This window comes from Ctenopharyngodon idella, chromosome 15 (genome assembly GCF_019924925.1).
Source record: "Ctenopharyngodon idella isolate HZGC_01 chromosome 15, HZGC01, whole genome shotgun sequence".
In the NCBI taxonomy this organism is placed as follows: Eukaryota; Metazoa; Chordata; class Actinopteri; order Cypriniformes; family Xenocyprididae; genus Ctenopharyngodon; species Ctenopharyngodon idella.
The window spans coordinates 11,141,399-11,285,577 of NC_067234.1; the positions used below are offsets into that span (position 1 = coordinate 11,141,399).

Genomic DNA, 144,179 nt, shown 5'->3' on the forward strand with positions numbered 1-144,179 from the left:
ATTGTGATAATTATTCAGTAGTTAAACTAGCATGCTCTGATATTTCATTTTACAACATACATAGCATAATAATAATTTTCTTTGTGGTTGTACTCCCATTTTTTATAATTAGCTACACTTATTTAAGAATCATATTAATCTGTTTGACACTGTCAAAGAGAGGACGAGTCAAACTCTTTAGCACTTGTGTTCCACATCTAATGGCATTATTTAACTTTATCATTGGGACTTCTTTTGAACTTTTGCAAAGCCGATTTGATATGAGACATGTACCCTACATAATTCGTGTAATACTTTCTATGTATTTCCTTATTCTTTCTCCATTGATAAACCCAATCCTTTATGGGATGGGAACTCGAGCAATAAAGGAAGCTATAATGAGAATACTTTGTCATAAGTTTTACCAAAGGCAAGCTGTTGTAAGATGTGTCACTTAAAACACTTTTCATGGACGTGGAAATTTTTGAAAGTTTTGTATGTTTGTATATTTTGAGTTGGTCAGCAAGTATACCATCAAGTTGTGACTTCCATATGGAGCAGTACATTATTAACCTTGTTAAACTGAACTAGATTTGAATTTATAGAGCAAATGGAGTCTGTATATTATGTGGTTAGGGCTGAATTAATTGCAGAAAATTGTAACGAAAGGGGAATTGTCTGAGTACTGTAAACATTGCCACATTTTCTGTAAGCAGTGAGTGTCAGGTAGAAAGGCATTCCATAGCATTCTTTAGTCCCCCCCCCCCCCCCCCCCCCCCCCCCCCTTCCTACATTAGGAACTGATTTATCTGTTGTTGAATGAAGCTGAAATAGCAATTATATAAACAAAGTATATGTTCAATGTTCTTGGACTCACCGCTCTGCACATTATGTTTGTCTCTCTTATTTAATATCAGCTCATTTGGTGAGAGCTCCATGAACTGTGTTCAGATAAGAGAGACATACAGCACAAGATGTGCAGAGCAGTGGGTTTGAAACCACTGATGTAGGAATGAAAACCACTGATGTATACAACCTCATGTCATTATGTATCTTGTGTGTCAGTTACATTTATGAACATTTTGTTATTAAACACATGTACTCTATGTGGTAAGGGGGGCATGGTAAAGTGAGGTCTGCAGCGGGGGAACGAGTATGGAGACAAGCTGTGATAAGGAGGTCAAGTGAATGATAACTAACACCTGTCTCTAATTCCAGTGTTTGGCAGAGAGACGGGATATAAGTGCCCCACAGACCTGGGACAGAGAGAGAGACTTATGACCACAGAGACAGTTTTTGTGCATGTGTGACTGTGCATGGCAGAAAGCCTCACAGGCTTTATTTTGTGTTTGCGTTTTATGAGTAATAAAAGCCTTGATTACTCGCCACCCCTGACTTCTTCGTCCTTCTTTATTGAATTTATTACACTGGTGCCGAAACCCGGGATGAAGGGATGCACTGTCATAGATTCCTTGCCACTGTGGGAAGGTTGCAGTGCCATCGAGTTGGATTGTGTCTCTGTCTCTCCTCGTTCATCCATCTCCTTTTCTCTGGCCTCATTTGTCCTTACCCCCAGGTGCTGCGGCCACCGTGACTGTCCCCCCAGAGGGTCATGGAAGGGTCAGAGAGTCTCATGGAAGAAGATCAGGATGAATAAATAGAGGAGTGATGACGGTGCAAGATGAGAGAGGACCAGGCCTGGGACATTTACGTTATGTTTTGTTTATGTGTGTGCAGCAGTCATCCGTGAGGGCCTGCTGCTTTACTTTGGTTTTGTGTTTGTTTATTTTATGATTAAAGTGTTTGAACATTCGCCGGTTCCTGCCTCCCCCTTCCCTGAACTACTAACCTTGATACACTCATAAATATATATAATGTTCTCCTTCTGCAGAGATATATGAATGCACATGTTTGCCATTCTGATCTCCTTATATTTACATTCAGACACATGCTTGTGCGATTTATATGCTGAAAAGTCACAGAGGGATAGTATGTGTTATCCATGGTGGCACTAATAAGCTTTAGTTCTCATAGTTTTTGCCCTTTTAAAATTCACATAGCAACTATACACATGGCAGCCAATGAAGTTTATGTTTCAATAATATAAAATAATACTTGTATCTGTAATGTGGGCGGGGCTTAAACCAGATGTTTGTCTGAACAACATGAAAATGTCTCGATTACGTATGTAACCTTGCTTCCTTTTCTGTCAGTCACGTTTGATGTTATGTCATTACTGACATTAGGGGTCTTACTTGGGAGCCCCAATCACCTGTGTTTTACAAAACTGACAATGACATTTTCTAGTGGAATTTGCATGCCTAGCCACTCCCCCGGACAAATGGGTATATAAGATGGCAGCCTGCATCCACTTATTTAGATTTTTGCTTCAGAGCCAAGTGTTTGCACAGCAATCACTCTTCCAATCACTGTGAAAAGGAGAAAACTCTCTTGCTGGATTCTAAGGCGGATTCAGCAGTGTTTCGCCTAAAAGAGTAAGCACTGTTAAATGCAGTGATTCCCCACAAGGCACTTTGGCATAAAAGAACAGATTTCTCTAAAAGAGCAAACACATGCAGTTATCGTTTTTTAAAGATGCATTTCTGATCGCTGAGATCGCTGTCTCACATGTCTGGGCCGTGAGCATGCTGAGATGGCGTTCGAGGATGCAAGAATTTGACCATGGTGACATTGCGATTGCTACTCTCCTTCCTTGTGAAGAATGGAGTACCTCTCTGCTGCTACCCAGCCCGGTTCCTCTGCACAGTACGGGGCCACGGTGGGTAGCACTTGAGATCTGAGGGTTACAGTGGGAGCTCTTCTGCCGGGCCAGTCCCCACGGACTTCCCCCTCCACCTGCATATCATGTGCCATTGAGCTCCCGGTTGACGGTGCGGGTCTCTCTTATGGTGGACCTAGCATGTCGCTTGGGGCTCCGGGCGAGGACCAGATGTCAATAGCTGCATTGAAGAGAGGTCTATTGTCCTCTGGGGTTGAAGACCATGCTGAGCTTCCCCCCTCTGGGGTGGTCGATACAGAAACTGCGCATGGCGACCGACTTTGCCCTCCGGGCGACCAAGGTCACGGCACAGGCCCTCAGCCAGATGATGTCCACCCTGGTGGTCCAAGAACATCTCTGGCTGAACCTTGCCAGGGTGCGGGACACAGACAAAGTGTGCTTTCTCAAAGCAACCATCTCGCAAGCCAGTCTGTTCAGCGACACTGCTGAGGACTTTGCCTAGCAGTTCTCCAGGCCGCTGAGGGCTAGCCCTCAGTCTGCTCGTCATCAAGGACATCCCCTTGCAGCTTCTGTACCTACTCCAGCATGGCCAGAAGCAACACCTTGGCCACAATGTAGAGCCCCCCACAGGAAGGTGACACAGCCCGTCCCTCAGGCCACCACTAAACCCTCCAAACGTCCATCGAAGCAGCCCTGAGATGGGCAAGCCAGAGATGGAGGGAGCTGCTGTGAACCAGGAGGTTGTGATTGCACCACTCCTTTTGTTCACAGTCAGTGTCAAACTGCCTGAATATGTTCAGGGGGAAGACAGCGGTTCCACTGAAACAATTTCAGAGGCTCCTGGGGCATATGGCAGGTCGGATTGATGCATATGAGACCACACATCGTGTGACCATCACACCGATCTGTTGCCAAACTTTCAACCCTTTGTCAGACCTTGCCTTTCTATGGGCGGGAGAGCTCTAAGAACAAGTGTCCAGGCAGGTTGTTGTCACCACGGATGCCTCCAGAATGGGCTGATGTGCTGTATGTAATGGGCACGTAGCTTGAGGCTCCTGGACAGGACCTCAACTACAGTGGCAAATCAGTTGCCTGGAGTTGCCGGCATTGCAGCTCGCCCTGCGCCAGTTTTGGTCACTGCTTCAGGGCAAGCACGTGTTGGTCCGGATGGACAACACTGCAACAGTTGTGTACATCAACTGCCAAAGCGGTATGCGCTCTTGTCACAACTCGCCCGCCATCTCCTCCTTTGGAGCCAGCAGCAGCTCAGGTCACTTCGCACTATTCACAGGAATCCTACCACTGCCCGCTCTTTTACTCCATGACCGAGGCCCCCCCATGATGCATATTAATGTCTTTTCTTACAGATAAGGGAGATTGTGGATGGCTGGACAGGCGGATGGCTGAAGCACACACCTCGCTGACTGGTAAGAAAGGTAGGTAAGGGGAAACACACGCTGGAGTTATTTGCTGGCATGTTTTAAAAGAGACTGGACAATCTGGGGAGATGAGGTGTGTGCTTATATGTGGTGCTTCTGACAGGGGTGATGAGCAACAGGTGCAGGTGATAGCTGAAAGCATGCAGGTGAGGTGAGCAGATGGAGGGATGATGGGAAATGTAGTGCTCAAAGGTGACAGAGCTGGTGACTGTGACAGTGGGGAGAGAGCCCTTTTTTATTTATTTATTTATTTATTTATTTTTGGCCATATCCACATGCATATTTATTTGAGTCATATGATTTTTTTAAATGGTAGTTTTCTATATAACATCGGGGGTGCAGAGCACATTAGTAAGGCCACTGTATTCAGGGCGGTAAGGAAAGTGTGCCTCGCTCTCACGCTCTCTCTGATTTTTGTGTTGTTTTCTGGAAGTAACCTAATAAATAGAATTTTCTTTAGGCTTTCCTGTGTGGTTGGATGGATTGATGACACATATTTCCATCATCGCACCTTCTGAAAATGGAACTGTATGGAATGGAAGGATGCCAGATGGAGGGGTAGTCCGAGATATTTATGTGGTCATCTTAATTTCCTACAAATACAAAAGCAACAGTTATTCTTTTTCCTGCTGGAATTTAATATTCTTCCAATAATTTGCATTGTGGCCCTCACCTCTTTATCTGTCTGTGGTGGTGGTGTAGGTCCTCCCCCATTTTGCCAGCCTCTGCCTTCTTGCTGTTAGCTGAGTAGAAGTCAAATGTTAATTCCATTACCTTAATTAAGAAATTTAACAGGTTGGATTAGAGCAGTGGTCTCAAACTGCCGGCGCGCAGGCCATTTACGGCCCCCCTCCACCTCCACCTCCACCTCCACCCCCACCCGGCCCGCAACTGATCTCAAAAATAAAAAATAATCCGGCCCGCTAAATTATTATTATTATTATTATTATTATATACTAGATATATTTATTGAGATGAGAAATAAAAACCTGCCCTGTACAGCTATGATCAGCTGTTCGGCTGAGCTTTCGATGTTGTTAAGGAAAGGCCGAAGCTCATCAGTTGGTCTTTGTCACATGACCTGCGGTGTGCTTGCGGCATTTTGAAAAGTTGAGATGTTTTCATCTCGCTGAATTTATTAAAATGACCCAGTTCAAAAGTTTGTTAACCATTGATTCTTAATACTGTGTGTGGTAACCTGGATGATCTACGACTGTTTTTTTGTTTTGTGATGGTTGTTCATGAGTCCCTTATTTATTCTCAGCAGTTAAACTGAGCTCTGTTCTTCAGAAAAATCCTCCAGGTCCCAAAATTTCTTCAGTTTTCCACCATCTTTTGCAAATTTGAACCCTTTACAACAGTGACTGAATGATTTTGAGATCCATCTTTTCACATGGAGGACAACTGTGGGACTCAAACACAACTATTAAAAAAGGTTCAAACATTCACTGATGCTCCAGAAGGAAACACAATGCATTAAGAGTCGAGGGGTGAAAACTTTTGAACAGGATGAAGAGGTCCAAATTTTTCTTATTTTGCTTGAATATCATTTTCTTTTTCATTTAGTATTGCCCTTCGGAAGCAACAGAAGATACTTGCCTGTTTCCTGAAAGACAAATTAAATACAATTTACCTTGACCAAATTCCAAATGTTTTCACCCCCCATCTATTACTGCATCATGTTTTTTTCTGGAGCATCAGTGAATGTTTGAACCTTTTTTAATAGTTGTGTTTGAGTCCCTCAGTTGTCCTCAGTGTGAAAAGATGGATCTCAAAATCATTCAGTCACTGCTGTAAAGGGTTCAAATATGCAAAAAAATGCTGGAAAACTGAAGAATCTGCAGGACCTGGAGATTTTTTTCTGAAGAACAGAGCTCAGTTTAACTGCTCAGGACAAACAAGGGACATGAATAACCATCACAAAACAAAAAAACAGTCGTAGATCATCCAGGTAACCACACACAGTATTAAGCATCAATGGTTCACATACTTATTTTAATCAATTCAGCTGTTTTTTTTTTTTTTTTCTTGTGGATTATATGTAAACATCTTTTATGTAAAATATCTTACTCAGGACAGTACTAAATAAAAAATAACATGCATTTTGTATTATCTCCCTTATTTTGTTAAAATTATTAACATTTTCACAGATTCTGCAAGTGGTTCACATACTTTTTCTTGCAACTGTGTGTATATATATATATATATGAAAATAATGTAATTTATTACTTACCCTCTTGTCGTTCTACACCCGTAAGACCTTTGTTCATCTACGGAACACAAATTAAGATATTTTTGATGAAATCCAATGGCTGTGAGGCTTCTATTGCCAGCAAGTTAATTTACATCTTTAGTGCCCAGAAAGGTACTAAAAACATATTTAAAACAGTTCATGTGAGTACAGTGGTTCTACCTTAATGTTATAAAGCGATGAACGGTTTTAAATATGTTTTTAGTACCTTTCTGGGCACTGAAAGTGTAAATTAACTTGCTGGCAATAGAGACCTCACCGAGCCATCGGATTTCATCAAAAATATCTTAATTTGAGTTCCGAAGATGAACGAAGGTCTTAGGGGTGTAGAACAACATGAAGGTGAGTAATAAATGACATGATTTTCATTTTTGGGTGAACTAACCCTTTAACTATGCTGCAAAGTAGGGGGGTCTCAAAAGAAGCCAGGTTATCCCGGTATATTTTTCTGTAAATATAAAAAATAGGGTAGAATTAGGAATATAGTGGGTGAATTACATATATGATGTACATTACGATGTTATGATGAACTATATGCTTTTCTCCCCTGACATTTTACGTTTTTCAAAGCGTTCCTAAGGATACTGATTTTTAGAAGGCAACTGTCTGCCTCTGAGATGGCGAATGGGAACATGGTTGGTGTAACATTAGAAACACATTGCAATTGTATCTCTCTCTATTCCTTATACAATCTTCAAAGTCATGGGGCTGGAGCCTGTCCCAGTTTCTTTGGCCCGAGGCAGGGGAAACAGATGGCCAGTCCATCACAGGGCTCTGACTAACCGTATAACTATTTTGAATTATGAGTACTTTATTGACCTTGGGAATCTACTTTTCACACCTACAACCTGCCTTAAATCGCAATGTTCTGTGAAATGACTTGAAGATCTGATGATGTTTAGAACTGATAACTGAATATCTTATCTTGATATCTTGAAATGTCTACTAAGTAATGAAATGTCTACTCTCTTTTATTAACACAACAACATGTTTTCCCGTTATTTGACTATAATCACTCTTGAGATCTAATTATTACATCAAAGTGAACAAAAGCAGTGGTTTGAATTCTGACAGTTTTCCCTTGTGAATGCATCCCTCTGAACAATGTGTCCTTCTGCCTTTGGACATTAAGAATTCCCAGTGGTGTGGGAATGAGTTCAACTCAGAGTATAATTATTCAAAATTTTACACAGTGGAATATGACATTGTGGACTAATGACCTGTTGCTTGGTAACATTTAATGTGTTATTGTGTGACCAATAGAAATTTTTATGTTTACATAAGGGAAAAATGGGGGGGGCTGAGCTGTGACATGAACAATTAACCCCATAACAATAATCACGTTTCCCTGAGGAATATTGCACCATCTGTGTGGGAAGAAGTACAATGATGTACATTAAGGCTCCAATGGACTGATGACCAGAAACAAACATGTTTACCACTGATGGATGACATATTTACTGTTAAGGTTGTGGATTGGCTCAGTTGTAGGTCAGAAGAAAATATTGAAAACATGGGTCTAACTGTGGCAATTCAAATATTTTACCACATTACCACAACAATACTTTCAATACTTGCAAACTATTAGTTTATAGTTAATTCATAGTTAATATATTGTAGTCTCTATATTGTTAATACAGTATATTAATATGTATTATATAGTAAATATATATGTTTTTTTTTTATGCTTAATTTTTTAACTCTAAATAGTTCTAACTTTAGATTAAGTCTCGGAAAATGGGTAGAGTTAGTGTAAGGGGACAGAATACACAGTTTGTAGAGTATAAAAACCATCATGCCTATGGAGTGTTCCTGTAAACTACAAAACCCAACATATATTAACAAAACTGAGACTGCAATATTTATATATTAACTTTAAATTAACTATAAACTAATAGTTTGTTAATGCATGTCAGGAGGCATCACGTCGCAACCCTGTGATGGCACCTGTGGCTGCACTGAAACACCTACCTTGCTACCTTGTGTACCCCAACTGGAACCGGCCTGTAATGGGTGAAGAGACACACTGACCTGAGTGGGGATTTGTGTGTGTCACGGCTGAACATGAGGAAGCTGGACATTTGCGTCCACCACGTTCAGACTGCGAGCTGTATGACAGAGAAGGAGGAAGCTGCTCTATTTCTGAAAATGTGGGTACCATCAACGGCAGCTGGCGAAATTCTGGGGGAAGGAGGTCTGGATACTTTCCTCCTGGGAAAGAGCAGCTCCTGCCAGCCCTGGGTTGCTTTCCTATGGGGGCTCAATGCTGCAACCGGGCTGTAGGCTGGGGCTGTGGTGGAGCAGGTGTGGCTGCCGCAGGTGGCTGCCTGTAGGTGGAGGTGGAGTCACATCGAGGCAAGATGTGTTTGGACTCTGTTTGCTTCTTGATGGACCTACAGGATGACCATGGCATGCAGGGCAGAGACAGCCTGTCCAGCGGTATTGTAAGCTTTCACCGTCAGAGACAAAGTAAACGCACATGCTCTGGATGGGAGTCTGGGACATTTCCGCCAGGTGGCGATGCTTTGTGGGCATAAATGCACTGCCCTCCGATGCTGAAATAGAGAGTTTATCCTCATCCAGAGCCTGAATGGGAAATTTCTGCCGGGTCAATCCCCATGCTCCTCGTCACACTCTTTGTGCCCAGTCAAGTTCTTGTATGAGTTAGGCAAGGCAAGGCAAGGCAATTTTATTTGTATAGCACATTTCATACACAATGGTAATTCAAAGTGCTTTACATAAAGAAGAACTAAATACATAAGAATAAAAATGGAATGCATAAGAAATAAAAATAACAGTAAAAACAGAGAATACCACTATCTGGATGGAAGAGTTAGAAAGTTTCAGGGAGTTTTTCGTTGTCCGTCAGAGCGGATCTAAACAGATCTATCCATCAGAGCGGAAGGATAACTGTACTCAACTTTTTTGAGTACTCAACTGTACTCAACTTTTTTGTCTGTCAGAGTGGATCTAAACGGATCTATCCATCAGAGTGGATCTAAATGGGTCCTCCTCACGCGGAGGGATAACTGTACTCAACTTTTTTGTCCATCAGAGTGGATCTAAACAGATCTATCCATCAGAGCGGATCTAAATGGGTCTTCATCACGTGGAGGGATGACTGTAAAAATATTTGTCAGGTAGCTGTGCGTTTAAACAGTACCCTTACAGACAAATCTTCCTGGACTAACTCTGTCAGAGCTCCATCCAGGGATAACAAATGCTTACTTCCTAATTCTCCCAGCTCTTTCAACCAGACAGCAAGATTTAAAATGCATTAAAAGCCAGAAATAAAAAGATGATACATAAAAGATTGAAATAAAATGCATTAAAAATGAAATAAAACAAGAAAAAGAATTAAAAGAATAAAAAGATAATACGTATAAAATAAAGTGCAAACAACTGGACATAGCACAGTGCTCAATCAGTAAATGTATAGCTAAAAAGATGTGTTTTGAGTCTGGATTTGAATGTGGCTACTGTTGGAGCACATCTGATCTCTTATGGAAGCTGGTTCCAGCTGCGGCTGGCCTAATAGCTAAAAGCAGACTCTCCTTGCTTTGAGTAAACCCTTGGTATTTCTAAGTGACTTGATTCTGATGATCTTAGTGATCTGTTAGGTTTATATTCTATGAGCATATCTGCAATGTATTGAGGTCCTAGGCCATTGAGTGATTTATAAACAAGTAACAGTACTTTATAATCAATTCTAAATGCAACTGGAAGCCAGTGCAAGGACCTGAGGACTGGTGTGATATGTTCATATTTTCTGGTTCTGCTCAGAATCCTGGCAGCTGCGTTCTGTACAAGCTGCAGCTGTCTTATGGTCTTTTTGGGAACGCCAGTGAGGAGTCCATTGCTATAATCCACCCTGCTGGTGATGAAAGTATGAACAAGTTTCTCTAAGTCTTGACTGAAGACAAAGCATCTAATTCTTGCAATATTTTTAAGATGATAATACGCTGATTTAGTTATTGTTTTTACATGGCTACTGAAACTCAGGTCTAACTCCAAAATAACACCAAGATTCCTGACTTGATTTTTAGTTGTTTGACCCCTAGAGTGAAGGTATACGTTCACTTTGAGAACTTCATCTTTGTTTCCAAACGCAATGACTTCAGTTTTGTCTTTGTTTAACTGAAGGAAGTTTTGGCACATCCAATTTTTAATTTCATCAATGCATTGGCACAGGGAGTCAATGGGACTGTAGTCGTTAGGTGATAGGGCTAGGTAAATCTGGGTGTCATCTGCATAGCTGTGATATGCAATTTGGCTCATTCTCATTATTTGGCTTAGTGGCAGCATATATAGGTTGAACAGGAGGGGTGCAAGTATTGAACCTTGAGGGACTCCACATGTCATGGATGCCCACTCAGACTTATGGTCACCGATACTCACATAATAACCTCTCCCTTCTAAGTATGACCTGAACCATTTAAGGACCATCCCAGAAAGCCCAACCCAGTTTTCCAGCCTGTCAAGAAGTATGTTGTGATCGACAGTGTCAAACGCGGCACTGAGGTCGAGTAGTAACAGCACTGATATTTTACCTGTATCGGTGTTTAGGCGAATATCATTTATTATTTTTATGAGCGCTGTCTCTGTGCTGTGATGCTGTCGGAAACAAGATTGAAAGTTGTCAAAGTATCCATTCAAGCTTAAGAATTTGTTCAGGTGATTAAACCAACTTTTTCAATGACCTTGCCTATGAAAGGAAGATATGAGATTGGTCTGTAGTTGCTCAATATTGTGTTATCCAGATTGCTCTTTTTCAGGAGGGGCTTAACAACTACAGTTTTCAGGGAGTTTGGAAACGTTCTAGAAGACTTCTAGGAGATCTGCTTCTAAACAGTTAAACACACTCTTGAAAAAAGATGTGGAAAGTGTGTCAGGGGCGCAGGTTGATGTTTTAAGGTGCTGTACTGTTTCTTCCAAAATTTTACTATCAATTGCTTCGAAATCAGACATAATAGCTACTTTCTGAGGTTGTGATCTGATCTGTTTTACCCCAGTGCAGCTCAAGGATGTGCTGATCGCCTTTCTGATATTATTGATTTTCTCAGAAATAAAGGAAGCAAACTCACGCCATTTGCTGTCTGAGAGCATTTCACTGGGAATCTGACTTGGGGGGTTTGTTAGTCTCTCTACAGCAGCAAAAAGAGTGCAGGTGTTGTTTAAGTTGCTGTTTATAATATTTGAGAAGAAGGTCTGTCTAGCTTTGTCTAGCTTTGCCTAATTCCACATTGAAAGCATGAAGGTTATCTTTATAGATGTTATAGTGGATTTCAAGTTTTGTCTTTTGCCACATGTGCTCAGCTTTTCTGCATTGTCTTTTCATATTTTGCACTGCTGTTGAGTTTCTCCAAGGTGCTTTTTGTCTGCCACTCTTCTTCCTGACTTTCACAGGAGCAATGTTATCAATAACATTCTTGACTTTTGAGTTAAAAGAATCAAGGAGAAAATCCGCAGATATGCTTGGTGTTAAAGATATAGCCTTCATAAACAGTACACTAGTGGTCTCATTTAAGCATCGCTTTTTGACTGCGATAGATCTAGCTTCAACAGTAGGAGAGATCAATATATCAAAGAAAATCCAGAAATGATCAGATAGCGCTACATCCTTAATGACGATAGATTAAATGTTTAGACCCTTACTGATAAGTAAATCAGTGTGTCCACGTTTGTGTGTGGGTCCATGTACATGCTGAGTCAGATCAAAAGTATTCAAAAAACAGTCAAACTCTGAGAAAATTGTTGATAGCAGTTCTGTAAAGTCCTCAACAAATGCTGGAGAGTATTTTGGAGGCCTGTAAATAACTTTAACTTTAATTAATCACCAAATGACACTTGCTTGCATTGATAGACATCTTTAAATAGAGCAGCTACACCTCCACCTCTCCTAACAGCTCTGCAGACACTCATAAAAGTAAAGTTAGGAGGGGTTGTTTCATTGACGATTGTTGCACTGCAGCTGTCTTCTAGTCATGTTTCATTTAGAAGCATAAAATCTAGGTTGTTTGTGGTTATTAAGTCATTGACTAGAAGTGATTTATTTTTAAGTGAGCGGATGTTTAAAAGTGCTAACTTAACAGTCTTACTTTCTGTCTCTACAGTAATCTTGTAATCTTAGTTTGACGTGTAATAGGCAGTTAGATGGGTTTGCCAAACGGCTTGAGAAGGCCTTAGGCTTTCTATCACGGAATAAAACAGAAATAGAGAAAGCAACAGGCACACTGGGTTCCCGCTTGTTCTGTAAACATTTGACAAAGTCACTGTCATAGCAGGGACCCGACACATATCACTGAGAGCTGATATCGGTTGTTTTTGGTTCACGTAGAACAGATGGAGGAGAATGTGGGCCCTGGCGTTGTGGCAGAGGCCGAAGAGCTCTCACAGGAGACTTTTTTGTTGATATCCGGGGGCTCGCAGCAAAAGAGTGGGAGAGTAAGGTTCCAGCATACACCAGTTCCTCCATTTTCTCTGAGAAACACAGAAGAGGGGATGCTGGAGAGAGGGATAACATGTCCGGTGAGAGTTAGGTGGTTCATCTTATGGGAATGGGAGGCCCGTGGGGATTGACCCAGCGGAAACACTCCCATTGTTGTCCCCATATCGCCTTCAGTGCTTGCCGCTGCGTCCTTATGTATAGCAGAAGGACCAGGATGTGGAGCAGCTGAAGTGACTTTCTCTCTGACCAGATAAAAGAGTCGCGACTGCAACTGCAATGATGCCATGGCATGTTCTCACAATGAGAACATGAGCCATCCACGAAAGCTGTCTCAGCATGGGTACAACCAAAACACATAAAGCAGAGATCATGGCAATCCGAGGACAAGAGATGTCTACCGCACACAGAAACACTCTTCATCTGTGCTTGCTCTTTTAGATGGAAAACTAGCTCTTTTAGCTTGCTGAAGCGCCCAGGTGAAGCTCAAGCACCTATCTGTGTGTAAGAGTAGAGACTGCTGTAATGCGCCATAGAATCCAGCAGAATTCGTCTTCTTAGACAGAGGTGAATGACATGAGTGTCTGTGATACACACGCTTAGCTCCAAAGAACAAATCAGAATGAGTGGATGTACACCATCTCCTTTTATACCCATATGTCCAGGGTAGTGGTGTATGCAAATTCCACCTGCCAATTCTCATTTACCTTTTCTCTAAGTATCACAGGTGTTTGGGGCTCCCAAGTGCGACCCCTAGTGTCAATACACCGACACTATCATGTATAGGGGAGAGCGGGGCACAACGCTTTTTGACTTTGTCAGTTTGTGTAAATCTATTTAGGTTCAGAGAATTTATTTTGTTCCACATTAATTTCACACATGTCTGGTACAAATATGTGGCTTTGTTTCATTAATACAGTGTATACTTTTTTTCTTTATTTACCCCGAAAGAAGGGAAGTGAAATGTGACAACATGCCCCATAGGTGGGGCACATTATAACGTGATGGGGCACGTTGTAATATGACCATATGACAGCTAAAAATGTTATCTGATTTAATTAAAAAAATATACATGACAAACTAAAATATTTTGTCAATAAAAGACAATTTATTTTTTTTTTTTCATATAAAATAATAGCATTTTTATGGAAGCCCGTTTCCGCCACTAAATAAAAAAATAAAAAGAGTAATTGCGACTTTTAATCTCAGAATTCTGACTTTTTTATCTCGCAATTGCGAGTTTATATCTCACAATTGCGTGATATAAAGTCAGAATTCTGAGATATAAACTCGGAATTGCGTGATATAAAGTCAGAATTCTGAGATATAAACTCGGAATTGCGTGATATAAAGTCAGAATTCTGAGATATAAAGTCGCAATTGCGTGATATAAAGTCAGAATTCTGAGATATAAACTCGCAATTGCGTGATATAAAGTCAGAATTCTGAGATATAAACTCGGAATTGCGTGATATAAAGTCAGAATTCTGAGATATAAACTCGGAATTGCGTGATATAAAGTCAGAATTCTGAGATATAAACTCGGAATTGCGTGATATAAAGTCAGAATTCTGAGATATAAAGTCGCAATTGCGTGATATAAAGTCAGAATTCTGAGATATAAACTCGGAATTGCGTGATATAAAGTCAGAATTCTGAGATATAAAGTCGCAATTGCGTGATATAAAGTCAGAATTCTGAGATATAAACTCGGAATTGCGTGATATAAAGTCAGAATTCTGAGATATAAACTCGGAATTGCGTGATATAAAGTCAGAATTCTGAGATATAAACTCGGAATTGCGTGATATAAAGTCAGAATTCTGAGATATAAACTCGCAATTGCGTGATATAAAGTCAGAATTCTCGTCTGTTTTATTGCGCCTCCGCCACAGCCGATTCTTATTATTATTACTATTATATTGTTATTATTGTGTCAAATTCATTAGTGTATCTATTCTGTTAAAAACAACTTTTATTCACCAAATACTTCCACTGTATTTGCAGAATTGCATGATTTTACCCTTGAATGCCCCCTTTTATGGAGCCACCAGGCTTGAGTTGCAAAGTTACAAAGTTGATGAAACATGATAGGTATTGGTGTTTTAGTATTAAGCCCACTAGATGGCAGTAAAAGCTGTTTTTTTCTCCTTGAAACGAAACAATGATACTCATGTACAAGGTTACCGTGGAAACATGCTATATGCATATTCCTGCATAATGCATATGTCCGGAGACTAATCTTTATGTGTCTCCTCCAGTAAAATCAAAATTTCTTTATTTGTAAATCCGCGCTGAAAATAATCCTTTATGAGGTCTTCCATGTTATGTAGAATAATAACGAAGCACCAATCCTAATGGTCAGTCGCAGTGAAAGGCAACGCAAGCAAAGTAAGAAGTCAGAATTCTGACTTTATAACTCGCAATTGTGAGAAAAAAAGTCAGAATTCTGACTTTATATCACGCAATTGCGAGTTTATATCTCAGAATTCTGACTTTATAACTCGCAATTGTGAGATAAAAAGTCAGAATTCTGAGATAAAAAGTCGCAATTACTCTTTTTTTTTTTTTATTTAGTGGCGGAAACGGGCTTCCATACCATTTTTTTAGAAATTAAAATTTAAATAATTTTGTAGTTTGACAATGAACACTCTGCAAAACACAGCTATACAGCATAGGTCTAAACAATGCATGCAAACAGATGAAGAAACATATTCAGACATTCAGAAAAACACAGAGCTGAACAAAAACATTCCTCTCCCTCCACTCACAGCTCTCACAGAACACGAGACAAATAGTCGAGCCAGTACAAATGCTGAACATTTCTTGAAATAATATTTTCTGGATGTTCAGGTTCTTCCTCTCAGTCTTTATTCACCTTTTTTTTACATGGTTTCTCAACAGAAATTCATAAAAGTTGATTATGCCAGTTGTATCATAACTGTACAGAATAGTACAGTTCTAATAGCAGGTCACATTGTAACGCAGTGTTACAATGAACCCTATCTGTGCAACTGGAACTTGTGTCTTCTGATAGTTAGTGAAGCATTAAAGAACTACCCAAACTGCTAAACAACAGATTGGAGTTTAAAATAATATCAGATTTGTCTAATTTTAAATAAACACAAAATATATAGATGAAAAATTGGCTTAAGTAAGAAATTTACTTTTGCTATTGTTAAATAAATGTTCACTGATATCTTCCTAAGATTTTTTAATTTTGGCGCTATTTTTTCTCTATATATTGTCGATATGGCAACTAGTAAATACACTAAGTTTCTTCATGCTAGCCTGTGTGGAAGTATTGTAACCATGTGTATTACAACTAACCCCGCGTTAGTTTGTGCCCCACGCTCTCCTACCTCATGTATCAAAAAAGCCATCAGGTTGCTGCTGTCAGTGTGGAGGGGCACCTGCAGATAACCTTCTTTCAGGTCCAATTTAGAAAGCATTTTTGAGCTTTGGAGTTCATCCCTCATTGGCACTACATACATGATGAGAAAACTAGAACATCACGAAAGTTTAATGCTTGAATGCTGTATGCGACACTCAAAAGTATGTCTCAAAAGTATTTCTTCACTTTTAGGGCATAGAATAAGTAGGGCATATTATAATAAAAAAATTATAATGGGTTTCATTAAGCAGTCTTTCGGAAGTGCCAAAAGTTTTCAGAAGATTACCAAGGACTGGATGTGTTGTGATGTTACTGGCAGTAGCCAAATAAAACATTTCTAAACATGCAGATCTTGGTTCCTGTGTTTTTTTTTAATTATTTATACACTACCGTTCAAAAGTTTGGGATCGGTAAGATTTTTAATGTTTGTAAAAGAACCATTTATTTCATTAAAAATACAGTAAAAACACTAATATTGTGAAATATTATTACAATTTAAAATAACTGTTTTCTACTTGAATGTTTTACAAAGTAATTTATTCCTGTGATCAAAGCTGAATTTTTAGCATCATTAGTCCAGTCTTAAGTGTCATATGATCCTTCAGAAATCATTCTAATATGCCAATTTGCTGCTCAAGAAACATTTCTTATTATTATCAATGTTGAAAACAGTTGTGTACTTTTTTTTCAGGATTCCTAATGAATAGAAAGTTCAAAAGAACAGCATTTATCTAAATACAAAGCTTTTGTAACATTATACACTACCGTTCAAAAGTTTGGGGTCTGTAAGAATTTTTATTTTTATTTTTTTGAAAAGAAATTAAAGAAATTAATACTTTTATTCAGCAAGGATGCATTAAATCGATCAAAAGTGAGAGTAAAGGCATTTATAATCTTACAAAAGATTATATTTCAAATAAACGCTGTTCTTTTTTAACATTCTATTCATCAAAGAATCCTGAAAAAAAAAATTAGTGTACACAAATATTTTGTACAATTGAACACACACACACACACAAAAAGCAGCAAATCAGCATATTAGAATGATTTCTGTAGAATCATGTGACGATGAAAACTGGAGTAATGATGCTGAAAATTCAGCTTTGCAAACACAAGAATAAATTACATTTTAAAATATTTTCAAATAGAAAACAGTTATTTTAAATTGTAATAATATTTCACAATATTACTGTTTTTACTGTACTTTTAATTAAATAATGCAGCCTTGGTGAGCAGACGAAACTTCTTTTAAAAACATTAAAAATCTTCCCGATCCCAGACTTTTGAACAGTAGTGTATATACAGTATATTGCAAGTGCAGATCTCAAAAATTAAAGTAGATTTTGTTGTTTTTATGGACATCTGAAGAAATTTGAATTTCATCAATTTACAAGGCCTATGTACTATAACGACAACCCAGTGTACTCCTTCCACGAGCCTGAGGCCCATTTTGAAATGAGCTAGTTGGATTCATGTTAACACTAGGATCAGCTCTTTCTTTCTTATGCCTGTGTTATCACTCCTCAGAATTCTTTTCCTCAGGAAATGATTTTATCTGGTCCATGCTATATTGAGTTATCTCAAAAAGGCACGCAAACTTAGAATTAGAAGGTTTTATTTTTGAGAACATACATGAGTATTCCTATTATAGGCTATCTATTAACAACATTAAAGATATCTTGAACATTTTCTAGAACATGCTTCTGAAATTATGAATTGTACTTAAAAATATAAAGTTTAAAGGTTTAGTTGTGGTTTAAAAAAAACACATCTTTCATTTGACAAGCAATGGGTTTATAGTTTGCAAATGCTTATACTACAAAACAATATAAAGCAGTTACACAACAATAGCACTCTGTTAGGCATCTATGTAGACATAAGTCATTGGTTCCAATTTGTGAACAAAATAATAAAGGAAGATAAAACTTATTTTGATAACTGAAGGGCAGTAGGTAACAATACAGTGAGTTATTCTGTATTTGTCTGTACACTTCTGAGCAAATTATGTAAAACTCAAAACTGCTCAGCAACCCTTACACTGTCAAAACATAATTGCAGTGCATTTACATATAACAGGCTAAAGTTTTATGTACATTAAGTTTTAGGTAACAACAGAAAACAGTATGTTATCACTTATTTGTGTTAACATTTACAAACAAGTTCATACTAAGTTTCCCCAGAGATAGAGTGCACAAAGAACTTGTTCCACAGATTCCAGAGGCTGCCTTAAGTGTAACTTACAACATTTCTTTTAATTATGGTCTCCCTTATTTTTTGAGTTTTTACTCCATACATGATCGGATTTATAATAGGGGACAGAATAAGAACATACAATGACAGTACAACACGAACAGTATATGGCACATGACGCATATTGAATCGACTTTGGAACAATTCAAAGCAACTACCAATTAAAAAATTTAGTAATGCTATTAAGTGTGGTACACATGTGCTGAATCTAACTCGACCTCCTTTTGACAACTTCAAGCAGATAAAGATGATCCTTACATAAGTGTAGAAAATTATGACAACCAGTAGGGTGGTAAGGAACATCATAATTGCACCATATACATTAATACTTAAAGTGTCAGAGCACGCTAGCTTCACCACAGAAAAATTGTCACAGTAGACTTTTTCAATAATTACTCCACAAAGGTTAAGATTTGCTGTAATTGAGATAGTGATGGTAGATCGCACAAATGGCAAAATCCAAGAAACTGCAACACCTATAACCACTTTTTTAGGTGTGATTATTTTTTCATATTCGAAAGGATAACATATAGATACGTATCGATCATAAGCCATAACCGTTAAGTTTGTTAGGTCACAGCCACCATAGGTAAATATACTAAATATTTGCACAAGGCAAGCAAGCCATGTTATTTGATAATTTTCTGTCATAATTTTAGTCAAAATAAAAGGTGTTACAGCAGATCCACCATATAAATTAATACATGCCAAATTGCAAATAAAGATGTACATGGGCTTATGTAGCCCTCTTTCAACACATATTACATAGATGAGTACACTGTTAGAAATGATCATGACTGGGTATAGTAAAGATAGCACAACCACAAAAATATATCTCTGGTCATATATTCCTCTGTATCCATCCAGTAAGAGAGAAATATTTTTCATGATAGCTTGATTTCCTAAATGAAGTAAAAAAAAAAAAAAAAAAAAGATGAGTTATTGAAAGCTGGTTTAAAAAAAAAGGTTTGTACATCTCACTCTTTGCACAAAATGTCAAATTGCATGTCAATGCAATACAATGCATACAATAAATATATACAATGGATAAATGTAAATATAACTTAAAATATATTGCTTCAAATATGAAAAAAAAAAAAAAACTGGGTTATGATTCAAGTAACATAATATAACAATAACAATATTGACTTTAAACAATATTTAAAAAAAAAAAAAAAAAAATCATTAAATGTACCTTGTAATTTTTGTGTATTTGTATCTTTTCTTTGAGTATGTAGAATGACTGAATGCAACCAGAAACATCTCTATTTATACTATGGCAACAGGGGGGGTGGGGGGTGGGGGTAGGGTAATTATATGCATAATTATGCAAATCTGTAATGCGTAGTTCACAAAAAAAAAATTGTCTTTCAGTTATGTAAATCCAAAATATCTGGTTCATAGTTAATTTAGTTGCATCATAAAATTTGCTCTCCTAATCATCAACTCAGTCATTAAGGGAAACAAGCTTGCTCAAAAGTCTGAGGTTTTGCTGAATGTTTATATACATATACAAATGTATACAAAAACAAAAATACAAATATGGGGTAAACTGTAGCAGAGAAAGCAAAAACAAAAATATTAGCTAGCTCATTTAACTCACTGAACTTTTTTCCAGTCCTGTAAAAAAACATAACCCGCTTGCAAATCCAAATGTTTTCCTATTTGCAGGGTGTGTGGTGGTTTAAGCTACATTATGGGGACGAAAATAACCAATGTTGGAAAGCAGAAAAAAAATGTTTTGCACTCTCTTGTTCTTTTGCAGTATGCTGCAGGGTTTCTTCTTCAGCTGCTCTAATTAGATAAGAGAACACAGAACTTTATTATAAGGTGTACCTGTAACGCATGGTGTAGAAAAGTGTGCATAACGAGGGGAATCCGAAAGAACAGTCTTTATCAATCCACAAAACTACATTAATACATTAACCCTTAAATGCATACCTCGGGTCTTTATCGACCCGGGACGTCATTCACTACCCTCCTCCTCATTCATTTTTTAAAGTTAGACATCAACCTTCTTAGTATTCCTCAATCAATTCATTATAAACAATATAACAAGAAAAAAAAAAAAACATAAAATTATACAAGAATGCCTGTTTTCCCATTCATTTTTTTGTAAAAATTGTATAGGGTCATTAATGACCCGAGGTGTGTATCAGTGTATGTATATTTTTTTTTTTTTGCATAACAATAATTGAATATTTGATGATGGAATAAATACAATTCACCTTTATTCAACAAGATGGCAATGTCTGATCCACAATGATGAAGTAATGTTTCATTCAGACAGAAAACGAAAGAATAGGAAGTATCATCAGCAAAACTTGAAATGGCTCAGTGATTTACTGCAGAACAAGTACTGAACGCAATCAAATATGAGTGTCACTGTCACTTGATGATCGATCTGGTGAAGCTGTCAGTGATCAAAATATTGATTTTGAAGATGTTGAAAATGATAGTTTTGAGCCGATGACTGATGGAGATGAGGCCGATGGATGTGGAGCCCTGGGCACAGAGGAAGAGCAGATGGAACCAGGCAATACCGATGTTCCTGGAGGCCGAGGTGGAGCCGCAGCAATGAACGTGCGAGGTGGAGCCATTCTAGCTGGGACTGAGGACCAAGGCAGAGCCTAAGGAAAGGCGAAACCAGACAAAGCCGATGCAGTGGAGAGCACAGTGGACAGCTCGAAGGGATGAGGGAGCCTGGTGGAGCCGTAAGGACAATGGTATCTGGTGAAGCATAGGGAAGGAGGAGCTCAGGCGGAGCCGACAGGTCAATAGACTGAAGTGGAGTGATGGGATCAGTGGCTGGAGGCGGAGCTGGTGGAACCACTTGCCTGGGCAGAGGAAGAGGCAATGGTCTGAAGAGAACCAGAGGAGGTGGGCTGACAGACTGGCTAAGTTTAGAAGAGGAGGTGGGAGAGGGAGGCTGTGTGGGAATTCAGGAGACACAGGAGACTTTGTGCTGGACAGGACCAGTGGAGGCACAGGAGACTTCATGTTGGATGGGCCCAGTGGGGGCACAGGAGACTTTGTGCTGGACAGGACCAACAGGGACAGTAGAAACAGGAAATCATCCTCTTCCAAATCGAAATAATTCCCAGAGGCCAGGCACAACACATCCACAGTGGTGGGGGTGTGGGTGGGGCTTCCCTTCATGCCCTCAAACTCCACAAGCAAACCCACAAGGACAGACGATGTAGCCAGCTCACGCACAGGGTCAGATGTTTCACGAGGGTTGGGCTCCGGGGTGATAGTTGGCTCGGTCCTCTATTCAGGCACTGGCTCATGCATCGCAGCAGGTGCAATCCCCATCTGCGGTGAGCTCTGGCATTTGTTCCATGCAGCAGGGTGATGGCTGACTGGGCTCTGGATATGGATCTGGAACAGAGCCGGTGAAGCCCTCCTCAGAGGGGCAGATGGTGTACGGGGACCTGCAGTTCACCAGCACCCACTCCATGAACTCGGTGAAAGCTCCCTGAGGATCGACACCAGGGAGGCAAGCATGAGCAATGAGCCATCGGGAAATTCCATTAGGCTCACCAACTGGAAAAATCTGTGGGTGTGGTCCTTGAGGCACTGCTCTTCCTGGTCTAGGCAAAGCAGCTGGACTGCTGGTAAGTCTATTTTTACTCTACTGTCTTGCGGCCCAATTCGAGGCTTATCGCAAACAATTTTTGTCCAAAAAATCCTCTATTGTGTGGTGTCATTATGATTATTTAACTGCTCCCAATCGAGACATGTTTGTCTCGATTGGGAGCAATGTTTGATATTTACAACTCTTGATCGGGCTGCTTCTGACATGATACCGGCGATAGCCAATGAGATTGTGCAAGCTTTACCTACTGGATGTTGCGTGCTTCTATAGCTGTAACTTGGCAGCCACATACATGCCACATAAGTGGTATTGAGAAAGAAGATCACCCATATTCCTTTTTTTTTTTTATTTTGTTCTTCACTGTAAAGCAGAACGTGTGACAGGAAAGCCTGCTGACAATGTTGATTGTCCTTTATTTGTTTTTCTTCTGAAGTCACATTTGATCTTGCGAGTCTCTGTGAGATCTTGCGTCACTGTGAAATCGTTCCTGCAGTCAACAGGTGTGTAGTCTTGCAGTCCGGTCGAATCATCTAGTGTGTGTTCAGAGGATTATAATGCAAAAAAAAAAAAAAAAAAATCAGTTGAAACTGTCACTATGTCTGTGGCCTCCCACAGTTTTAAAATCGTTTTTTAAATCGTCTAGTGTGTCCCAGGCCTAAGGGAACTAACTGGCACACACTAGGAAACTAGGTCAGGGAACACATGACAAAACAACCCCTAATCCTAACAATATCCAGACACCTTTTTGGCGGACATTTCCTGATAATTTACAGTTTGCATACTTTTAATATTTATGTATCAAAATAAATAAACGTCAACCATAGTGCAAAAAAGTGTTAACGAGGCAACAATCGGGATTATTCTAAACTATTTACCAAAATGAAATTGTTTTCTATTATTTATTTATTTATTTACAAATTGTTTTTAAAGAAAATGTGGATGATGCTAATTTAAGATAAACTCAGTTTAACCCTGTAAGACCGGATGGAGCGCCTGCGCTCCCATTTGCATGTCTCTCTTTAAGAGCCAATAAAAACTGAACCCATATAGGTAGCACAAAAATTTTTTTTTGCATTCAAAACCAGAGACTTTACGCGTTCAGATGAAGCCTCCCACTTGCTCCTGTTGCATTGCTTTCACCCTCTAATGAGTCTGAGTAATATGCATTTACAACAAAAACAGCACAGCCGCTAACTGAATACAAATATGTAGATTTCACATGCTCATAACTTCATGAAAAATGCACAGATCATAGAAAATGGCACATCATTATTTAAAGCAGATTCTCACGATTAAAATAAACCCAAAATCCTATAATATAATATATTGCGTTGATCACAAGATATTACTCACGGAATGATGTAACATACTTGGCTAAAAACATGTCTCTCATCTTTCCGGGATGCAGTGTGTATCCAATGTTCCCTGAACCATCCATGTTTGTTTTCCAACGTGGAATAACACAAAATAGATATCATTTTAAAGCTTAGAAACTCAGCTTTTTAATGCATCTAATCATTTTGAAAAACTCCCAACGAGTGCTGAGAAGTGCCTCTAAACCAGAGTTTACCACCCGTGGGCGCCATCTGGCTGCGAAAAAATTAATAACACTTTATTTACTATACTTTATGCTATCACCACAAAATTTGAACTAGATGCAGCTCACATATAGGAGAGCATCACCATTCTCTGATCTTATTGCCTTCCTGAGTTATTCCATATCAAATAAAAAAAAAAAAAAAATTATTAATAAAAAAAAATTATAGATATTTCTTGTCTTTTATCAGTGGTTTCTCAACATGAAACTGTCCAAATGTAATGTAATTTATATTTTCTAAAAATTTAAAAAGTGTTCTATCAAATGGTACCTACCTTTTGACTCTACTTGCTACAGTTTTGGAGTTATGAGTCTTTACTTTTGTGTATGTCGCTCAGAAAAAATAACTCTAAAAAAGCCTTCAGGTCTTAAAGGGTTAAACAGGGTACTGCTGCTGTATCATTATTTGTTTATTTGCTTCTTCTTCTTTTTTTCTTCTTCTTTTTTTTTCATAACATTGCATTGCTGACTTCTTTTGCAAGTGAAGCTTTCAGAAACCGGAAATGAATTATGTGAACAGCCACGTTAAAATTCCCTTGTGTTTTTCCTGTATTATAAAATCTGATGCTTCACCAGCTGAACATAATTCGGCTGTTTCTTTCTGATGAAAATCTGTTTTATAATTGGTTATTTTATATTTGGTAGGTTGATACTTTTGTCTTGAAGATTTTGATTTGCTACTGATTGAATTTTGTTCATATTTTTAATGTATGTTTACATAACTGTTTTAAAATAACTTTGCATTGACATCCTGCTCTTTTCAAAACATTAGTGAAAGGTAGTTTTAAAAAACAACAACTCTTCATTACCTTTGCTATATGCATGAAATGCATTTGTGAGTAAGACATATAATTTACAATTTTCTTCAACTGATGTCTCAGAACAGCAAACAAATAATATGGAAAATGGTGCAAATTTTACATACATCAGACTAACTGGTTATCTTAATTTGGATTTCAAGATGAAGTACTTCTTGTTTGCTGTGATAACTGTGTTGTATTCTACAATCATATTTGCCAATAGCTTTCTTATTGGTGTTATTTGTTCAGCAAAAGCCCTTCATAAACCAATGTATCTGTTCCTCTGTAGTTTGTTTGTTAATGAATTGTATGGCAGCACAGCTTTATTTCCTTCCCTTCAAGTTAACCTGATTTTGAATAACAATGAGATTTCTCTTATTTATTGTTACTTACAGATTTTTTGCTTATACACATATGCAATGATTGAATTTTGTAATTTAGCAGTCATGTCTTTTGATAGATTTGTGTCCATCTGTTATCCATTAGAGTATAACAGTATCATGACCCCTTTTAGAGTGGGTGTGTTAATTGCATTGGTGTGGTCATATTGTTTCGTTCAATTCTTAATTCTTTTCTCTTTTAATTCCAACTTACAACTGTGTGGAAACATTATGGACAAAGTATGGTGTGACAATTATTTACTTGTTAAACTTGCTTGTTCAAAAACCTCTTTGAATAATACTTATGGCATTTATGTTAATGTGATGACAGCAATGATCCCACTGACCCTAATTCTTTATTCATATACAAGAATTCTAAGAATATGTTTGAGTTTTACTAAAGAAGCAAAGCAGAAGGCTCTAAGCACATGTGCACCACACATCATTTCACTATTGAACTTTTCTTTGGGCTGCTTCTTTGAAACAATCCAAAGCAGGTTTGATAATATCAGAATGCCAGCTTTGTTACGTGTAATAATTTCAGTCTATTTCTTGATGTTTCAGCCAGTGCTTAGCCCTATTATGTATGGAATAAGACTGAAAAATATTAGACAAGTATGTAAAAACTTGGTTGTATCAAAAGTAGGTATTACATAAAACTTTTTTTATGTAATAATTTTTTTTATTATTATTATTTTTCTGTTTTAATGAACTGTCATTATGGTATTTCAGTGTATTTTTAAAAACATATTTCAGATTTTAACCTAAAGAACATTTATATTATGAAACAAAGAAATGTTAAACTGTGTATGGCACAGATTAAAATTAGTTTCTTTGTTTCTTTATATCAATGTGACAGTGGCATCACAATATTGCTATAAAACAAAATAATTTTTTATTATTATTATTTTTTATCATATTTTAAAATGTTAATTAATGACAATAAATGTTAAGTGTGTTCGCTTTAATGTACATATCTTCTTATAATACCAGTAAGGAACACCATAGTTTAGTAGCACTATGAAAAAAGTATGAAGTAATATAAAGAAGCCAACAGGCCAGTCAAGTGTTTGGAAGGTTGGTTACCAGAGTACCTAAAACAAACTGAAATGAACACTAAACACTGACAATGTAGATTTAAAGCAGCCTAAAATTAAAAGTAAAAGCAGCCTTTCCATGGAGCAGTATGCTTGCAAACAAGTTTCATACTCTTGTGAATAAGATGTGCACATTCAATACAATTAAGCAAACTTGCAGTGTACTTCAAATTTTAAAATTATATATATACAGGTTTTGAAATTAAATCTTTAAGTTACCAACCATTCAGAACTAGCCAAAACAAGAATATCAGAAATAAACCAGATTATCAAAGTCACAGGTTAGATTTGAATATATATTTTTTATTAAATCTGATTCTGAATCATTGTATTGCTTTCAGCTTTACGACACTCACTTTTCGCGGATGCCATTCAAATAAAATAAAATAGAAATAAAAACATCTCAGGTTACGTATGTAACCATGGTTCCCTGAGAACAGGGAACGAGACTCTGCATTCGAAAACGCTATGGGGAACGCCTCCACGTGAACCGGTGTCTGAAAACAATATCAACTCACGACAATCCTTTTGGCCGGCGACAGCCTATGACGTCATCATAGCGCGACCCGGAAGTATATAAAAAGCGCCTAGAGAACCAGTCAGTATCTTTTCGTCTGAAGGGACTGTTCAGCAGGCAGCCCCGATGCATGGCTAGGAAGTGCAGAGTCTCGTTCCCTGTTCTCAGGGAACCATGGTTACATATGTAACCTGAGATGTTCCCTTTCGAAAGGGAACTCAACTCTGCATTCGAAAACGCTATGGGGAACGATATACCCACGCCGCCATGCTTGAGGGGAGCTTAAAGGGCAGGCCTGTGAAGGCCACACACCTAGCACAGCTTGCTTGCTGATAAGCAAGATTCCACAAACATGGAACTCGCTCAGAATGAAGTGAGTTTAACTAGCAGATAAGACTGTAGAGTGCCCACATATTACAGTTTACCTCAACACATTCCAACAAGCAGTGTACTCAGTAAAAACACCTTTTACTCTTTAAGCAAGAGGAGTACAACTTACCCCATCGTGCTCTAGAGGAGGTCCAAACAGAACCTGCGACTTCAGAATGACACGGGTGTCAGCTAGTGGCAGTGTCTATGCACTAAGGGAGCCAAATCTGAGAACCAAAATCTCCAGTGAGGTTGACTAGTTTAGCTCAACCTGAGCACACATTCCAACAGGCAATGTACTCAGTAAAAACACTTTTTACTCTTTAAGCAAGAGGGGTACAAACTTACGCCATCATGCTCTGAAGGAGGTCCAAACAGGACCTGCGACCTCAGAATGACATGGGCGTCAGCCAGTGGCAGTCTAAACTCTAAGGGAGCCAAATCTTAGAACCCAACTATCCAGTGAGGTTAACTAGTTTAACTCAACCTGAGCTAATATTCTCCACACATTCCAACAAGCAGTATACTCAGTAAAAACACTTTTTACTCTTTAAGCAAGAGGAGTACAAACTCACACCATCATGCTCTGAAGGAGGCCCAAACAGGGCCTGTGACTCCAGAAAGACACGTGGCGACAGCTAGAGACAGTGTCTAAGCTCTAAGGGAGCCAAATCTTAGAACCAAACCATCCAGTGAGGTTAACTAGTTTAACTCAACCTGAACTGATCTTATCCACACATTTCAACAAGCAATGTACTCAGTAAAACCACTTTTTTACTCTTAAAGCAAGAGGAGTACAAACTTACGCCATCATGCTCTGAAGGAGGCCCAAACAGGGCCTGCGACTCCAGAAAGACACGTGGCGTCAACTAGTGGCAACGCTAGTTTCCAAGTGAGCAAACTCTAACTGAAACATCTACCAACAAGCCTTGTAATACAACAAGCTATTGTGCTCTGAAGGAGGCCCAAACAGAGCCTTCTACTTCACACAACACGAGTGTCAGCTTGTGGCAGTGTTCAAGCTCTAAGGGAACCATATATGAAAACCAAACTATGTAGTGAGGTTAGCTTTATTAAACTCAACCTGAGCTTATACATTCCAACAGGCAATATACTCAGTAAAAACACTTTTTACCCTTACAGCAAGGGGAGTACAAACTACGTCACCATACTCTAAAGGAGGCCAAAGTCAGGCCTACTACTCCAGAACACATGGGTACTAGCCTGTGGCAGTATTAGAGTTACTGAGCTCACAAAGTGTAGGGCGGGAACCAGAACTAACATATTAAAGTACAATAACCTTAAACAACAAGGGAGTACTATTAATCCAACCCTGAAAAATACAGAGTGGATACTTCACATCAGAAATTCTCACCAAAAACAGATACAATCTGTACTGAACCCTAGGGAACAGGAGCTTTCATAAAAAGCTACAACTATATCACTCAAGCTTGAACATAGTTCAAGGGGTTCAGGTGAAAAACTGAAGTAAAAGTACCACTAGGTAGTTCTGGGGGAGCGGGGCCACAGCAACAAAGTTTCTATTCACATAGTAAAAAGGGGCCTACACCGCCTGAGACAACGGCACCAGGGAGAATTAGCAATAGTCTGCTACCTTAGCTGCTATCTATTTTGCACCTACACCGAAGGGACAATGAGCCTTGGCCTGACAACTCTGATAAGAGGAGGCCAGAGCTAGGAGAACTACACTCACAATAAAGGGGTAGTATAAAGAGGGCATAATTGCTACTAGCAGACCGCCTAAACCCTAGTTCTAGCCTAGGCCAGCTATAGCTGTGGGCCTATAAGGCCAACACATAAGCATAGATCTGCCATATGAACGGTGGCTGCATTATCTGAAGCCAACACATCCAAAAAAGGGGAAAAACAAAGTACTACCCTAATAATATATCGTTACAGCCAACCTAATGGAACTTCAGGGCCCTTAGTTCGCATCCAGGAAACTGATATAAATAAAAACATAAAGAGACCTACCAAGCCAATTTCAGCAGGTCTAACTGATATGCTTACAAACAGACATTGTGTGTAAAGCAAGTTGGAGCCTACCTATATCACAAGATAGTTGCACCCATCTCGTCAGTAGGAGGCATCGACGCATACTCATACTCACTCCATCAACACCAGCGAATTAACCTGCTGATGTTGATGAATGCAAGCCGAATACAGGTCCTTCCATGCCTTCTCGATCTCAGTATGAAGATCAAGAAGGAATGGAAAGCTTATGGCAGCTGGAGGATTATGGCAAAAAAAGGAACCGTTCTACGAACAATCCGCGAGCGGTTTCTTTCTTAACCTGCTCCAGTGGCAGTCGCAGTCTGCCAGAGGCACGTTCCATAATCTCACACAGCTGTACATACGCGGGTGCAGGTTGGCTTTGAGGATTCAGGAGGCTCATCATTTTCATCCTCATCAGCCATCTCCTGCTCTCTTGTTTGGCTTAGAACAAGAGGAGCAACTGCTGCTGAATCTAATGATATCATAGACAACACATCATCATAATCACACAGCTTTCTCCCGTCAGCCGTCGAAGGTTGTGGGGAATTTCACCCCTTCAGAACACCATGATCTAGTCTCTACTCTGCCTCAGCAAAAGTAAGATCTGACCCATTAGGTGCAGCTGCCGGTCCTTCTCCTCTTAAGGAAAAGACCAGAAGAGAGTGGAGCATTTTAAGTAAAACACACTCCAAAAACAAACAGACAGATCCCTCAAGAACTGCCTGTGCATGCTCTTTTGTTCTCATAAAAGACAACGTTATAAATTATGTGTGTGATCAGATGTCCACACTATGGGACACGGATGTACACACTTCCTGAAACATTTGTCAGACATAAATTGTCTTACCTTAATATCGGTTTGATATCGTTTCAAACAGAACAGTCCCTGAAGACGAAAAAGATACTGACTGGTTCTCTAGGTGCTCCTTATATACTTCCAGGTTGTGCTATGATGACGTCATAGGCTGTCGCCGGCCAATAGGATTGTCATGAGTTGATATTGTTTTCAGACACCAGTTCACGCGGAGGCGTTCCCCATAGCGCTTTCGAACGCAGATTTGAGTTCCCTTTCGAAAGGGAACTAAATTTTCAGTGTCACACTTTTATCCAATGAAGATCAGAGGGTAAGATTCACAAGAAAAAGTAGATATTTAATAAACAAAACGTCTCGGTTATATATGTAACCCTTGTTCCCTGAGCAGAAGTGAACCGACGAATTGGGATATTGCATGAGAGCCCAATCATCTTTGAGTGTAAACTAAACGAGCCAATGCACTTTGGTGTGCGAGTTTTGTGTCACGCGACCCGCCCTGCGGTGCAGGTATAAATGCGGAAGCAGGGTGCACTTGCACTCTGTTTTTCATTGAGGAGACGAGCATGTAGCCCATGTTCAGCGGTGGCACAGGAACTGTGCCAATGGGACGTACGTCTCCCTTCCCTCCTTCAGGGAACAAGAGTTACATATGTAACCGAGACGTTCCCTTTCAGTCGGTCATGTTCGACGTACGTCACAGTTACTGCCCCCTTTCAGTGCCCAGCATAAGCCTCAGCATCCCCACTGCACCTTGGGGCAGAAGATGGGACCGGGCTTACGCCAAGAGAGTCTACTGCTGTTCCGCATGACCCAATCAGTAAGACTTGGATAACACTGGGAAAACATGCCCACAGGGGCGCTGCAGAGACCACAACCTACCTGAAGGGAGGTATTACGTGGGAATACACATATGGACTGGCCGTGGGCAGTGCACATACGGAAGTCCCTGGATTGGCTCCAGGCAACAGGGAGAGACACATATGGCAGGGACAGCAGAGCGGACACTGCCGAGGGAAAGACACAGGCTCACCATAGTGAAGCTGCCGTGGAGATATATGCATATGGGACCACCGTAGGGGTCGCGACATATGGCACCCAGCCTAACATAGGCGAGTAACGAGTGCTTGGCCTCGGGACAGACACTCTGCAAAGTCTGAGGCCACAAAGGGTGGCGAAGGAGCTCAACAGGGTTCACCAGCTGGGGAACTCACTGGAGCAATAAGTGTACTTATCCACTCCGAGTGGGGAATGGCACTGCAAGCCAACACAAGAATGGGGGCTCTAGACGTTACTGGCCAAGCACACGGGAAGAAACTGCTTGGAGACAGCCTTTCCCTTCTGCTTGCCTCCGTAACAGATGAAGAACTGGTCTAAGATCCTAAAGCTTTGCGTCCTGTCCATGTACAGGAGCAAAGCACAGATGGGACAGAGCAAAGCCAGGGCTAGATCTACCTCCTCCGAAGGCAGCGCTTGCAGATTCACTACTTGATCTCTAATGGGAGTGGTAGTAACCTTTGGCACATAATCGGGCCAGGGTCTCGAATTCTAGGCACAATTCGTCGACCGAAAATGCATGCAAGTCTACCATCTTGATAGAGGCCAATGCAACCAGGATAACTGTCTTAAGGGACAGAATTTTCAACTCAGCTGATTGCAAAGACCACCACAATCTTCTGGCAGCACCACTGGCTTCAGTGCGTTAGAGAGATTAGGGGCCCCTAACCGTGATCCTCAGGTTTCCCTGCCTACACGCCGAAGTACCACCCTCCTGGTGTCCACCAGAAAAGACTGCAGATCGGGGCATAGGGGAGGGGAAAAGCCGCGGCGCGATTATATGTACACACTGATCGCCTACAATAAGCACACACAGAGAACCAGCCTAGATCGCAAACCTTGTCTAGTCAACACAACAAGCTTTGCTGTGAAAACAGCAGTTGAGAGCTTTAAAGGCTTGAGGCCACTGCTGCAGTGTGCTGTCACTCCAACACCAACTAAACAGAAGATGAGGCTTCCTGAGACTAGTTTTCTTCAACACTTTGAAGAGATCTTAGCAGGAACGAACAAATGCTCGGCTCCAATGCGAAAGAGTGCGAGTGCACCTGCTTCCGCATTTATACCCGCACCACGGGGCGGGTTGCGTGACACAAAGCTCGCACGTCAATGTGCATTGGCTCTTTTAGTTTACACTCGAAGGTGATTGAGCTCTCATGCAATATCCCAATTCGTAGGTTCACTTCTGACATACGCCGAACGTGACCGACTGAAAGGGAACTCAGGTAGCTTCCAAACAGAATGAGACAGCATACATCAAACTTAACACGAAAAATACTGGACAACAACTGAAGAAAACTGAGGGACTGTGCTAGTAAAATGAATCACCATGACAATAGATAATGACAGGAAACTAGAACAAAGGAAACAGGTGACTGAGGAAATACAAACTAAAAGTCCATGAAAATGAAACTACACCAGGGTGGCGAAGATGAAGGTAGCAGCTATGGAGAAGATGATGGGAGGAGAGGCCAGGTGACCAGCCACGATGATAGCCCATGGCAGAGTCGATGGAGGGAGGAGCACCACTGTGCAGGGCGAGAAAAAAAAAAAAAATCTCTATGCTCGGCATGACCAGCAATGAAGGCACAATGTCAGTACAGGGTGATGATATAGTCTTTTTGCTACACAGGACCAGCAAAGATGAGGGCATAGACAATTCAGGGCTTGGCAGAACCAGCGATGATGAGGAGACGGAAGGATCATGGCAGGGCAAGGTGAGTAGTACAACCTCAGATTCCCAATCACTCAGCCAGCTCTCAGTGTCCAACTCCACCAAAACTCCCACTGGCACAGATGTTGCCGGCTCACACACCTGGTCAGACTCACTGCTGGGCTTCGGCTCCAGGGCGATGGTCGGTGCTCTAATCATCACGTCCGTGGTGTGGGGTGATGGTTGGCTGGGCTCTGGGTCCGATGACGTGGACGATGGTGTGGACTGGAGGGAAAGACTCTGCAGACAGTGTAGGATCGCTTCCCTCCATGTTCCTGTCGACATGTCTGGAAGGTCTCTTGTTTGGTGATAGTTTGCCCCAATCCGGAACAGCGATTTCAGGGTCCCGTTATCGAAGGCTGTTCATTGGGCCAGGTGACAAAAATAAATGTAATACTCCACAAAAGAAAGTGCTTCCCTGGCAATGGCATTAAAAGCAGCAGCATAATCCATTCTTGTTTCCGAGGTCCAGTATTCTTTCACACTTTTGTCCAATGAAGATAAAGTAGGTTAGATTCACACGAAAAAGTAAATATTTATTAAACAAAACTCAAGTAGCTTTTAAACAGAACGAGACAGCATGCACAAAACTTAACAGGAACAATACTGGACAACAACAGAAGCAAACTGAGGGACTCAAATACAAAGATGATGAACTAAATGAAGACAGCTGTGCTTGTTAAATTAATCACAATGACAGCAGATAATGGCAGGAAATTAGAACAAAGGAAACAGTAAATACAAAGAAATACAAACTAAAAGTCCATGAAAATGAAACTAACACAACATAATTGTGACACTCTGTGACTTCCTTATAATTGCCTTGAGTTTACCTGCTCGCAGCAAAAAAGAATCTAGGGCGCTTTTTGCCCAAACGTCTTGGACATGCAGCATTTATGAGAACGGGTTGGAAAAAGTGGCCTCTTAATTGTTTCCTAGGGCTCTGGTAGAATGTTAACCGTTGACATGGCAGACGGGAAGCGCTGCACCACAAACATCTCACAGGCAGGCTTATTGCACACTGATCGCGTCATTCTGTATTTGTGTTCTCAAATTAAAGATGGAATCTAATCAATACAAGCAAAAGTTCACTTGATCAGCCTGAGGCTGATTTGGGGTCCTGAAATAGTTTTGACATGCCCTGACATTTGTGCTTTTTTCAGTTGCTTATAAACATATTATTGACAAAAGTATCATTACACTGTACTCTGAATGGGGCTAGGTGAGCTCACAACGGTCTATTCCAGCATGTCTCACCCTCCTGGCAGCAAGGGGATTCCCCAGCTCTATGCACGCTGTGAGACCAAGCACAGCACTGACTGCACTCAGCTGAATGCAGTGCTAACAGCTCGTTAATGTATGACGTTCTCCCTTATGACTAAATGTAGACTCACATAACTATTTTCTCTAAAGAGCTTTCTTCATTAAATTTTATGCCACCTAACACCCCGTTCAATTCCGGGTGCTGGAGACAATGTGTCTGTTAGCACTGGGCCAGCTCAAGTTCCCGCGTCCATGCAACTAATTGCTGTTACAGCAACAAGATAAAACAAACATATATATATACATACATTGCTCTAACCAATTTAACCCCTTGCCACATGGGCCGAGGCCTGGCTGGCCATCCCCGGAGTGTCAAAATGGGTATTGGGTATAATAAAATGAGGTTATGTACTCCAGTTCGCTCAAAGGACTCCGTTATTCAACAGCGTGCTCCTCACCTCAATGAAGAATGAGGACGTTCGCGTCTTGTGCTCCAAAGTGAACGCTATGTTTTGTTCGGGCTGTCCCTAGCTTCCCGCACTTTTACGAAGTGTATGGACATGGCTCTTTCCCCTCTGAGGCAGAAGTCGGCTCTGAGGCATACTGAATTACCTCGACGACTGGCTCGTTCTAGCCCAGTCAGAGGCTGAGCTAGTGTCACACAGATCCCTCCTCCTCAACCACTTAGAGTGTTTGGGACTCAAGGTCAATTTTGCCAAAAAGCTCATGCGAATTTCGCTCCTGGGAACAATTCTCAACTCAACCCAGATGAAGGCTGTAGTCTCGCCAGAATGAGCGCTGGCCAAACAGCAACTTGTGGCAACCTTTATAGTTGGAAATTCTCTGCCACTCAGAGCGTTTCAGAGGGTGCTAGGCCTATTGGGCTCTGCATCGCTGGTACTACAGCTGGGTGTGCTTCGTATGCGCCCCCTACAATTCTGGCTGAAACCCCGAGTTCCATCCCACACCTGGCGTCTCGGACATCTTTGCACCAAGGTGAACCAGACCTGCGTCGCAGCCCTGGCCCCCTGGAAGGACCCCTACTGGTACAAGCAGGGTGTGGCGGTGGGGATGGCGTGCAGAAGAAAAGTCATCTTCACAGATACTTCCAAGACAGGTTGGGGAGCCCTGTGTGACGGCCACCTGGCCTTCAGCACTTGGACGAGCGAGGAAAGTGAGCTGCACATCAACCGCTTGGAAATGCTCGTTCTCAGACCTGTCTCTGCTGCTGTCAGCAGCGCCATTGTTGATTCTCTTGAGACGGGATCTCCTCTCTCAGGTGAATGGAACGATTTGGCACCCCCGGCCCGAGCTGTGGGCCCTGCATGTGTGGCCTTGCATGTGGAGCATGAAGACCCTCCTGCCTTGAGTTCAGCCTAACCTAAGACCGAGACATGGTTATGTTCCTAAGATTCTCTCCACTCCATTCAGAGCACTGGTTGTCACCCTCTCCTCGCTTCCTCTTTCTCAGGATGATCAGGAGTTAAATTTGCTCCGCCCTGTCAGAGCCCTGAGAACCTACATTGACCGTTCCACCTCATTTAGACAGTCGGAACTGCTCTTTGCTTCAGAGGCCGCACCAAAGGTCACCCGTTCACGAAGCCAAGGCTATCTAGATGGATAGTTGACGCAATAGCGCTTGCCTATTCCTCTTTAGGACTGCAATGTCCTATCGGAGTTAGGGCACACTCCACGAGAGGCATGGTCTCCTCTTGGGCCTGGTCCAGTGGTGTGTCTATTGCAGAGATTTGTGCGGCGGCTGGCTGGGCCTTGCCATCCACTTTCATCAGGTTCTACAACCTAGAAGTCCCTGCATTACAGGCACAGGCGCTTTCTGTGTAAACTCTCACCACGAAGCTGCACTGTCCGTGGACTTCTTCCTTTGCCGCGCCGCCATTGGTGCGTTTACTTTAACTTCACAAACCAATGGTCATGTTGTTTCACTTGCGTGATTAAAAAAGGTTTCAGAAATTGGAGAAAAAGGAGTTGTCCCCATATGCGTCTAGCCAAAGGCATACGACTCATTCCATATCTAAGGGAACCAAGGTTACGTAAGTAACCGAGTATGATATTTTTTCCTCTATTGAAAAGTCATAGAAATGCTATCATGAATTTTATTTGTTGTAGTTTCCGTTTGTCACGAATGTGGCTCCCTCGGCCCTTCCTCCGGACCACCGGAGGGAGCCATCACCGGAATACTGATCAGTTCTCATTCGGACTACGTTTCCCATGGGCCCTCATTCCTGGGACTGATTGCACACACACCTGCACCGCATCTCACTCACACTATTTAAGACACACACACACACACACTCACACATCGCGAAGTCTTGATTTGCCTTGGTGATCATTTCTGAGCGTTTTTCTGTGGACTGTTTACCTGTTATCGATTGGACTGTTTATGCCCTGCGACCCTTTGCTGCCTACCCTGATCTTTGCCTGTTTCCTGGACTGTGATTGTTTTGCTGCCTGCCCTGATCCTTGCATGTACCCTGATTCTGTTTGTCTGCCGCCTGCCTCGACCATTGCCTGTCCCTGTTTATGCCTCTGCCTTTGCCCTGTCTATTCTGTAAGTCCTTTTAATAAAATAGCTGCAAATGGATCCACATTCTGTCGACCCATCATTACACCGTTATACCATTATAGAAGTATACACAACTATGAAGACCATTTCTGAGTTCTTGAAATATGAAATCCTTGTAATTAAATATCATTATGTATACAATTGCATATTGCACCACAATTATATAAAGTCCATCTTATACACAAATTATTTTGTACTTTGTTATTGAATCAGTAAACAAGAAATAGAGATTTGCACACAGATTTCATTGATTGACTGAATCTTAAACCCACTGCCCATATTTAATCAAAGAAACAAATTTGATTGGTTGGTTGATTATTAAAATTAAATGTTTAGTTATATTTGGCACATTGAATGAAGTACAAGGAAAGAAGAAACGAAAATGTTGGACAATGCATTTAACATACAGTAACACTAATTTTTAAAACTTGAGTTAAACTATAGTTAAAGTAATGATACAGCAAGTTATTTTTATTTTATTTTTTTAATTTAATGAACATTATTACATTTGTGATTTGATTCTTTCATTGACAAGTGAAGCTCAGAGACCCAAAATTAATTATGTGAACATCCACGTCAACATTCCCTTGTGTGTTTGTCTTGTATTATAAATTCAGATGCTTCACCAGCAAAACATAATTCAACTCTGATTCTTATATGTCTGTTTCCAAAAAGTTATTTTATATTTGCTAGGTTGATCATTTTGATTGCAGATTTTGACTAGCTACAGGTTTTTGTTCTGGTCATATGTTCAATGTAGGTTTACTTGACATGTTTTGAAATAACATTCTATTGACAATCTGCTCTCTTCAAAGCATCTAATTTCAATGATAATCATCCATTGTCTGTGCAGGTCACACACATGCTGTTTCATTAATGATTGTAATTTCTCTTTATTTACAGGTGCTAATTTGGATAAGTTTCAACTTTGATTCAGATGGCATCTACATCTACAGTATATGCTGATTATCTGATCAACTGTTAAATATTTGATGTTAATATCTGTCATCCATGGGTAATTTATCTCATTTTACAACCATTATATTGGCTGGTTACATTGATATTGGGAATATTAAGTATTTATGTTTCATTGTCTTGATCCTGTTGTTTGTTGCAATCATAGTGGCAAATCAATTAATTATTGGAGTAATATGTAAGGAGAAGTCCCTGCATGAACCTATGTATGTTTTTTTATGCAGTTTGTCTGTAAATGAACTTTATGGCTGCATTGCTTTATTCCCATCCCTTCTAAGTAATATGCTACTGTCAAAGATCCCAGAAGTTTCACTCACCCTTTGTCACGCTCAGATATTTGCTTTGTACACTTATGCATCAGTAGAATTCTGTAATTTAGCAATCATGTCTTATGACAGGTATGTAGCCATCTGTTACCCGTTAGAATATCACAGAATCATGTCTCCTGCCAGGACAGTTACATTGATTGCTCTGGGGTGGTCATTATCAATTATAAAATTCTCCATTACTTTATCAGTGAATGTACAGCTAAAGTTGTGTGGAAATGTATTGGACAAAGTATGGTGTGACAACTACATGCTTGTAAAACTGGCATGCTCAGACACCACAGTAAACAATATCTCTGGCATAATTGGTACCACCATGACCATTGTTGCTCCTCTGGCATTAATTTTGTTCTCATATACAAAAATTTTAAGAGTCTGCATAAAGTCCACACGAGAAAAGTCCCAAAAAGCTTTAAGCACATGTACTCCCCACATTGTCTCTCTGGTGAATTTCTCCATTGGCTGTTCATTTGAAGTGATCCAAAGCAGATTTGAAAAGGTGCCTGTGCCTCCTGTACTACGTGTGATTCTTTCAATTTATTTTCTGATGTGTCCGCCACTCATCAATCCTATCATGTATGGTATGAGACTTTCTAAAATAAAAAGGGCACTTAAAAAAATTATTTACCCCAGGAACCATATAAAACCTGTATCACAATAGTGTGTAAAATTGTTCATTGTCACCGTTCAGGTAGAAAAATAAGTCATGTGCTTAAAAAAAAAAAAAAAAAGAAAGAAAGAAAGAAATGTTGCATGTGTACAAAAAACTGTTGTTTGTATTTGTCCAAATAAGATTATCTTATAAAATAAAATTAAGAACCTGTGGAATTATGTTTAATATCTGTTAAAAGGACCAATTAACTCCCTAAAATATGTTTTCTTTTTCATTAGCATTATAGTGCTTCTGATTCTTATCTTGCTTCTCTGAAATTAATAAAAAAAAAAAAGAAATGTTATTTTTGCTTCTCATTGTTTCACTAATGTGTCTTTTCAACAGAACAAACGATATAATCTATCTGTCTATCTATCTTTTAAATGTATTTATTTATTTATTTTGTATTATTTATTTATTTTATTATTTATATATGCTGATAGCCTCAACTGAATGCATTGACACATAATGTTCTCATAAAAATGCTGCTCCCCCATATTTTGTGCAAACAAACAAATGACCTAAATGAATAAGCTTTACATTGAGCTGAGTTATTAAAGTTTTTATTCACGCTAGTAGCCTACTGGTTTCAAAAGGTGCATTTTTTAAACTTAATAATCATCGCACAGCAGATGATCACCGTTTTCAATCATTTCAGCACATTTTCAATTTAAGTACAAAATACAAAACAACAAATTATCCTTTTCACTACACTTAAGTGTTTCATCTATCTTTCATTCTCAGTAACTTCTTTTCATGATGCTTACTATTAATATCAGTCTAGATGCTTACTTTTCATTAGCATCTTTTCTCATTCAGTTTAATACATTTGTCTGTTAATCCAACTGCATTTGCATGGTTAATGGTTCATTTAATCAGTACATCTATAGATTTCTATATGAATTCTATAGAACAGAGAACATGTTTGCAATTCCTGAAATGGACAAGCAAATATATATATATATATATATATATATATATATTTTGTTTACAAAAGTCCCTTTCAATTTAAAAGTCTCTTGCGACTCATTTACTCATAGTTTGCTGCCATCTAATGGCGTATTAATGTAACTTTTACTCAATCCATATTACACACTAATAGACCCTTTCTAAATGCCAAATACAATTTTTTTTTTTTTTTTTATATAAAATAATATTTTTGGAACAACAATATTTAAATTAACAATAACAGCCATTATAAATGACAACAGGAAATAAACACAATTGTACAATTCAGTCAAATGTACAAAAGCAGTGCTCTACAGGATGTAAGTTGAATATAGCCTTAATATTAAATTATTAAATTTAACATAGCCCAATTCGATTTGCTCAGGAACAACAAGTAATTGATTAATAAGACCAAAGATTGCCCATTTTATGTACCCAAAATGAATTATATCTCATGTTTAACACTATAAGAGCCAGTGGCAAATCCGTAAAGCACTGGTCGAGATGAAGCTGTTCTTGGTGGGTACAAGAGCACTGAACAGCTGCTGACGGCCTGGAGCTCGCATCTCCGAAAACGTCTAAACAAATTGTAAAAGAGTTTCAATGATTAAATATAAGTCACATATTTCAGGTCTAAACAATAACATTCTTGCCTAAAAACTCTTAAAACTACAGTTCGTGGTACAAGTATAGTATTTGTAAAAAATATGGTGGATTTTCTCGGCTGCCATGACAGTTGCTTCAAGCAGAGTGATACAAACAGTGGAAAGGTTGAAGTGCTTTTATCACTAGAATATTGCACAGCTCTCAGCCAGTCAGATTCGAGAACCAGAAAGAACTGTTGTATGTATGTATATACAGGTGCTGGTCATATAATTAGAATATCGTGAAAAAGTTCATTTTTTTATTGTAAATTATTTTTAAAAAATGAAACTTTCATATATTCTAGATTCCCTACATGTAAAGTAAAACATTTCAAAAGTTTTTTTTTTTTTAATTTGTTGATTAGAGCGTACAGCTCATGAAAGTCCAAAATCCAGTATCTCAAAATATTAGAATATTTACATTTGAGTTTGATTAAATGACCATCCCTACAGTATAAATTCCGGGTATCTTTTGTTCTTTGAAACCACACTAATGGGGAAGACTGCTGACTTGGCTATGGTCCAGGAGACAATCATTGACACCCTCCACAAAGAGAGTAAGTCACAGAAGGTCATTACTGAATGGGGTGGCTGTTTACAGAGTGTATATCAAAGCATATTAAATGCAAAGTTGACTGGAAGGAAGAAATTGGGTAGGCAAAGGTGCACAAGCAACAGGGATGACCCCAAGCTTGAGAATACTGTCAAGTAAAGCCAATTCAAACACTTGGGAGAGCTTCACAATGAGTAGAATGAAGCCGGAGTCAGCGCATCAAGAGTCACCACACTCAGACAACTAAGGGAAAAGGACTACCAAGCCACTTCTGAACCAGAGACAACATCAGAAGCATCTTACCTGGGCTAAGGAGAAAAAGAACTGGACAGTGAACAGTGGTCGAAAGTCCTCTTTTCAGATAAAAGTAAATTTTGCATTTCATATTGAAATCATGGTCCCAGAGTATGAAGGAAGACTGGAGAGGCACAGAATCCAAGCTGCTTGAAGCCTAGTGTGAAGTTTCTGAAGTCAATAATGATTTGGGGGGGCGTGACGTCTGCTGGTGTTGGTCCATTGTGTTTTATCAAGTGCAAAGTCAATGCAGCCATCTTCCAGGAGATTTTGGAGCACTTTATGCTTCCATCTGCTGACAAGCTTTATGGAGATGCTGATTTCCTTTTCCAGCAGGACTTTAGCACCTGCCCACAGTGCAAAAACCACTTCCAAGTGGTTTGCTGAGCATGATATTACTGTGCTTTATTGGCCAGCCAATATGCCTGACCTGAATCTATGGGATATTTTCAAGAGAAAGATGAGAAACAGTCGATCCAACAATATACAGATGATCTGAAGGCTCAATAGTGCCTCAGCAGTGCCACAGGCTGATCACTTCCATGCCACACTTCACTGATGCTGTAATTTGTGCTAGGAGCAAGTCATTTGCTGTAATATGTCCTGCCGATCAAGTATTGAGTGCACAAAAGAACATACTTTAAAGAACTTGAACTTTTCTGTTTTGCAAATCCATTTTTTGATTGATCTTAGGAAATATTCTAATATTTTGAAATACTGGATTTTGGACTTTCATGAGCTGTACACTCTAATCATCAAAATTTAAAAAAAAAAACTTTTGAAATGTTTTACTTTACATGTAGGGAATCTAGAATATATGAAAGTTTCATTTTTAAAAATAATTTATAATAAAAAAATGAACTTTTTGATGATATTTTAATTATATGACCAGCACCTGTATATATAGTAATCGTCGACTATTCAGAGTCACCCCTAATATATTAGGGGTGACTCTGAATAGTCGACGATTCGAAGCTTCGATAGGAGGAGTCTGATTCGACTACCAATCTCACAGTCGAATCTTCGCAGAGGTGTTATGAGACGAGATATGGGGGTGCTCAGTATCTGATTTTACATAGACCTACCGGTTCTCTCCCAATAGGTTAATATATAGCCTATTATGATAATGCTGTAAATAAAAAATGTGAAAAGAAAGAAGCTTTTAATAAATATTAAAAGTTTAATGTGCATGAATAAATCCAACCACCCCGTGACAGATTTAAGTTTCACTTTCAAGATCCATGACCGACAGAGGAGCATCTTGGGATTAAATCTTTAACAATGTCTGGGATAAGAAAATCTAAAGTGCAGAATTGGATGCACTTTGAAATGGTAAAAGATGATCCAAAAAACGTATATGCAAGTTGTGCCAACAGCTCATGTCTTACCACTCAACGGACACAGGCAGATCGCGTGAAAGACTGGATTTTTTTTCTCTCAATCAGGTAGGGTACAAGTAATTTCAAAACATTTCAGCCAGTTCTAATTAGATTTATGGATGCTGTGAACATGTTTAGCTAAAAAGACTGCCACCAGTTCAGCGTTTATTGTCTTTGCAGTTAAAAAGACAAAGTTGACAATTCTGGCTACACTTTCGTTATTTAAATAATTTCTTTAACTTTAATTTATTTATTGATCACTCTGGGTTATCTAATTTAACTATTTGTGGCTTGTGTTTTGAATATATGTTCCCCTGCACTTTAGGCATTTTGCACTTGTGACTTGATTATGACTATTTGGTTTTTCAAAATTATTTTTATTTATTAGAATGGTATATTCTGTTCTAATTCAATGCTGTAAATTAATTGTTGATTGTTTTTTGGTGCATCGATGTTGCGCTGTAGATTAGTTAGGCTAAAGCTTGCTCGCACTGGCAATTTAGCCGATATAATTTAATTTGCTGACATGCGAAATGCATATCTATCTGCAGTGTGGCCCTTCTGCAGTTATTTATATATATTTTTATAGTTTATTGATCCAAAATATTTTTATTCATTTTCTTCTATATCTTTGTGTGGTGTTCTGTACATTGTGGCTGTGAATGTTTATCCACATTGCCTTTTATTTCAGTTTAAAAAAGATAAAAATCACTGTCAGTTTTGTCTATCACTTGACAGCAGTTTGGTCACTTTATTAGAAAGTTGTTTCTCTGTGCTGTGTGTGAAAGAAAATAAAAGTTGTCTTAAGGCCCGATAGGCCTTACTTCATTTTCCGCATTCCGCTCCATCTTGTGCACAGTTGAGCACGCAAGCCTTTCAAAGTAGCCTGTAACGTTACTCCTTTGGCCTTAAGCTCGGAAAGAGTTCGTGAGCACTATCTAGTGGACTATCAGTTGAATATATGCAATCTGATTCGACTATGTAAATCCGTAGTCGGGGACACCCCTAATATATATGTAACCCCTCTACCCAGGTCCTACTCGCCCCGCTCTGCGCAGGCCTCGAACCTGGGTCTCCGGCGTGGGAATTGGACGCTCTAACAAGGAGGCTAAAGGCTGCAACCTCTAGTGTCAGTCGCTAGAGCATCTCTTGAGATCAGAGGAGTGAGGTTTACTCACAGAGCAACTACTAGCTGGCCTCCGTTACACTCACCCCCCTAAACCTCACTCCCATCCGGGTCACGGCACCAATGTAACCCCTCTACCCAGGTCCTACTCGCCCCGCTCTGCGCGGGCCTCAAACCTGGGTCTCCGGCGTGGGAGTCGGATGCTCTAACAAAAAGGATAAAGGCTGCAACCCCTAGCAACAGTCGCTAGAGCATCTCTTGGGATCGCTGTGCGAATAAACCTCACTCCTCTGATCTCAAGAGATGCTCTAGTGACTGACACTAGGGGTTGCAGCCTTTAGCCTCCTTGTTAGAGCGTCCGACTCCCACGCCGGAGGCCCGCGCAGAGCGGGGCGTTTCCGCGTCCCCCATCAATGACTGTAACCATAAGATTAATCAGAGATACATCAGAAGGAGAGAGACAGATTAGGCACATAGTCTAAATGTTGATTCAAAATACAGACATTTTACATTTACTAAATTGACAGCATACTCTGTTCTAGCGTGAAAACTCATGGCCATGTCATTTCTTTATCACATCTTTTGATAACACTCTGGATAGATATCATTGCAAACATTACATTTTATGTAATTTATGTGCGTTATGTAATGAAAATGTATTTTCCAATATAGCAACTGTAGCCAGTATTACTGTAACATCTTTGACTCAGCAACAAGGGTGATTTGAAATCTTGCATTGTTAACTACTGAACTAACTGATTGTTCAAGTACTAAATAAGATATAAGATCATACAGTTGTGTTTTGGTGATTAAACCAAATTTCTGATTGTATGTTTCCATAATCTTGTATTTTAAAACAATGACGAGAACATGTCACTAAGTGTCAAACAATGTATTCAGATGAGGCTATCAGTGTGTGAGCATGAGGCACAAGTTAACATGGGCACATTGGCATCATGAAACATTAGGGATCAGAGAAGCTTGTTTGAAGATCAAGATCCATACAATTTTTTGTTGTAGAATAGCTCAACTTCCGCTCCAATGTGGCGTGGATTGTGTTTTGATGGCCGAGTTCGAATCCCGTAACAAGCATGACATTATAAGCATTATTTTTGTTGTTGTTGTTAAACATACTTCTGCCATTAAAGGAAATTACATCAATTATGTTTTATCTTTACAAGGATACCAACATCATTTAGTAAGAAAGTTTTATTGTGATGAACACATTGCACAGGGTTTTTCCGAATTGGCCAGCTTCTCACACTTACATGTATAAAAGCAGGCTTTTTTTTTTTTTTTTTTTTTTGAGCAACTGAGAAGGTGTCCCCTTGGGAGTTAGTGTCCTATACCAATTGCATCATTCACATATAGTATAGGCAGCAGCTAAGATTAAGATGTGCTTAAGATGGTTAAAATGCTCAACCACTGGTCTTAATCATCTGACAGGAAAAATTATCAGCCAAACGCAGTTCAAACTCTGTACTTATAACTTAAGTAATTCTAGTCTGTGCACATGGTCACAGTTTAGATCATGAATGCAATGACATTAGGACAATTATGAAAATTATGTTTCTTATGATAAAAAAAATGTGTTCGTTGTTCTATGGTCATATTGTTTACTCCTGCTGCCAGAGCCCCTTCAGATTTTTGCGCCAAGTGCATTTAAAGTGCACCTTCCCAAAACAGCATTTGTTCCTTTGATAATAATGTTACACAATTATTGTACCTAAAACAAAATGTTAATCAGTGAGTTAATACACTACACACACTTATTTGACACACACAGAGAAAAAAAGCAGTTAGAGTAAATCTGTAAAGAATTGTTTAGCATCCTTTTTCTTCATCTGTGTAAATAGGTGCGTTCTCTCCTGAATAAAAATGTGAAAAACATTTTATACATATATATATATATATATATATATATAAAAGAGAAGGAATCTGTATGTGTATACATAAACATGCAGTTGCATTTATAAGATGGCTGCAACATCAATGTGATAAAATAATCACACTATGTCTTTATGTTCTTAAATTCAAGGTCATTTAAAGGGGATTATTTGCAGTGACCAATGTATATATAAGATTCATGTAAATATCAGTTACACATACACAATTTCAGATACCAACTCTAAAGTCATGAAACAATATACAAAACGACATTCAAATGTGTTCATATAGGCCTTGCCATTTATTTAGTAGAAATAAAAACTGCATCATTACACCTTTGTTCAGTCTTTAAATTAAAACCAAGTGCAAATATTTTTCTTTGTAACATTTTTGTGAGGCTATTGCTGATCTCCTTTGTTCTAATTCCATAAATAAGTGGATGTAGAAGTGGAGGGATCAGGATAAAATGAATCGACATAAACACATTAACTTCTTTTGAAAGACCGAAATTAAATCGATTGTATATCACAGAAAAAAGAGAGGCCAATGAAAAATTAATAAAAGTAATCAAATGTGGTGTGCATGTTTTTAGAGCCTTCTTTTGGGCGTTTACTGATGCATTCAAAGAGACAAATAATATCCGCACATATGATAAGATGACAAAGATTAGAGGTAGAACAACAAAAGCAATTACCAGACAAATGCCGTACAGATCTCCCCAGGTATTTTTGGCACAGGAGAGATTAACAACGGCCAAATTGTCACAAAACAACTTGTTTATTGTATACCTGCACATAGGCAACCTCGATGTAAGATACACCTGTACAGCTAAAGAGCAAAAAGGAACACAGTACACAATGAAAAGCAGAAGTCTAATTTTAGCCGGAGTCATGATATTGTGGTATTGTAGAGGCTTGCAAATTGAAACATACCTGTCATATGCCATAAGTGTCAGTATTGCATAAGCACATGTTGCATAAACATTAATAAAAAATACTTGAAGAATACAGTCAGTATACAGTATATCTTTCATATCATCAACAAGATTCTCCATTATTTTAGGAAGTACAGCAGATGATCCGATTAGTCCATTAATAGCCAGGTTGAATAAAAATATGTACATGGGCTTATGGAGAGATGTGTCCAAGCAGATCACCAGCATCAGTGTTATATTTGCAAAAACAGTTGTAAGATAGACTGCAAGAGAGATTACAAAAGCTCCATAATTAAGTGCACCAGGTGGTCCATAATTGGTAAAAATCAGAGTGATGTTCAAACTTGGCAGAATCATTTTTCCTGTTGAAGAGAAAAAAAAAAAGGCAGACTTTTTGTCTTCTTAGGATCTGAGCTGCTGCACTGAGCTTTATACTGCTTTATTCTACAAGGCCCACCTCCAGTGGATGTCATCTGCTTAAAGGCCCTACTCCCATTTATAAAGTAATAATATAAATATTGAAAGACAGGGTAAAAAACAATACAATATTTTGTTATGTTACATACTGTTCTGGACCCAAATGTCCAGTTTCAACATATTTCATATAATCTAGTGCTCTAAACATGAACTAGCACCTTGTATGCACACATATTTCATCATGTCTTCTTCAAATGAAATGTATATGTGCAAATAAGGACACTGATTCAGCCTTACGTCTGATCATAATCGCGATGACGATGAATTATTCTGATAGACAGAAGACCATGTAGACCAAAAAAAAAAAAAAAAATCATTTGTTCAGAGACTGTAGTGTTTGTACGTGATGAGAATATTAGACCTTTTAAATGTTATTCCATGTTTGTCCCTCATTTTTTGTCATAGGATTATTATTTTAAAACACGTCACGATGCCCTCAACTCAATTTTTTCCTCCACTCATGTTAATAGTCATTATTCTGTACAATGAGTGTGTTGTAGCTCTGTTTTTTATTGGTTGTTGTCTCCCCTCTTCCCCTTCTCTACACTCCCACTTTTTCCACAGCTTTACACACCCATTTCTCAAGACTTTTTCCAGCTCTGTGGTGTGAATGACCAGGCTAAAATTGTAATTGCATTAGGCCTAGTCCATATGTACACAGGTATTTTTATAAACAGAGTTTTTCCTCCTTCGCTTAAAAAAAAAATAAAAAATTGCATCCACATAAAAACGCAAAAGCATGCTTAAACCAACAGGTGGCGATTTAACCCTAACTGTAAAGCCATGTTGGCCAACCAGAAGCCTGGAAAAAAGGTTATTACCGGTTCCAGTTCTGACATCAGAAGCCAAAATCTACGGTTTCACTGTCTACACGACAACCCTGTAACCGGAGTTTCTAAAAGTCTTCACCCTGGCAGGAGTTTTCAAAAATGTTCGGTTTCATTGACCATTCATAGAAAAAGCTGCGGTTTTGAAAATATCCATATTCGTGTGGACAGGGCCTTAGTTATCTTGTTGCCAGGCAGAACTCCTTTGATGGCCAATCATATTAAAATAAAGAACAGAGGGAGCAATTTTGATAACAAAATTGTTAAACAAACAAACTTAAATTTTTAAAGTTAAACAAACTTACATTTTTAATTTATGGGTTCAGAACATGAAATTTTAAGTTCAATCATGACAACCCTCTAAATCAGGGGTCTCCAAACTCAGTCCTGGAGAGCCACTGTCCTGCAGAGTTTAGCTCCAACCCCAATTAAACACACCTGAACCAGCTAATCAAGGTCTGATTAGGCAAACTAGAAACTTCCAGGCAGGTGTGTTGAGGCAAGTTGGAGCTAAACTCTGCAGGACAGTGGCCCTCCAGGACCGAGTTTGGAGACCTCTGCTCTAAATAGTGTTATCATATTATTGAATATGGCAATGTTAATGTATTTGGTTTTGGTGGACTAGATCTGCGATGCTGCTGCTGATTATTGCTGTTTTTATTTATTATTTTTGCAGAGCAAGCATGGACTTGCTACTGCTAGATAAACTGACACACTGCTGTGAGCATGTAAAATATACTGCTGCTGCATTAGTAGACATTCATAAATCCTGCAACAGATCTAGGCAGGTGGAGCTGGGGGAGGTAGAGGTATAGCGGGTTGCAGGACTATCTTACAGCAAATAATGAACCAGACTGTTTAAATCAGGGGTGTCCAACCCTGCTCCTGGAGAGCTACCATCCTGGGGTGTGTTTCCCAAAGTGAACTATGGTCGCAAGTTCCATCGTTACCAATAGAGTTCAATGGGCCTTACAACCATAGTTGACTAACAATGCTTTCGGAAAACCCACCCCTGCAGACTTCAGTTCCAACCCTGCTCCAATACACCTGTCTGTAATTATCAAGCAACCCTGAACACCTTGATTAGCTGGTTCAGGTGTGTTTGATTGGGGTTGGGGCTGAAATCTGCAGGATGGTAGCTCTCCAGGAGCAAGCAATCTTATTGGCTGCAGGATTAATAGAGACCAATCAGCATGTGCCTTGTGGTAATGATGTGATTGCTTGCAGATTGCATGTAAAGGACTTATCAGTCTGCGCCCTCTTGAGTTTCATGACTGAACTAGATATTTCAATCATGACAATTGTGTGTCTCTGGGCCCGTACTTTAGCCGACAGTGATACAATGATGACATGTTTTAGCATGTTATTGAATGTGGCAATGTTAATGTATTTGGTCTTGGCGGACTAGATCTGCTATGCTGCTGCTGCTGCAGAGCAAGTATGGACTTGCTACTGCTATAGACAGACAAATATAAATCCCCCCAAAAAAGCAGGAACAAAACAAAACACTGCTGCATTAAAAGACATAGATAATCCTCACACAGAATATAAAGCCTCCCAAACAAGTGGATCTATTGCCAAGACATATGTACTGCTGCTGCTCCGAACAGTCATGAGAACCGCATGTTTCCTATCTACTGTATGGGTGTACTCACACTAGATGCTCTGAACTGTGCCCGAGCACGTTTGACCCCCAAAGCCTGGTTCAGTTGACTAGTGTGATCGCTCCGTTCCGTTTAGCCATCCTTGGCCCGCTTGGAAGAGGTGGGCCGGAGCAAGGTTCAGTTGGGCTTAAGCGCGGTTCGCGTGCAGTGTAAGCGCTAACCATGCCAGAGCACGGAACAGCTACTACTTTTGTGTGCGCTACTGTCATCATTATGATTGCAAACATCTTTATTACTACTTTGATAGTACGCTTATCAATTCATGTAATTAATTCGGGTGTATTTGGGTTTATAACAGGGTCTGCTTCTCACCTTATTGATAAATAGGAATTGTAGTTTGCAAGTAAAGCTGCAAATTCCTCCATTAACGTTAGCTGCCTCTGATATGAGCTATTGTAAATCGCTGCACAGCATAAATTATAAATAGCCTATATTAGGCAGTATCTTAGCGAAAGTGCATTTCTTCCTGTTTTCTCCCATTCAAAAAGTTGCATCATATATGAAGTAAGCGTGCTCCGGCCCGGAACGTTAAGAGCAATGTGAGTGTGGGCCAGCGGAGGAGTGGGGAGGGGGGACAATTGTGTGTTCAAGGCAACCGTGCCTAGTGTGAGTACACCCTATGTGTGCCTGGACCTGCCTAGCGAAATGGCTTAACATCTAGTGGCTTGACTTATGTGTATTTGGGCTAGCAAAGTCCAGAGTTATTTAACTAGTGACTTTAGCATGGTGAACCGGCTATGTGCCTCAGCCAATATGACTCAGACTTATCTAATAAGAACTATGTGTGATTTTAACAAATGATATAACATTGCAAGCTGATATAATGATGAAAATAACCCCCAGCAACCACCTGAGCAATTATTTATATTTTCCCATGCTCGAACAGCTTGACTGTAACCTCACAGCAAGGTTGTCTTCCTGCTGCTGCTGATGCTGCTGTTGTTATTGACTCAAAATGCATGTTCTCATGCTAGCTTTGATTATGCTTAATTATTATTCCTTGCATCATACGCAACTTGTAAAATGTCAAACGATTTTAAACAGGTTTCTTTATTGCTGCTATTGACTCTGATATTCTGCTGCTAGCTTTCTATTTGCTTAATTATACACTCCTTCTATCATACACAACTGTAAAACATCAAGCATGATTTTGAATGTGTGTAAGTTTGATAAATGCAGACCATTATAGGCAGGCAGTTTTTTTTTAATCTCGGGATGCAATGAGAGTATCACTTTAACTGTTCAATCTCCAGTGATACAACACAGACCAATACTAAAAACATAAAATTGAGGCCAATCTCATTCCTGAGTTTTGCCCCACTAAATTTCAGAACATAATTACAGTCATTTTTAAATTCATTAACATATATGAAAGTTAGGCTAAATTCATATAGTTAAATACGTATCAAAGAAACATAAAAAATAAGTGTAGGTCTACATAATTTAATGTTTTCATTCAAAAAAAAAAAAAAAAAAAAAAGACAAATTCTTGTAATATGGCTGAAAAGGAAAAACCTACTAGCTATAACAATTTGTACATTGTTTTGAATAAAATAAAACAAACTCACAAAGAGTCTAGGGTTAGAATATTTAAGATAATAAAAATCTATGCTTGTGACTTATTCAATCAGATATTTCTACTTCTTTTTTGAAAAATACTCTCATGACCTGCTTCCGTAGTCTTGTCAGATTTAGTCCATAAATGAGGGGGTTTAAAATAGGTGGTATGAGTAAAAATTCCAGGGACATGAAATTACGCACATCCTGCGGCAAATTCTTTGAACCATAACGAGTGTACAGCACGTCAAACAGCAATGCAACAGTCACATTGAGCAGTGCAAGAAGATGTGGTACACATGTTTGTATGAATTTATGCTTGCCCTCTTTTGACTTTCTGCATTTTCCAATCAAGTGAATGTATGAGCAAAATATCAATATTGCATGTCCAAAATATATAATAATGATTACATACCCAATCACATTATTTACTGTTGTAGAAAAACAGGAAAGTTTAACAACTGACCAATTTTCACAATATAGCTTTTCAATACTAGAGCCACATAATTTTAGTCTTGATGTTAATACAATTCCAACACACATGCAAAAAAATGGAGAAAGCCAGCAGAAAAGGATACATTCAAGAACCCTCTGATTGGTCATTATTGAATGATACTCTAGTGGTCTACATATTGCCACATATCTGTCATATGCCATCACTGCTAATGTTGAAAAGTCACACAGAACAGATGAATAAATGACAAATATCTGAATCAGACATCCAGCATAAGAAATCACATGATACTGGGATAATAAATCATACATGAATTTAGGGTAGAATCCAGCAGTGCCAAAAAGTCCATTCATACACAAATTACATATAAAGACATACATTGGCTCATGAAGCCTCTTATGCGAGATTACAGTGTAAATTATGGCTACATTGCACAACACAATTAATGGATAATACAATGCAGTCAAAGAAAAAAACACAAATCTTTTCCCCATCGTTTCATTTAGTCCAGAGAGTGTAAATACTAAGACAATGGATTCATTCTCTAGAGGTGGCTGCATCTGGAATGATATGCAAAGTCTTTTGATAGTGATTTCATTATGCACTTATTATAATAAAATAGGTTTAAAAAAAATTGAAAGTTGGATAATTTTAAATTATCAGATAGGGAGCTATTCAGTCCCGTTATCCAACGGAAATATATTTAGTACTCTTAAGGTAGCATATGCTGGTTCTTCAAAGACATAACTAACTAATTAAATAATTAAAATCTTACCACAATCTCTTTTCGTATGTTTGACAGAGTGTTGTGTGAAAGGTTGATCTGGTGCGATATATATGGAGACTGGTCTCATGCTAACTGCCTTGTTTGTTAACACTTGCAATACTCTCTTGAGAAGCTTTTTTTAAAGATATGTCAGTCTATATCAGGGGTGTCAAAACTCAGTCCTGGAGGGCCACTGTCCTGAAGAGTTTAGGTCCAGCTTGCCTCAACACACCTGCCTGGAAGTTTCTAGTAATCCTGAAGCATTGATTGGTTGGTTCAGGTGTGTTTAATTAGGGTTGGAGCGAAACTCTGCAGGACACATGCAAAGCATTAATCATAAGAAGCCACCAATATTATTTATACAGTCATATGAAAAAGAAAGCGCACCCTTTTGAATTCTATGGTTTTACATACCAGGACAATACTTAAAAAAATCACCTGGTACTTGGCAGGTCTAATATTTAGGTAAATACAACCTCAGATGAACAACAACACATGACATATTACACCGTGTCATGGTTTATTTAAAAAAACTAGGCCAAATGGAGAAGCCATGTGTGACAAACTAAAGGCCAATTCACACCGCGCCAACAAACTCGTCTGTTGGAGTTTGTTGGATAGGTGCGATTACCCCTGTTGGCGTCTGTTGGAGTCTGTTGGCGTTGGTCGGAATCTGTTTTCACCCGACTGAACATGTTTAATCGGCGTTTGTTGGGTTGTGGAATGTCTGAGCAGTGTGAACAAATGGCAACAAACTCTGACGATGAGGCAAGTCCCCTGCAAAAACAGCTTTTTGATCGCACCCGCGCCTCACGCACACACAACAAAGCACTTTAAACGTGACATCGCAGCTTGTTCATTATAAAAAATAAAATACAGTTAAAAAAAAAACATATAAAAGGTACAATAGTCCGTATAGTGCAATCCATGCCATTCAGCAATAGCACTGCTCCACTTCACCGAAAGAGAGAGGTATAACCACCATGAGAGCAACGCAGGTTTACCTTCAGTTTCGTTTCAAATTAATTCGTTTTGGCTTGTTTAGCTACATGGTTGTATAGGCCTATGGGTCACGTAAATAAAAAGGGTCGCGCTAAAAAAAAGTTTAAAAACGGTGTATACCAACCGCAACGTTGCGATCAGATCGATGGCTACAGCACTTCGGATTTCAGGTTAGTATTTTTGTATTGCCTCAATACTTTAATACAATGAAAATATATATGATACTATTATTAATATAATAAACTTGCCTGACAATATTGTTAACATGGTTACACATATGTAGTTGTGGAATTTTCCCAGTCAGACTTGACTCTCTGTGACTCATTTGTTGGTGTTTGTTGGGGCAGTGTGACAGTTTTTTCTCATAGAATTCTAAATCCAATGGCCAACTTGTTTGTTGGTGTTTGTTGGCGTTTGTCGGTGCGGTGTGAATTGGCCTTAAGTACAGCCTTAAGTGGCCTTAAGTGCTTCCATTGGAATTAAGAGGGTAAGTAGCATCCAGGTGCTGCTAATCAAATGTCCTAATTATTTGATCATCAGCAAGAATGACCAAACAGTTTGCTGGAGAAGCAATTGTTGCTGCCCATCAATCTGGGATGGGTTACAAGGCCATTTCTAAACTATTTGAAGTCCCACAGTGAGGAATATAATTCACAAGTGGAAAACATTCCAGACAGTTGCCAATCTTCCCAGGAGTGGACATCCCAGCAAATTCACCCCAAGGTCAGATCATGCAATGCTCAGAGAAACTGCAAAAAACCCCAAGAACTACAGGCCTCAGTTAGCATGTTAAATGTTAAAGTTCATGACAGAACAGTTAGAAAAACACTTAACAAGTATGGCTGGTTTGGAAGGGTTGGTCTTCTCTCTAAAAAGAACATGGCAGCATGGCTTAGGTTTGCAAAGTTGCATCTGAATGTAACTAGGGCAAAAATAGCCTGTAGTCATTCCTACCCGTCATTAGGGGGCACCCTTGCGCATAGGTACCGCAATTGCACAACGAAAGAAATAATATGCGTTCAGGACTGAAAATAGAGACATCTCGGAGCACACAAGAGCTTAAAAATGCAGTGGAAAATAACACAATTTTTCTGGAAGAAAGGAGAAAACCCAAATTTAGGTGTTTGAGTCTGTTTAATGTGCAGCTGTGGCAGGTATTGATCGCACGGATTATGTTATTCTCCCGAGTGACAGATTGAGCGTGAGTGTTCGTTCAGTGTAATCATTACATGTTGTTTGAGTGTTCTATTGTAGTTTATGTTGTCATATCGAGGAAAAAAAGTGAATCGTAATTATTTCTCTTTTGATAAATTATATCAGAGGGGAGAACGAAGAGACGTGGGTGCACGTGAATTGACAGCTGCGTGCGCATTCTAGTGCGGTTCAGCGCGTCATAGAAAAACATCAAGCCAATACCATTGTTTATTTGAGGGTATTACACAAATAGTGTGTACTTTTAGTTTTGTGTACTTTTACTTTTGAGAATGTTACAACTCCTTTCATAGTTGTAAAGGGAATTTGTGCAAATTGACCTGAATTAAGTACACAGAGAGGGACTATTATCCTTGATTTTAGTTTGTTTCTTTGTACATTTGTGGAACATTGTGATTCACACTATATGTAGTGAACCCTTTGTTTAAACATGTTTTCTTCTGTTCTTTTCCTGTTGTTTTCCGCTGTATAAATTTTGTTTATACACCTTCCCTCAAACGTAAACCTTAGACATTAACACCACGTCTTTTTCATATGTGGTCAGAAATAAAGAATCCCTTTTTTAGATGTCTGGCTGTGTCTGAGTGGCTCTTTAAATGGTCAACACATTTTCACGGCCACATGAACAAACCACAAGACTTCTGGAATAATATCCTTTGGACAGATGAGACCAAAGTGAAGAAGTTTGGCCATAATGCACAGCGCTACTTTTGGAGAAAACCAAACACATCATAACAACACAAACACCTAATTTCAATTGTCAAGCATGGTGGTGATGATTTGGGCTTGTTTTGCAGTCATTGTTGTTAGACACCTTGCAGTCATTGAGTCTTGAACTCCACTGCATACCAAAGTATTCTAGAGTCAAATGTGAGGCCATCTGTCCAACAGCTAAAGCTTGGCTGAAATTGAGTCATGCAACATGACAATGATCACAAGAACACCAGCAAATCTACAGTAGAATGGCTGAAAAAGAAAAGAGTAAAGGTGTTGCACTGGCCCAGTCAAACCTTAAAGGCACAATATGTAAGATTTTTGGATTAAAATATCCAAAAACCACTAGAACAGTGTCATATGTTGTTGACTTGTGTACTTCCATTATCCCAGATGTTTTCAAGAATGTTTAAATCCAGAGAAATAAGAAATTTTAACCAGGGCACGAACCGTGTCAATGCATCGCCTATCAGTGACGTCATATCTGCGTTACCATCGATTTCCAGTTTTAGTTTGTAAAAACCATAGAAACACCAAAGACGCTTTAATATTTTGCATGTTTTATTAGACAAGGGAACATTTGGTTACATTTTGGTTACATTTATAGACAGAAAACTAATTATTGTTATATAGCTCAACACGTTTAGTCTTAAGGTTTGAATCTTGTTCCCTTTCGAAAGGGAACTCGCACTGCGTCTTAACTCATTTGGGGAAGGCCTTAGCAGGAACCGGTGTCTGAAACACTATCAAATCACGGCAATCGTATTGGCTGGCGACAGCCTATGACGTCACTACTAGTGCAACCCGAACGCACATAAGGGGCGCCTAGAGAACAAGTCATCCACTCTTTCGTCTTTCAGGGACTGTTTTGTTTGAAGCGCTATTCAAACGTAAGAACGGCTGTTTACAGACGTTTCAGTCAGTGTGTACATCCATGTTTAGTTACCTGGTAACACACTTGACTCGTGCGTCTTTTTTATTAGAGCATGCATGCCCAGTGCTTGAGAGTTCTGTTGGCACGTGTTGTGAGCGTTTACCGCTGAGGAAAGCTCCACTCTTGTTTGTCTGTCTCTTCTCGAGGGAAGCAGGATGGGTTTTTTGTTATGAGAGTGTTTAGTTGATTTAGGATGCGTCCTCTATATCAGTATAAGCAATGCTCTATTTACGTTTGGATGAGCGATGTGTAGGTTTGTGTGCACCCTTACTATGTGCCTCTTTTCTTTATGAGGTCTTAATAGCGGGTAGCATTAAGAAGGAAATATCACCTGTAGTGAATGGCATGGCCTCCTTTCGATCTGAGAGTTGGTGTTTTAGGCTGCTGCTCATCCGAGCTTCAGGTAGTTGATATGTCAGGTGCTCGGCCCTCAGGGGCCGCCCTGATAATCCTCCTGAGTTGAGTGGGCTGGCTTGCTCTCATTAAAGAGAGTCGTTTGTTGAAGTCACCGCTCTGCTGAGCTCCAGGTAATATCACGATTTGAGGTGTTTGGCCTTTGTTAGGCCCCCTTGATACCTTCCCTAGGTCGTGTCAAGCAGTTTCCTCTCACTTAGAGAGTAGAAGGCGATATGCTGAAGCCTCTGCTCCCCCGAGCTCCAGGTCAAGGGTGGCTCTCTGGGCCACCCTTGACATCACCCTGTGATGAGTGAGCTATCTTCCTCTTGTTTGAGAGTCTCTATTCAAGGCTGCCGCTCCATTTGAGCTCTAAGTAGTTGAGGTCTTTGAGCTTGGCCTACTGCAAGGCCCCCTTGACAATCATCCTATGATGAGTATGTTGGCTGCTTCTCATTTGAGAGTTTTTATTGAAGCCTATGCTCCACTGAGCTCCAGGTAGTTAATGTCCTCAAGTGATGGCCTGTTAAGGCCACCTTGACATTCCCTGTGGTGAGTGTGCTGGTTTCCTCTCACTTGGAAAGTCGTTTTGTTGAAGCCACCACTCCATTGAGATCCAGGTGGTCAGTTCCCCTGAGTGTTGTGTGAGCCGGTCTCCTTTCTTTAGAGTTGTTAGGCTGAAGTCTCCGCTTCATTGAGCTCCAGGAAGGTCATGAGTGCGTGTGTGCCGGCCCTTCTTTTGGGCCGCCCTGATATCCGGCCTAGGCTTGTACTCAGGAAGAGTAGCTTTCCGCCTCCTAGCATGCAGTAGCCCAGAGTAGGCTACTCCTAGGAGAGCCTCTCCAGCTTAAGACTAGCAGCTAGTGATCCTAGTATGCCTCCTCTCTTTGTGAGAGTCGTCCCCGGCCGGGGCCCGCTTTCTGCATTAGGCTATTAATGCAAGTGACAGGCCTTACGGCCTCCTCAATGTATCTAGGTTGAGCTGAAACTCCTCTTGATATTAGAGTATAAGTGATATGCTGAGCTTCAGTTCCCTGGTGGTGTTAGGCACAGACAAATAGCCAGGTGGTGTAGGCTTTCGTTGAAAGCCTCCCCTGTGGTTGTCCTTGAGCATTGTTAGACTTCCTCTCGTTTAGAGAGTGGAAAGCACTATGCTGAAGTCTCCGTTCTCCAAAGCTTTGGTAGTAGCTAGTTTGAGCTTGCAGCATCTCTCCACCAAAAGTTCCTCATTAGCCCAGTCGCATAGTTTTGTACTCCCCTTGTTTTAAGGGTAGAAAGCAATTATGCTGAGTACACGGCTCATTATGGCAATGCGCACGAGTATTCCAAACCTGCACACCTTTAGTGGTTATCTCTGCTGGAGTTAGATTTGCTACCAAGTAGTTGGCCCTCCTTCGGTCACCTTGAAAGTGATCCTCTGGGATGAGCTAGGTTCCTGAGTGTCCTAATTCCCTGGAATTGAGCAGATGGTTATCAGGTAGCTCAGGCTCCATTGGAGCCTCCCTGATAATAGCCCTGGAGTTCTAGATCTTTACCAAGTAGTTGGCCCTCGAGCAGGCCACCTTGAAGGAGATCCTCTGGGTCGAGTAGGTCCTTAGCACTTCCAGGTAAGATAGTATTCTGACTCCCTAGAGTTATATCAGAGTGTTGGCTCTTTAGGAGCCTCCCTGGTACTTGCATTGAGCTTGGTCAATACTCGTCTCGGTTGAGTCCAGTGGGTACTCCCCTTGCATTGAGGGTCGTTCTTTAGAGTACTGCGCTCCTGAGGTCTGATCGGAAGGTTGAAGGTCTCTCGTGAGACCTCCCTAGGAGGTCAGTATTGAAGGCTGAGGACCTCGCCCCTGAGTTGGTCATTGAGGTTTAAAGGGTTCTTTTTAGTAAGAACCCCCTTGATCGATCAGCTCCTGTTGGAGCTGGAGGTACGTCTCTCTTTAGGGACCCTTTTTAGAGTATTCAGCCTGCAGAGTGCTTATTAAGAAGCACTCTGTAGATCCTAGGTTGAGCAGAGTAACTCCTCTCGATTGCAAAGGATCTAAGCGCTATGCCGAGTTCTGCTCCCCAGGATGCCCGTCTCTACATCTGGTCTGAGTTGGTTACTTCCAGTTACTGCCAGTTTGCAGTCCCTCTTTCTGGACCCCTCCTCTGGATGCTAGGGTAGACTATGCTGTCCTGAGAAGTGGCTGGCCGGGGCTCCTTTCAGCTCCCTGGCCACATTCCCTTAAAGGGACCTCTTCTGTTTGAAGTTGTTGGCCTCTAGATGTTTCTGGAGGCCTCTTTGAGGCTTATAGCTTGGGTGGTGGCCGTAGGGAATGCTGTCACTGACAGCCTTTGCGACCCTTAGGAGGAGTGTTTTTTTTTTTTTTTTTTTTTTTTTGGCATTTCAGTTGAAATGGTTTCTGATATTTGTCACAGCCATTCTTTGGCATGCACTCCCCTCAGCATGGCGGCGTGGGTATTCGTTCCCCAAATGCGTTAAGACGCAGTGCGAGTTCCCTTTCGAAAGGGAACGTTTCAGATTACGCATGTAACCATGGTTCCCTGAGAACAGGGAATGAGACACTGCGTCTCCCTGCCATGCCTCGGGCCGCCTGCTGAACAGTCCCTTCAGACGATAAGTGGATGACTTGTTCTCTAGGCGCCCCTTACGTGTGTTCGGGTCACACTAGTAGTGACGTCATAGGCTGTCACCAGCCAATACGATTGCCGTGATTTGATAGCGTTTCAGACACCGGTTCCCGCTAAGGCGTTCCCCAAATGCGTTAAGACGCAGTGTCTCGTTCCCTGTTCTCAGGGAACCATGGTTACATGCATAACCTGAGACGTTTTCTTGATTTCCCGTGACTGCATGTTTTCACCATGCCTTAGAGAAAAACATTATTTTGTCAAGTAGCTAATAGCATAATCAGATGCAGCTTTATTTTTAGTAACAGTAATACAGCATTTTCTCCGTCATACAATATGTTTTGAAATTATCAACACAAGCCATCCAGCATGTTAATATGATATTCTAATATCAATCTAGCTTACTGCAGTGTGCAACAAGTCTCATAGCAGCCACCGAGCGAATGCTCAGAGTAATGTTATAACTAGTGCTGTCAACGTTAACGCACGCAATTATTTTTTTTCCAGTTTAACGCATTAAAAATATTAACGCAAATTAACGCAGCATCCGTTTTTTTTCTGTAATCCTTTGGCTAGCATTACAAAACATGATCATGCTCTTATGCTTTTAAACCATTTAAACGGCACCAAAAGAGAAAGAGAACGCACTGTGAATGTCCTGTCACACACACACACACACACGATGCACAGAAAGACACGCGCCGTCGTGCTCATGGACGGCGTGCCAGAATCGAGTTCTCTGTCATGCTTGAACGAACAATACCACGCACAATAATACCAAAAATATCCATTTTGTCGAGTATCCTCATAACAGCAGCCGTGAATGAGTTAAATAAAGGCTTAAAACGAAAGTGGGATGTGTGTGATATTTTTCCTATCTGTTAGACAGGTAGGAAAGGCACAGGTAAATATGACATTTATTATGGGTTTATGTGAGGATTGTTCTAAGTTCACTTAAATATAATTCACTTAAATTCACTTAAATTTTTATATTTATGAAGCCTAATAAATGTAAAAAATTATATAGCTTTCAATTACACTGTAATGTTGAATGGCTATAATTCATGTTTAAAATTTCTGCCTGAGTCCCATCGCGATTCTTTTCCACCAGCTGTGCGGTGAAGACAACAACTCCCAAGATTCCGCGCTTAATCTTGGTGTCATCAAGATACACCTTTGTTTTGAATAGGCGATCTCTAGCGGTGAAAATGTACATATTGTGCTGTGCATAATCAGGTGCCCACTAACCTCAATGAACTGAAGCAACATTGTAAAGAATAATGGGCCAAATTTCATCCACAACGATGTGAGAGACTGATAAAGTCATATAGAAAATGATTACTTCAAGTTATTGCTGCTAAAGGTGGTTCTACAAGCAATTAAATCATAGGATCACACATGGCTTCTCCATTTTGACTTTATTTTTGTTAAATAAATAATGACATGGTGTAATATGTCATGTGTTGTTGTTCATCTGAGGTTGTATTTATTTAATTTTAAGACCTGCTAAAGACCAAATGATTTTTTTATTATGTCTACATGCATTTTTCTGTGAAGCTGCTTTGAAACGATATGTATTGTGAAAAGTGCTATACAAATAAATGTAGATTGCACTGAAACGTAAAACCATGGTAATTCAAAAGGGTGTAGTTTCTTTAAAGGGCACCTATTATGCAAAATCCACTTTTACATGGTGTTTGGATATAAATGTGTGTTGGCAGTGTGTGAACACAACCACCCTACACTGATAGTCAGCAGGCCATGGCAGCAATGTCTCATAAGCAATCCCACTGTTCTGTTGTTGGTTGTAAGAGTAAGGTCTTCATTTTCTCCCAACATCTGAGCCACGGAGGAGGCAGTGGATTAGTTTTATTTTTGAAGGTAATATGCCCCAAAAATATACCTAAATTCGTTTATGTCTCACTCCAGACTGCTTTGTGAACTAGTGGCAATGCAAATGGACAACACAAAACACAGATTTTGCTAAAAAGATGTTACTCAAGGATGGATCAGTACAAACTGTTCATGATCCAGCTTATAGTCTCCAGAGCAATGCTGATTATGGCAGCATTGAAAGGGAGAGCACACACTTTATTACAGTTCATCGGAGTTGTTTTATGGATATAAAGTTTACCAGTTTATTAAGCACCCCTATCGATAAAAAGAATAAGGTCTATATATATTTGTTCACTGTTAGTTGTAATGAGTGTTTTTGTGTAATTCGACCGCTCTGTATGTTTATGATAATGCAAGGGAGAGAGAGAGTTTATGAATAAGACTTTAATGCGCACTTCTTGTACTGTTTTATTCAGTTTTATTTTATTCAGTTTTGGCCATTATTCGGACGGGGTCGCTACAACAGGTTTGTACTAATAGTGGATAAAAGCAAGATGACAACATAAGTTATAGCCATAATTAAACTAAACTATACCTGTTCTATCTCCATGCAGCATATATTCTCTGGCTCTGTAGGCATTGTTGTCTAACTCTGGTTTTAACAGAACACCATTACTGTCAGTTTCTGACATTTTCAGTAATTGAGATTGTCCTGTTTGTTTGTTGCATTAGCTCTTCTTGAAAGCGGCCGGTTTTGGCATATTTGTTTACAGTCTCGACCTAGTTGGTGCTCTCAATGCATCTATTCACGAACTATGAAAAGCTCAATAATATTATTGTTAGGTTTATGGACTAGCTTTGGCGACTAGAGGCCCTCATTATGTTTCATTTCAGTTTCCCGCCATTTTATCATGTGCTATTGTTCTCACCTGTGCCTCATTTCCTGTGAGTGTATTTACAGTTTTTCTCAATTGATTTAACACATTTCTTTAAACTTAGGTCACTGTTCTCAAAACACAGTAATATGAACACTTTGTAATTGTCCTAAACAGGTTGTAAATTTGGTTTCAGGTTGGAAACTTCCTTTCATGCAAATTTTAAATCACATGCATCATTCACTGTGCACAGAATTCCTAAATGTTTTCACAGTAGTTCATACAGCCAACCAAAACTATAATATATGAGGTGAAAACAATTGCAGCTCTTTTTACTGGTTTTAAAAAAATCGCAATCATTTGTTAAAATCTAAGTTGTACTTGGAATGTTCTCAATTAGCCCCAAATAAGTTAGTAATACACAAAACACAGAAAATGCAAATTTCCTAATTGTTTACACAGCTATCTCAATTACAAAAACTATAAAAGAGGAAAAGGAAAAACAACAACAAAAAAGAAATATTGGAAAAGGAAGAGATTTAAGAGTGAGAGGTTTTGGAGAGGATAGAGGAAGGGTAATCGGAGGGAAAGAGAAGAGCAAGGTATAAGAATGAAATCAACTTTCCACAGGGTGATCAGGAGCAAACTGAACAAAACTGTGTAGTTATGGGACAATGTCCACTTTCACCATTCAGCACCGGTACAAGAGTGGTTTGAACATCACATTTCACGATGGTGTTTCTTCCAGCATATTCTTCTCTTGGAGATGGAAAGCATATGATCACAACCCTTACAACCAAGTAAGTCTTCTTCAAGTGATGGAAGAGGCTTGTGGAGAAGTTGAGGCACAAGGATGGATCCAAAATTCACTGCTATTTTTCCCACGATGCATGACTCGTGAAAATATATGCTGAGATATTGATTTGCCAAATTCTTTGGCCAGATGTAATTGAGAGGCAAGATCTATAAAGTTCATTGATTCAACGATTACAGTACATGTATTTATTTACTCATTTATGTATTTATTTATTTTGCTAAAACTCATCGTTATACAATTAAACTTGTCATTAAAGAACTTTGAAGAACACGTATTTTCAGTCATGTATTTGTGTATCTACAGCTGAATTTATCAAATCAACAGAGAACACACTTGTAGTTTTGTTGTTAGTATTTATTTTTGATAAATGCATCAATAGAAAAAACTGCAGAGCTTCATTATGCAGTAAATACTGAACTGTTTTGCCAACATAAGAGTGTGTTTAGTTTGCTGTGTTAATTGTTCTGAGAGTAATCGATTGAGGAAAAAATGTAAGTTGCTCTGTTCCTACATTCAGCCCTCACAGCTTTGTTTTAAAGGGTTAGTTCACCCAAAAATGAAAATTCTGTCATTTATTACTCACGCTCATGCCGTTCAAGACCCGTAAGACCGTAATTGAGATATTTTTGTTTAAATCCGATGGCTTCGTGAGGACTACATAGGGAGCAATGACATTTCCTCTTTCAAGATCCATAAAGGTACTAAAAACATATTTAAATCAGTTCATGTGAGTACAGTGGTTCAATATTAATATTATAATAGCCATCGGATTTAAACAAAAAAAAAAACCTTAATTTGTGTTCCGAAGATCAACAAAGGTCTTACGGGTATAAAACGGCACGAGGGTGAGTAATTAATGACAGAATTTTCATTTTTGGGTGAACTAACCCTTTAACCTTGGTCCTTACAATTATCCTTAAATGAACTGCAGTCATGCCTGTCTCCACAGGGTGGGCCTGGTTTGGTTTGCCCTGGCAATCTACACCACCACAGATGTAGGGCCCACCTTACATGAGAAAAATCTGCTGTTGAACCTGCCATGAGTAAGACACTGCTAGCTCAAAAAGGGATTTAAGTGATGTGTGACCAAAAATCACAATATTAATTTGGTGCCACTTGTGATACTACTACTTTGTGGTGGCCTGAGTGAGAAACTACTACACAACTGTCCCTTTTCCTCCATTTCCTTTTCCCCCCTCTCTTTTCAGATGTCACTTTTTTTTTAATATCATACATAATTTCATCTCTAGAAACATACCCTTTATGGCCAATGTTTATTGAGTGACCTCTAGCAAGTATGCTCTTTAAAGAGAAGATATTTTTAAGGTTATTTCTTCATTCTCCACAGAATAAAATACACTGAACTCTGAACTGAAAATTATAACTGCAACACTTTTGTTTTTGCATTTTTCATGAGCTGAACTCAAAGATCTAAGACTTTTTCTATGTGTACAAAAGGCCTATTTCTCTCAAATATTGTTCACAAATCTGTCTAAATCTGTGTTAGTGAGCACTTCTCCTTTGCCAAGATAACCTCACAGGTGTGGCATATCAAGATGCTGATTAGACAGCATGATTATTGCACAGGTGTGCCTTAGGCTGGCCACAATAAAAGGCCACTCTAAAATGTGCAGTTTTATCACACAGCACAATGCCACAGATGTCGCAAGTTTTGAGGGAGCGTGCAATTGGCATGCTGACTGCAGGAATGTCCACCAGAGCTGTTGCCCGTGAATTGAATGTTCATTTCTCTACCATAAGCCGTCTCCAAAGGCGTTTCAGAGAATTTGGCAGTACATCCAACCGGCCTTACAACCACAAACCACGTGTAACCACACCAGCCCAGGACCTCCACATCCAGCATCTTCACCTCCCAAGATCGTCTGAGACCAGCCACCCGGACAGCTGCTGCACCAATCGGTTTGCATAACCAAATAATTTCTGCACAAACTGTAAGAAACCGTCTCAGGCAAGCTCATCTGCATGCTCGTCGTCCTCATCGGGGTCTCGACCTGACTGCAGTTCGTCGTCATAACCGACTTGAGTGGGCAAATGCTCACATTCGATGGCATCTGGCACTTTGGAGAGGTGTTCTCTTCACGGATGAATCCCGGATTTCACTGTACAGGGCAGACAGCGTGTATGGCGTCGTGTGGGTGAGCGGTTTGCTGATGTCAACGTTGTGGATCGAGTGGCCCATGATGGCGGTGTGGTTATGGTATGGGCAGGCGTATGTTATGGACAACGAACACAGGTACATTTTATTGATGGCGTTTTGAACGCACAGAGATACCGTGATGAGATCCTGAGGCCCATTGTTGTGCCATTCATCCACGACCATCACCTCATGTTGCAGCATGATAATGCACGGCCCCATGTTGCAAGGATCTGTACACAATTCCTGGAAGCTGAAAACATCCCAGTTTTTGCATGGCCAGCATACTCACCGGACATGTCACCCATTGAGCATGTTTGGGATGCTCTGGATCGGCATATACGACAGCGTGTTCCAGTTTCTGCCAATATCCAGCAACTTCACACAGCCATTGAAGAGGAGTGGACCAACATTCCACAGGCCACAATCAACAACCTGATCAACTCTATGCGAAGGAGATGTGTTGCACTGCATGAGGCAAATGGTGGTCACACCAGATACTGACTGGTTTTCGGACCCCCCAATACAGTAAAACTGCACATTTTTGAGTGGCCTTTTATTGTGGCCAGCCTAAGACACACCTGTGCAATAATCATGCTGTCCAATCAGCATCTTGATATGCCACACCTGTGAGGTGGATGGATTATCTCGGCAAAGATGCTCACTAACACAGATTTAGTCAGATTTGTGAACAATATTTGAGAGAAATAGGCCTTTTGTGTACATAAAAAAAGTCTTAGATCTTTGAGTTCAGCTCATGAAAAAAGGGGGTCAAAAACAAAAGTGTTGTTTATAATTTTGTTCAGTGTAGTCAAGATACAGGGATGGGAATTTGCTCCCTAAAGAAATCTCTGCAAAATCTGTTGACCTCATCTCCAGCCAAGCAGCAAAAGGGCTTTATAAAACAACAGCCCATGTACTGAGCCCAGACACAATGCTTAGCAGTGCACACAGAGCCTGGTCTGTATTTACAATAAGGTATAACAGGAATTTTTGTTGGGATTGTATTTGCAGGTCTTACATGTTACAAGGCATGCAATATAGATATTGATTAAAATATACAAGATATATTTAAAGTTTATGTAACAACCATTTAACTTTTTAATAATAATACTACCATATAATAATGAATTCAATGACACTGTGTTTTCATGTTTCATTATTTGCTTTTCCAGTCTGAAGGATGAACAAGTCTACTGGTTTGGATCTGGTATTTTCATCATATGAGTCACTGGGTCCACGTAAATATGTATTGAGTATTTTTATTTTCTTAGTTTACTCCGTTGCAACCTTAGCAAACATATTTATAATGCTTGTTATCTACTTAGAATCAAGTCTCCATAAGCCAATGTATATATTTTTGTTTAACCTGATATGCAGTGGACTGCTCGGAAGCAGCGCTGTTTGGCCAAAAGTTCTTTCAAATCTCCTAACTGATTGGCACACTAGTTCGTATGAGGGGTGTCTTCTCCAAGTCTATTTGCTTAGTATTTATGCTGCTTGCACTTACTCTACTTTGACAGTAATGGCCTATGATAGGTATGTATCGATTTGTAAGCCATTACAGTACCATATTATCATGAATCCCAGTAAAATTAAAATGTGGCTAATGTTAAGCAACTTAGTTCCTATTTTCTCAATAGCTGGTCAAATATATTTGACATCAAGAATTCCCTTATGCAGCCGTACTCTTAATAAGCTATTTTGTGATAACCTTTCAATCATTAACATATCATGTGGTGTGGGTAGTCTTGGCTTTTTAAGCAATGTATATGGTTTACTTATAATTGTGTGTTTATCTGTGCTCCCTACATTTCTGATATTGTTGTCTTATGTTAAAATAATTTCTGTTAGTTTAAAAGTGTCAAAAAATGGTCAAAGCAAGGCACTGGGAACATGCCTTCCTCATTTGATAATCTTCATAAATTATTCTGTTGCCACAGTTTTTTCTGTTATATATAACAGATTGACTGTGCTTATGTCTAGTGAGATGAATGTCTTTATATCATTCCAAGTAACACTTTTGCCACCACTTTTGCACCCAGTAATATATGGTGTTCGAACCAAAGAGATCAGAAAATGTACTGTTAAAATAACCCAGAAATTGTGTGCATCAACAAACTGCTATTATACTTCAAAACTAAAAGTACCTAAAATATTTGCAATTTCATGATCTTTGTCATGATCTTTGTACTAAATACATTATGTGTCTGTGTGTGTAAAATTCTATATAAAGCTATAGACAGCCAAAGATATGATTAAAAGCAAATTGTTTTGTCTACTTTTAGATTTTATACAGTAGGATCCAAAGTTTTGGTCCCACTAGTGGAAATACTTCTAATGTTTATTCTTTTTAAATATATTACAGTGTTTTTCATTGTAGATTATATTGTCATCATAACAATCTAAGGAAAAATTGATTTTCACAATTTCTTAGTGTTTAGTATGTGTCCCTGACAGGAGGGCTCAAGCTGGCATGGATGCTGCACCATTTGAGAATGTTCCAAGTGCTTCAGTGCTTCAGTTGAAACAAGAACATCTGATCTTTGTACAGTGCAGTTCGCATGCTGGATAACACTTTTTTTCAGGTTTAAAGGTTGAGGGGAAAACCTAATGTGGTATTTCAATGTGGTCTTAGATATTTGGACCCACTGCAAGCTCATTTAATTTTATCCACAAAAAAAGTTAGGTTTAGCATCTAAATATGTTCTCACCTGCACTTGTATATCAAATATATAGGATGTTGCCTAAAAGCTGGTTAATTTATAGCTTTACCTGTTTATTTTGTGCTGAAACGTACTATATTATAAGTCAAAAATATTTTTTTTTTTATGTCATTACAGTTTTTTTACAATCGCTAGGACCTATTTCTCAATACTTGGGTCACTTTTTCAAAACTCTTCACACAGTGAGCACAACAGAAATCTATGTGGGCTAAACTGTGGATCATTTATCATTGCTTTGGCACAAAATGTATTCAGTGACTACATCTTTCATATTACATGGTTCATGTAACAAACTAGTGAATTTTAAACAATAGAGAGTGCTATTGTTTTGTTTTGTTAAGTAAATGTACAAAAGAGAACTTTTTTTTTTTTTTTTTTTTTTTTTTTTTTTTTTAGGTCATTGTTTTATGATTGACAAAGTGGGTGAAAATCTTTGCTAGTGTTCTGGAAGAATGAGTTGATTTGAGACATTTATGAAGTGTTTTGGTAGTTTTAGTGCATTTTGAATGTGAAATGAACTGCTGTGCCAAAATGAAAGTTGGTTAGGAGAACTGTGTGAAGAGTTTTGAAAAAGTGACCAAAGTATTGAAAAAATGTATCCTGGCGATTATTAAAAACAAACAAAAAAAAAAAAATTAAAATGAATAGTAATACACAAATGACAATGTAATTTATACTGAGTAGAGTAATTATAGAGTAAAATGGAACAATGAATACTATGATGCACAACTATTTCTAATTTGGTGCGCTGTCATGTAAAAAATCCCTCATATTTCAATAATCTTTCCAAACAAATGTCTTCATTTAGTGGTGATTTGTCACCATCTAGTGTTATCTTTGGGTTGGGTTGTTCATGTTGAACAAAGAGATATTTAAATTAGACCCAAGCTTTATTTCTTTCTTTAGCAAATGTGTTCTTATTAGGATCTAAGAAATGTGTTCTTTAAGGCTCTTTACTGTAGATAAAGCTTTAAAATTTAGCAGCCTACCTCAGCTTTTAGTTCTTATTGACAGCACCTAATAAAGTAAACAGTTCAAAATATTTCTCTAATATTACTTGTTTAAAGCTTAAACGCTGGCATATTTGAGATTCATTTAATGTTTGTCTTTTGTTTTGTTTTGTTTTTAAGCATAGCAAATACATTTGCTCTGACAGAAGGTGAGATACTGTACTTATTTAGATATAAAAACTCCCATATGCAGACCTGAAATTCATTTACCTTGTTTTGGTAAATGCAATAGCATCATCTTGTCCACATGGTGGACCACTTGTATAAGGAATACTAGTCTACAACAATTGCTGAAAGTAATACTACTGTGTACTTGAGCTAAGAAAAACAATACTTTGTGTGTTTTCAAATTTAGATTATATAAGGTGAGCTCACACAATATTAAAAATACAGTGCTGTCTCAAAAGAAATTTGTTAATAACTAATAAAAGTAAAAAATATAGTGTAGGGTGTATGTTTTAGTTATAACTTTGCTGTTTAAAAATCTAATGACATTTTGCCCTTTAAATGTTTCATTATGACACATACTGACACAATTTAGTGTGTGTGTGTGTGTGTGTGTGTAGACCTTGCAATTCAAGTCACGTTATGATTACTTTATAACACTCACAAACAGTGAGAATGAACTGCTTGTTTAGTTTAATATTAAGCACAGAGTTATTGAGAGTTACTTTTTCACATGAACTCCTTTTAACCATAGTTCTGTTGTGTTTAACAGTGTTTTACAGAGGGGAACTGGCCCCCCAACTGAGCCTGGTTTCTTCCAAGGTTGCCCATTTCTGTCACCTGATGGAGTTTGGGTTCCTTTCCACTGTCGCCTTTGGCTGTCTACTTGGGGTTTTAAAAGAAGGGGTACATAACACACAGTTTTGGCCAATCTCATGTTAATCATGAGTACTTATAGATTAGTATAGAATCCTTCATATCTCCGAAAAGTCTTTAGTTTTATCAGATTTCTAAAAGAAATTTATGCTGGACCGAGTCTTTCCGAAAACAGATTGATTTTGGCAACTTCCGGTGTGAGAACGCTGGCGCGTTTGTGCTGCCGCTTCATGCTGGTTACCTGTCTGTTTGTTTGTTTACTGGCTGATACGTTTTTGGATAAGTTTCTGCTGGGATTTGACAAATCTGGATTACTTCCTGGACTTTCACTCAATAAGATTTGAATGACTGACCTGGCATTTTTCGGGATCCTGTCACACTGATCGGCTGCCAGCCTTCTCCATTCCTTTCCATATCCTTCACGACATCTGATACAGTGAGTCTCCACTCTCTTTATCATTTCGTGGTGTAAATCCTCGGTATGGTTGGGTAGCCTTCCCTTCCGTGGATTGTGGATTCGATACGGTTCTGGCTAACATAGGTAAACCGATAAGTTGTTGTGTGGGTCCCATTGGTTTTTGGTCATGTCGACGCGTAATCATTTGCAGGTTTTGTTCTTTGGTCTTTTTGTGCTGTTTTTGGCTGACGTTAATAAAGTGACTTCTCTCGAGATGGCTCTGCAATTTTCTTCTGCTCAACTTAGATCTTTAAAAGGATCTCTCCGCTTGGCTCCGGACACTTATAAATGGTGTGAACAACTTGGAATTTTACGCCGACCCCGCTACATACACCGTTCACGGAAGAAACTTCGGACTTATCACTGCTCGTCTTCAAATAGTATTCCGGTTATCTAACATCTGTGCTTCTAGTAAAATACAGCAGGAAAATCGTGTAATCAACTTTGGAAATCTGAGACCATTACGCTTCGATCCCGTCTTTGGACACTGCAATATTGTATCTTCAGATATGCGATGTGCGCTACTGAACACTCGCTCTTTAACTGATAAAGCATTAGTGCTAAATGACATTATCATTGACAAATCTGGACATGCTACTTTTGACGGAAACCTGGCAGGTGCCCAATGACTTTTACAACTTAAACCTCTTAACTCCACCTGGGTACATCTATTTCTCTCAACGTAGAGGTGGAGGGTTGGCTGTAGTTTGTCATGAGAGTATCAAACTATCTAAGATTGAGTTCCATGACGTTGTATCTTTTGAATATCTTGCATTGAAAATGCCTGTCAAAACATCAATGGCTGTAATCTTAATTTATCGACCTCCAAAATTTCATTCAGACTTTTTCTCTGAGATTAGTGAGTTACTTACTCTTGTCTGTGCTAGTTATTCATCTGTAATTTTTCTTGGTGACTTTAATATACATGAACACACTGTACAATGCAACGAATTGATGTCTGTTCTGGATTGTTTCAGTCTAACTCAACATGTAACTTTTGCTACTTACTCCAGGAGTCATATATTGGATCTTATATGTACATCTGGCTTATATAATATTCTTGTTAGTGGAACTGATTTTGCTTTTTCAGATCACAAACTCCTAAGCTTCGGTTTTAGTTTTCCTACATCTATATCGCCTGTGGAAAAAAAAAAAAAAAAAATCCTCACTTATCGTAAAATCTGTTCTGTGGATCCATCTGCTTTCTCTGATTCAATAAGGGCTTCTACCTTGTCAGATTGTTTACTATCCAACTGTCCATCAGAAATATGCAGCATCTATAATAATTCCATTTCCCAAATATTTGAGAAACATGCTCCTGTTAAAACTAGACTGGTTCCATCTGCACATGTTTCACCCTGGTTCAATCCGGAACTTCGAGCAATGAAAGCTATGGGACGTCACTTGGAAAGACTGCACAGGAAAACTGGACTCATTGTGCACTCTTTGGCTTTGAAAGAACGTTTGCTCAACTACCGCACAGCCCTTGATGCTGCAAGATCCTCATATTTCTCTTCTACTATTAAGAATTCTATGTGCAGGCTAACTAAGTGAGTTAGCTATGGTCAGCAAACTCACTAAGCCTCCACAACATGTTATTTCTGGCTCTGAGGTGCTTGTGAATAATTTTTCTCATTACTTTTCAGACGAATTGAAGTTAATCACTGAATCCATTTCCAAAGACACCCCTTATACAACTGACTCAAATGTTCACTTGAAGTCAGCTGACTCGGCTCACTCAACAAACTCTTTCTCTGCTTTTACTCTCACTACTTCTGCTGCCATAAGTGATCTAATTAAGTCTAATTCCACATCCTGCCAGCTTGATCCTACACATACTGTTTTGCTTAAGATGTGTGTTCATGAGGTTGAAACTTTCATAACACATATGATAAACTGTAGTTTAGCATCTGCCATTGTTCCAGCAGAATTAAAAATGGCTGCAGTGAGCCCCATTCTTAAAAAAAAAATGGGCCTTGACCATCTAGACGAACAATTACAGGCCAATCTCAAATTTACCATTCTTAAGTAAAATTCTTCAAAAAGTTGTGGCTTCACAATTGAGATCTTACTTAAATGCTAATGACCTTTTTGAACCTTTTCAGTCAGGATTTCGCTCATCACATAGCACTGAAACTGCACTTCTTCGTATGGTTAATGACATTCTTCTGTCCATGGATTCTGGGTTAATAAACATCCTGATTCTTCTCGATCTAAGCACTGCATTTGACACAGTCTGCCATGATATACTCATCTCTCGCCTTTCTGATATCGGTATCACTGGTTCAGCTCTTTCTTGGCTCATTTCCTACATCAGCGACAGAAAATATTATATCACCATACAAGGGTATAAATCTGCCACTGCTCCGGTCTCACAGGGTGTTCCTCAAGGTTCAGTTCTGGGTCCACTTCTGTTTATCATTTATATTTCTCCACTTGGTGACATCATATGCATGCATGGACTTCAGTTTCATTGCTATGCTGATGACATTCAAATCTACCTTACCACCAGCTCTGATAGGCTATCCCTGCCTGACTCACTTACTGCATGTATCAGGGATATCAAGCATCGGATGTCCTTGAATTTTCTTAAACTAAATAATAACAAAACTGAAATATTGATGATTGGCTCTGCTACCTCAGTCAAAAGGATGGACCTGTCCTTTGAAATTGATGGGGTTCATGTTAAGGCTTCTTCATCTGTCCGTAATCTTGGTGTCTTATTTGACTCATCTCTATCTTTTGCCTCTCATATTTCTTCTGTCGTTAAAAACTCTTTTTTCCATCTTCGTAATATTGCACGTCTTTGATCTTCTCTCGCTCTAGCTGATGCTGAAATCTTAATTCATGCATTAAATCACATCATGTCTGGATTATTGCTCTATTTCTTGGTCTGCCTAAAAAAAACTCATAGCAAGGTTACAGTATGTCCAAAACTCAGCAGCAAGAGTTCTCACCTCTACCAGGCGTTCTGCTCACATTACTCCTCTACTGCATGATCTTCACTGGCTACCTGTGGCATCACATATTCACTTTAAGATATTACTTCTAACATTTAAGGCATTAAATGGTCTTGCGCCTTCATATCTGTCTGACGTACTCCACTCCTACTCTCCTGCCCGGTCCCTCAGATCATCTGAGCTTGGTTTTTTGTCCATTCCTCGTTTTCGGCTGTCAAGTCAAGTCACCTTTATTTATATAGAGCTTTTTACAATGCAGATTGTGTCAAAGCAGCTTTACAGTGATAAATGGTATATAATTTTGGCTGCACAGCAGCTCTTAAACAAAATGCTGTCAATGTATGCAGATGCAAAGCACTGTTGAATGTCAAATGTCAAGTGTCAAGTGTAGTCCACTGTAGGTAGTAGGTCATTTAGTGTTAATGCTCCTAAATTATGGAATTCGCTACCCCTTACACTTCGTAATATATCATCTTTGCCTACCTTCAAGACTCAACTAAAAACGTATCTTTTCAATATGTATTTTGGATGATGTGGCTATATGTGGCCTTATGTGTTTGTATTGTGTATGTGGATGTGCAAATGTATTGTATAGCACTATGTGAAGTGACCTTGAGCTATGGAAAGGCGCTATATGAAATAAAACTTCTTCTTTTTCTTCTTCTTCAGCCGAGCTCCCGGAGACATGCTGTGGGCAAAGCTAAAGAGTGACGAGCATGCGCAGCTTTTGCGTAGCGAAGCTATCAATGTCAAACTATGAAGCTATCACTATCAAACACACACAATACACCATCGCATTATCCCTGGATAACTTTTGATTCATTATACGGTTGTGTTGTTTACATTATATGCACTTACCTGCCGACTACCAACAAAACAGACATTTGATGCAGTGTTACTTACCACCTATGGTTCCGGCTCATGACCGGGATCATTATTGCTGTGACCGCTCCATCTTTCAGTTTCAAATGATCTGTAAATCCAGTATCAAACTGGGCCTTGTTTATAAAATCATAAGCGGCGATCCTGAGGGCTCGAGCAGCCATGGAAAAACATGAGATATTCTCCATTCATTTTAACCAATAAAAAAGTGATTGCAACTTTCAGACACGACTTTATCCTTATTTTGATAATTTAAGGTGGTTTCTATGGTTATTTTAATGACAAATGTCGAGAGCGCATCAATGTAATTTCGTGAGCACAAATCTCTCAGCTCCACTTAATGCTGGCTTCTTTGGGAAGCAATTTTATCTTTCCCTCACAACCAAAAACACACTTCTTTGGTGACATTGTTGATTTCATGGTCTAAAAACAAAGTGATAAATCTTTCTCGAGCAAGTTCTGTGCAGCACTGCCGACAACTTTCCCAAAGGAAGCACGTTGATGGGCAGCTCTTGCTCTTGCTCTTCCAGGAGAAGTGCCTATGCAAGGAATTCCACCCTTTATTATGTAATACAGGGCCATACAAGAAAAAAAACTTTCCGAAACATGTAGGAAATCTCAGGGAGTGTATTTGGCACAGAAATACTCTGTTATACATCCAGCTCACTTTTTAAAACTTTGGCCATGTTTAGCAAGAGAATCCAACTCTTTAACAGTGTAAATTAGTCAGAATGCATGAAATAGCATATATGCATTCAAAACTGTTTAACTCATTCTGAAAACAGTGTGCTGTTCCATATGAACATTGATAAGTTAACCAGTCCTGTCAGTACTTCCTGGAAAATGACAATCCTACATCAGAAGTTGACAGAAGTTTGTCTAATTCAGTTAATATCTTATAGGTTACAAGTTTGTCAGGCTACTATCCACATTAGACTTTTTTCACTTTTTTTCTCCTTAAATATCTTTTAAGATGTGTACATTGCATTTGTGATTATTTTGACTGTTGGTCACAAAAATTCTAGAACTTGGAAAATAATTTGACAACAACTGTAGTACTATGATAATGCAAAATGAGATTAGCTCTGTGGGAGTAGCACACGAACTCCTGGGAATGCAACAATGTATTTAGAGGCCATGATATGTCTCAAGCTTTCAGTTTACTCTAAAAGTAAGAAAAGACAACTAATCTGAAAATATATAAAAGGTTTATATTCAGCAATGTAATGAGGGGAGCACAGATTGATGAGTATAGGCAGAGTTAATATATCATGTTTACTCAGCTATATATGAATTTTATGCTTGCCATATGATGCGCCATTCATTGTACTTCATCGCAGTATAACAATCTAAAAACCATCACAATTAAGGTAAAAGTTTTTTTTATTTTATTTTATTTTTTTTATCAGAAACAATGATTTTGCTTCCCACTACAGAGATATTTGTTGGCACAGTAGAACTTACATGACAATGCTGTATATTGATATTGTAAGAAGTGAAACTTGATCAATTACTGTATAATTTCTCTTCTTAGTTTCATCAGCTTCATTTTTTTTAACAGAACACTGTGTGCAGAAGAGTTTTACAGCATGAACCACCTTCCTGCACAAAATATCTCATTCACTGAGTTCAGATTAATCGGTTTCTACAGCCTAGGAGAATGGAGGCCTTTTTTATTTATCCCCTTCTTTCTGATGTTTTTATTGGCAATCACAGCAAATTCTATTCTAATATATTTAATCAAAACTCAAAAGTCTCTGCACTCTCCTATGTATGTACTAATAGGTGTTATGGCAGTGTTAGACTTGATCATGCCTGTATTTTTTGTACCTAACATGCTTCTTAGCTTTTTATTCAACTGGAGTGAGATTTCTTTGACAGGTTGTTTGATACAAATGTTTGGTATTCATTTTGTTGGAGCATTTCAAATTACTTTGCTTTTTTGGATGGCACTGGATCGTTACTTTGCAATATGTAAACCTCTTCATTATCACAAATACATGGAAATCCCTAACTTTCTAAAGTTTGTTTTTGCACCTGTAATCAGAAATGGATTCCTGATAGTCACTATGGTCTCTCTGGCTGGAAAACTGTCATTTTGTGTAACAAATGTTATCGATCACTGTTTTTGTGAGCACATGGCATTGGTTCAGTTAGCATGTGGAGATATATCTGTTAATAATATTGTAGGACTTATGTCTGCTTTCCTTATAGCAACTACAGATTGTATTCTAATTACTATCTCTTATGTTGTAATGTTTATCTCTGTGTTGAAATCTGGAAAAGCTCACATGAAGGCCTTGAACACCTGCATTACTCACCTAATTGTCTTATCAGTTAGTTTGATATCTGCCTTGACTGCATTTTTGTCATACAGAATAAGGAATAACATTTCTTCCGACAACCGTATATTTACAAGTATCCTATACTTATTTTTTCCAAGTTGCCTACACCCACTAATCTATGGATGGAGAACAAAAGAAATAAGACAAACATTTCTTAAATTTATAAACAATGCACAGGTATTTCCTTTAAAAAATAATAATGGCTTTAACAAATGAATGGATACTACAACATGATAATACATTAAACACACAATCTTAATACAAGGAGCTATTGTTCTGATGGTAGAAAGCTGTATGATATCTTGTAGGAAAATGCATATTAAATATATAGATAACAAGAGCTGGGTATAATTAACATTCCATTAAAAAAAAAAAAAAAAAAAAAAAAATCAAACTAGTAGCTAAGCATTCATTGTATTTGTGATGCATATAATTGTATGGTCACATTTTGTGGCACAGTCAGCATTTTGATTTACATTTAATGGAATAGCACAGAGAATTGCCCCATTGACAATAAAATGTTCTGAAATATCACAACTGCCCTATAGGATCTGTAAACATTGCAAAACGAAAGTGGCTAGAATATTTAATACAATACTTTCTGACTGTGGAAACTGTGGAAACTTTCTGACTGTTAATAAATATTTTCAATATTTTTAGTAAATCTGTGTTACATTAGTTTTTGTATCATCTTATGTTATTCACTATTCAGGTATAGGTAACGAAAATCATCTCAGGTTACGCATGTAACCATGGTTCCCTGAGAACAGGGAACGAGACGCTGCGTCAAGCGTCCTCCGCAGGAACCGGTGTCTGAAACACATATCCAATCTCAGCAATATCACATTGACCGGCGACAGCCCATGACATCATAACAATGCGACCCATAAGTATATAAGGGACGCCTGAATAACATGTCATCCGCTTATCGTCTGAAGGGACTGTATGCAGTCAGGCCCCGAGGCATGGCAAAGAGACGCGGCATCTCGTTTCCTGTTCTCAGAGAACCATGGTTACATGCGTAACCTGAGACGTTCCCTTTTGAAAAGGAACTCGCACTGCGTCCAGCGCTAGGGGAACAATATACCCACGCCACCATGCTGAAGGGAGTGCATGCCAACGTATGGCAGTGACAACTGTCAGAATCCGGCGAATTCAAACGCCAGACCCACTCACCCTACAGGTCACATCTGGGCTGTCAGTGACAGCGCTCCCAGCCATTAAAGCCGCAGCTATAGGCCTAAAAGCGGCCTTCATATTTACATATGAAGGCCTGCCAAGGCCGCACAAAGGTTTGGAACCAACAGAATAGAAAGGGCACGAAGCATTCAGCGCGTGCTCTTACTACACACATGGATTTTAGAAAGAGCACAAAGCGCATGCTCTTACCATACACATGGAATTAGAAAGGGCAATGCACTCCTTTTACCATGCACACAGATTTTAGAAAGGGCACAAAGTACTCTGCTCGTGCCCTCTTCTCTATAAACATTTTACTTCATACCAAAGAGGTTTCTTTAACTCCCTCGGGTCGGCGGTCACGCCGATGATACCACCTCGTTTTTTTTTCTTACCAGTGTGAAAGAGACTCAAAATACTCCGTCAATGTTGCACATACAATTAAGAGTTATACACCATTTTAATCTGTGGAATGTCTTCTTTTATTTGTGTACACTCAGAGTAAAAACAAAATGTTGTGCTTTTTGCAAAATAAAGAAAACTAACATGATGCGTGATCTGTCGTCTCCCTCTGAACGAAGTCCAATCTGATAGTTCTCAGAAAATGAACTGTAACTTAGTGAATACTAATCACAAAAAAATTAGACTTATGTCTAAAGAAACGTTGAAATGTCAGGTTTTAAATCGTGTAAGTCAAATCGAAAACAAAAATTCTGTGTTTATGTAATCTGTATGAAAAGAGACACATGTCAGAAGTCCATGATTCAGCTCATTATCCACTAATGCGGCCACGCCCACAGAGCAAGCGCTATTCAGATGCAAATTCTGAGCCAATACATGTATACATCGTCTCAATCGTGTATTTATTGTCTTGAAAAGTGTTTATCTGTATGTTAAAGCCATGGTTAGAGACCTCTGGAAGACATGCCGTTAGTTCCTGGAATGTCCTGTTCTTCTTTAGATTAATTTGTGGACTAAATGTGCACAGAGCGCCCTCCGGCTGCAAGTATGAATTGAAAACACAGTATCCAGCGTTCATAGTGATGACAATAAATATTGAATAAATATTACTCCTCTGTATAGAAAATTGACATAAACATATGAGAATCCATCAATATTTCTCCAAATGTGCATGCTTTTAAGCTAAAAGGCTATATGAAATGCCATAGAGTTAACATGAATGTTCAGACACTTTGCATCACAGAAATACATTATATTTTAATGTATATAATAGAATACCATTATTTTAAATTGTAATAATATTTCACAGTATTGCTGTTTTTTCTGTGTGTTTGATATACACCATGATGAGCTTGAGACATGATCACAGAGGGTTTTTTCACAGCCTACCTGACTGAAAGGCCTCATTATTATGCAGGTCATTAGAGGTCTTTATGCAATTCTTTTGTCTTCTCAGGTGTGAATTACCTCATTATTCATGATGATTCATGCCATACTGTGTTTCTTGACAAAAAGTGTCTTACAAAAACTAAATCAATATATTGTTTTATATGAACGAGTAGGCAGGATAATTTTTACATCATTTTGAAGCAAAGACTCTAGTCTACAACCTCCAATACCCAGAAGTCTTGTGAACACAGATTTACTATATTTTTTTTTTTTTGGCTTTATTTCAGTGACGTACGTTTTTTGTTTTTTTCAATAACCACGCATAAATGTTATTCCTTCGAAAACACAAACATGTACATACATGTTCCTCACATATTATTGTAGCCTAGTTTGTGCTGAATACAGTGTAATGACACTTTTTCCATTAATATGTTTATGAACAACTGAAAAAAGCACAAATGTCAGGGCATGTCAAAACTTCTCCAGGGCCCCGAAAATCCTCAGACCCCAGAGGGTTAAGGGAGCGTGGCTAGGGGCCCGACAGACCCTCAGCCAGTCACTTCTCAGGGGATCCTGAATGCCACCAGGGAGGCTGACCAGATTCTAACTGTACTAGTAACCTAGCCTGCCTACTACCTGTCTGTTTCTACAAAAACAGAGTCTCCGATAAAGAAAGTCTCACGAAGAGACATCCAGAAAGAGGAACTGCAAAAGGGCCATAACCAACTCAGACTGGATCTTAGAGACAGGCATCCTGGAGAGCAGGACTCAGCAAAGTGCTATCGACCCTTCCAATCGAGGGGAGAATATCTGCTCGATCCTAGGATCTACAAAGCACCTATGTTTCAAGGCACTAAGGAGGCTGTGCACTCTAACAAATGGGGACCCTCGTGAGGGGAATGCTCACAGCCTAGGGGCTGATCTAACCGGGAGGCCTCAAGAGAAGCCTTCAACCTAGGACCAGCTTGGGGAGCTCAAAAGTACTCAAATCTACTCTCAGAATGGGAGGAGTCCCAAGCTCAACCTGTGAGGTCAACCAGGCTATAGGCTAGGAAACGAAGGTGAGCAGGATTAGCCAAGTCAGTGACACGTAGTAACGTGCAATGTCAGGAAGGCCAGATTAAAAGGCTAACAGTCACATCGCCAGCAAGCGGAGTACCTCAGTAAAAGCATTATTTTTACAAACATGCGGCAACATACCCTGAGGAGGCCCACTTGGGCCTACTACTCCAGATGAACACGGCCGTCAGCTTGTGACACCCACTAACTGTAAGACCTTGCTGACCGATACCCATCCGCAGGGGACTTGCATCAGGGTGGACTACAGCGGCCAGCTACCTGGTATCAAGTCTTAACTGGCAGAAAGAATACCCGCATTGTGGGAAATTCGGTTCCAGGGGGCCCCTAAGGTCAACCTCCTCAAACACACTGGCTGAAAAAGGTCGATGCTAGCTGCCATGCACCCGCTTAATGGGGCTGGCCATCAGTAATGGTCTGTAAAGGCCAACAACCTGCGACCTGCAACCTAAAAACCTAAAGCCTGCGACACTGGGTTTCGCCCACAGGGAGGCCTGCTAATACACAGGAAGGCATGTTAAGGCCAACTACCTGATAGCAAGACTAGCTAGCTGCCCAAAGGCCTGCAACCCTGGGGTTCATCCACAGGGAGGACTCGCTAGCAAACTCGCTAGCTGACCAAAGTTTATTTTATTAGCTGCCAGTTAGCCACATTGCTGGGGACTCGCCCTCAGAGAGGCCTGCTAAGGTCTGCTATCTGAAAGCAAACCTATGCACTTCTACCAGAGAACCCATGCTGCTGGGGACTAGCCTCCAAGGTGTCCCGCTAAGGCCAGCTACCTGGCAGCCAGTTCAACACAGCTAAATGCAGCAACCACACTGATGGAGCACGTCTCCATCTAAGACCAAAGACCTGATAGCAAGACGTTGCTCTAAGTTAAGACCCAAAGTGCTGGTGACTACTCACAATAAGGCCTACTAGGGCCAACTATTTGGAGCATGTCCATTGCTACCACATCCACACCGATGAGGGCTCACCACAGAGAGGCTTGCTAAGGCCTAGTATCTGATAAATACCTCAAAGCTACCAGAAACCCATTTAATGGGGGCTGTACACAGAGAGGCTTGCTACCTGACAGCACATATGCTGGCTGCTAGGAGCCCAACACGGTGGCGACTCAAACTGAAGGGAGGTCTGTTAAGCCTACTGCCCTATAGCAAGTCTAGTAGCAAAAATAGACTATATAAACAGTGCCTAAGCCTGGGACCTATCACATTGCTCACAAGCAGTGTACTCAGTAAAAGCACCTTTCACCCTCTAAGCGAGGGGAGTACAACATACGCCAGATGCCCTGAAGGAGGCCCCTTTGGACCAACTACTCCAGACGAACACAGGCGTCAGCTCGTGGCAATGCTCAGGCTACATGGGAGCACACTAAATGACCAGCCCGAAGTGAAGGTTAAATTTCTGCTCAACCTGAGTCCCAATGGTGAAGGGCAGACAAAAAACTAGAGCTATAAGCGAAGGACTCATATAAAACCTTGTGATTAACAAGGGAGTACTGTTCGCATGACCCTAAAAATGCTACAGGGTAAAGGCATACCATAGCGACTCCAAACACGACAGAAACAGTATCTACGCTCAGCCCTCAGGGAATGGGGTCCTGTTTCCTAGAAACGGCCACCCATCATCAACCCAACGCTTGAATGTTAGGCCCTAGCTTGACTCCCCTAAGCCTGCTGAACTAACAGTAACTAGCTTCTGAAAAGCGGGGCCACAGCACAGAGCATTTGTTCTATTCGCAAAGAAAAAGGCTTAAAATGCCTATTCTGCCTCTACACCAGCCTGCATTAAAAAACCCCAGTGCAGGAGGGGGCGGGCCTAGGCCAGTGCTAGTTCTAAATCTCCATTAAAGCCTTAACTATCCTAAATAATATAGGAAGTGACGCTAAACAGGTAACAATGTCAGGCGGCCATGAGGGCCGATGCTAGACATTTAATCTATCTGAAGTCAAAGTGCTCATCTCTGTATACAAAACCACCCTCCAACTTAGTAGGAGAGGAGACAAGCTACTCTACTCTGAGGTGGCTACCAAGGCTGCCAGCAGAGGGCAGCCTGCAACAGAGCAGCGGCCTCAAATCTACCCCATAAATTATTTATTTTGGAGGAAGCCAACTTACTCACTAAAAGAGAAAATAAAGAGTAGCGGTTTCGCTCATCTTTTCTCTTTTCATAAGATACAATAGTCCTACTGTTTCTCACTAGAATATCATTCTAGCCAACCTGCAGGGACTTCAGGGCCCTAAACTATATGAATATTCTTTTTATTCTTCTTCTTTTTTTTTTTTAGAAATTGACAATATTTCTTATTAAATAGATAGATAGCAAAGCCCAAACACATCCTACACAGGGAACAGAGGTCTAAAGAAATACATTTATTATAATGACAGTTCAACCTGTGGCCACAGGGTGGCGACCTAACACCATGAGACGTGAGGCTACCATCCTACAAGCCTGAAAAGCTCTTTTCACTATCAAAGCCCCTGGCAGACCTTCAGAATCATAATACTCATCACAGGTCCAGCCATAGGCCTGATGTAAGAAGCTCCTAGGCTGAAGAAGAAGGAGAGGGTAGATTTTATGACCCGCAGAGAGAGGAGATCCATCAGCGACGCTGACAGCACTTCTGATGAATCACCTCCCTCAAATACTTATTTTTTTTCTTGAGTCCCACCTCCTCTGTGTCCTACTCCTCCATGGAGGAGGTGCACGAGAGGCAACACTCGCCTTCTGGTCCTGTCTACGACCCTCGGGCTAGGACGGGCCAGCGAACTGTCTGGGTGAGGGCTCGGACCTGCGTGATATACATGTTATGAAAGCAGCGGAGCGTGCCCTCACCTCTCTGAACTTTCCGACCACCGCCTCGACGGAGGTCCCGAAAAGTTCAGATGGCGAGACTGGTGCATCGAAGAGAAAGGTCTTTTCTTTCTCCCCGATGTCAGCCAAGTTCACCCACAGATGGCACTCCTTGGCCAACATTGCCGCCATCAATTGGCCGATCGCGGCAGCAGTCTGTTTGTTGGCCCGGAGTGCGAGATCAGTAGTGCGGCGCAGCTCTACAACCGCATCAGGGGGAAGACCTGCCCCCTGGTCCAGGTCCCTCAGCAGGTCAGCCTGGTACGCTTGCAACACTGTCATCGTGTACAGAGCCACACCAGCCTGACCCGCCGCCGCGTATGACCTGCCGTTCAGACGTGATGTAACCTTTTAAGGTCTAGATGGCAGGGTTGGAGCCTTCAGTGTCGATGTCCTACCAGATACGAGATCATTCGAAATGTCTCGTCAATCGGAGGCATCCGTGTTCACCGTGTTCTGCCAATCCCTCGACATCAGCGAAATTAGCACGCTGATTTCGATGGATTCGCCCTGAATATGGGCTTTTCCATGTCTAACAATACAACATAATGCAAGAAGACAAAGCATTCACGTTCACCGAGGTTCTGGTGCAAATGTTTGTTGCATGGCTATTGTGTTGACGAGGGCCATAAGCATTGTGTGTTTGAGAATGTCCCAGGGCAAGAGGAAACTGCTCTTTTGCCATGAAAGAGCCACCTGCCTCGCAACGTCCGACTTTAAAAGAAAAGGAAAACTAAAAAGAAAAGTCTACTCCTGTCCCTCCACCAGGAGTGAGGCTTTTCCCCAGTCCTGGGGCGGGCAGGTCAGCAGCCTCTCCTCCTTCCCTGGGTCATCCATATCAGGGCCGCTTCGACCCAGGTGAAAAAAAAGGACACCGTCACGGTTCATGGATCTGTGTGTGTGTGTGTGTGTGTGTGTGTATCCGCTCTTTGTATTGTCAGCATTGCCCAGTTACAGCGCACCTGACGAGTCAATCAAGCGGTCACAGGTGTAGCTCATGTGTACTGCCTTTATCTGGCTGGCGTTTCTGTCGAGTGTTGTCAGATCGTTGTTGCTCATGTCCTGTCTTGTTCTCTGTCAGTCTTCCTAGTTACTGAGTCTTTTTTGGCTGGTAGCTGTTGTCTGTTTTTATCAGTTTGGTGTTTCACGGCCTTGAAAACCAAATCTGACATTCAAACTAACTAATCAGTAGAACTTTTCCACTGTACTACAGGTGTAACAATTAGCAGACTCCTGATGTACACACATCTTGGCCTATAGGCCTTGATCACTTTCAAGACCTGCCTTTAGGAATTCCAAATGGTCCTTTTGGTAAGGAAGAGGGGGTTGCAACAGGAAAGCAAACATCTTTGTTAAATTTCAATGTTAGTAACAACGTTATAAGCAATTTTCTTTTTACTGTTTTGTCATATGTAAAGCACTTGTGTTGCTCCTAATAATTTCAGTCATGTACAATTAACACAGTACACAAAGCCAAAACATTGGATATAACAAACTGTCCATGGCACAGTGTACAGTAAATGGATGATGTGATTTGTTATATATAGGTATGATATAATTTGTGATAAGTCGTTGATAAACAAAGTCTAAATAACATAGACATAATTGGGCCCTAGGTGATGCCAACTCTGTATCTCAGACCACTCTGATCTTTCGCCTGCACCCTTTGAGTAGCATGTTTATTGGCAAGATTGTAAGTCTGACTCTTGTTATAGCAACAAAAACCCTAGGACCTTTGAGATGACTTAAAGCTTTTGTGAGTTACATATTTCCTTTTAGGTGCAATTGTGTGTTCAACAAAATGTACAGTCTTACAGGCCTGACTATAGGCCTTGTAAGACTGTGTGCCCATGGGAATTTTTATTTATTTATTTATTTATTTATTTATTTATTTATTTTATTTTATTTTATTTTATTTTATTTTATATTTTCATAAAAATCAAGTGTCTACCATTCACAATGTTCAACATATTCTCCACCCCTTTCAGTTTTGTTTATTACATTGAAGTGTATACTTTCAGGTCTGTTCAGTTCTAACATATTTAACATTTTTAATATATTCAACATATTTTCTCACAAAATCAGCAGAAATTCTGAAAATTGTGCTATTGGTCCTACTCATGACCGCTGATATGTTAACCAGTTCTTTCATTACTTCCTGGAAAATTACATTAATCACATGACGACAGAAGTCTGTCAAATGAGTATTCCAAATACACCTGGATGGTCTACTTTTTCTGGTTAGAATCTGAAGTGCAGATCCATGCACACTCTAACAGCTAATATTGCCTACAACCCATTGCGCATTGGACGAGAATTCGATTAGAACTACAAACACTTTAAAAAGTGTTAAAAACTACAAACATGACGGATGTGCAAGAGCGACGGTTAAGCAGAGTAGTTTAGATAAAGGGATTTCAGTGATTAATAATCAATATCTAACTTGACGAAAAGATATTTATTCAATGTTATCCATATTATATTTAATCTGCAACAGCATTGTGAACTTTTATTAAGATGTGTTTGGTCATTAACTTTTAAATGCATAACACAAGGAGAGTTCACTGCATTAAAGACCCATGACTGGGAGATCAACATGCAACTACATTTCTCTCCAAAATGGTAGGAAATTAAATTAAATTGAATGTGGAGGATTTTAACTGTGACAAGACGATTGACAGGGCAGTTTAAATGGTGACAGGAAAACATTTAATTTTGTACCATCACCCCTATAACATTACAGCATGAGTTGCAGCAATCAGTTTTTTATGATTGTTGATAACCTCTGCATAAAACATTACTGTATATACATTAGTACTGTATTATTTAGACACACAGACATCAAGAATCTACATATGAAACTCAACAATAGTGACAAAAAGCTTTGTTGCAATGCATGCTGGATGCCACCATAGTGCAAAACTCATCCATGGCTCCCAACATGAATTGCGGCATGAATAAATTATGCAGCTGAATTGTCTTCCTATTTTCTTTTATTTTTGCGGTTTTTGTGTGACCTTAGTAGCTTGGTTTGTGATGTTCAGATTTGATCTGTTTATATGAATATTTTCTTCTTTGTCACCATTGTTGAGTTTTGTATGATTAGTGTTGAAGTGCGTGCCTCATCTTTGAGAGACAATACTTATTAAAAGCACAATCTGTAAGTTTTTGCCGCCAGAGGTTGCATTTTTAAAACAATAACAAAGGTGTTTTCCTTTGCGTTTTTCGCATAGCCTACAGATGACAATATTGTTAAAACTATCCCGCACACACAAATCTGCAAAAAATGACTAAAAATGCTGTATTATGCATGCCAGGCCAGATGTTACTTTGTAAAATATGCCTATAGACTCAACATGTAATAGACATGCGCAATAAGTAAATTTTTTCACAAATTTGCATTTTTGGAGGTAATAATGGTATAATTTTCAAAAACTTGCACTTCGAAGCCTGTTTTCAAAAGTTTGCATATACAGGCCCCCCAAATGCCGTTGTTGTGTAAATGAATAGCCAAAACACATAAAAAGTTTTCTGTTTTTAGTTGAAAATGGTGTTGTGTAAACTGACACTTACTGTGTTATTTTATTTGCAGTCGATTTCATCTAAGGTTGTGTTGCTGTGAGTCAGTTGAAGTTGTTTTTCTGTTCATCTCTTTGTTTTTGTTTTTTTTGTTATTGTTGTTCCTCTTTCCTTCACTGATTCTGCTTGTTAACATCAGGTGTCATCACTAATGAAATAGAGGTTAGGCCCACGTAAAAGCCCAGGTCCAGATAAGTTATGTGGTAATGTTTTAAAACATTGTGCTGTTCAGTTTTTCAGAGCATCTTATAATTCTGGTATTGTTCTTGCTATATGGCAAACATCTACAATAATTCCAGTGGCAAAAGTTTCTAGACCTTTAGGATTAAATGATTTTTGACCAATAGCATTTACATCACTAGTGATGAAGTGTTTTGAGGGCTTAGTGAAAAAGTACATTGTATCTGAAACAGATGCATCTCAAAGATCCACTGCAATTTGCATATCAAGCCTCTAGGGGGATAGAGGATGCCATTTTAACTGTATTGCAGCTGCTGTATTCACATTTAGAGAAACCAAAGACTCTTAGACTTGTGGTTCCTTTTCAAGGGAACTCGCACTGCGTCAAGGATGCTTTGGGAACTCTTCTGCGTGATTGCATCTGAATCACGTGTGTAAAATCTGTCCAATGGTGATACCGTTTGTCCTATTTATTGTTGTCTTACCCGATATAATAGTACCGCACAATCATGGCAAGCAAACAGACATTTAGATTGTGTGCTTCTCCCTGACCCTGTTTCATCATGAGTGGGGATTCACATGATTATGTGTTATTTATTTGGGAGCGGAGCACATTCAGCCAGCTCTTGAGGACACTCAGTCAGCTCTCCCGCCTGTCACTCTTTAAGGAGAGTGTTCAGGTTGGCATTCCCTGCGGTTCCGGGCCGGCTGCTGCTGAGGCAGCACAGAAGCTGAGATCGTGGGGTTCGCAAATAGATCTCATGGAGGAGTTAGAGATGGGCGCTGCCTTCTCTCTGCCCTCACCCGAGGGATCCAGTACTCTCTCGCTGGGATCAGAAGCCGCGATGTGGCTTCTTCCATCCCGGGGAGAGCCAGGTTCTTCCGCTGTCTAGCTCAGATTCGCCACTCTATCCACTTCTGTCCCCTGCGTAAAAGGAGCTGGTGGAGGTCATTACTCACACTGTGTCTAAGTTGAACATTGATTGGCCAGCCAAGAAACAAGGCGCTCTTCCTAAAAGTAAACACTTCATATGATTAATCCTCTGGAGTCGGGAAATGCGTCGGCGCGTTTTGCAGGATTTTTTTCACATTGCAGCAAAACAGACTTAAAATACTCTGTCATTTTTTTGTCATAGAGACAGAAGTAATATATCAATTGAAACTATAGAATGTCTTCTTTTATTTGTGTACACTCAGAGTAAAAACAAAATGTTGTGCTTTTTGCAAAATAAAAACTAACATGATGCGTGATCTGTCGTCTCCCTCTGAACGAAGTCCAATCTGATAGTTCTCAGAAAATGAAGTGTAACTTAATGAATACTAATGACACAAAAATGAGGCTAATGTCGAAAGAAACGTTGAAATGTCAGGTTTTAAATCATGTAAGTCAAATCGAAAACAAGAATTCTGTGTTTATGTAATCTGTATGAAAATGAGACATGTCAGACATCCGTGAGTCAGCTCATTATCCACTAATTCAGCCATACCCACGAAGTGAGCGCTATTCAGACGCAAATTCTGAGGCAATACTTGTATACATCATCGCAATCGTGTATTTATTATCTTCAAAAGTGTCTATCTGCATGTTATAGCCATGGTTATAGCGATCTCTGGAAGCCTCTGTTAGTTCCTGGAATGTCACATGGTATGCCTGTTCTTCATAACGAGTCATTTGTGGACTAAATGTGCACGGAGTGCACATTTAGTGCACTCCAAGTATGAATTGAAAGTACTGCAAGTATGAATTGAAAACACAGTACATCAGAGTATCCAGCGCTCATAGTGATGACAGTAAATATTGAATAATTATTACTCCTCTGTATAGAAAATTGACATAAACATATGATAATCCATCAATATTTCTCCAAATGTGCATGCTTTTAAGCCTATATGAAATGCCATAGAGGTAACATGAATGTTCAGACGCTTTGCATCACAGAAATACATTATATTTTAAAGTATATTAAAATAGAAAACCATTATTTTAAATTGTAATAATATTTCACAGTATTGCTGTTTTTTTCTGTATTTTTGATATACAGCATGATGAGCATGAGACTTCTTTTAAAAACATTATAATAGTAATGCGTCCAATCTTTTGACTGGTACTGTAATTATAATAGGCCTATACAAAATTTTCTTCACATGATGTGCAATAATATGTGCATGCATAAGATCACAAAAATCATGTTTTCTGTCAAGAGTGGACATAATATTAACGTTAATACAGCTGATATGATCCTGTTATCAGCATGATCACAGAGGGTTTTTTCACATAGCCTACCTGACTGAAAGGGCTCATTATGCGGGTCATTATGCGGCTCATTAAGTGGGTCTTTGTCTTCTTAGGTGTGAATCACAGCATTATTCATGAAGATTCACACCTCCATGTATACTGTGTGTCTTGACAAAAAGTGTCTTACAAAATTTAAATCTCTATATTGTTTTATATGAACGAGTAGGCAGGATAATTTTTACATCATTTTGAAGCAAAAATTCTAGTCTACAACCTCCAATACCCGGAAGTCTTGTGAACACATATTTAATATTTGTTTTTTGGCCTTATTTCAGTGACTTAAGTTTTTTGTTTTTTCAATAAGCATGTACATACATGTTGCTCACATATTATGGTAGCCTAGTTCGTGCTGAATACAGTGTAATGATGCCTTTTCCATTAATATGTTTATGAACAACTGAAAAAAGCACGAATGTCAGGGCATGTCAAAACTTCTCCAGGGCCCCAAATCAGTCTCAGACTCCAGAGGGTTAACCTGTTAACCTTAGTGAGGACGCAGACGCACTGAAGCTTCTTTGTTTAAATTAGCTCAAATTTACTGTTAGATGTAATGTAATAACCTTGACAAACTATACATCATTAAAAAGATCTAAGACTCAAGCTTCAATTTTTGACCTCTGTTTTACTCTTAAAATCTTATAGTGACTGTAATTTGTTAATATGCTTCAGGAGTTATTAATATAATAAAACAGATGAGCGTCAGCCACATCCATTGAGAAAAAACTTTTGTATGTTCGTCATGAAAAATACTCGACAAAATAACATCCCACAGGGCTTTTAGCTTAAAAGCATGCACATTTGGATAAATATTGATGGATTCTCATATTTTTGTCAAATTTCTATACAGAGGAGTAATATTTATTTGTTTTTTAACCCAAAACACGCTGTTGTCATCATTATGAGTGCTGGATACTCTGATGTACTGTGTTTTCAATTCATACTTGCAGCCGGAGGGCGCTCTGTGCACATATTGTCCACAAATGACATGTAGTGAAGGACAGGCATACCATGTGACATTCCAGGAACTAACAGGGGCTTCCAGAGATCGATATTACCATGGATATAACATGCATATAGACACTTTTTGAGACAATAAATGCACGATTGTGACGATATATGTTTTATCTGTGTTCTTCATGTCATGTGGGGTATTTAATAATAATAGATTATATTTATAATGCAATGCTAATCGAGATAGCTTTTCTCAATGTGCAGAATACCATAAAAGAATATATTTTCGGTCTGATTTTTGATCCGAAGCCATGTCACATCACAGAAAGTTATTTAAAACACTCGACTTGTAAGTTTGGAGCAAAAACATGGTTTTAATCTTATAAATTGTCGTGTTTTGTTGGGGTGCTAAGCTAACATGCTAGCGAGCTCATAGAGATGCACCTGTTATGAGCAAATGTAATGCAAATAAATCATTTTGAATTGTAAAGCTCACTGATTTTTTTTTTTCTTTTTTCAAGGAAAGAAAGAAAAAAGAAAAGAGGGATTAAATCTACTTGAATAGAACATCATCAGTAATTATAATAGAGACAAAGAAAAGAATAATTAGAGCCATAACCAGGCCAGAAAGGTGTGAATATGTGCAGGGGAGACTGAAACCGAATGGGGCAGTTAGCACCACATAACAATAAAGACAATACATTAAATAGGTGCTCAGAAGACGGCAATAAACATCAGTTAGCATTTTAGAGTCTTTTCAAAATCACATGACATGGTCTTGAAAACAGTTAATAAAACTCTGAATTTTAAACTTATCTTCAGATTCGAACTATAACATGGTCAGACATGTGGCTTTAGCTCCAGTGCATTTCTAGATTGCTACAAGGCCAACTTGTAGCAAAGGCTTCACAATTGAGATCTTACTTAAATGCTAATGGCCTTTTTGAACCTTTTCAGTCAGGATTTCGCTCATCACATAGCACTGAAACTGCTCTTCTTCGTGTGGTTAATGACATTCTTCTGTCCATGGATTCTGGGTTAATAAACATCCTGATTCTTTTTAATCTAAGCTCTGCATTTGACACAGTCTGCCATGATATACTCATCTCTCACCTTTCTGATATCGGTATCACTGGTTCAGCTCTTTCTTGGCTCATTTCCTACATCAGCGACAGAAAATATATCACCATACAAGGGTATAAATCTGCCACTGCTCCAGTCTCACAGGGTGTTCCTCAAGGTTCAGTTCTGGGTCCACTTCTGTTTATCATTTATATTTCTCCACTTGGTGACATCATATGCATGCATGGACTTCAGTTTCAATGCTATGCTGATGACATTCAAATCTACCTTACCACCAGCCCTGATAGGCCATCCCTGCCTGACTCACTTACTGCATGTATCAGGGATATCAAGCATTGGATGTCCTTGAATTTTCTTAAACTAAATAATAACAAAACTGAAATATTGATGATTGGCTCTGCTACCTCAGTCAAAAGGATGGACCTGTCTTTTGAAATTGACGGGGTTCATGTTAAGCCTTCTTCATCTGTCCGTAATCTTGGTGTCTTATTTGACTCATCTCTATCTTTTGCCCCTCATATTTCTTCTGTCGTTAAAAACTCTTTTTTACATCTTCGTAATATTGCACATCTTTGATCTTCTCTCACTCTAGCTGATGCTGAAATCTTAATTCATGCATTAATCACATCACGTCTGGATTATTGCAATGCTCTATTTCTTGGTCTGCCTAAAAACTCATAGCAAGGTTACAGTATGTCCAAAACTCAGCAGCAAGAGTTCTCACCTCTACCAGGCGTACTGCTCACATTACTCCTCTACTGCATGATCTTCACTGGCTACCTGTGGCATCACGTATTCACTTTAAGATATTACTTCTAACATTTAAGGCATTAAATGGTCTTGCGCCTCCATATCTGTCTGACCTACTCCACTCCTACTCTCCTGCCCGGTCCCTTAGATCATTTGAGCTTGGTCTTTTGTCCATTCCTCGTTTTCGGCTGTCCACTGTAGGTGGTAGGTCATTTAGTGTTAATGCTCCTAAATTATGGAATTCGCTACCCCTTACACTTCGTAATATATCATCTTTGCCTACCTTCAAGACTCAGCTAAAAGCGTATCTTTTCAATATGTATTTTGGATGATGTGGCTATATGTGGCCTTATGTGTTTGTATCATGTATGCGGATGTGCAAATGTATTGTATAGCACTATGTGAAGTGACCTTGAGCTATGGAAAGGCGCTATATAAATAAAACTTCTTCTTCTTCTTCTTCTTCTTCTTCTACAGCCGAGCTCCCGAGCAGCCGTCACTCTTTAGCTTTGCCGTGGGCAAAGCTAAAGAGTGACGAGCATGCGCAGCTTTTGCGTAGCGAAGCTATCAATGTCAAACTATGAAGCTATCACTATCAAACACACACAATACACCATCGCATTATCCCTGGATAACTTTTGATTCATTATACGGTTGTGTTGTTTACATTATATGCACTTACCTGCCGACTGCCAACAGACATTTGATGCAGTTTTACTTACCACCTATGGTTCCGGCTCATGACCGGGATCATTATTGCTGTGACCGCTTCATCTTTCAGTTTCAAACGATCTGTAAATCCAGCATCAAACTGGGCCTTGTTTATAAAATCATAAGGGGCGATCCTGAGGGCTTGAGCAGCCATGGAAAAACATGAGATATTCTCCATTCATTTTAACCATAAAAAAATGATTGCAACTTTCAGACACGACTATATCCTTATTTTGATAATTTAAGGCGGTTTCTATGGTTTTTTTAATGACAAATGTCACAAATCTCTCAGCTCCACTTAATGCTGGGTTCTTTGGGAAGCAATTTTATCTTTCCCTCACAACCAAAAACACACTTCTTTGGTGACGTTGTTGATTTCGTGGTCTAAAAACAAAGTGACAAATCTTTCTTGAGCAAGTCCTGTGCAGCACTGCCGACAAATTTCCCAAACGAAGCACGTTGATGGGCGGCTCTTGCTCTTCCAGGAGAAGTGCCTATGCAAGGAATTCCACCCTTTATTACGTAATACAGGGCCATACATGAAAAAAACTTTCCGAAACATGTAGGAAATCTCAAGGAGTATATTTGGCACAGAAATACTCATAGTCATATGTCCAACTCGCTTTTTGAAACTTTGGCCATGTTTAGCAAGAGTTGAGTGATGACACTATTATCATCTCCAGAGCTGCTTTATAGCTGAATCAAATTTGTTTAATAACTGAAGACTTTTGCAGTTGAACTTGTTTCATAATTGATAACTGAATCAACACTGAACTGACTTGAGCTGAATAAATGACACTATTGTCTTTTCAGGGCTGCTTTAAATCTTCATCCGAATTTAAATTTCTGCCATTCACAATTAGAATTTTTTTTGCTATCAATTTAAGTATATGCAATCAGAACTGTTTAACTCATTCTGAAAACAGTGTGCTGTTCCATATGAACATTGATAATTTAACCAATTCTGTCAGTACTTCCTGGAAAATGACAGTCCTACATCAGAAGTTGACAGAAGTCTGTCTAATTCAGTTAATATCGTATAGGTTACAAGTTTGTCAGGCTACTATCCACATTAGACTTTTTTCACTTTTTTCTCCTTAAATATATTTTAAGATGTGTACATTGCATTTGTGATATTTTTGTGACCAACAGTCAAAATATCTACAACTTGGAAAATAATTTGACAACAACTGTAGTACTATGATAATGCAAAATGAGATTAGCTCTGTGGGAGTAGCACACAAACTCCTGGGAATGCAACAATGTATTTAGAGGCCATGATATGTCTCAAGCTTTCAGTTTACTCTAAAAGTAAGAAAAGACATCTAATCTGAAAATATATAAAAGGTTTATATTCAGCAATGTAATGAGGGGAGCACAGATTGATGAGTATGGGCAAAATTAATATATCATGTTTACTCAGCTATATATGAATTTTATGCTTGCCATATGATGCGCCATTCATTGTACTTTATCACAATATAACAATCCAAAAATCATCACAATTAAGGTAAAATGTTTTTTTTTTTTTTTTTTTTTTTTTTTTCTTTCCCAGAAACAATAATTTTTGCTTCCCACTACAGAGATATTTGTTGGCACAGTAGAACTTACATGAAAATGCTGTATATTGATATTGTAAGAAGTGAAACTTGATCAATTTCTGTATAATTCCTCTTCTTAGTTTCATCAGCTTCATTTTTTTTTAACAGAACACTGTGTGCAGAAGAGTTTTACAGCATGAACCACCTTCCTGCACAAAATATCTCATTCACTGAGTTCAGATTAATCGGTTTCTACAGCCTAGGAGAATGGAGGCCTTTTTTATTTATCCCCTTCTTTCTGATGTTTTTATTGGCAATCACAGCAAATTCTATTCTAATATATTTAATTAAAACTCAAAAGTCTCTGCACTCTCCTATGTATGTACTAATAGGTGTTATGGCAGTGTTAGACTTGATCATGCCTATATTTTTTGTACCTAACATGCTTCTTAGCTTTTTATTCAACTGGAGTGAGATTTCTTTAACAGGTTGTTTGATACAAATGTTTGGTATTCATTTTGTTGGAGCATTTCAAATTACTTTGCTTTTTTGGATGGCACTGGATCGTTACTTTGCAATATGCAAACCTCTTCATTATCACAAATACATGGAAATCCTTAACTTTCTAAAGTTTGTTTTTGCACCTGTAATCAGAAATGGATTCCTCATAGTCACTATGGTCTCTCTGGCTGGAAAACTGTCATTTTGTGTAACAAATGTTATCGATCACTGTTTTTGTGAGCACATGGCATTGGTTCAGTTAGCATGTGGAGATATATCGGTTAATAATATTTTAGGACTTATGTCTGCTTTCCTTATAGGAACTACAGATTGTATTCTAATTACTATCTCTTATGTTGTAATGTTTATCTCTGTGCTGAAATCTGGAAAAACTCACATGAAGGCCTTGAACACCTGCATTACTCACCTAATTGTCTTATCAATTAGTTTGATATCTGCCTTGACTGCATTTTTGTCATACAGAATAAGGAATAACATTTCTTCCGACAACCGTATATTTACAAGTATCCTATACTTATTTTTTCCAAGTTGCCTACACCCACTAATCTACGGATGGAGAACAAAAGAAATAAGACAAACATTTCTTAAATTTATAAACAATGCACAGGTATTTCCTTTAAAAAAATAATAATGGCTTTTACAAATGAATGGATACTACAACATGATAATACATTAAACACACAATCTTAATACAAGGAGCTATTGTTCTGATGGTAGAAAGCTGTATGATATCTTGTAGGAAAATGCATATTAAATATATAGATAACAAGAGCTGGGTATAATTAACATTCCATTAAAAAAAAAATAATAATAAGCTAGGCATTGATTGTATCTGTGATGCATATAATTGTATGGTCACATTTTGTGGCACAGTCAGCATTTTTATTTACATTTAATGGAATAGCACATAGAGAATTGCCCCATTGACAGAATAAAATGTTTTGAAATATCACAACTGCCCTATAGGATCTGTAAACATTGCAAAACGAAAGTGGCTAGAACATTTAATACAATACTTTCTGACTGTGGAAACAATTCAGTAGATACACTGTTAATAAATATTTTCAATATTTTTAGTAAATGTGTGTTACATGAGTTTTTGTATCATCTTATGTTGTTCACTATTCAGGTATAGGTAAGGAAAACATCTCAGGTTACGCATGTAACCATGGTTCCCTGAGAACAGGGAACGAGACGCTGCGTCAAGCGCTAGGGGAACCACCTCCGCGGGAACCGGTGTCTGAAACACATATCCAATCTTGGCAATATCACATTAACTGGCAACAGCCCATGACATCATAACAGTGCGACCCATAAGTATATAAGGGACGCCTGAATAACATGTCATCCGCTTATCGTCTGAAGGGACTGTATGCAGTCAGGCCCCGAGGCATGGCAAAGAGACGCGGCGTCTCGTTTCCTGTTCTCAGAGAACCATGGTTACATGCGTAACCTGAGATGTTCCCTTTTGAAAAGGAACTCGCACTGCGTCCAGCGCTAGGGGAACGATATACCCACGCCACCATGCTGAAGGGAGTGCATGCCAACGTATGGCAGTGACAACTGTCAGAATCCGGCAAATTCAAACGCCAGACCTACTCACCCTACAGGTCACATCTGGGCTGTCAGTGACCGCGCTCCCAGCCGTCAAAGCCTTAGCTATAGGCCTAAAAGCGGCCTTCATATTTACATATGAAGGCCTGCCAAGGGCGCACAAAGGTCTGGAACCAACAGAATAGAAAGGGCACAAAGCATTCAATGCGTGCTCTTACCACACACATGGATTTTAGAAAGAGCACAAAGCGCATGCTCTTACCATACACATGGAATTAGAAAGGGCAATGCACTCCTTTTACCATGCACACGGATTTTAGAAAGGGCACGAAGTACTCTGCTCATGTCCTCTTCTCTATAAACATTTTACTTCATACTGGGGTTTCTTTAAGGGAGCATGGCTAGGGGCCCGACAGACCCTCACCCAGTCACTTCTCAGGGGACACTGTCACCCTGAATGCCACCAGGGAGGCTGACCAGATTCTAACTGTACTAGTAACCTACCCTGCCTACCACCTGTCTGTTTCTACAAAAACAGAGTCTCCGATATAGAAAGTCTCACGAAGAGACATCCAAAAAGAGGAACTGTGAAAGGGCCGTAACCAACTCAGACCGGATCTTAGAGACAGGCATCCTGGAGAGCAGGACTCAGCAAAGTGGAGCTTTGGGAGCTTAGGGAGCTCAAAAGTACTCAAATCTACTCTCAAATCTACTCTGCTTTCCAACCACCGCCTCGACGGAGGTCCCGAAAAGTTCAGACGGCAAGACTGGTGCATCAAGGAGGAAGGTCTTTTCTTTCTCCCCGATGTCAGCCAAGTTCACCCACAGATGGCACTCCGGAGCGCGAGATCAGTAGTGTGGCGCAGCTCTACAACCGGGTCAGGGGGAAGACCTGCCCCCTGGTCCAGGTCCCTCAGCAGGTCAGCCTGACCCGCCGCTGCGTATGACCTGCCATTCAGATGTGATGTAACCTTTAAAGGTCTAGATGGCAGGGTTGGAGCCTTCAGTGTCGATGTCCTACCAGATACGAGATAATTCGCAAATGTCTCGTCAATCGGAGGCATCGACACATACCCGTGTTCTGCCAATCCCTCGACATCAGCAAAATTAGCACACTGATTTCGATGGATTCACCCTGAATACGGGCTTTTCCATGCCTTCTCAACCTCAAGTATGCAGGTCGGGAAGGAATGGAAGGCTCACCAGAGTCTGGGGTTTATGGCTGGAGAGAAAACGATCGTCAAGCCTGCCGTGCTCGGTTTCTCTCCTAACGCGCTGCCATGGCAACTCTAACCTGCCGGCGGCGAGTTCCATAACCTCCAAAAGCTCTGCATACGCGGGGCAGAGTGACTGAGAGGATTCAGCTATCTCATCTTCTCTATCCTCCTCAACCATCTCCTGCTCTGCAGGAAGAGCACCAGCTGATGGACCTGAGGATGCAGATGAAAGCACATCCTCTTCCAGCAGCTCTGCCTTGTGAGCCACTGAACAACCCGAGGTCCACGCCCCTCTCAAATTGTTCGGCGAGCTCCATCTGAGAACCCCATGACCTGAGTCTAAGAATGCGGACACGGATCCGCACACTTAACAAATGTCCTGGAATTCTCTGTACATTTAATTGCCAGATAGTACTTCAAACATAACAGTCCCTGAAGACGAAAAAAGGATGATGTTATTCAGGCACACCTTATATACTTATGGGTCGCATTGTTATGATGTCATGGACTGTCGTTGGTCAATATGATATTGCCGAGATTGGATATGTGTTTCAGACACCGGTTCCCGCGGAGGCGGTTCCTCTAGTGCTTGACGCAGCGCGAGTTCCCTTTCGAAAGGGAACCATTTTAAGAGAAAATGGAGAAGGAAAAAAAAAAAAAAGAAGAATCCATTCTAACAGAGATGAATACTGAATATGTTAAACAAATCAATCCAAAATAAATCCTTTAACACTTTCTTTTTTATTTATTTACACAAGAAACACTGGGGTTTAAATACACAAGGGGTAATAGGCAAACAAGAACAATCAAAAAACTAATCAACAAGAAAAACTTCAAAGGACTATAAAACATGGCACAGAACAGGAAATAACATAAAAGTACACACAAGACTAGGGGAACACAGGCTGAGATCATGGCAGTAGTATTTCAATGTTAACACTGAATCAAAACTAGCTGGCGTATCATTTATAATTGAAATAATAATTAACAGTATTGGGTTATGGTTATGGTTACACTTGAATGTTTCCCGTACAATTACATAATTCACTGCTTAACCGCCATAGTCAATCAAGCGGTCACAGGTGTAGCTCATCTGCACTGCCTTTATCTGGCTGGTGTTTCTCTCAAGTGTTGTCAGATCGTTGTTGCTCATGTCCTGTCTTGTTCCTGGAAAATTACATTAATCACATGACGACAGAAGTCTGTCAAATGAGTATTCCAAATACACCTGGATGGTCTACTTTTTCTGGTTAGAATCTGAAGTGCAGATCCATGCACACTCTAACAGCTAATATTGCCTACAACCCATTGCGCATTGGACGAGAATTCGATTAGAACTACAAACACTTTAAAAAAGTGTTAAAAACTACAAACGGATGTGCGGATGTGCAAGAGCGACGGTTAAGCAGAGTGGTTTAGATAAAGGGATTTCAGTGATTAATAATCAATATCTAACTTGACGAAAAGATATTTATTCAATGTTATCCATATTATATTTAATCTGCAACAGCATTGTGAACTTTTATTAAGATGTGTTTGGTCATAAACTTTTAAATGCATAACACAAGGAGAATTCACTGCATTAAAGACCCATGACTGGCAGATCAACATGCAACTACATTTCTCTCCGAAATTGTAGGAAATTAAATTAAATTGAATGTGGAGGATTTTAACTGTGACAAGACGATTGACAGGGCAGTTTAAATGGTGACAGGAAAACATTTAATTTTGTACCATGTTACCCCTGTAACATTACAGCATGAGTTGCAGCAATCAGTTTTTTATGAATGTTGATAACCTCTGCATAAAACATTACTGTATATACATTAGTACTGTATTATTTAGACACACAGACATCAAGAATCTTCATATGAAACTCAACAATAGTGACAAAAAGCTTTGTTGCAATGCATGCTGGATTGCCACCATAGTGCAAAACTCATCCATGGCTCCCAACATGAATTGCGGCATGAATAAATTATGCAGCTGAATTGTCTTACTATTTTCTTTTATTTTTGCGGTTTTTGTGTGACCTTAGTAGCTTAGTTTGTGATGTTCAGATTTGATCTGTTTATATGAATATTTTCTTCTTTGTCACCATTGTTGAGTTTTGTATGATTAGTGTTGAAGTGCGTGCCTCATCTTTGAGAGACAATACTTATTAAAAGCACAATCTGTAAGTTTTTGCTGCCATAGGTTGCATTTTTAAAACAATAACAAAGGTGAAACTTGATGACGCTATGAAGGAGAGTGGAACGATGGGAGATGTCGTTTTCACCATCCAGAGATATATAGAATTCACGAATCATGTTCTCGGATAAGGAATTAGTTTTTGCATTACCTGTATGTTTGATCACATTATTTTATATCATCATAATGAATTAGCTGCAAGGAATGTGAAATGTAATGCTATATTAGCCTGTTACTGATATGTGACTATTTGTCAAATGATTTGTCGGCTTAATGCTGCGCAGTTTTACGTGTTTAAAACAATCGTTCTAAAAGTAACTGTGAATGAACCCAACTAAGTATTTGCAACTAATAGCTAAATATTTTTGTACAACACATACTGTATAAGTTTGTCGCGAAGCTCTCTCCATTTCGAAAACACCAAGCCGATATTGATCCTTGTTTTATTTCTCCGTGCAACAGAAGAAGAAGAGGGAGGCGTGAACCGGCAAATGTTTCAAACACTTTAATAATAAAATAAACAAACTGAAAGTAAAAGAGACAGGCCCTCACGGATGACTGCCACACACACATAAACAGAACATAACGTAAAATAGCCCAGGCCTGGTCCTCTCTCATCCTTCACTGTCGTCGCTCCTCCTTTTATGCTTCTGCTCATTAACAATCATGCCACCAGCCTCGCGCTGTTCTCTCACAGCTCTCGGCCCCGCCCTGCTTGTGACACTCCGTTTGTCCCAAAGCCTGCTTGCCTCAGTTGATCTACGTTTACATTTTTTTTGGATTTTCTGTACTTTCCAATTAATAATCGTGATCCACGATGACTGAACGACACAACAATGGCATGCTACATGCTGTATAACCACGTCCGCATTTGTCCACGTATGTTGCTATGGTTTCTACAAGCAGAAACTGAGGATAGTGTGGATATTACGTTATTGATAGGCGACAATGACAAGAGACAAGACATTACTAAATTGGAATTTCTCTGGATTTACAAATCCTTGGGAACTTTTGGGATAATGTAAGTACACAACTGCATGAAATATATCACATTGTGCAAGTGGTTTTTGGATATTTAAAAAAAATCGTATCTATTATCTAAAAATCTTATATATTGTGCCTTTAATCTTCAGTATTGATGCATTAACGTCAATCAACTACAGATGTACAGAAGCATCTAATTAAAGGCAGTGATCACACTTTCAACAATCATTTTAATGTAAGACATGTAAGCTATGCACAAGTGTTTTAAGTGAAACACTATCACAATTGCTGAATTACTCAAAAAAAATAAAAAATAAAATAAAATAAAAAAAAAAAAAAATTGACCAGAGATGAAATTCTGATAATTCTCCATAGGAACTTTTGTAGACATATGAAAGAAATAGTCAAACTGGTTTGTAATTTGTTTAATCATACTCTGGTGGGATCTTGAGAGATTCTTTGTACGTTTACATGACAATAATGTACTAAAAACGGAAAGTGTTTTCCTTTGTGTTTTTCGCATACAGATATTGTCAGAACTATCCCGCACACACGAATCTACAAAAAAATGACTAAAAATGCTGTATTATGCATGCCAGGCCAGATGTTACTTTGTAAAATATGCCTATAGACTCAACATGTAATACACATGCGTAATAAGTCAATTTTTTCACAAATTTGCATTTTTGGAGGTAATAATTGTATAATTTTCATATATATATTATATGCATAATTTTCATAATTGCATATACAGGCCCCCCAAATGCCGTTGTTGTGTAAGTGAATAGACAAAACACATAAAAGGTTTTCTGTTTTTAGTTGAAAATGGTGTTGTGTAAACTGACACTTAATGTGTTCTTTTATTTGCAGTTGATTTCATCTAAGGATGTGTTGCTATGAGTCAGTTGAAGTTGTTTTTCTGTTCATCTCTTTTTTTTTTTTTTTTTTTTTTTTTTATTAATTTATTTTTTATTGTTGTTCCTCTTTCCTTCACTGATTCTGCTTGTTAACATCAGGTGTCATCACTAATGAAATAGAGGTTAAGCCCACGTAAAAGCCCAGGTCCAGATAAGTTATGTGGTAATGTTTTAAAACATTGTGCTGTTCAGTTAGTGCCTGTTTTTACTGATTTTTCAGAGCATCTTATAATTCTGGTATTGTTCCTGCTTTATGGAAAACATCTACAATAATTCCAGTGGCAAAAGTTTCTAGACCTTTAGGATTGAATGATTTTCGACCAATAGCATTTACATCACTAGTGATGAAGTGTTTTGAGGGCTTAGTGAAAAAGTACATTGTATCTGAAACAGAGATCCACTATAATTTGCATATCAAGCCTCTAGGGGGATAGAGGATGCCATTTTAACTGTATTGAAGCTGCTGTATTCACATTTAGAGAAACCAAAGACTCTTAGACTTGCGGTTCCTTTTCAAGGGAACTCGCACTGCATCAAGGATGCTTTGGGAACTCTTCTGCGTGATTGCATCTGAATCACGTGTGTAAAATCTGTCCAATGGTCATACTGTTTGTCCTATTTATTGTTGTCTTACCCGATATAATAGTACCGCACAATCATGGCAGTTTAGATTGTGTGCTTCTCCCTGACCTTGTTTCATCATGAGTGGGGATTCACAGGATTATGTGTTATTTATTTGGGAGTGGAGCACATTCAGTCAGCTCTTGAGGACACTCAGTCAGCTCTCCCGCCTGTCACTCTTTAAGGAGAATGTTCAGGTTGGCATTCCCTGCGGTTCCGGCCCCGCTGCTGCTGAGGCAGCACAGAAGCTGAGATTGTGGGGATCACAAATAGATCTCATGGAGGAGTTAGAGATGGGCGCTGCCTTTTCTCTGCCCTCACCCGTGGGATCCAGCACTCTCTCGCTGGGATCGGAAGCCGCGATGTGGCTTCTTCCATCCCAGGGAGAGCCAGGTTCTTCCGCTGTCTAGCTCAGATTCGCCACTCTATCCACTTCTGTCCCTTGCGTACAAGGAGCTGGTGGAGGTCATTACTCGCACTGTGTCTAAGTTGAACATTGATTGGCCAGCCGAGAAACAAGGCGCTCTTCCTAAAAGTAAACACTTCATATGATTAACCCTCTGGAGTCGGGAAACGCGCCGGCGCGTTTTGCAGGATTTTTTCACATTGCAGCAAAACAGACTTAAAATACTGACATACTATGTCATAGAAACAGAAGTAATATATCAATTGAAACTATAGAATGTCTTCCTTTATTTGTGTACACTCAGAGTAAAAACAAAATGTTGTGCTTTTTGCAAAATAAAGAAAACTAACATGATGCGTGATCTGTCGTCTCCCTCTGAACGAAGTCTGATCCAATCTGAAAATGAAGTGTAACTTAGTGAATACTAATCACACAAAAATGAGGCTAATGTCTAAAGAAACGTTGAAATGTCAGGTTTTAAATCGTGTAAGTCAAATCGAAAACAAAAATTCTCTGTTTATGTAATCTGTAAACTGCAAAGTTTCTGCTTTCAAATGAACTGTATCTGTTTTAGTTTGGGTAAGTCATTTCTTGGGATTTTCCAAAAGCAGGGGTGCTGGCTAACAGGTTAAGGTCACGCACAGGTGTCTCTGCACATTGGTGATATGGAGGAAACTATTATTCTTGTCCCAGGGTCCTGTGTTAGAAGCTCATCACGTCACGCTCACGACATGTTTCTCTCATGGGCTGGGGAGCGGTTATGGAAGGTCGCTCAGCTCAGGATCTGTGGAGGAGTCATCATCTCTCGTGGCACATAAATTGCCTGGAAATTATGGCCATCTTCTTAGCATTGAAGCACTTCCTCCCAGACCTGAGGGGCCATCATGTATTGTTCAAACAGACAACAAATTGGTGGTCTCTTATATAAATCACCAGGGGTGTCTGCGTTCATGTCTACTATGCAAAGTGGCACACCAGATCCTCCTGTGGTCCCAAGGGAAGATGCTTTCTCTAAGAGCAGTATGTATCCTGGGGTACCACAACTTAGGAGCAGACATGGGGACAGGGACAGGGGCTGAGGCCCGGGGAATGGAGACTTCACCCTGAGGTGGTGGAGCTCATGTGGGGAATGTATGGCCAAGCAGAAGTGGATCTGTTTGTGTCTCAGGATACAACACACTGTCCACTTTGGTTCTCCCTCACACATCCAGCTCCACTGGGGCTGGATGCCATAGTACAGACATGGCTGTGGCTACATCTGTATGTTTTTCCCCCAATTGTTCTGCTCCCAGGAGTTCTGGAGAGGGTCCTTTGGGATGGAATAAGTCTACTACTAGCAGCACCGTACTGGCCAACCGAGTGTGGTTCTCAGACATAGTGTCCCTTCTGTCTCAGGCAGGAGGCACAATCCTTCACCCCCGCCCAGAGCTGTGGAACCGATGGCTTTGGCCTCTGAGGGAGCCCAACTCATAGTCTCTCAACTGAGGTTGTTGAGTCCATACTTCACTTGATCAACGAGGAAACTTTACACCTTGAAGTGGACAGTTTTCGCATCTTGGTGCAGAATGTGATGGTGGGATCCAGATAACTGCCTGGTTGCTTCAGTGTTAGAGTTCCTGCAAGATCATTTTTCAGCAGGGCTATCCCCTTCCACACTGAAAGTGTACGTGGCAGCCATAGCTGCCTACCATGTCCCTTTGGTTGGTGTATCTGTGGGGAGATACCTGTTGGTGACACGTTTCCTCTGTGGTGCTTTGATGCTGAGGCCTCCAAGTCACACCAGAGTTCCAGCATGGGACCTGGCAAGAGTGCTAGAAGGATTATCCGAGACTCTCTCTTCGAGCCCATCGAGACTGTTCCGGGTGCGAGGCGTATTTGGATGACATAGTTATTCACTCTGCAACATAGGACCTGCACATCAATCAGTTAAAACGGGTCTTCTATAAGATGACTGACTCACTAGGGTCTCTTTAGAGTGAAAAATAAGCATTCTGTAGATCTTAGGATTGAGCAGAATGACTCCCCTCGGTTGCAAGGCTTGAAAAGCGCTATGCTGAGTCCTGCTCTCCAGAATGCCCGTCTCTACAATCCAGTCTGAGTTGGTATACTACCATTTTGCAGACGCTCTTTCTGGATGTCTCTTTGAGAGGCATTTGTAATCTAGAGACTCTGTTTCTAAGAAACAGACAGGTTGCTGGCCAGACTAGGTTACTAGTAAAGTAAGAAAGAAACCAGGTCGGCCTCCCTGGTGGCATTAGGGGTCGACTATGTTCCCCTGAGAAGTGACTGGCTGGGGTTCCCTCGGGCTCCCTAGCCACATTCCCTTAAAGGGACCCCTTCTATATGAAGCTGTTGGTCCCAAGCCTTTGAGCTGCCTTGGCAGGCCTTCATGTTTGGAGGCTTGTAGCTTGGGCTATGACCATAGGGAGTGCTGTCACTGACAGGCCAGTTGTGACCCATAGGGAAAGTGGTTCTGGCATTTCAGTTGAAACTGCTTGATCTGACAGTTGTCACTGCCATACCCCTCAGCATGGCGGCAGGGGTATATCATTCCCCATAGCGTTCAACGTAGTGCGAGTTCCCTTTCGAAATGGAACGTCTCAGTTTACGCATGTAACCATGGTTCCCTGATAACAGGGAAAGAGACACTGTGTTTCCCTGCCATGCCTCGGGGCCGCCTGCTGAACAATCCCTGCAGACGATAAGTGGATGAGATGTTCTCTAGGAGCTCCTTGTATACTTTCGGGTCTCACCTTGGTGACATCATGGGCTATTAACGGTCAGTTGACGTGATTTGATAAGCGTTTCAGACACCGGTTCACACGGAGGCATTCCCCATAGCAATCAACGCAGTGTCTCATTCCCTGTTCTTAGGGAACCATGGTTACGTGCGTAACCTGAGACACTCTCCACCGACTACACTGATCAAAAGGCTCGTTTGAGATGCACCTCACCTCACCCGAAATGTAGGCAAGAGTAGATGGCTGCAGTGAGGGGAGGAGTAAAAAAAGTGCAGGCAAGTCGGACAGTTCTTTCTTCTTGTAGTGGTTCAGACACCTACAAGTTCAAAGGTGGATATCGCGGGATTCACACTCATGCGCTGTATTGCTGATAAACTGGATATAATTTAAGTTATGTTGCTTTTATATAAAAATAAATATAATGAACAAGACACACAAAAGTACTTACTTTATTCCATTCTAAAGACGTGTTTATCAATCATTTTTACTTTAATACAGATGTTTTTATATATTTTTTTTTTTAGAAATATGACAACACTCACATAACCCATAGAGAGATTGCACTATAAGAGACTTTGGGAATATTCACACATAATTTATTCACATGAAAAACATGATATCAGAGTTTTAAAATCAAACATATTAAAAGAGAACAATGTATCACGGCTGTTAATGCATGAGCATTAAGCTGTGTCGTCAGCAAGTCATTTCCCATCATACTTTTGATCAGTGCAATCAGTGGAGAGCAACTGCTCCTGACTGCAGAATCCAATGCTGTTGCGAGAGTTTTTTGACACAAGTCAGCATGACATCAGAGCAAGGCAGTCCACACTCGGACACATTTCTAACTGGCATGCATCTTGCGGTGATCAACGGTGATCGGTTTTGCACAGATTTTGCTCATCTCAAAAGCACAATGGGAAATGACTTGCTGATGACACAGTTTAACCACTTTATTTTGGATTTTTACAGAATTAGGCATACCTGAATTTAAAAGAGAGCCCTACCCACATATATTTGATTAAATTGATAAAAATGTTATAAGCCATTACTTTTAAGTATGCCACTTAGATGTGAAATCATTTAAAAAGGCCTTCAGGGTGTTGGTGGTTAAACACGATTTCAGTGTTACTTTTAACACTCTGTAGTGTGCTTTATATAAACACTGAGCAGTGTTAATTTAACACTGGGGATTTTGCTGTGTAAATTACATAGACTTGAGGGAAACTAAAATGGTTGGAGTAATGGAATTACAAATGATCAGCTTCATTAGGTTAAGTATAGAAGTTCATAAAGTTGATAGGGCCCCGAGAAAATGCATCCTGACCTTATAAAAAGTTTATTTAATGATGTTTTGTTAACAAAGTTCAGGAGCAGCGCATTCAGATAATTAACCTAATTAACACGAGAGGAGCATTTTCAGTTAATCAACTCAATTAATGATAAGAGGTGTACATATACAGCAGACTTACATCTGTTCATTGATAGTTTATCAGCATTCCTCCTCCACCCCATCTCCTTAATTCTAGTCCTAACTATTCTTATCACAACCAGGGGGAGTACTCTGGGTTCGGGCCAAATTTCCGAGCTCAGAGCCCTCCTGCCAGACAGCACGCCAAATATGCCTAACCTTTACTCTATCTAATTATATGCAAGTGTGAACTCATGAAATGTGTGTTAATAGACAGTTGAACTGGGGAACATATGACTCTTTTGTGCCATATAAAGCTGGGCAACATAGGACACTGGGAACATAGGTGTGCTCCCCTACAATAGTCCACAGCACAGTTTCATTCCTTATCTTTTCTTTTTTTTTTCTTTTTTTTTTTTTTTTTAATGCTGCATTTGTGATGACTTTTGATTATTAGTCACAAAAATCCTATATTCAGAAAACACTTTCCACTAAAACACAGAAACTGAAACCCCATGATACAGTGACAGTGAGATCTATTCTTCAATGGGAGTAACACAGAGACTCATGGGAACACAACAGTGTTTTTAGAGACCATGATATGTGTCAAGCTTTCATTTCAGTTCAACAAGTAAAACATATAACACATCTGAAAAAGTAATCAATTGTATCTATTTAGCAATGTAATGGGAAGAGCTCAGATTAATGAGTATGTATAGATTTAATATCATATCAGGTTTACTGCAGTTATATATGAATTTCATGGTGGTCATACAATGAATTATTCACTGTACTTCTGACTTGCTGAAGATTCAAATGTAGTTTTTTTTATTTATTTATTTTTTTACTTTTTTAACTTGATACTTTTTTTGCATCACAGTCACAATACAAAAAAGATCATTAAGGTACAGGTGTTTTTTGTTGTTGTTTGTTTTGTTTTGTTTTATTGTCATTAGCACTGCAGAAGTAATGAATTAGCTTCACACTACAGAGATGATATTTGCTGGAACAGTAAAACATATGACAATGCTGTATATTGATGTTTTAAAAAGTGAAACTTGGTCAACTACTGTATAATTTATCTTCTCAGATTCATCAGCTTCATTTGTTTGAACAGAACACTGTGTGTGCAGAATAGTTTTTCAGCATGAAGGACCTTCCTGCACAAAATATCTCATTCACTGAGTTCAAATTAATCGGTTTCTACAGTCTAGGAGAATGGAGGCCTTTTTTATTTATCCCTTTCTTTTTGATGTTTTTATTGGCTATCACAGCAAATACTACTCTCATATATTTAATCAAATCTCAAAAGTCTTTGCATTCTCCTATGTATGTATTAATAGGCGTTATGGCAGTGTTAGACTTGATCATGCCTATATTTTTTGTACCTAACATGCTTCTTAGCTTTTTATTTAACTGGAGTGGGATATCTCTGACAGGTTGTTTGATACAAATGTTTGGCCTTCATTTTATTGGGACATTTCAGTCTACTTTGCTTTTTTGGATGGCACTGGATCGTTACTTTGCAATATGCAAACCACTTCATTATCATAAATACATGGAAATCTCTAACTTTCTAAAGTTTGTTGTTGTGCCAGTAATAAGAAATGGAGTCCTGATTGTCACTATGGTCTCTCTGGCTGGAAAACTGTCATTTTGTGTAGCAAATGTCATCGATCACTCTTTTTGTGAGCACATGGCATTGGTTCAGTTAGCATGTGGAGATATATCTGTTAATAATATTGTAGGACTTTTGTGTGCTTTCCTTATAACAACTACTGATTTTATTCTTATTACTGTCTCTTATATTGTGATTTTCTCTTCTGTGTTTAAATCTGGTGAGACTCATTTAAAGGCCATTAATACCTGCATTACTCACATTATTATTATGACACTTAGTTTGATTTCTGCTTTGATTGCATTTTTGTCATACAGAATAAGGAATAACATTTCATCTAGCAACCGTATATTTATAAGCATCCTATACCTATTGTTCCCAAGTTGTCTACACCCACTAATCTATGGATGGAGAACAAAAGAAATAAGACAAACATTTCAGAAGTTTATAAATACTGCAAAAGTGTTTCCTTTAAAAAACTGAATGGCTTTTACAAACGAATTGATACTACAACATGATAATACATAGAACACATAACCTTTATACAGTGAACTGTTGTTTTGGTGAAAGCTGTATGATACCTTGTAGATAAATGAATGATAAATACAAAGAAAAAAAAGAGTGCAGTTAATGTCTTTACAAAATGCCTCGGTCCCACTTTATATTAGTTGGCCTTAACTACTATGTACTTGAATCAAAAAATAAGTGCAATGTATGTGTTGTGTTCATATTGTATAACAAATCACTTTTGCTGCTATTGAGGTGGGATACGGGTAAGGTTAGGGACAGGTTTGGTGGTATGGGTAGGTTTAAGGTATGGGTGGGATAAGGTGTAAGAGATGGGTCAACAGTGTAATTATAAATGTAATTACAGAAATTATTTATAGATGTAATTACATGCAGGTATTTTTTACACAATAGATGCATTGTATCAAATGATTAATTTAAAAGTAAGTACATAGTAGTTAAGGCTACCTAGTATAAAGTGGGACCAACACATCTAAAACATCTAATAGAGATGGGAACCTATACACAAATGCAAATTATATGTAATTTGTACATTATACATCAGCTAGTAAAGTACAGCATATCATCAACATCCATTAAAAAAAAAACAGAATTAGAACACAAGGTGTGCTTTGTATCTGTGATGCACATAAGTGTATATTCACATTTTGTGGTACAGTAAGCATTCGAATTTAATGGAATAGCACATGGAAAATTATTCTATTCCCTGAATTAGGTGGCCTTAATTTTTTTTTTTTTTTTTTTTTTTTTTTAAACCTGCTCTATAGGCTCTATAAACAGCGCAAAACCAACTTGGCTATTTGATACATGTGTTATGATCAAAATATGGCAATTTTCTCAACACTGTAAGACTTTATGACTGTGGTAACAATTCAATAGTTTATAGGTGTTAAGTTACAATATTTATAATGAATATAATAAATGTGTAATTTATTATAATGTACATATTTATTTTTTCCAATAGTGCGGATCACTATTCAAGTAAGGAAAATCACACATGAAAAGAATTGGTACTGAGTCTATTTTCATCATGGCATGAATGAATGAATGAATGAATGAATGAATAAATAAATAAATAAATAAAGGTGATGAAGACATTGCTTTCTTTGGTTTTGTTGTGAAATTATTCACATAATGCTAACCTGTCCATAATGTAAATCACTGGGAGACCACAGATGATTGTCTGTATTCGCTGTATTGAAATTTTCAGAAATGGTAAAGGATAATTTATATTAGGTGGCCTTAACTACTATGTACTTACGTCAAAAAATAAGTACAATGTACTTATTGAGTTCATAATGAATTGCAAAACACATTTGCTGCTATTGAGGTGGGATACGGGTAAGGTTAGGGAAAGCTTTGGTGGTATGGGTAGGTTTAAGGGTAGGGGTAAGGTGTAAGGGATGGGTCAATTGTTAAACATGTCGTTTTGTTTGTTTTTTGTGTGGAGTTTTTGCTCTTTAAATGTTTGTGCAGGGATTGGTTGCTGTAGACAGAATGTCATTGGCTGTGCCTGCGGCTGCTCCGTTTAAAAGGGCGGTGCTCTCGGAAGATGGCGAGCTCATTCTGGCGTTGGCCTGCTGGCGTGAGGAGCTCCGGATTCCTTCTCCCGTCGGCAGATCTTGAACCACTGTTCCTGGTTTTGTTTGAAGTTATCTAATTAAGTTTCTGTTTATGCTTTAGGAGCGTAGGGGTGTCCTGCCATTTATTTTGACTTTGTTTGCGATTTGTTTATTTTAGGGAGTTAGGGAAGTTGATTGCATTTTTCTTTCTTTTGTTAGGGTATTTATTTATTTTGTTTTATAAGCTATTTTGTTTGTTGTTTTGGCCTTGGGGCACCCTGAAGTTATGGCTCCTTTTATTTAATTTTTTTTGTATTCCACCTTAATAAATCTTTTGTGGAACTTATTTTGATGTCTGTGGTGATCTGTCGGCTGGAGTCGGTTTCCCCGTTATCCATCAAACTCACGTCAGCCTCTTTTCTTAATAGAACGGGGCGTAACAAATGGGGGCTCGTCCTGTCGTAAGGAATTGGGACGCGTTCGATGGTAACATGTTCGTCCTTTGGTATGTATAATTATTATTTCTTCGTTTTGCTGGTGTTTGCGTTTGATTGGCAGTTTTTTTCTTGAGTATCGGGGAGAAGGATATAGAATAATTGAATTTAGTATTGAGGAGTTTCGACAAAAGCCTTCGCATGAAGTATTAGAATTATGTCGTAAGGAGGATTTGTACTTGATTGCTGATTATTATGAAATTTCGGTAGTAAAATCAGCTCGTAAGAAAGAAGTGCGGGACGTGATACAAGCTGCATTGATTCGACAGGGTGTGTTAACAGCAGTTCAAAATGTTGAAAGTGGGGAGACAGGGGAAAGTGCAAGTGATGAAGAGCAGGTTCCGAGCAGTGATCCGGTGTTTAGTTCGTTGAGTGGGGTAGGTACGGAGGATTTGAAACTCGCTATCCAACTGAAACAACTTGATTTGGAAATTAAACGTCAAGAACATACTACCCAACTTTTACGCTTTAGACAAAATGAGTTGGAGTCACAGGCTGGTCGCCGATTGCCCGGTGAGTCTAAAACAGAAACTGTACCTGCTATTGTTTGAGCTAGTCAGAGCTTGCAACATGTTTCTGATTCATCGTTGCCTATGCCTTCTGCAACCTCTCCGGATTTTGACATTAGTAGACAGATCAACCTCGTCCCACCGTTTCGGGAGGCCGAGGTTGATTCATATTTTGGAGCGTTTGAACGCATTGCTGCTGCTTTGAGTTGGCCGAAGGAAGTTTGGCCTCTCTTGTTGCAATGTCGCTTAACTGGAAAGGCCCAAGAAGTTAGTTCCGCTTTGTCCCTCACCGACAGTCTCGATTATGAAAAAGTGAAGGCTGCTGTGTTAAGAGCCTATGAGCTTGTCCCCGAGGCTTATCGCCAAAAATTCCGTTTGCATGTGAAAAATGCCAATCAAACGTTTGTTGAGTATGCGCAGGAGAAAAGCGTGCTCTTTGATAAATGGTGTCAGGCCAGCAAAACAACAAATTTTGAACAGCTTTGTGAACTGGTTTTAATTGAAGAGTTTAAGAATTCGTTACCGGATAAAATTGTGGTGTACTTGAATGAGCAAAAAGTTTTGACCCTTGCTGAGGCTGCTGTGTGTGCTGACGAATTTGTATTAACGCACAAAAATGTATTCGTGGCACCCGCTCGTCGAGAGTCATCAAACTTTGTGAGTTCTGAGAGAACTTCAAAATCGTTTAAACTTTTGAAATCATCAGCGCAATCTGATGTTCGTGAGTCTTTTTATTGTCACGAAGCTGGCCATTTGATTGCGGCATGTCCCGTTTTGAAAAAGAAAAATAAGACTAAACCAAAAGGAGTTGGTTTTGTACGAACTGTTACCAAACAATCGAAGCCAGAAATTGATGCAGTTTTTGAACCTTTCATTCGGCAGGGAGTGATTTCTTTAACTGATTTGGAAAATGATCAAGTGCCTGCTACCATGTTGCGTGACACTGGTACCGCGCAGTCATTTATTTTAGGAATGCGTTGCCATTTTCGGAGAAAACGTATTGTGGTTTTGATGTGTTAGTCCAAGGAATTGAAATGGGAGTAGAAAAGGTTCCTTTGCATAAAATATATGTTCGATCTGAGTGGGTAACTGGTTTCGTAAAAGTGGCCGTTCGTTCGCAATTGCTTATAAATGGAGTAACTCTGATTATCGGAAATGACTTGGCAGGTGGGAAAGTTTTCCCTCTCCCTGAAGTCATCGAAAATCCTCTTTATGAATCCTCCGCTGTGTGTAAGGAAGAAGCAGATTTGTCAGTGTTCCCCGCCTGTGTGATTACTCGAGCTCAATCTCAAAAATTTCCAGCCGTAATTGATCTTTCTGATAGTTTTCTTGTTAATGAAAACGTGACTGATCCTGGTACATTACAGTCAGATGTGTCTGCTAAGCATCACCAACCTGAGATGTCCGCGTCTACGCCGCTGTCCGCTAGCAGTGGTGCTGATTTTGATTGCGCTAATATGTTATTATCTGTAGATCGTACGTTATTGGCAGTCGAGCAAAAGCAAGATCAGTCGCTTGAATTCTGTCGAGAGTCTGCCGTAAATAAAAAAGAAATTGTGAGTAAGCCAGTTGGTTATTACTTTGAGGATGGAGTGTTAATGCGGAAATGGACACCTTCAGTGTCGGATAATTCAGGTTGGGATACATTGTACCAAGTGTACATTCTGCCCAAATGTTTTCGAGAACAAGTGTTAAGTGTGGCACATGATAACGTGGCTGGCCATTTAGGTGTGGCTAAAACTCTTTATCGTGTTCTGCGTCATTTCTTTTGGCCCAAGATTAAGTCGGATGTAACAAAATACTGCAGATCATGCCATGTTTGTCAAATGGTTGGGAAGCCTAACCAGGTTATTTCTCCAGCACCTCTTAAACCGATTCCTGCTATTGGAGAACCATTCGAGCGCATTATATTACATTGTGTGGGGCCTCTACCGAAAACAAAAACGGGGCATACTTATTTTTCTTACGCTTATGTGCGCAGAAACTCGTTACCCCGAAGCAATTCCACTTCGATCGTTGAGAGCTAAAGCAATTGTGAAAGTCCTAACTGCGTTCTTCTCTACTTTTGGACTTCCGAGGGTCGTTCAGATAGACCAGGGAACAAATTTTATGTCCCGGTTGTTCAATCAAGTCCTGTCTCAGTTGCATGTTAAACATGTCGTTTCCAGTGCCTATCACCCTGAATCTCAGGGGGCACTGGAACGATTCCATCAAACATTGAAGACTATGTTACGTACTTATTGTGTTGATTCAGAAAAAGAGTGGGACGAAGGGTTACCATTGCTGTTGTTCGCTGTGCGGGAAAGTGTTCAGGATTCTTTGGGATTTAGTCCCGCGGAGTTAGTTTTTGGGCATGCGGTGCACGGTCCACTTAAGCTGCTAAAAGAGAACTGGTTGTCTGAAGAAAAGCCCACTTGTAATCTTTTAGATTATGTTAGCTCGTTTAGAGAACGTTTGCATAAAGCTCGAGATCTTGCTCAGTCAGCTCTGTTAAACGCTCAGGTAAAGATGAAGGAGCATTTTGATAAAAATGCAGTTCCACGTTCTTTCGTGAAGGGAGACAAAGTTTTAGTTTTATTACCACTCCCTGGCTCTGCTCTGCAAGCAAAGTTTTCTGGACCTTATGTGGTGGAGCGAAAGCTCAGTGATACTGACTATATTATCTGTACTCATGACCGACAGAGAAAAACCCGTGTGTGTCACGTCAATATGTTGAAGCGTTATGTTGCTCGGGGTGAACAAGTAGAGTCAAAGAGCTATACTGTTCCAGTTGCTTCTATTTCTGTGGTACCACCTTCCTGTGGGAATGAAGACGGGTTAGATCTGCAGAGTATGCCAGTGTCTGGTGTCAGACTGAATAATTCTGAAATTTTGGCAGATCTTAATTCTCATTTGTCTCATTTAACAGAGAATTAACGAGCTGACATTGTGAATTTGATTCAGTCTTTTTTGGGACTGTTTTCGGATGTGCCTTCCCGGACAAATGTCATTCAACATGATATTGAGGTGAACAACCATCCACCTATTAAGCAACATGCGTATCGTGTCAACCCAGTTAAATGAAAAATCATTGACTCTGAAGTGAAGTATCTAGTGGATAATGGTTTAGCTGTTCCGAGCTCAAGTGCTTGGAGCTCGCCCTGTTTACTTGTTCCGAAACCGGATGGTACCCATCGATTCTGTACGGATTACCGTAAGGTAAATACAATCACAAAGCCTGATTCATTTCCTTTACCGTTAATGGAAGATTGTGTGGATAATATGGGATCGGCTCAGTTCGTTACAAAGCTCGATCTTTTAAAGGGATATTGGCAAGTTACCTTAACTGAACGTGCAGCCGAAATCTCTGCTTTTGTCACCCCTGACAATTTTCTAAATTATACTGTGATGGCTTTTGGGCTTCGGAATGCACCAGCAACGTTCCAGCGTTTAATGAACACCATACTGGCTGATGTTAAGAATTGTAAAGCTTACTTGGATGACATCGTGGTGTATTCGTCTAGCTGGAAGGAACATTTAGAGACACTAACTACTGTTTTTACGCGTTTGCTTAATGCTTCCCTCACGTTGAACTTGGCTAAGTGTGAATTTGCCAAGGCAACTGTCATGTATTTGGGAAAACGAGTTGGACAAGGACAAGTGCGTCCTATCGCCCAGAAAGTACAAGCAATTGTTGATTTTCCTGCACCTCAAACCAAGCGTGATCTTCGCAGGTTTTTAGGAATGGCGGGTTATTATAGAGAGATTCTGCCAAAACTTCTCTGATGTGGCTCTACCGTTAACCAATCTTCTCCGTGCCTCGCAAAAGTTCTTATGGTCTAATGACTGTCAACATGCCTTTGAAGCTGTGAAAAGTTTGTTGTGTAGTACTCCAGTGTTATCGGCACCGGATTACTCACGTGCATTTAAACTTGACATTGATGCTAGTGCCACTGGAGCCGGAGCAGTTCTTTTGCAAGATGACATTCACGGAGTTGAGCATCCCGTAGCGTATTTCTCCAAAAAGTTTTTGAAACATCAGTTACACTATAGTGTTATTGAAAAAGAAGCTCTTGCTTTATTATTGGCGTTACAACATTTTGAAGTGTACGTGGGCTCAAGTTCTATTCCTGTGCTTGTCTTTACGGATCACAATCCACTGGTATTTTTGTCTCGAATGTGCAATGCAAATCAGCGAATTATGCGATGGTCCTTGTTTATTCAAGATTTCAATCTTGAGATTCGTTATAAAAAGGGCAAGGACAATGTATTAGCAGATGCCTTATCTCGTTCTTTTAGTTTTGTTTAAAATCAATTTGTTGATTTTTCTTTGTGTGTGGGGGTGTTACGATATTCGGCATCTGTTTTGTTTGTTTTTTTGTGTGGAGTTTTTGCTCTTTAAATGTTTGTGCAGGGATTGGTTGCTGCAGACAGAACGTCATTGGCTGTGCCTGCGGCTGCTCCGTTTAAAAGGGCGGTGCTCTCGGAAGATGGCGAGCTCATTCTGGCGTTGGCCTGCTGGCGTGAGGAGCTCCGGATTCCTTCTCCCGTCGGCAGATCTTGAACCACTGTTCCTGTTTTTGTTTGAAGTTATCTAATTAAGTTTCTGTTTATGCTTTAGGAGCGTAGGGGTGTCCTGCCATTTATTTTGACTTTGTTTGCGATTTGTTTATTTTAGGGAGTTAGGGAAGTTGATTGTATTTTTGTTTCTTTTGTAAGGGTATTTATTTATTTTGTTTTATAAGCTATTTTGTTTGTTGTTTTGGCCTTGGGGCACCCTGAAGTTATGGCTCCTTTTATTTAATTTTTTTTGTATTCCACCTTAATAAATCTTTTGTGGATCTTATTTTGATGTCTGTGGTGATCTGTCGGCTAGAGTCGGTTTCCCCGTTATCCATCAAACTCACGTCAGCCCCTTTTCTTAATAGAACGGGGCGTAACAATCTGATAAAATCTCTAGGAGGAGTTCATTAAAGTATAATGTCTGGAAATGGCAAAAACTGCAAAAGTTTTGCAGAGAAAATTCAAAATATCTCACTTCCTGTTGGGTTTTCGGATTTTGCTCAAAGGGACTTTTTTGTAGGTATTGGGCTGTTACATGTGTGTACCGAATTTCATATTTGTATGTAAAACGTATTGTGAGGGGCACTTCGTTGAAATTTTGTAGGTGGCGTAGGTTAGCTAAGAGTTTTAACTTAAAGGCAGAGTATGTAAATTCCGCTGTTTGAGTTTGCTTATTCAAAACAATAACAAAGGTGTAGCTTGATGACACCATGAATGAGTATGGAATCATGGACTGTGTCGTCTTCACCTCCACAGCCGCACAGATTTATTTAGCTGTTTTAATTATGCTTATATGCCACAGTCGGCCACTGCTGCTCATTTCATTTTGTTGTTTATGCAAATTTTATGCACATTTCTGTTTTACTTGGTCAAAACAATCATACTAAAAATACACTTAAGTGTGTTGAAAGTTATGTTAACATTACTCTGTGGCTTAGTGGCTGGTATGAGACACTTGTTGCACATTGCAGTAAGCTAGATCGATATTAGAATATCATATTAACCCCTTACTGCTAACCCCTCAATTTGGCAAGTGGGACATAAATGACATAACCAGAATAAAAAGGTTGCTGCTCATAAGTCATTCTGAATAGACACATAACCAACATATATTTGGAAAGCTAACACTTGAGAGTTTACAGTTCAAAACTGAGAATTACTCAGACTGTTATTAATATGGAGATATATAAGCTCAAACATAAAAAACTAAAACAAAAATATTAAGAAAATAATTTTTAAATGTATAAAAATGTTATGTGTATGTGGTATAACAACTTATAACCACAATTAAAGTGAACCCACAGGTCTGCTCAAAAATAAGACTCCCCCCCTCTCCTTACCCAAACACACAGGTGAACAGATGATACACTCTCGCTATTTCCTCCACCACCAGGTGCCATATTTTACCGTAAGTAACCAAAAATGTGTTAAAAACAATAGAACTATACCTGGCTCTTACAGCCGGCATGAGACTTCTTCATTATGGAGTCTTAGAATCTTCATTATTCTTTTATCATTATTCTTTTGTTTGTATTCAGCCATTATTAGCCTTTATTCTGGCATTACATGGCTTGCCAATCTACACCACCTTGATCCCACTATACATTAATCCACCTATTAACTGAAGTCTTTCTAGAAAACAAAAAAATAAGCATATTCTTGGAACCTTATGTGAATTCTATTCAGAATAGCTCCTGAAATAGATACACACACACACACACACATTGTGGAAATGATCGCAATCCCAAAACACAAGGAGCTGGAAAGCTTCACGCAAGGAAAACAGGTCCGTAGTCACAGTAGAGGATAGACAAAGAAGGACTGAAGCTGTTGTGTTTAAGTAGAGCGTCTTCTGATTGAGTCCATGCGATAATCATCAGTAATCCGGAGAGCACGAACGGGTGAAAGAATGCGGAGGCGAGTGAGAGCCTGGCGCGCTTGTGACAATAGGATTGAAAGGGTTTATTTTTCCTTCTTCAGAAAGAATTCAGTCAGAGTCACAAGTCTCTGCAAAATTCTTTCTGATCATAAAAACCTTATTTGATGGTCCATGGTAACTGAGGCCCTTGCTCCGGCTGGTCCGTGGGGGAGGGTCCCGCAAAATGAGTTTTAAAGATCTTTTTGTTAAATATGACAAATAATTGTGTTTGATTTGTCTGTCGTTACATCTAAATAAAACATTAGAAATGGTAGGGAAACATCAGACGGGTCTTTGTGAGGAGTGTCAGGAAGAGGAATCAGTGGAGCATGTAATTCTACATTGTAGAAAATACCAGACGAAGAGAGAGATAATGGAAAATAATCTGAAGGAGTTAGGGGGGCAGAAACTCTAAAAACAACCCTAATTATGAGTGAAAGAGCATAGGTGAAGGGTTTTTTAGGGGAAACTGGGCTTTATTATAGGATATGATGGTAAGGAAGGTGTTTGGTACTCATTTGGACTGATTATTCTTGTGATATTCATTGATGCTTGTTGATGCTTAACCTCTATAAGAAGAGTGTTGGTCTCATGTCTGTATGTGGATTTGTTCAATGATGTATTTTTTATGAATCTTTGGTGGGTTTTTTTTTTTTTGTTGTTTGTTTGTTTGTTTGTTTTTTTAATATTGCAAAGGGGTTAAATACTTTAAAAACAGTTGTTAGATGATATCCCTCAAATTTTGTGACTCTAGTTGTTTTTTTTTTTTATAGCCAAAGTAACTCTGCAAAGATCACTATTGCACAAATCATGCGAAAAAAGCCTGCTCTTGTCATAATTAAATCAAGCAAAGTAGATTTATTTTATACTTTGAGGTTTGGCCTTGTTGGTGCATTGAGTTGTACAAAATTTAAGGAGTCACACAGTTCTTTAAAACAATCTGAGGAACCTGAAAGCCAACACCCAAATTAAATAACCCATAAGGATAAATTCAGAATCATTTAAGTCATGTAGAATATCTTAAATAGATTTAAAAGCATCCTTTGAGGCAGACAGTCATCAATTGCAGATTTCTTAAGCCAGGTTTCAGACAGAACCATTATATCAGCATTTGTCATATCTACCCAGATCTTGATCATATCTATTTTGGGACAAGACTTCTAACATTTAAATGAATAAAACCAAGTCCTGATCTGCTTTAAAATCTGATGGGGAAGGTAAACAGGCCCAGGTTGGGGCTGAACATTTCCAGACATCATCAATAAAAGCACACATCACAATTTTGACTTGACAAAACATGATTTATCAGAGCTATAAATGTAGCAATATATATTGTTGCATTTAGACACATGCTTTAGACACCGATCACTCTGAGGCGGTCCCCATAGCGTCTTATTCAGATGCAGTGTCTTGTTCCCCTTCTCAGGGAACCATGTTACATTTGTAACCTGAGACGTTTTGGTCATATTTACGAAATGTGCCGCTGTATACGGTTTCTTGATTGGATAACCAATCCTATCAGTATTTCCGGGAAAATTACAACAGTGACAATAAGTTATTAAATGCATGTCTGAGGTTAAATGCTTGCTTTTATAAGGTATGCATTGTATCCGTGATGAATTTTGATTGTTGGTCATAAAAATATTAGAGCTTAGAAAACAAGTACCATTACACACAGAAACTGCAGTTCTATAATACAGCACTCTGTTCCTCTATGGGAGCAGCAAACAGACTCATGGGAAAGGGACACTGTGTATTTAGAGACCATGATATGTGTACAGCTTTCATTACACTCTAACAAGTAAGACAAGACATCTTGTAGATTAAAAAAAAAAAAAAAAGAAAGATTCTATTCATCAAAGTAACTGGATAATCATTGAATTTTCCTGGTTGATGAATGTATTTGCATTTAATTTTAATTTTAATGGCAGTATGATTTTGCTTCGCACTGCAGAGATTTTTTTTTGCTACGATAAAAAAAAAAAACTTATGTGACTATAGTGTGTTTAAATGGGGAACTTGTTCAACTCTAATTTTTCTTAATAGTTTCATCAACTTTATTTGTTTTAACAGAACACTGCTTGTGCAAAAGGAGTTTTAGCATGAAGGACCTTCCTACACAAAATATTTCATTCACAGACTTCAAATTAAATGGTTTCTACAGCCTTGGAGAATGGAGGCCTTTTTTATTCATCCCTTTCTTTCTGATGTTTTTATTAGCTATCACAGCAAATTGTATTGTCATATATTTAATCATATGTCAAAAGTCTCTGCATTCCCCAATGTATGTGTTAATAGGTGTGATGGCAGTGTTAGACTTGATCATGCCTATATTTTTTGTACCTAGCATGCTTCTTAGCTTTTTATTTAATTGGAGTGGGATATCTTTAACAGGTTGTTTAATGCAAATGTTTGGCATTCACTTTGTTGGAACATTTCAAATTACTTTGCTTTTTTGGATGGCACTGGATCGTTACTTTGCAATATGCAAACCTCTTAATTATCACAAATACATGGAAATCCCTAACTTTCTAAAATTTGTTTTTGCACCAGCAATCAGAAATGGACTTCTGATGGTCACTATGGTCTCTCTGGCTGGAAAATTGTCATTTTGTGTGACAAATGTGATCGATCACTGTTTTTGTGAGCACATGGCATTGGTTCAGCTAGCATGTGGTGATATATCTGTTAATAATATTGTAGGACTTTTGTCTGCTTTCCTTATACCAGCAGCAGATTTTATTCTTGTTACTGTTTCTTATGTTGTGATTTTTACCTCTGTGTTGAAATCAGGTAAAGCTCACATGAAGGCCTTAAACACCTGCATTACTCACTTAATTATTCTGTCAATTAGTTTGATTTCTGCTTTGATTGCATTTATGTCATACAGAATAAAAAATAACATTTCTTCCAATAATCGTATATTTATAAGTATCATATACTTATTTTTTCCTAGTTGTTTTAACCCAATAATCTATGGATGGAGAACAAAAGAAATAAGACAATCATTTCTGAAGTTTATAAACAATGCAAAGGTCTTTCCTTTAAAAAAATGAATGGATTATGTTTGAAAATGTCCTTAAAAAAAAATAATAATAATAATAATAATAATTAAAAAAAAACATTGCTTTGAGAAAATAAAGATGCATGATGTATGATACTGTATCTTATAGATAAAAGCATAATACATTTAGAGATAAAAAAATAATGCAATTAATGTATTCATAGAAGCATCTAAAAATCAAATATAGGTTAAAAAAAAAACTATACACAGATGCAAAAATATGACCCTATAGCTTGTAATTTGTACCCTGACATTAGTAAAGTACTGCATATTATGGTTGTTTTGTTTGTTTGCTTGCACTTATATTACCACCTAATTCACTAATATCTGTCAGGCAGTGGGGTAATTTTCTGAGTAATATTCCATTGAAATTACTTATTGCACCTTTAATGATTAAACAAAACTTGATATTGCATTGCAGATGAAAAGCATGTCTACTGTTGTCTGTTGCTTTTTTTTTATGGAATGGTGTACTGTAATATAAACTGCACAGGCTCTGTAAACAAAGTAAAAAAAAAAGCACTTAATGCCATAAGACTTTCTGACTGTGGTAACAAACTTCATAGAAGCTAATAAAATATTTAGAAACCATTCTATAGTTTCAAATAATTAATTCATCAAAGTTAAATATCACCCCAGGTAAAAAGCAGAGCTAGTCCCACTTCTAAGTGTGAAATGTTTGTTTTTAAGCAGGCTTAATAGCAGGGATTAGAACAACGATAATGTCTCGGGTTAGGACTGTAACCCTGGTTCCCTGAAAAGGGAACAAGATGCTGTGTCATCGTCATTGATGCTTTGGGAATGCCTCTGCGTGAGAGTCTGAAGAATGTGTGTGAAATCAGGCCAATGGCATGACAAAACATCACAGGCGAGTGATATAGCGCACCCAGACCAAACATTGTCAACTTATATTAGGTCGAAGCAAGTTGATCACTGGGATGCAGGGAGTATGGCAGGGAGACGCAGCGTCTCGTTCCCTTCTCAGGGAACCAGGGTTGCAGCCGTAACCCAAAACATTCCCCTTCAAGAGAACTTGCACTGCGTCATTGTCAATGACACTTTGGGAATGACAATACCCAATCGCAAGACTTCCAAGTGCCTGTCTGTGCGAATCACTGCGAGAACACTAAGACGAAAGCACCTGAGAACCTGGGGCCGTATTGACAAAACATTTTATCTTACCACTAAGAGTTCTCCTAAATAGCAGTAAAAGTTCTTAGCTAAGAGTTTTCTCTTAAAACCTATTACCAAAGCTGCTGAAACAAACTTTTACTAAGGAATAGACAGAAGTCTTAAGCTAAGAGTAAGGGCGGGGTTGGTGTCGTTGCTATGGATGATGTCAACACACTTACTAACTATGCACACAGTGATTGGCTGATGGGGGAGGAGTCTCTGTCAGCTATTTAATCATAGAAATATTGTAGAATGAGGTATCATGTTTCCATATTCAAATAAAGGTTTTAAAATACAAATGATGCCATTTTCAAATAAAGATTTTTAAATAAAATTGTTGCCATATTCAAATAGAGGTTTTAAAATGTAGGCTAAGCATCACTAATTAAACTAGTATATGTTCAGCTAATTGTCAGCCTCTTACATGTCTGTGTCTCGAGAGATTGCAGAATTCAAGCGACAAATGATGTTTTATGAAGAAAGTTTGAGGAGCATGTTCAGATGGTCTACCTAATCAGCTCGAGTGGAGGTATATATACACAGATGAGAGCCGACTCACAGAGTTACCTCGACAGTTTTCTGCATCCCTCCGCCACCCCGTTCTCACTCTCGGCTGGGGATACAGGGGAGAACTCTGGATTTGGTCTAAAGCTTGGAGTCCTTGATCCCCTTGGACAGCACGCCAAATACAGGTATTGTATTTTTTTACTCATTTGTAAGTGTGAACTCGTGAAAACAACTGCCACAGGTAATCGGACTTTATTTATTTATTAAAGATTTATTTTTGATGTTTTATTGTAGATTCAAAGGAGATAGTTTAAGCACTAAAATGCTTTGTGAAATACTCTTAGAGCAAAAATTTAGGAGTCCTAAAATCTGGGCTGACACGTCCATTGTTTTTAAGAGTATCGGCAAGTTAGGAGCTACTTTTAGCCTTAAAGGGTTAGTTCACCCAAAAATGAAATTTCTGTCATTAATTACTCACCCTCATGTAGTCCCAAACCCATAAGACTTTCGTTTGTCTTCGGAACACAAATTAAGATATTTTTGATGAAATCCGAGGGTATTTGATCCACACATAGACAGCAACAACATTTGCACCTTTTGAGGTCCAGAAACGTAATAAAGACATTAATAAAATAGTCAACATGACTACAGTGGTTCAACCTTAATATTATGAAGTGGCAAGAATACTTTCTGTGCCCAAAAACAAAATAAAAATAACGACTTTATTCAACAAATTCGTCTGTCCCGTCATACTGCTACGCTATTTTCATTGCAGAGCTTCAGTGTTTACGTCCAAACTGCGGCTCATGCGTGTGATGCTGACGCAGGAGCCGGCCAATAATGAGCCCGCGTTCAGACATAAACACTGAAGATCTGCAACGAAAATAGCGTAGCAGTATGACAGTGGACAGACAAATAAAGTCGTTATTTTTGTTTTGTTTTTGTGCACAAAAAGTATTATATAGACATTAGCTCAACTGCTCAAAGTAATGGAGAAATAGTGCATCCTTGTTTAATTTGTGTCTCAGCAGATCATCCTGGTAAGCCTGCAGCACTACCATTGTGTGCAGGCCTCCACCAGCCTGACATGCTGCCACATATGATTTGCCCACAAGCCGCTAGATGACTTAGCATGGCTTCGAGGGCAAAACCTGAGCCTTCAGTGATGATGCCTCACCAGAAGAGATACCTCACAAGTGTCTCTTCTACCGGGAGCATCCTTACGTTTCCGTTCTCAAATAGCCCCTCTACATTCGGATAGCTGAAATGTTGACAGGGGAATAAGCAAGCCGAATATGGCTTTCCCCAAGAGTTCAACACCTCAGTGTGAAGTTCTAGATGGAAGGGAAGGTTTACGAGGGAAGGGCGGCCATGACCCACCAAGAAGCGTTCATGTGCCGCGAGCGACTTCCTGCTTCTTACGCGACTAGGCTAAACCCAATCTAGATACAGACCATAACCTCCAACAATTCCCCATATATGGGGCTGGCAGAGGAGGCAGACTCAGTGGGCTAGCAGCATGCTTTCCTCTGGATCAGACAAAGCTGCTCTCTCCAAATTGGCTTCCTGCTCCAGTAAGAGAGCAATTGAGCTAGCAGGAGAGGTCTGAGAGAGTGAAACTCTTCTCCCAAACTCATCCACCACATCAACCTGCATCAACCACCAGTCATGTCTGCACACGTTCCCATAGCGTCAACATCATGACGCAGTGTTAAGTTAGAACTTAGAAAACAATTACCAGAAACTGTAGTCCTATGAAACAGCACAAAGAAGATGAGCTCTATTACTCCATGGGAGTAGCACACAGACTCATGAGAATGCAACACTGTGTATATAGAGACCATAAAATGTGTCAAGCTTTCATTACACTTACAGTACATGAGTAAGACACGGCATCCTATCTGAAAAAAAAAAAAAACATACAATGAATGATGTGGGTAGATTTAATATCATATCCTGTTTAGTGCAGTTATACAGTATATGAATTTTATATCATATAAGCCATTTATTATACTTCTGACTTGTTGAAGTGTCAAAGAAGTTTTTTTTTTTTTTCCCCTTCTAAACAGTTTTAAAACTTCAGAACTACAAAACAATTAACATTGTGTGCTTACAAGTGAGCCAGATCAGTTTTTTACCTTGTTTTTTTTATGTATATATTATTATTATTATTATTATTATTATTATTTACCTGACTCATAGAATTAGTTCCTTTTATTTATTTATATATTGCAATTAGCAATAAAAAAATGCAGAGTTATATTTGTTGGCAAAATACAACTTATGACTGTAGTGTATCTTAGTGTTGTTAAAATCAACTTCATTTGTTTAAACGGACACTGTGTGTAAAAGGAATTTTCAGCATGAAGGACCTTCCTGCACAAAATATCTCATTCACAGACTTCAAATTAAATGGTTTCTACAGCCTAGGAGAATGGAGGCCTTTTTTATTTATTCCTTTCTTTCTTATGTTTTTATTGTCTATCACAGCAAATTCTATTCTAATATATTTAATAAAATCTCAAAAATCTCTACATTCTCCAATGTATGTACTAATAGGTGTTATGGCAGTTGTAGACTTGATCTTGCCAATAATTTTTGTACCTAACATGCTTTTTAGCTTTTTATTTAATTGGAGTGGGATATCTCTAACAGGTTGTTTGATACAAATGTTTGGCATTCATTTTGTTGGAACATTTCAAAATACTTTGCTTTTGTGGATGGCAGTGGACCGTTACTTTGCAATATGCAAACCTCTTAATTATCACAAATACATGGAAATCCCTAACTTTCTTAAGTTTGTTGTTGTGCCAGTAATAAGAAACGGATTCCTGATAGTCACTATGGTCTCTCTGGCTGGAAAACTGTCATTTTGTGTAACAAATGTTATTGATCACTGTTTTTGTGAGCACATGGCATTGGTTCAGTTAGCATGTGGAGATATATCTGTTAATAATATTATAGGACTTGTGTCTGCTTTCCTTATACCAACTGCAGATTTTTTGCTCATTACTCTTTCCTATGTTGTAATTTTCACCTCTGTGTTGAAATCTGGAAAAGCTCACATGAAGGCCTTAAACACCTGCATCACTCACTTAATTGTCTTAACATTTAGTTTGACTTCTGCACTGACTGCATTTTTGTCATACAGAATAAGGAATAACATTTCCTCCAGTAACCGTGTATTCATAAGTATTGTATACTTATTTTTTACGTGTTGTTTTCACCCAATAATTTATGGATGGAGAACTAAAGAAATAAGACAAACATTTATAAAATTTTTAAATAATGCAAAGGTCTTTCCTTTAAAAATATGAATTACTTTTATGGATAAATGGGTAAAAGAACATGACGATACATTAAAGATGTGACCTTAGCACAAGGAGCTATTGTTCTGAAGAATCAAAAAATGCCTATTGCTTGGCAGACATCACTGAAGGTGTCCTGAAATATCATTCCTGCTCTTGGTTCTGTAAACAAAGCAAAAACAAAATGACTACTGCTTTTAATGTGTTATGAACAAAATATGGTCATATTGTCATTACTGATTAATAGATCAAGACTGATGTAAACATTATTTTTCAATCTATACTCCACAACCCATTTTAAAAAAAATAAATAAATAAATAAATTATGATAACTTTGCAAAAAGAAAAAAGTAAAAAAGTCACATTGATGCTTGCTATGACACTGGAAATTTAGTCTAGGTGCATCCCATTTATCTGGATCATCTTTGAGATGTTTCTACACTTGTCTACAATGTTGTCCACCCATAAAAACTGCACAGTTTTTTTTGACTAAAAATTGCTTCCACTTGATAGGTATCTATAATTACTATATGTACATACTATGTAATTAGGGATGCAATTACATGCAGGTATTTTAAAAATGTAAGTACAATGTAAAAACATATATCATTGTATCACGTTTAATTTGAATGTGTACAAAGTAGGTTCCATTTTTGTTCCGTTTTCACTGTGCTGTGTTCCCTTTGCTAGTTTGTCTCCATGGTTTTTGATTGGGTAATGTACGTGTTTCTGCTTACATTAATTATCTTTGTGTATTATCTTTGTGTCTGTTCATTCAGTTTCTTTGTCCAAAATCGTCTAAGTTTGTGTGGTCGTGTTTACATGTTCTCCTGCAATATCCCGAGTGTTCCTTGTGGATTTAATAAAGACTGTTTTGAACCCTAACAGAAGCAAAACTGCCCAGTGTTGATCTTCGGGGGACATTCAGCAAGTTTGTGGAGTCGGTGCTGGAGAAAAATAGGCACACTCTGAACCCAGAGCCCAGCCAGCTATCACCCCACTGCACAGAAACAACGCCAGAGCCCACTGCAGATGGAGAGGCCGAGCCTGCCGTGATGAATGAGCCAAACATGAGGACTGAGCAAACCATCACCCTAGAACCCGAGCCTCACTAAATGTCTCACCAGATGTGTGAGCCAGAAAAATCAAGTGCCGCCATGGGATTATTAGTGGAGTTTGAGAGAATGGAGGAAGACCCTGTCCACACTCCCACAAATCAGGGTGAGCTGCAGCATGCTCTGCTTGTTATGATGACTTGGAAAAGGAAGTTTAACTGAATCTCCTATCACTGCTGGTCCTGTCCACCTCAAAGTCTCATGTTTCTCCGCTGGTTCCACCCAGCTCAAAGTCTCCTGTGTCTTTAGAATTCCTGCCCAGCCTCCCACTCCTGCCTCCTCTTCCAAGGTCAGCCAGTCTGTCAGCCTCACCTCCGCTGGTTCCCTTCAGCCCCTCGACTCTGACATCACTCTATTGTGTGGATTTGCCTTGGGTCTTCCGGTCTCCAGCTCTGCCCAGTGAAGAGGATCCTCGGCGACCAGTCAGCTCCACCTTGGCTCCTCCCTCCCTCAGATCCACCTGGGACCCTTACAGTCCCCCCGGACTTCTTCATCCCTCCGGCTCTGCCTTGGCCAGACGTCACACACTGCCTGCGCCACGGACTTACAGGACTTCAGCTGCACTTTGTCTCTCCACCCCTTTGGCTCCACAACAGCTCCTCCTCAGTCCTTTGGCACCCTGGTTCCACCTCGGTTGCCTGTTGCTGCAGCTCTGCCCCGGTCTACAAAGCCTTCAGTGTCGTGTGGTCTCATCACGTGTGTATGTTGTGTATATACACTGAATGTTCAGTTTTGGTTTCGTTTCCATTGTGTTCTGTTCCTGTTTGCCTGTGTTCCTATGGCTTTTGATTGAGTTATGCATGTGTTTCTGGTTATGTTAATTATCTCTGTGTATTTAAACCCTCTGTTCATTCAGTTTGTTTTCCGGTAGTTTACGTGGTTGTGTTTATGTTCTCCTGCGATATCCTTAGTGGATTTAATAAAGATTTTTTTGTTCTCTATCTCCTTCGTTGTGTGATTTATACAACAACCAACCCTGACAAAATGTAAGTACATAGTAAATAAAAACATCTTATATAAAGTGGGACTAAAAATGTTATCGTATTGTTTTTTTTTTTGTTTGTTTTGTTTTTTTTATAAAGTGGAGGCTGTTATTTTTTTAATGCAAAGTTTATCTGTGTATCTCAGTCCACTCTGATCTTATTCCTGTGCCACTTAAATGTTATTTTGTGTGTTTATTAGCAAGATAGTAATTTTGACCCTCATTATATATATTAAAAAAAAAAAAAAAAACTTTCTGGTCAGTCACCGACTCTATGGTCAGCAGTCCAGCGAGCTCTACAGTGTATCTCCATTCCTTCTGGCTCTGCCATGGTCATCAACTCCGCCGGTTCCACTGTGGGCTTCTCTTCCACTGGCTTCTCCATGGGGTTCTCCAGCTCTGCTCTTGTCCCTTCCTTCACCAGCTCCGCCATTGTTTTTTTCTCTGCTGGTTTGATCAGGGTCTTCTTATTAGGTCAGTTACAAAAAGAACTGTTAATCAAGTTTATATCATTTTATCAACTCCATGTCATCATATAACTCCAATACATCATATCTTCATTGGAAAGCGTGTGTCTCCTCATCTTTGCTGCCATCTTGTTACTCCTAACTAGGTTAGGAGACCTCTCCAGCTCTCCTAAATAATTTAGGAGCTAAGACCTAGTCTTGACACTTAAGAATAAGTATGATTCATAAAGGTTCCTAAGTCTAGGAATAAGAGTAAAATTACGTCATTCTTAGAATTGTGACACACTTAAGACTAAAATTTTACTCTGAGCGGCTTTATACATATGGGCCCAGACCTGCAGGAGCAGGTCAGTGTAAATATACATCCATGTAGCAACAGGTGTATAATTCTGAAAAAGTTGCTTGGAGCCAGGCAGAACATTGTGTAATTTTTACACAGTGCCAACATGGCACTGAAGCCATACTGGGCAGGCAGTGAATAAGTGTGCAGACACCCCCACGAGAGTGAAGAGACACTAGAAGGAGCGTGTCTAGTGCAAAATCATGAACCTGACTCTTCATTTCTTCCACTCCAGATAGGGGTGCCCTGAACTTAGTTTTAATATATTTTACATCAATTTTTTATTCTCAACTTTTATTTTTATTTTCATTTCTCATGCATGCTATTTTTAGGTCCTCTGAATTTGTTGTAATTATTTTGATTATTTTAATTACTTTTATGTAAAGCACTTTGAGTTACCATTGTGTATGAAATGTGCTACATAAATAAACTTGCCTTGCCTTGCCTATAATAACAAAAGTCTCACTCATTGAGTAAATGTCTTGGGTTACATGCTAGACATGCTACTGTCATACACTGGTTATATAAATCCTAGTAATCAGAAAACAATTACCACTAGTACAGAAACTGCAGGCCTATGATTCAGCAAAAAGGAGGTGAGCTCTATTCTTTAATAGGAGTAGCGCACATACTCATGGGAACACAACAGTGTATTTAAAGACCATGATTTGTATCATGCTTTCATTACACTCCAACAACACATCTTATCTAGAAAAAAAAGCATTCTATTCAGTAATGGGGAGCACAGATTAAGTAGCATGGGTAAATTTAATATAATATCTGTTTATGTATGAGTTATGTGTGAATTTTATGCTTGTCATATGAGTCAATCCATTGTACTTCTGAACTGAAGTGTCAGAGGAAGCTGTATTTAACTGTCCAGATTTACATCACAGTATAACAATGCAAGAAACTTCAAAATTAAGGTAAACTCTACAATATAGTGAGAGAGCCCATAATGTTTGAAATGTTTATAGATTCTGGGAAATGTGAAATGTAAGAGAGCTTAAAACAGTTTATTATTTATTGTTATAATAATAATAATAATAATAATAATAATAAGTAGTAGTAGTAGTATCCAAAATGTCCTTGCTGATATATATATATTTTTAATGCACAGTACAACTTATGACGAAAGTGTATCTTGGTATTGTTAAAAGGTCAATCTGATCAACTATAATCTTGATCGTCTCCATTTGTTTGAACAGAACACTGCTTGCACAAAAGGAGTTTTCAGCATGAAGGACTTTTCTGCACAAAATATCTCATTTACAGACTTCAAATTAAATGGTTTCTACAGCCTAGGAGAATGGAGGCCTTTTTTATTTATCCCTTTATTTCTGATGTTTTTCTTGGCTATAACAGCAAATTCTATTCTCATATATTTAATAACAAGCCAAAGGTCTCTGCATTCTCCTATGTATGTACTAATAGGTTTAATGGGTGTTGTAGACTTGCTCTTGCCAATCTTTTTTGTACCTAGCATGCTTCTTAGCTTTTTATTTAATTGGAGTGGGATATCTTTAACAGGTTGTTTGATACAAATGTTTTGCCTTCATTTTGTTGGAACATTTCAAACTACTTTGCTTTTCTGGATGGCACTGGATCGTTACTTTGCAATATGCAAACCTCTTTACTATCATAAATACAAGGAGATCTCAAATTTTCTAAAGTTTGTTTTTGCACCATTAATCAGAAATGTACTCCTGATTGTCACCATTGTTTCTCTTGCTGGAAGACTGTCATTCTGTGCAACAAATGTGATCGATCACTGTTTTTGTGAGCACATGGCATTGGTTCAGTTAGCATGTGGAGATATATCTGTTAATAATATTGTAGGACTGTTGACTGTTTTCCTTGTACCAACTGCTGATTTTATTCTCATTATTGCTTCCTATGTTGTGATTTTTACCTCTGTATTCAAATCTGGCAAAGCTCACACGAAGGCCTTAAACACCTGCATTACTCATTTAATTGTCTTGTCAGTTGCTTTAACTTCTGCCTTGATTGCATTTTTGTCATACAGAATTAGAAACAACATTTCCTCCAACAACCGCATAGTTATAAGCATCATGTACTTATGTTTTCCAAGTTGTTTTAACCCAGTAATCTATGGATGGAGAACAAAAGAAATAAGACACACATTTCTGAAGTTTATAAGCAAAAAAGTCTTTACTTTTTGAAAAATGAATGTTTTTTTTTATATAAATGAATGGATAATATGTGATAATTCATTTAAAATTAAATTAATAAATATACAATAAAGACAGATATTGCATAAGTATTTATATAGGCCACTATACATATGCCATCCACTTACATAATCGTAAATAATACAATTAATAATAAAAACACATTTATCAAAATGCTTTTTCAATAAACAGTAATATATTAAAGTCTGCATTGTTAATGAACATTAGCCTATTTCCTATAAAACGTTGTTTTTAAACAACAATTTATTCAAATCGTGTTTTCAATAAAGATATTATTCAAATATTGTCTTGTAAATAAACATATAAATCATGCTAATTACTTGTTACTTATTCTATTTAATTATACATATTTTTATGCTTTATTGTGGAGTTTACACATGTAAGCAGTTTTGATAAAAAGGCTACCATGGTTCCAAATGCCATAACTTTGAGATATCAACACAAAATTTAGCCCACATGTAATTGACACGATTTTGAACAAGAATTGATTTTATGATTTGTCATATTTACTTTCTAATAGTCACCATGTCAAGCAAAAATAATAACAAAATAAATCAATAAATTACATCAGCTTTTCTGGGGTTCCCATTCGAAAGGGAACTCTACACTGCGTTCGGAAACGCATTGGGGAACGCCATCACGTGAACCGATGTCTGAAAGCAATTGTCAAATCCTACCAATCCTGTTGGCTGGCGACAGCCTATGACGTCATCATAGCGCGACCCGGAAGTATATAAGGGGCGCCTAGAGAACCAGTCAGAGTCTTTTCATCTTCAGGGACTGTTTTGTCTGTTTGGCGATTACATCGAATCCAGTAAGAAAGTATTTACTATGTCTGACAAACGTTTCAGAAAGTGTGCTGATCCCTGTCCCAAGTTTTTGACTCCCGGTGACACACACAATCTGTGCGTTTTCTGTCTGGGGGAAGAGCACGCACTGACAGTGCTTGAGGGCGCTGCCTGGTGGTTCTGGCCCCGCTCGTGCTGAGGCAGAGCGGCGACTGAAATCATGGGGCTCTCAGATGGAGCTCACAGAGGAATTTGAGAGAGGTGTAAATCTCTCTTAACCCTCTGACGAGGGTGAGCTGTTGGATGATGACGATGTCTTGTCATTGACATTGTCAGATCCAGCAGCGAGTGATCTTCTGGGTGCAAGCCCAAGAGAGCAGGAGATGGCTGTTGAAGAGGAAGCAGGTGAGCCTGCTGAAACTTCAAAGCCTCCCTGCCCTGCGTATGCGGAGCTGCTTGAAGTTATGGAACGCACTTCTGGCAGACTGCAGCTGCCATGGGAGCGTGTTAAGAGAGGGGCCGCACGCGGATGGCTTGACAGGCGGTTCCTTTCCGGCCATAACAAAGCAGCCCCTGTGAGCCTTCCATTCCTTCCTCATCTTAATGTGGAGATCGAGAAAGCATGGAAGAACCCATATTCAGCTCGTATTCATCTGCATCAGCAGGCGAATTTCGCTGATGTGGAGGGATTAAGCCAACATGGGTATGTGTCGATGCCCTCTATTGACGAGACGTTCGCGAACTATCTCGTCACTGGGCAGGCCCCGACACTGAAAGCTCTGGTCCTGCCTTCTAATCCCCTTAAAGTAACCTCTCGCTTGAATGGCAGGGCATACGCAGCAGCGGGTCAGGCTGGTGCGGCCTTACACATCATGGCGGTGTTACAGGCCTACCAAGCTGACTTGCTGAAGGATCTGGATCAGGGGCAGGGTCTGTCCCCTGAGGCGGTAGAAGAGCTGCGCCGCACCACGGATCTGGCTCTCCGGGCCACTAAGCAAACCGCTGCTTCGATTGGAAGATTGATGGCAGCAATGGTGGCCACGGAGCGACACCTGTGGTTGAACCTGGCTGACAGAGGGCGAAACCGGTGCATCGAGGAGAAAGCCCTTTTCTTTCTCCTCGATGCACCGGTTTCGCCCTCTGAACTTTTTGGTACCTATGTCGAGGCGGTGGTGGGAAAGTTCAGAGAGGCGAAGGCGCGCTTGGCGGCGTTTAAGAACTGTATACTGCTTAGATCCGATCCTGGGCCCAGACAGACAGGAGGTCCTGGCCCGTCCTGATTTGAGGATCGGAGACAGGGCCAGAGGTCCAGTGTTGCCTCTCGGGCACCTCCTCCTCGGAGTAAGTCCCAGACAAGGCGGGACTCTAGGAAGAAGAAGCAGGATCTGAGGGAGGTAATCAACCGCAGACGCCAGCAGCGTCAGTGATTGGTTTCCTCTCTATGAGGGTAGTTCACTTCTACCCTCTCCTCTCTTCTTCCACCTCCTGGTCATGGAATTTTAAAATGTAACACGCTCAGCCTTTCTTACAGTCAGGCTGAGGACAGGGCCCATGATGAATATGATTCTGATGGCCCACCTTCTGGCTTGATAGTAAAAAGGCTCCTTTAGGCTTAAAAGGACCCTAGATTCCATCCCTTACACGATAGGAGTCTTCGGTCTTCGAGCCGCAGGAAGGTAAGCTGGGTCTATATTTACATTATGGTATATCTGACTTTAGTTTTTCTGTATGGGTTTTTCCTGGGCGTGTAGAGAGGAAAAATAGGATAAGGGGTTTTTAAGGGCTCTGAAGTTTAAAAACCATTAGGTTGGCTTGAATGATTGTTTTTGGCTTGGCAAACAAAATGGCCGCCTTTACAGCAACCATTGGTAGAGTAGCTTCTCCTCTGGTTATAGCTAGAGTTGTTTTGAGATTAGCACTCTTTACTTCAGATAGATCTATGTCTAGCATCGGCCTCCTGGGCCGCATGATATTGTTGGCTTGGGTTGAGCTTTGCTCCTTTGAGCTCTTAATTTAGAGTTTAGAGTAGCCTCTTCTCTCATTAGTTTGTAGGCTGAGTTTTAGCCCCAGGCAGATCTATGCTTATGTGTGGCCCTATGGGCCCACAGCTTAGCTGGCCTAGACTAAGAACTAGGGTTAAGTGTTTGCTTTGCATTCCCCCTTGTATCATTACTTCCCTTGTTAGGTTGTATAGTTTCCTAGTTCTGGCCTCCTCTTTCTGAGTTGTCAGGCCAAAAAGCCCTTTATCCCTTTTAGTGTAGGTTTTTGTGTAGGACCCACTTGTCTAGAATTTTAATTCATACTGTGTTTGCCTTTCCCTTGAACCCCTTGAATTAACATTCAAGTTTGAGTGTAACGGTGTCAGCTTTATTCAGCTCCCGTTCCCTAGGGTTCAGTACAGATGTGTAAACTTCTGGTTGGTATAATTCATCCATCCTTGTGTTCAGGATGGCATGAATGAAAATAAAGCATCACTTTTATACTTTAAGTTCTAGTTTTTGCCCTACACAATGTACTCTATACTCTATTGCTGCCACAGGTTAGCACCTGTTTCTGTAGTAGTAGGCTTGTTTATGGCCTCATTCAGAGAGTGGTGATTATTTTGTACTCCCCTTGCATTAAGAGTAAAGGTGTTTACTGAGTACATGGCCTGCTGGAATGCATAGCTCAGTCAGTTTGGTTCCTTTATTAGCTCCCTTAGAGTTTAAACACTGCCACAAGAATTCTGTTGCATTATTTTGAGTTGAAGGCTTTCGTCAGATAAGCCTCTTTCTAAGCACTGTAGCTTGTAAGTGTCACAAGCTCTTGTTGGTGGATGTTTTTGGTCAGAGTTTCGCTCACTTAGAATTTAGACACTGCCACAGGTTTATGTCCGTGTCTGTTGAGGTGGTAGGCCGGTTTTGGGCCTCCTTCAGAGCACGATAACATATTTCTTTGTACTCCCCTACTTCAGGGTTTTACAGTGTTGTTACTAAGTACATTGCCTGTTGGAATGTGCAGATTTAAGCTCAGGTTGAGTTTAGCTAGGTAACCTCACTTTGCTGTTTGGTTCTCAGATTAGGCTTCTTTAGAGCTTAGACAGATGCCACTAGCTGACGCCACGTGTCTTCTGGAGTCGAAGGCCCCGGTTTGGGCCTCCTCTAAGAACATGATGGCGCAGGCTTGTTATGGGTATTGACACTGCCACTGGCTGACGCCCTGTCTCCTTTTTGGAACATGTTGGTGGAGTTTTTTGTACTCATCTTGCTTTAAGAGTGTGTTAAGTTCTTTACTGAGTACATTGCCTGTTGGAATGTGTTGTTTGATATTAAGCTCAGGCTGAGCTAATAGTTAACCTCAATGAATAGTTTGGTTCTATATGTGGCTCCCTGAGAGCTTAGTAATTGCCACTAGAAGTGACGCCACGTGTCATTCTGAGTTGTAGCCCCCGTTTGGGCCTCCTTCAGAGCATGATGGCATAGGTTTGTACTCCTCTTGCTTTAAGAGTAAAAAGGTGTTTTTACCGAGTACATGACCTGGTGGTATGATGACTCATGTTGAATTAAGCTAGTTAACTTCACTTGAGAAGTTGGCTCCCTTAGAGCTTAGAACACTGCCGTGAGCTGATGCCACGTGTCTGGAAGTCGTAGGCCCTTTTTTGGGCCTCCTGCAGGGCGTGTTGGCGTATGTTGTACTCCTCTTGCTTTAAAGAGTAAAAAGTGTTTTTACTGAGTGCACTACTCATCGGATTGTGTTAGGTAGACTGTTATGTGGGCACCCTCAGTCTAGTCTGCTGGATTTGCTTATCAGCAAGCAAGCTGTTCAGGTGTGTGGCCTTCACAGGCCTCCCTTTAAGCTTCCTCCTCCCGTTTTTGGGTCTTCTCTAAGCAGACTGAGCGCATGCTGGCCTTTAGCAAGGCCGCTGTAATGTATTTCTACACGTGTAGAATTTGTGTCATGTGGCAGGCACCCTCTTGGGCCTCCATGATTTTGTGCCTACAGTACAGTTTATCAGTTAGGTCGAGCTCTGTACTCCCCTCGTTTGAGGGTTGTCCTGCATAGTACTTAGCTCCCTAAGCTGGTCAGTGGTTGAAGGCCTCTCTGAGGCCTCCCTGTTGAGGATCAGCCCCCAGGCTGTTAAATGTACTCCCCTTGTTGGGTTCCTTTAGAGTGCACAGCCTCCTCAGTGCAAATAATCATGCGCTGAGTGGATCCTAGGATTGAGCAGAGTATTGCTCCCCTCATTAGTAAGGGTTAAAAAGCGCTAAGCTGAGTCTTGCTCTCCGGGATGCCCGTCTCTACGCTCTGGTCTGAGTTAGTTTCTGCCTCTTTTGCAGTCACCCTTACTGGATATCTTCTCTGAAGAAATGTGATTGGAGACTCTGTGATCAGACAGGTTGTTGGCCAAGACTGTTGTGGGAGAGGAGATGGAAATCAGTTGCATGCAACAAGCAGCCAAAAAAAATAATTCATTTGCGTGGCCTCACGTTAAGGACATACTACTTCAAGTCGGACATCCAAGCAGTAATCTCCAAACCAGTGCTATTTTTTTTTTTTACAAGACAAAGGAATTCCAAACTCTGCAACTTTGACTGGGAAAAGTTTATGGAGCTTCATCAGTCCAAAAAGTTACACACCAGTTAGGCTAGAATACTATATAGACCTACACAAGAAAGTAACATTTGGTTAATATTCTGATGTTCAGAATACAGAAATGTTTAAAAATTATTTCTTGCAAATACCTGATGTAATGTCATGATATTACTTTGCGAAAGATATCCAATGTTTTGTGATGATTTCAAGGAAGTTTTTTTTTTTTTTTTTTTTTTACAGTTTTTTTGCACAATGTTCCTGAAATGTTTTGCCATTAATGGCTTTGTTTCAAATTTTCAATGCTGATTTAATCCTACATTAATGAAATTGTACCTCTTAAGTCAGATAAACTATGTTGCATAGTAAAATCCATGTTCTTTATGTGTGGCATATGGATAATCTCTCTCACATTTTTAAACATATTCTCCAGTTGTTTTTTTTTTTTTTCCCACAGTTTTGTAACTTAAAAAATAGCTAAAAAAAAAATACGATTGCTGCTACTAATAATAGTTCATAAGATCAGTACTGTTATTGTTGAAGGACTCACATTTAATCAATATTTTTAGGCCGTAGTGATGTGTCATTCAGGGTAACAAAATATTGTCATACAGTATAACATCAGTATTTTATATAAAAAAAACCAAACGTTTTGTTTTATTGACTCAGAGAGATGAAAACAAATCTCAAAGGATGACATGAAAGATACTTTTAATAGATTTTAGCATTTTTTCCCTGTAAGACAGGAAGTATTTGTGAATAAAAAACTATGAATTTTGAGTTGTACCTGTGATGCATCAAATATGTGGTATTCAGAATAAAATAATGTCATTTTCTTCTGGGTAGCTATATTTCTACAAATCTAAGCATGGACATATAACCTTGTGATTAAGTGTATTTAAAAAAATAATTTTATGCCCATTTTCCATAATGTTATACTAAATGACATTTTACTAGGGTACGTTCATATCAATCACAATAAAAATGAATTATTGGCTTTATTCTTGAATATAACTAATATAATGGCATAAGTGACACTCCAATGAACATAAAAAAGCCTTTTAGGGAATTGTAATTGCTGTTTTATTTTTAGCTACTTTGAAAACCTTATACGTCTTTGACCCACATACATTTTCTCATGCAGTGAAAAAAAAATAATTGTAGAGCAAGCGGACACTGACAATTTGTACAGTAAAAAGCGGGTTACCTTTTTTCATATAAAACAAAGTCTCATTCTTTCAAATTATGTCAACTTTATTATGAAATACAAGCAATAAATGTGGTGCTCTTTAATGTGGAAGACAGATCGCTGTAGCGCCACAGTTCAAGCAACACATGAACCGATTATCTGTTCCTCTTTACTATTAGTTATATCACAAAATAAACATGAATGAACATCAGAAGGTATGTTGAAAGATACAGTACAACTTACTGAAATGTATTATGTCTCATGTAATCGCTCAATCAGTGTTTCAACCACGGAAAGATGTCAATAAAACAGCTTGTAAACAATATGTCAGATGCTACATATACAGACAGATGGAAAAGTTGAACTATCATTTAAAAAAGAGGATACCTATGGAATCATGCGAGACATCAGCCATACAAGGTAAGATATGGGTAGGTTTTTAGTCTGGCCCACCATGGCGTGGTTATGCAATATTTGCATTGAATATTTGTGAGCAGGGGGTTTTCTGGACTTTACATATGCTACATATACTGTATGTACTGTATTAGCAATGGTAGGTTGCCGGTAAAGGACTCAGACATTGTGATTTCGCTTAGTGTTGACTGTTGAGTTGGATCTCTTTCCTCTCCTGATTTGTTTTTGTTTTCATTTTCCCACATAGCAGCTGCTCACACTCTACAATCAGAGTGGGTGCTCGTCATCTGTCAAAAGATTTCACTCTTTGTCTGGACACCCCTTTAGCCTCAGCCCTGTTGGTGGATCTGGCTCAGCACTTGGCGGCCTGACTGTTTGAGTTGATTAATAAAGCATTGTTGATTTGAATTCTTCACTTATGGGTCTCTTTTGCAGAGACAGAGACAGTCTTCTGTCTGCTTCAAAATTTGAAATGTTTCCTATCAAATGAGACCATGCACTTGATATCTTGTTTTTTTTTAAGCTATTACTTTTAAGAATGCCACTTAAAGGCATCTTTACACAGCTGAGTTCAGCCGGGTCTGAACCTGCTCAAAATTCTGTGTAAAGACACAATACCGCATAAAAGCAGACCTAAAATACTGACCCACCACAGCCCCTAGTATCAAAGGCAAATCTGATACTGTTTTGGTTCAGTGTAAATGAACCCGAGCTTGTGCTGCACTAAACTATGTCATTGTCATGACAACCAAAAGCATACCTGTCAGCTCAGGTGGCGTGAGAATCAAGAAGTGGGAGACAAAACATATAGACATCGCTGCATATTGTTTTAGGCAAATTAAAAAAATGCATACCAACAAGAGACAGTGAAGTAAAAGAGTCCTGTACTCACATTGTGAAGTCTCTGTTTTTTAATCTTCCTTTGAAAAGGCAGATCAACGTTTCTCTCAGATACGGTAAATGCTTAACCCAACTGGCGTCACTGTAATTGTGTATTGTTATATTACATTCCAAAAATCCTCTTCTTGAGGATGATATTTCGCCCACACATGACGGTCTGGTGACATCTGCTGTCCTGCCTGAAATGCTAATGCTAGCATCAATGTTTGTTTGTTGTGCCTGCTCCTTAGTGACTTTCTGGCTCTTTGAAAAAACGTTCACCCTCTTTTAATCCTGGGGTGATGTACCCGGTGTAATAATTCATAACTTCTTTGTAGTGTTTGTTCCATCTAGAACAATTTTATTAAAAAAATAGAAAATAACTATCAGTACCAAAGATGACAAACATCAAAGTGCGCGCTACAACACTCAGAAAAGTTCGTATTTTTATTTATTTCATGTTTTACAGACTATTATTTCAATATTTATAAAATTAAAATCTCCAATTTGTAACACTTTGTTAAAACTGTAATTTTAAAATAGTTATGTTCAAAGCATCTGTTCCCTTGATTTCAATTCCTGTGTAAATGCATTTATGCCACTTCAGAGCAGCATTAAACAGACTGTGTAAATGTACATTTTTGTCAGTGTCACGAACGTGGCTCTCGCGCCTCCTCCTCCGCACCACCGGAGGGAGCCGTCACCTGAATATTGACTGGTTTACATTCGGACTACGTTTCCCATAGGCCCTCATTCCTGGGACTGATTGCGCACACACCTGTACCTCATTACACTCACGCTATTTAAGACACACACACACACTCACCCGTTGCGAAGTCTTGATTTGCCCCGGTGATCACTACTGAGCGTTTTCTTGTGGATTGTACTTCTGTTGCCGTTGGACTGTTTATTGGACTGTGTTTGTTTGCCGCCTGCCCTGATCCTTGCCTGCTGTTTGGACTGTGTTTGTTTGCCGCCTGCCTCGACCATCGCCTGTAACTCTACTCTGTTTGTCTGCCGCCTGCCTCGACCATTGCCTGCCCCTGTTTATGTCTCTGCCTTTGCCCCTGTCTGCGTTGGTGTTTATCTTAATAAAGCTGCAAATGGATCCTCATTCTGCCGACCCGTCATTACAGAAGACTTCACCATACAGCGATCCAGCAGCGATCATGCAAATTTCCTCCGAGCTGTCTGCCCAAGCCAACCAGCTCACGGTTCACCAACATCAATTGAATCGTTTGACTTCCCTTACCGAGGAGCTGGTGAAAACTCTGCAGGGCCTTCGATTCAACGCCACCGAGGCCGCCACGCCACCGTCTGCAGCCACCGTCAGTCAAGCCTTCACTACCGCTCCCGCCGTGAATCCACGCCTCGCACTCCCGGAGAAGTTTGACGGCAACCCCGCTAAATGTAAGGGATTTCTTCTCCAATGTTCTCTCTTTGTCAACCAGCAGCCATCTCTCTATCCCACTGAATCCAGTCGAATCTCCTTTGTATGCTCCCTGTTGACCGGTCGAGTGCTGGATTGGGCCACGGCGGTATGGCGAGAGGATGGTTCTGTGTTTCCCACCTTCTCGGCCTTCCTACGAAGCTTCAAGGAAGTGTTCGAACATCCTGAGGGAGGCAAGAGCGCTGGGGATCTACTGCTGTCGCTGAGTCAAGGGAAAACCACGGCCGCGGATTATGCTTTAAATTTCCGAACCCTCGCCGCACAGACAAACTGGGTGGAAGACACGCTGAAACTGCTGTTTCGAAAGGGGCTGTCTCTAGAACTGCAAGCCGAGCTCGCATGCCGCGACGAGGGAAGATCGCTCAACGAATTCATCGACCTCGCTATACACATTGACAATCTTCTCCGCTCTCGACGCCCTGTTCAGCTGTCCGCTCAGACCACGCCTCCCTCGGAACCCATGCAGCTCGGATTCACTCCGCTTCGCCCAGAGGAACGCGAGAGGAGACGACAACTTCATCTGTGCCTCTACTGCGGCCAAGCTGGTCACATCAAGATCAACTGCCCCATTTGACCCACTCCGTCTAACCCAAAAGCGGTGAGTTCTCCACCTCCCACCGCTTATTCCACTAACTGCCTCAAAATTCCCATACAAATAACTCTGAATGATCTACGCATAACTACGCACGCACTTCTGGACTCTGGTGCTGCGGGCAACTTCATGTCTGATACTTTCATCAACGAACACAACATCACATTAACAGACTGTAACTCTCCATTGACAGTGGAGGCGCTAGATGGGAGACCCGTCGGTGGTGGAAGAGTGGCGCACATCACTGCCGAATTGACCCTACAGGTGGGAGCCCTTCACCACGAGCTCATCCAATTCTACGTCATCCACTCACCCAGCAACCCAGTCATCCTTGGTCTCCCGTGGCTCAGAACCCACAACCCGCTAATCTCCTGGAAGGAGGGTCAGATCGTACAGTGGGACGCCGCCTGTCACAATCGCTGTCTGAAACGGATCACTCCCTTACCTGTGCAGACCGTCATCGTTCACGAGTCCGACACCACTGAGCCCGACATACCTGCTGAGTATGCTGATCTAGCAGTCACGTTTAGCAAAAGCAGGTCCACCGAACTACCACCTCATCGCTCTAGTGACTGTGCCATAGATCTCCTACCTGGTACGACACCCCCCAAGGGCAGAATATTTCCCCTGTCACAGCCTGAGTCTGCCGCCATGAAAGCATTCATAGAGGAGGAGCTGGCCAAAGGATTTATTCGACCTTCTACCTCCCCGGCGGCGTCCGGCTTCTTCTTCGTTAAGAAAAAGGACGGCAGTCTTCGGCCCTGCATCGACTATCGAGGTCTGAATGATATCACCGTGAAGTTCCGCTATCCTTTGCCATTGGTCCCCGCAGCCCTGGAGCAGTTGAGACAGGCCAGGTACTTTACCAAGCTGGATCTCCGGTGTGCGTACAATTTGATTCGCATCCGAGAGGGGGATGAATGGAAGACGGCTTTCTCCACCACCACCGGTCACTATGAGACCCTCGTTATGCCCTTCGGGCTGGCCAACAGTCCCTCTGTCTTTCAGTCTTTTATCAATGACGTCTTCCGGGACATGCTCAATCGTTGGGTCATCGTCTACATTGACGACATACTCATCTACTCCAAGACCCTCGAGGAACACGTCCAACATGTCCGGTCCGTACTGCAGCGGCTCATTCAACACAAACTGTATGCCAAAGCCGAAAAATGTGAATTCCACCGCACCTCCACCTCATTCCTGGGATACGTCGTCAGTCAAGAGGGAGTGGCGATGGACGACAACAAGGTGAGGGCGGTGCTTGAGTGGCCTCAACCACGCACACTAAAGGAACTACAGCGGTTTCTGGGGTTCGCCAACTTCTACAGGCGGTTCATACGGAACTTCAGTGGCACGCCGCTCCGTTAACGTCCATGACCAAACGACAGTCCACACGCCTTTCCTGGTCCCACGAGGCGGTGCACGCCTTTCAAGAATTAAAGGAACGATTCACCACAGCACCCATTCTGCGCCACCCAAACCCAGAACTCCCCTTCATAGTCGAGGTCGACGCCTCCAACACAGGCATTGGGGCCATACTCTCACAACGTCATGGTAATCCCGCGAAGATGTTCCCCTGTGCATTCTACTCCAGGAAATTGTCAGCGGCAGAGCGCAATTACGATGTAGGCAAGTCAGATGTAAATGTACAGATTTTGTTTCTGTGTCACCTTTGCTGTGTAAAGATGTAAAATCATTAAAAATGCCTTCAGGGTTTACTAAAAGTAGAAAGCCAGTAGAAATTTGCAAAGAAAAGGAATGGTTTTAGGACTTTGTGAGAGCCAAGCATCGACCAGTGAGAACTGATCCTTACCTTTGTGGGGATCATGCAAATTCTTTTCACTAGGTGATGGAGCCCAAGAAAGGATCCAAGTGGGCATGGAAAGAACTTTTCCACCTTGGCATCCTGGATGTGTACACAAAGATGATACCTGCTACACGCGATGATACACTGGCTAAAGAGGAGGGACAGATGATACTGGTCTCCAGTACAAAGCCAGACAAAAGCCCTATTCGGACAATAATTGTTTCTCACATGGATGTCTGTAAAAATAAATCTGCATGGCACCTCAGTGATAAAAACTCATGCATTCAGTTGGTGATTTATCCACGGTAGAGGAGCAAGTTTAGTGATCCTACAAATCCAGGAACGCGCTGCTCACATGGTCACATGAGTGTCTGCTGTACATAAAATGTCATATGCTTGGAATATTGTGAATAAATTAATATCTAATTTAATAATAGGAAAATAATTTCCTGTTTATTATGTGATTATTTAAAGGGGACCTATTATGCAAAATTCACTTTTGCATGGTGTTTGGACATAAATGTGTGTTGGCAGTTTGTGTACACAACCACCCTATAATGATAAAAATCCAACCACTCCTTTTTTTTTTAATCCCCATAAATCATAAGCAATGTCTCAGAACAAGTCGTTTGCAGGGTCCTGGCAATGTGATGTCACATTAGCCACAGGTCACGAATGTTGACAGACACTGCCATTTTAACATAGAACCGCTCTGAGCGAGTTCACAGCGAGTTGTACACAGTCTGCCATTGCTGCACTGACGAGAATGTCTCCCAAGCGTTTTAGGTGTTCTGTAGCTGGATGGATTAATCCACAGAGCTCTCTCAATTTACTCCCGAAATTTGAGCCGCTGAAGACGAGGTGGATTCATTTTGTTTTCGAAGAAAATGCTCCCTCAACTCTACCGAAATTCGTTTATGTCTGTGCGAATCATTTCACACCGGAATGCTTTGTGAACGAATGTCAATACAAAGGGACAATACAAAACAGAGGTTGTGCTAAAAATTTGTTACTCAAGGATAGATCAGTACAAACTGTTCATGATCCAGCTTACAGTCTCCAAAGTGATACTGGATACGGCAGTAATGAAGGTGAGAGCACTTTATTACAGTTCATCGGAGTTGATTTACGGATATAAAGTTTACCAGTTTATTAAGCACCACCCGAAAAGGCATTAGGTCTTTATATATTTGTTTACTGTTAGTTGTAACGAGTGTTTCTGTGTACTTCGCTATGTATGTTGATGATAATAGAAAGGAGAGTTTGTTATAATATATAATATTTTAATGCACACTGTGTTTTATTAAGCTCTTACAGTGATTTTCTAGAGTGAAAACAGACGCTTCATATTTTGTGTGAAGTACAATAAATGTTACAAAACTCATCGGTAAACAGGCTTGTATTACTATAGTTGATAAAAACAAGAAGACATTACAAGTTATAACCGTAATTAAACTAAACTATACCTGTTCTATCTCCATACAGCATATATTCACAGTTTCTGACATTATAGTGTGTCCCGACTGACTCCTGACACCGGAGAATGAGCTCTTGAAGCTCCGTCCTCTTAGGCTGAGCGCAGCAGCTCATTTGCATTTAAAGGGCACACACTGAAACGGCGCGTTTTTGCTCACCCCCCAAAAGTGGCAATTTTAACATGCTATAAAAAATGATCTGTGGGGTATTTTGAGCTAAAATTTAACATACTCTGGGGACATCAGAGACTTATTTTACATCTTGTAAAAGGGGGCATAATAAATCTGTTTAAAAATAGGAAGATAGACATGCTATAGTTGAAATGGTTTTGTCTTGCAGTTTAACTCAAAATGATGGACATATAAAAAGAAAAATATGGAAATTAATAAGTCAATGCAGCCTCTTATTTACATAAGGTAATCATTAAGCTGCTTGGTTTATATTTTTAATGTATATAATCATATATATTTTAAAATTGTGTTGCTGTAATGGCCAATTTCAAATGTGTACGTGCTTTTTTTCCCCTCTTTCTCTTTTCGCTGAGGTGGAGTGGTGATGAAATATTGTTCTTGTAAATACTTCCCAGCATTTCAGTATTAAAAGTGTACATATTTAAAATGCATGCAAACTACAGTGAAGCGCAACAGTTATCGTACGGTGTTCAGCAGTGGTCAAAAATGATTTAAACAGTGAACTTTGTATTGATATCCTTTAATAGTGATGGAGTATTTCATCCATCCTATAGAAAACAATTGTTTGCTTACTATAAAAGCTAGAAGTGTTTTGAGGCCTCTTGGCCTATGTAACTGTAAGGGTCAGACAAGTTTACTTGGCCACTGAGCATATTCTGTTGGTAATTTTCCACCAGACAACAGGTGGCTGTGAAATGACCATTGTTAAGTGCGTCATATGAAGGCTTCTTGCCTCTGGGGTGTATTGACTGGTTTGATACAATGTTTCATTTGGCCCATGGGAAAAGGGTTGACCATCAAATTGGCAGAAGGCCCATGAGAAATTAAGTCAAAAGATGTACAG

The 144,179-nt window shown here is 39.5% G+C and overlaps 11 protein-coding genes across 11 annotated transcripts; 9 read left to right on the forward strand and 2 right to left on the reverse strand.

Moving 5' to 3' along the window:
• The first annotated feature begins 24,591 nt into the window (after positions 1-24,591).
• LOC127495520 (olfactory receptor 52D1-like) lies at positions 24,592-25,530 on the forward strand. Its single transcript, XM_051862435.1, has one exon. It carries the CDS (start codon positions 24,592-24,594, stop codon positions 25,528-25,530), a length of 939 nt encoding a protein of 312 aa, XP_051718395.1.
• Positions 25,531-37,211: 11,681 nt separating this feature from the next.
• Positions 37,212-38,345, forward strand: LOC127495633 (olfactory receptor 142-like). The gene has a single exon (XM_051862578.1). It carries the CDS (start codon positions 37,309-37,311, stop codon positions 38,257-38,259), a length of 951 nt encoding a protein of 316 aa, XP_051718538.1. The 5' UTR covers positions 37,212-37,308; the 3' UTR covers positions 38,260-38,345.
• A 7,037-nt stretch (positions 38,346-45,382) lies between these two features.
• LOC127495629 (olfactory receptor 52K1-like) lies at positions 45,383-47,027 on the reverse strand. Its single transcript, XM_051862574.1, has one exon. The coding sequence runs from the start codon at positions 46,370-46,372 to the stop codon at positions 45,383-45,385; it is 990 nt and encodes a 329-aa protein (XP_051718534.1). The 5' UTR covers positions 46,373-47,027.
• Positions 47,028-50,112: 3,085 nt separating this feature from the next.
• LOC127495635 (olfactory receptor 6N1-like) lies at positions 50,113-51,554 on the reverse strand. Its single transcript, XM_051862581.1, has one exon. It carries the CDS (start codon positions 51,552-51,554, stop codon positions 50,607-50,609), a length of 948 nt encoding a protein of 315 aa, XP_051718541.1. The 3' UTR covers positions 50,113-50,606.
• A 4,894-nt stretch (positions 51,555-56,448) lies between these two features.
• LOC127495521 (olfactory receptor 6N1-like) lies at positions 56,449-70,236 on the forward strand. Its single transcript, XM_051862437.1, has 3 exons — positions 56,449-56,452; positions 65,595-66,401; positions 70,223-70,236. The coding sequence occupies exons 1-3, from the start codon at positions 56,449-56,451 to the stop codon at positions 70,234-70,236; spliced, it is 825 nt and encodes a 274-aa protein (XP_051718397.1).
• Positions 70,237-74,394: 4,158 nt separating this feature from the next.
• On the forward strand, positions 74,395-75,911 carry LOC127495630 (olfactory receptor 52K2-like). Its single transcript, XM_051862575.1, has one exon. It carries the CDS (start codon positions 74,767-74,769, stop codon positions 75,736-75,738), a length of 972 nt encoding a protein of 323 aa, XP_051718535.1. The 5' UTR covers positions 74,395-74,766; the 3' UTR covers positions 75,739-75,911.
• A 16,880-nt stretch (positions 75,912-92,791) lies between these two features.
• Positions 92,792-94,227, forward strand: LOC127495631 (olfactory receptor 52E8-like). The gene has a single exon (XM_051862576.1). It carries the CDS (start codon positions 93,274-93,276, stop codon positions 94,225-94,227), a length of 954 nt encoding a protein of 317 aa, XP_051718536.1. The 5' UTR covers positions 92,792-93,273.
• A 10,970-nt stretch (positions 94,228-105,197) lies between these two features.
• LOC127495522 (olfactory receptor 52K1-like) lies at positions 105,198-107,741 on the forward strand. The gene has a single exon (XM_051862438.1). The coding sequence runs from the start codon at positions 106,788-106,790 to the stop codon at positions 107,739-107,741; it is 954 nt and encodes a 317-aa protein (XP_051718398.1). The 5' UTR covers positions 105,198-106,787.
• An 11,172-nt stretch (positions 107,742-118,913) lies between these two features.
• On the forward strand, positions 118,914-120,069 carry LOC127495632 (olfactory receptor 52N2-like). Its single transcript, XM_051862577.1, has one exon. It carries the CDS (start codon positions 118,914-118,916, stop codon positions 119,865-119,867), a length of 954 nt encoding a protein of 317 aa, XP_051718537.1. The 3' UTR covers positions 119,868-120,069.
• A 3,813-nt stretch (positions 120,070-123,882) lies between these two features.
• On the forward strand, positions 123,883-125,353 carry LOC127495650 (olfactory receptor 52K1-like). Its single transcript, XM_051862596.1, has one exon. It carries the CDS (start codon positions 123,919-123,921, stop codon positions 124,870-124,872), a length of 954 nt encoding a protein of 317 aa, XP_051718556.1. The 5' UTR covers positions 123,883-123,918; the 3' UTR covers positions 124,873-125,353.
• Positions 125,354-129,002: 3,649 nt separating this feature from the next.
• On the forward strand, positions 129,003-129,950 carry LOC127495523 (olfactory receptor 52K1-like). The gene has a single exon (XM_051862439.1). It carries the CDS (start codon positions 129,006-129,008, stop codon positions 129,948-129,950), a length of 945 nt encoding a protein of 314 aa, XP_051718399.1. The 5' UTR covers positions 129,003-129,005.
• The last annotated feature ends 14,229 nt before the right edge of the window (positions 129,951-144,179 follow it).

Excerpts from the sequence above, each read along its gene's own strand:
- LOC127495520 (XM_051862435.1), top strand. The coding sequence starts at position 24,592 with ATGGAAAATGGTGCAAATTTTACATACATCAGACTAACTGGTTATCTT.
- LOC127495633 (XM_051862578.1), top strand. The coding sequence starts at position 37,309 with ATGGGTAATTTATCTCATTTTACAACCATTATATTGGCTGGTTACATT.
- LOC127495629 (XM_051862574.1), bottom strand. The coding sequence starts at position 46,372 with ATGATTCTGCCAAGTTTGAACATCACTCTGATTTTTACCAATTATGGA.
- LOC127495635 (XM_051862581.1), bottom strand. The coding sequence starts at position 51,554 with ATGCAGCCACCTCTAGAGAATGAATCCATTGTCTTAGTATTTACACTC.
- LOC127495630 (XM_051862575.1), top strand. The coding sequence starts at position 74,767 with ATGAACCACCTTCCTGCACAAAATATCTCATTCACTGAGTTCAGATTA.
- LOC127495631 (XM_051862576.1), top strand. The coding sequence starts at position 93,274 with ATGAACCACCTTCCTGCACAAAATATCTCATTCACTGAGTTCAGATTA.
- LOC127495522 (XM_051862438.1), top strand. The coding sequence starts at position 106,788 with ATGAAGGACCTTCCTGCACAAAATATCTCATTCACTGAGTTCAAATTA.
- LOC127495632 (XM_051862577.1), top strand. The coding sequence starts at position 118,914 with ATGAAGGACCTTCCTACACAAAATATTTCATTCACAGACTTCAAATTA.
- LOC127495650 (XM_051862596.1), top strand. The coding sequence starts at position 123,919 with ATGAAGGACCTTCCTGCACAAAATATCTCATTCACAGACTTCAAATTA.
- LOC127495523 (XM_051862439.1), top strand. The coding sequence starts at position 129,006 with ATGAAGGACTTTTCTGCACAAAATATCTCATTTACAGACTTCAAATTA.